The sequence below is a fragment of the Polypterus senegalus genome, chromosome 2 (genome assembly GCF_016835505.1).
Source record: "Polypterus senegalus isolate Bchr_013 chromosome 2, ASM1683550v1, whole genome shotgun sequence".
NCBI classification, from domain to species: Eukaryota; Metazoa; Chordata; class Cladistia; order Polypteriformes; family Polypteridae; genus Polypterus; species Polypterus senegalus.
This window is the reverse complement of record NC_053155.1, coordinates 319,905,480-320,049,658: the sequence shown is the minus strand read 5'-3', so window position 1 is coordinate 320,049,658 and position 144,179 is coordinate 319,905,480. Positions and strand designations below refer to the sequence as shown.

Here is a 144,179-nt window from a genome sequence, read left to right as displayed (position 1 = left end):
GATACACGCCTGCAGACGAAGAGCATCGTTGTCACAGGTGGCTTGGCACATCTGTACTGGTATCCTCTGAAATTCTTCTGTGACAGCTGCCCGTAGCTCAGCCACATTGTGGAGAAGATGTTGATCTTTTTGTAACCCCACAGAAAAAAGTCTGGTGAGGTCAAATCAGGAGATGAGCCAGCCATTCCACAGGCCCACGTCGGCTGATCCGGCATTGCAGGAATGTTTCGTTCAAGCACTGTCACACCAGTACAGTGTAGTGTGGTGGTGCCCCATCTTGCTGCCACCACAGATCATTAATGTCTGCTCATCGTTACTCCCATTCTCAGGTTACACAGTGATGCCATACTTTTTCACACAGTAGTTTAAATGCTACAGCCTGTGAAATGTCATATACATAAAGATGGGCCACCCTGTGTGTGTGTAGGTATTGTCACACACGTGCGAGTAGGAGGCAGCTAAACAGCTTGAGTACTTGTAATGCCACATCAGACCAGGGGGCGGCAGGGTGTACTGATTGTCTTTTCCAGTTCTTTGCCGACCATTCCCGGGAAATCCCACCAGGTTCCGGCACCTTTGATGACATCACTTTAATTTTCGGGAGCCTTTGATGATGTCACTTCGGTTTTGGCACTTTGGATGACGTCACTTCTTCTACGGGCCTTTAAGGCCGCCATCTTACCTCCAGTCTGGCAGGTTGGTTTTGGATTCAGTTTTGTGAACATCAAAATTTAATTTTTGCAGCCAGGATATAGCATGCGGGTGGCTGCCCCAAACCTTTATGATGTCTGGAGTGAATTCCTTATCAGAATGTATAGAATGTATAAGCTACATAACAACTAGAGACTGAAACAGTTAAAGGAAGGATGTCCCATTGAATGTGACCAAAAAAAAAATGCAAAGGTTGCCGCCATCTTGTCCAAATGATGTCCTCCTCAGCCATTAGGGTTTGCCTCCTGTAGGGCTGACCCATCCTCTCTGGCCGCAGGTCCACCCTCCAGTCTGGGGGTCATCATAAAAACTGAAGGCACCAGAAGGGGTTGGACCCCCAGAGTCTGGGCAGAAATGGCGTCGGTGGTCCTACGGTTGACGGCCAGCTAACGAGTGTGTCACCCAGTTATCGTTCCCCACATTTGCTCAAAGTGCTCCCTTGGCTCAGTGTGTCCTCGCATTGTCCTGGGGGGCTGGAATGTCATCATGACTTTGTCCTTTTGGCTTCACGTTGATGTTTTCTTAACGTATATGTAGATCCGGGGTGACTTGCACCCTTCATTTCTGCTCCTCACATAGTCCATGACGGTGAAATGTTAACAATCTTGGACACATTTGACTTGCCACTCTCCTCGGTCCGAATCAGCTGACAAGATCCCAGAGAGATTTCTGGTTCATCCGCCGTGTCTCAGGTCATTCGGAGTGTTTTTTTTTCACCTCAGTGACTACGTTATCATGGCAGAGTATCAGAGGTTGCCTTAAACGTGGGCCTTGTCAATTTTAGAAACATCTTATCCGCTGACAGTCGACAGTCCTAATTGATCAGTCGTCACCATCCTTAACGTCTCTCTGATTTATTTCTGTTTCCTGAAGTGACTTTCAACGTGGCCTTGTCATAGGATGTCACCGTTGTCGTAAGTCAGTGCATATGAAATTTCTACTCTGCCCCAGTCAACTATAATTGTGAAGTGAGAGCCGCAAGGAGCAACACAAAGTGATAAGACCACACGGTGTCACAGAGCGGGACCACCAAGTGTGGGAGGTCATAAAAACGGCCTTTCAACTGCAGCATCACCTACAGCAGAGTTCCATGCTGACTCCAGAAGCAACATCTGCCTAAGGACTGTGTGTCGGCAGCTTCATGGAAGGAGATTTCCTGGCCAAGCCAGTGCCAAGCTTTGTGTGGAGTGCCCACCACTGACGTCTGGAGCAGTTTAGATGTACTTTCTGGAGTGTCCAGCAGTTTGGGTTTAGAAGATGGCCAGGAGGACACTACCTGCCAGACTGTAAGGTCTGGTGGAGGAAAGATCATGGCAGGCTTTGGGCTCGGCCCCTTGATGCCAGCAGACGGACATTTTAGACAATTCCAAGTTTGTGTCAGCAGTTTGGACGAAGCCCTTTTCTTCTCCAGCATGGCTGTGGCCCATTAAGACGTGGAGGATCTCAGAGCTCTGACATCCACCCTACTGAACACCTTTGGGTTGAACTGGTGAGCCAGATCTGCTTGTCCACAGTCCATACCTGACCTCACAAATACTCTATGGGCACAAGTGCCCAGAGATGCCCTCCAAAGTCTTGTGGTGCAAGTTGTGTTGTGGGGTTAACTCCATGTTAATGTCTAAGGATTCTGAATGGCACGTCCAATGAACTCATATAGAAGGGTATGAGGGGGTACCCAAAAACCTGGCACACAATCTCGACTTCATTGTGAATTTCACTGCTAGGCGTGGCACACTTACAGTATTCTGTGCCAGTCCACCGAGTGGCGTTGCTCTGTGTTGTTTGTATGCCATTCATTCCGTGTCGTTTTTTTTTGGTGCTTATTAAACGTGTTTGGTGATTTTTACGATGGGTGATCATAAAGATCAGCGAGTCTGCGTTCAGGTTTGCTTCCTCTTAGAGAAAACGGCTGCTGAAACTGGAGTGACGCTTGAAACGGCTTTTAAAGAGGAAGCGGTAAGTGAGACACGGGCCTACGGGTGGTCTTCATGCTTCAAATGAGGGCAAATGTCACCTGAAGACCAACCGGGATCTGGCCGACCTTCCACGATTAGGAAGGACGAAAAAGTTCACAATGTAATTTACAAAAATCGTCGTCGTCGGACTGTCGGATTGACTCGGGTGTCCTGGACTTCTCGCCATCTTCCCTTCCTGACTACTTGAGGTCCTTAATGTGAGGTAGAATGCCTAGAGGGGGCTGGGTGGTCTCGTGGCCTCGGACCCCCTGCAGATTTTATTTTTTTTCTGTACTTGCTGGCCATCTGACCTTACTTTCATTCTATGTTAATTAGAGTTGCCTAATTTTATTTTCTTATATATTTTGTCTTTTTTCTCTTTCTTCATCATATAAAGCACTTTGAGCTCATCATCTGTATGAAAATGTGAGACAGAAATCAATGGTGCCGTTGTTATTGTTGTCGTTCCCTACTTCCCTGATCTTTGCTCCGTGCGACTTTTTCTTATTCATGCGTATGAAAAAAGAACTCAAAGGAGAGCGCATTTGTACCGTGGAGGAAGTCAAAGACAAGTCGCTGCAGACCTTGGGTGATGTTCCTCCTCAGCGATTCCAAAAATGTTTCCACCAGTGGGAAAATCGTTGGGATGAGTGCAGTCATTCACATGGAGTGTGGGCTTTGAAGGAGACTAAAGTTTCAGGAAGTAAAAATGATTAAAACAATATTTTTGGGTCCCTCCTCGTTGTTAGGTGTCCACAAACTGTTAGCCATGTAGTGCATGTTCTCCTGTAGTGTGTGTTCTTCTCAATGGTGATGGACAGGCTGACAGACGAGATTAGACAGGAGTCGCCATGGACTGTGATGTTTGCTGATGACATTGTGATCTGCAGGTTGAGGAGACCCTGAGGTGGTGGAGATACGAGGAGAAGAATGAAGGTCAGTAGGACCACCAGGACAGAATACATGATGTGTGTGAATGAGAGGGAAGGTCAGTGGAATGGTGAGGATAAGGGTGAAGGTGGATGAGTTTAAATACTTGGGATCAGCAGTACAGAGTAATGGGGAGTGTGGAGGAGAAGTGAAGAAGAGAGTGCAGACAGGGTGGAGTGGGTGGAGAAGAGTGTCAGGAGTGATTTGTGACAGACGGGTATCACCAAGAGTGACAGTGAAGGTCTACAGGACGGTAGTGAGACCAGCTATGATATGGGCAGGAGACGGTGGCACAGGAGACGGAGCTGGAGGTGGCAGAGTTAAAGATGCTAAGATTGGCATTGGGTGTGACGAGGATGGACAGGATTAGAAATGAGGACATTAGAGGGTCAGCTCAGGAGGGATGGTTGGGAGACAAAGTCAGAGAGGAGAGATGGCGTTGGTTTGGAGAGATGAGGGGTATAATGAGAGGAGGGTGCTAAGGATAGAGCTGCCAGGAAGGAGGAGAAGATGAAGGCCTAACCTAAGAGAAGATTTATGGATGTGGTGAGAGAGGACATGCAGGTGATGAGTGTCACAGAACAAGATGACGAGAACAAAAAGATATGGAAGAAGATGATCTGCTGTGGTGACCCCCAACAGGACCAGACAAAAGAAGAAGAAGATTTCGATTTTTCGGTAATGGTCCTCTTCCAGTAGTTCAGACCTGGTCTCATCTTCTGGTCCTGAGTATTCATTCTTCATTCCTGAAAAATCAAAATAAGAAACCAAAATGTGAAGCGAGATAAAGTCAAAAAATGTGGACGTGCGCGTCAGTAGGCTTTGTGTTTTAGGAAGCCAGTGACCCCAACTCTTCTGTAACATTTCACTAATTCTTTACCGCCCTGATGCTGATCTTTCTGATCATAAAGCGGGTCATTACGATAGCAGCTGATGAGAAGAATTCATAACTTTTTGCAGAATTCTGGTATTTGAGGGATCCCCTCGCGTGCCTCTTTTGATTTGCATGATTTGGCTCATTGTCATCTCATAATTGAGCTTAGCATTATTTTCTGTCCAGCCGTTTTTAGCTCGAGGCCGTCCTCAAGAAACTGTGACACTCAGACACGCACACCCCCATCATCAAGATATCGAGGTTTTCGGTATCGGGGGACCCTAAAACATCACAACCCATCAAAAACCGGAGATCAAAATGTTTAATGAATCTAAAGCTTTGGAGGGGGAAGAACAGAGCGCCATCTCCTGGTTCAGTGGGTGATTCCCATCACCAGAGCCCTTAAGGTGCCTCCCGTGTTGCACCAGGTACCCCTTTTGAATATTCATGACCTAATCATCATATAAATGTGGTCGTATTCCTGAGTGACAGACGTCTTTACTTTTAAACCACGGGAGGACCACAAAACTTCTGCGCACTTTGACCTGTGACCTTGAGGTCTTGCAGAAATTTGATGGATCTTCAAGTAGTGGCCAGCTGGGTGGGCCTTCTCCCCACCGATGGATTCACTTTGTTGCTGAATTAAATCTTATAGAGTATTTATTTCCTCAGTTTTGAAGTTGACACTGTGAGAGATGGCTGGCAGCTTATCCCGGTCAATACATCCAGGCCGCTAGATGGAGTCCTCCCTGCAGCATGGAGGTGCCCCGGATTCCCACAGGGCATCATGGGAGATGGAGTTCGACTTCACAGCCCTGCTGGGTGCCGTCGGTGCCATAGGAGGATGCTGCAGGGAGACACAGGGATTTCTATTTTCCCTATAGCCCGGAAGTACTCCCAAGTCACGGGGACAGAAGAACAGAAGTACTTCTGGGCTGAAGAAAAATATGAATCTTCAACTGACCCGGAAGTGCTAGTGAATCACATGGACTGGAGGACAGGAGCACTTCCGGGTCAAGGACTATATAAAGGATTTGGGGAAACCCAGCAAGTGAGCCGGAGTTGGGAGGAAGTGTGACGGAGCTGCTGGGTGGAGAGGAGGATTGATTTATTGTTATTGTATTGTTATTGATTTATTGTTATTGTATTGTTATTGATTTATTGTTCATGGTGGTGGAGGTGCTTTGGGGCACTTTATCGAAAAAAATAATTAAAAATAGTTTCTTGGTGCTTTTACCTGGAGTCTTGGACGTTCTGTCTGTGGGTTTGGAGGAGCGACAGCGCCCCCTACTGTCCCAACACGTAATGTAAACGTGTCAATCCGTGAATGAGGTGGTGGCGCCGCTGCGTCACAGCAGGGAGTCTGCATGGGGGTCCACGTGGCTTTCCTCCCACAGTCCAAAGACACGCCGGTTAGGTGAACTGATGATGATAGATTGCCCCCCTGGTGTGGGTGGGAGTTCATCCCATGTCTGTCCAGGGGTTGTTCCTCTCTAGACCAGTTGCATGCTGGGCTCGGCTCCAGCTGCCCTCTATAAGGTGGTCCGGTAGATGGAGGGATGGAGGACTCAGTCAGTGCTGTAATCTGTCAAAGCAGCCGTCACACACACACATCGGCGACCCTTCAAATTGATAAGAGAAATCCGGCGGGCATTTTCAGTTACAGGTACTGCGCTCTCTCAGGTTTAGCTTGACGGGGATTTTTAAATTTGTGTATTTTGCTCACAGCCGTTCCTTCTTTTACACGTCCATTAGAGACTCGTGTCGACAAGCAGATCCTTGGTAGTCAGCGACTGAAATGGAGGTGCCCGTGGTGGCCGTGGCTTACACCTGCCAGTACAAAGAGCAGCATGGTGGTCTTGGCAGATCTTGAGAGAGAATAACATACAGTGGATGGCGAAGGGGAATAAAGTTATTGAGCATGAATGAAGTGTCATGGTGTGCAGTGGACATTAAAAAGAAAAGCAGCATTTGAAATAGCATGAAGAGACTGATGCCATGGTTGGGCAAACAGATTAAACACCCCTTAGAGAAGTGGCTGAATGTCACGTGCCCACCAAGGCTTGACAACTGTCACGTACAAAGATGGGCAAGAGCTGAACTTCAGAAATGTCTGAGAAGGACAAGAAATGAAGTGGAAGGAGGCTTGGGTAGGCTGGTGGGCTGCGCTTGTGTCGTTGGGGCAATGCGAGTAAATGTCAGCCATCAGGCCAGCATTAGTCTGGCACTGTCAGTGCAAGTCTGTCGTCTGTAAAAGTGCGACTCAGTCCGTGACACACACTTCTGCGAGGGGCACTGCCATGGTGGGGGGTATTCACTCTTCAGGTCAGGTTGGGGGAGTAGGCACTGTACAGCGCGTTGCCACACTCGCCACACGACAAAACAGCTCAGCATCCTGGTTGGCATCCCCCCAGGCAGACATGTGGTCCAGGCCCACCCTCTGTGTGCCACAGTCAGGTGTTATGTGGGCATCCCCTTGGCCTGGCCACTGGGGTCCTCAAGAATGAGGGTCACTCTCGGGTAATCATGCCACATGGCCGTAGTGTCGTAACTGACGCTCCCTGACAATGCGGGTCATGTGACTCATTCAGGACCCCATGAGCAACACAAAGTCAAACCAGAGGGACCCCAGGATTCTCCAAAGAGACACACAAGAAGGAGTCCGACCTTCCTCTCAGGTCACACAAACAGGAAGCGCCAGGACTCTAAAGACTTGGGCCTGAGATATCAGGGGCGCCACACACCCCTCTACAGCGACCTCAGGACCCCCTATATATCTATATCTATCTAATGCTCTTCGTGAGGAGAAATGAAAAGAGGTGTCAATGAGCTTCCTCCTCTCTTCTTTTCTGACTTCAAAGAGGTTAAGGAGCAGCCATTTTATTTGTACTTTTATTTCTTCCACAGTCTGCATCACGTGTTACCCGTATCGATGCTGCAGAATATTGGAAAATACGGCATTTCTCTCGTTAAGTAAGAGGACACGCTGCAGCTTTTCACTTCGTCGCACCCAAACGTTATGCTCCGGTCCCATTTTCTAACTTCTTAAAATTAGTAAGCGCTCATTTTACCAAAATTAGACAAACAGACCTGAAAACGCACTGCGTCGTGTCCGGCTTACTGGTCTGAACTTATCAGGACTTACAAACCTGAGCGCACATTAAGATCTCAAGATGCTGGTCTGCTTAGGAGTCCAAGGATTAATAAAATAACAGTGGGAGGTCGAGCTTTCAGTGACAAGACCCCTAAACTGTGGAGTGGTCTGTCTGTCTGCCACTATAAGAGATGCCCTTCGGTCTCAGCTTTCAAAGACTCACCACTTCAGTTTAGGTCACCCTGACTAGAGCTGCTGATTTACTGTATAGACTGAATCTCTGTTGTTAGCCATTAGCACTAAAACAGAAGTAACATGAGAGTTAGAATCTGTTACTAACCCTCACCTGTTCTGTTTCTCTTCTCGGTACTCAAATGTGCCACTTGGTGCCACTGCCCACCTGCCAAGTTGTTTTGCCTGCCTAAGGTAAAGTCATCTCTGATGGAGGGTCACAGGAATCGTGGGGTAGAGAGGTCCTTTCATCGGATTGGCTGGCCCAGCGCTGTCTCAGCTGTGGAATGGCCAACAGGGGGAGGCAGCTTGATGGCCGAGGTCTACGTACTTGTAGAATTTTTATTTTTATACTGTATTGCTGGGGCAGCACGGTGGCGCAGTGGGAGCGCTGCTGCCTCACAGTTAGGTGACCCGGGTTCGCTTCCCGGGTCCTCCCTGCGTGGAGCTTTCATGTTCTCCCCGTGTCTGCGTGGGTTTCCTCCGGGCGCTCCGGTTTCCTCCCACAATCCAAAGACATGCAGGTTAGGTGGATTGGCGATTCTAAATTGGCCCTAGTGTGTGTTTGTGTGTGCCCCACCGGTTGGCACCCTGCCCAGGATTGGTTCCTGCCTTGTGCCCTGTGTTGGCTGGGATTGGCTCCAGCAGACCCCCGTGACCCTGTGTTCGGATTCAGCGGGTTGGATAATGGCTGGATGTATTGAGGATTTGTTCTGTGTATTGTATTGTATTATATCGTCCCCCCTTCTTTTTGACACCCACTGCACGCCCAGCCTACCTGGAATGGGGTCTCTCTTTGAACTGCCTTTCCGGAGGTTTCTTCCATTTTTTCCCCTTGTCTTCTTAGAGAGTTGAGACTGGGGGGCTGTCAAGAGGCAGGGCCTGTTAAAGCCCATTGCAGAACTTCTTGTGTGATTTTGGGCTACTATACAAAAATAAATGGTATTGTATTGTATTGTTTAAATGTCGCTAAGGGTACTCGTGTCCGTTTTCATGCCGACGACTGACTTATAAGCCGATTCAGACGTCCCGGAGCCGTCCATGGTGGAGCCAAGTGCTGGATTTGACCCAACATCACGCAGACGCTATCCCGCTGGGCCGTTACAGGATCAGACATTAAATTGCAGCGTCTTACGCCCCGAAAGGAGATTTTCCATTCACTTCATTGCCCTGCCGCCTGGAGTCGCAGCAACACAAAGGTTTCACTTACGGGGAGAGGGGGCCGTAACTTTCCATAACTTTAAGCCAATTTCCAGGCCACGGTTTATTGTTTTGCGAATCCCGACTCTTTTCTGAATGTAAGCAGGTCTCACACATGAGACTTTGCCGCTCCCAGTAGTCGTCTGTGACTTCAGTGGTGGAAATTCCTCTGAAACTAATCGACTTTAATTTAACTCTGCAATGACACGTCGGGTCTGCCTGTTCACTTTCAGTCAGGAGGTTTTCCTGCTATTTTTGAATTGTTGTCTGTCATGTCTTTGTGTCATTTCAATTATGTTTGTATTTTATTTGACATTTACGTTGTAAGTGCCTGTATTATCGTGGTATTTCCCTCTACTTACCCATTACCTGTTTCCTCAAGGGTAAGTGTTCTCGTCAAGTTCGTTATCGGGTTGGTCTACTGTTGCACTTTAAGATGAACACACACATATGTAGCTATACGCACACACACAGACCCTCACCACAACAGTGTCACATTAATGACACACACACGCTGATTAACCCTTAGCACTTTAAACCACACAAGCGCTATAGGAATAACAGCCTGTCACTCTCTCAGCACTTCAAGAGACTTACTTGTAATCGGCATGAACAACATACGATGTTTTAGTGATATCTCACACCTAAATATTACTTTTGGTCTACAAGAATACATTTAAACATACAAAGACTCAGCACTCTTGACTATAGGCCATTTATTAGCCAAGAATACCTTCTTTTCGTACTGTTCCTACTATTGAGTGGAGCTCTCACCCTCAGCCTTAATAAACCTCGCAGCACAAAGCGTATGGCAAATGGCCAGCTGCACCAGGTGCTCAAAGAAATCTAACTTATTACTTCAGTCACTCTAGACATTAAAACAAAGCATTGAAAGTTAAAAGCAGCACGGTATTTATTACAAGAAAAATAATAATACCACTGGAACAAAGAATGATAGAAAAATAGGTACTGATAGGAAAGTCTGAATTTATATTGTCTTTAGCAAAATCTTACGAAAAAGTTAATGGTGACAAGGATGAATGTCCCAGGGAGGCGTTTGATTTAGCAATCGATGTTCATGATGCCGTCTTCATTCGTTCCTCTTCTTCTCCTTCTTCTCTTTGCTTCTTCTGTCTCAAACCAAGGAATATTTATTATGAAATATCATGCCTTGGTTTCACAACACATGCACCTGATTGGCCGGCTGTCAAAATGGTTGCTGAATTAATTCTCCAGGTAATACAGTTCTTTGATATTGCCTCAGTTTGCCTTTCCCAGGCCGTAAACCCAATTGTTGCCTCAGATGTCCATCCATAAAGTAACCAATAGCCGGAGGTATCAGCTCAGGCTTCCTTTCCCAGGCTGTAAACCAAATTAGCACTAAGCTATGAACAAGTGTTATAAAAGTAAGGTGTAAGGGAAGAAAACCTGCTTTGATTTGTCTTGTCTCAAACAAAATATAATGGAAACCAAAATGTACAGATTTCATACACCATAACAGTGCCCAAGGAGACGGGCATCCCAGGCGGGTGGAGGAAAAAGGCCATAAGTGAAGGAGAGACGAGCCCACCGGCGGGACGAGGAAACAACTTCTGGCCAAGCCAGAGTCCTATAAAGGTCAGACCAGCAGAAGCCCCCCAAAACAACAGGTGGGCAATGGTCCACATGTGGTGTCCCAGTTTGGGCACCGGAAGATGTACAATTGGTGCCCTCTTGTGGTCACAATGTAGCGTGTCTTGTGTTGTGTGGGTGGACCACCCCACCACCCCACACTAGGAGGGTCACCCTGACATCGCCATTGCAATGTGAGGTCAGAGCGAGGGTCCCAGTTTCAGATCTTTAAGAGTTAATTACTGAGGTGCTTTTCTTTTAATATGGGCTGCTTGTTGAATTTCTGTGTCTGTTTTTAGATTTTTGCTGCTAGTTTTCATAGTCAGACTTTTTTTTTTAATTCCCTGTTTTTGTGTTTTTCCGTCATCCTCTCCCTTGTAAGTCTTTTTGATTTGTCTGTTTATGAACTTTTCAATCCGGCTTCTCGTTTTGGGACTGGACAGGCCGTAGCCTGCAGGTAGTAGTTGGGCCCTGAGCAGGTCTATGAAGGTCTGGGCCCGCAAATTGCGGTGGCCCCACAGCCCCTTTTTGACACATTTGTGATTCCCGTGTGCTCAGATTTCATGGGCATTGCAGGCCCTGAGCCGTCTTTGTGGCCTGTTTGTTTTGCAGGCGTCCATCAGCTCCCAGTGGAGTCTCAGTGCCACCTCAGATGGAGGGAGAATGAGCGCATTGTGCCCGTGACTGACTGACTCACTTATGTAGTCATTGCCATCCTTCATCCCGTCTTCACCACTCGCACAAATGCGCCGATTATTTTCTCCTCATATTTTGCTAACGTGTGTACACAGCTTTTCAGCTGCTCGCCTCCTCATGACTTTCTGAGGCGTCGCATTGTTTGCTAACAGTGGCACATAACGCATTGTCTTGTTTTCCCGACGGGCTCATGTTGAGAGCACAGCTTGTCGTCCATGGCATGATATGCCCTCGTGGCTCAGTGTCTTCTGACATTAGTAATAAAAATACGAATCGCACGTTTTATTAAAAGAGCATTTATCTCACTGACTTTATTATGTGGCACACGTCACATTTGTGTGGCATTCAAGGCCTAAAATGACACCTCTGGTGTTTGAGTGTGTAAATCTTTATTCATTTTTCTTTGAGCTTTGGAGCTGCACAGCATATAAACGTGTCATTATTTCTTTCATTAATTTGCTTGTTCACTTTGTTACATTTCTGTAACGTTGCGTTTTGCATTCTCCTGTGATGCCATCTTACTTTCAAATCGGTTCTGCTATTTTGTTGAGCCGTTGCTAGGGCACAGAGACCTGTCGCTAGGGGGTGTGGTCACAGGGGACACACACGTGATGATGTCATCAGCCGCTGGGCCTGCCAGTAAAGGTCCCAGGAGATGAGACAAAGTCGTTATGTCAGGCTGAAGGCAGGAGCTCCAAATCCAACAAAAGTGGCGGTCAGAAGAAGAACGAAACCAAAGTGAAGCCAAGCAGAGCAGAGCAGAGCAGCAGCTCCGTCTTCATCCACCATCTCGCGTGATTAGGAAGTGCAGGGGGGCTGAGCTTTAAACGCCAACCTGATGGCACAGCAGGCTTGTCAGTCACTTCTTCTGTTTGTCAACACTTTGGTGTCGCTGATCGAGGTCCTGACTTTGGGGTCTTAGACTTGTCTTTGGCTCTCCTCTTTTATTTGCGCATCTCTTAGTTTAATTTTGCTCTTGTGGTTCTTCTTTTGATATTAAAGCTTAAGGTTTTATTCTTCTTCTTTTTTTTTTGACATTTTTCCTCTTTGGGTATTTTTGCCTTTTTAATTGTGCTCCCCATCTAGTGGGCCCATGCAGACCCTCAGCCTGCTTCTTGAGTTTGGGGCCAGGCTGCCCGAGAGAGGCCTACACTTCACCTTCAGACGTGTGCGGGAGAGCAGTTTATGTGAAGAAGCCTTACCTTTGTTTTGAGTTTGGTGAGGAGGCAGAGAAGTGGGGACCTGCTGTACACAGAGTGTCCTGTGGGGGGCACCCCTGACATCCCAGTTTCAAATAAAGTCTTTAATTACACAAATACCTTCTTACAGGGCTTCTCTTTTCAACTTTCCTCCCTGAAGAAGTGGCCTAAGTGGCCTCAAAGGCTTGCATATTGTAATCTTTTTAGTTAGCCAATAAAAGGGCTCATTTTGCTTGGCTTTTCTCTACATTCTTAAAGGATAACATGGCACAACACCCTACTACTACAAACTTTCCTCCAGAAACACCAATGATTCTTTTTCTTTGTCGTTGGTTTTCTCCTCCTCTCCTCCTTCCCAGGTGAGCTTCGCCCGACTCCACTCCTGACTCAGCAAGGGAAGGTGAAGGTCTGCTTTTTAAACCAAAATCGCACCCCCTGGAAGCACTTCCTGGACAGGCTGGACCTCCGCTCCCTAGCAGCTCCCTCTAGTGGCACCTGTGGACCCCAACAGGGCTGCCCACCATAACTACAACCTCAGGTGTTCAAATGGAAGTCACAGCAGAGGGCTTGACTTTGTGACGCAGTCTCTCTCTCTCTCTGTCTGTCTGTCTGTCCTTTTAAACCAAAGGCCTCCCATTAACCCACCTGGCCAGGATGCCCATCTGTCCTAACCCCCCTTAACAGCAGGTACGCATGTGTCCATCCAGCCACTTCAGTTTACCACAGTCACGTTCTTGGCACGTCTCGAGGAGGATTACGTCAAACAGGACGCACCTGAGTGTACTTTTGGGGTGCCACAGAAAAGGGTCTGAATGCTTCTAGGAACGAGAGATTTGAGTCTTTTTGGAAACCTTTCTGGTCAGGTGTGTTCACTTTGTCATTACAGTCATATGACAAAGTTTGGGAAGCCCTCTTAATTCTTTGGATTTGTGTTTCTCATTGGCTGAGCTTTCAAAGTCACAACTTCCTTTTAATATCCGACATGCCTTATGGAGACAGGAGGAGTTCAGCAGTCACATCAAGTTTATTGGATTAACAGAAAATATGAAATATGCATCATAACAAAATTAGACAGGCACCCCAACAGAGATATGACATCAATACTTAGCTGAGCCTCCTTTTGCTCCTTTGAGCCTCCAGACGCTGTCCTCCTATAGCCTGTGATGAGTGTCTGGACTCTGATGTTGGTATTTCTGACCATTCTTCATACAAAATCTCTCCAGTTCAGTTCAATTTGATGGACAGCCTGCTTCAAATCATCCCATAGATTGTCGATGATATTCAAGTCAGGTGACTGTGACGGCCATTCCAGAACATTGGACTTCTCCCTCTGCATGAATGCCTTTGTAAATTTCAAACTGTGTTTTGGCTCATCGTCTTGTTGGAATATCCAACCCCTGCTTAAGTGACTTCAACTTTGTGACTGATCCTTGAACATTATCCTGAAGAATTTGTTAAATGTTGGGTTGAATTCATCGACCCTCGACTTTAACAAGGGCCCCAGTCTCTGAACTGGCCACACAGCCCCACAGCATGATGGGACCTCCACCAAATGTGACAGGAGGTAGCAGGTGTTTGTCTTGGACTGCGGTGTTCTTCTTCTGCCATGCAAAGTGCTTTTTGTTCTGACCAAATAACTCCATTTGTGTCTCGTCAGTCCAAAGCACTTTGTTCCAAAATGACTCTGACTTGTCTAAATGAGCATTTGATACAACAAGTGACTCTGTGACGTGAGTGCAGAAAGGGCTTCTCTCTCATCACCCTGCCATACAGATGTTCTGAATTGTAGAGCGATGTACAGATACACCATCTGCAGCGAGATGTTCTTGCAGGTCTTTGGAGGTGATCTGTGGTTGTCTGTCACCATTCTCACAATCCTGCTCATATGCCGCTCCTGTATTTTTCTTGGCCTGCCAGACCTGCTGAGTTGGTTTAACAGCAACTGTGCCTGTGGCCTTCCATTTCCTGATTCCATTCCTTACAGTTGAAACTGACAGTTTAAACCTCTGAGATGGCTTTTGTAGCCTTCCCCTAAACCAGGAGACTCAACAATCTTTGTTTTCAGATCTTTAGAGAGTTGCTTTGAGGATCCCATGCTGTCTGTCACTCTTCAGAGGAGAGTCAAAGGGAAGGAAGCACAACTTGTAATTGACCACCTTAAATACCTTTGACCACTCATGACTGGACACTCCTGTCTATGAAGTTCAAGGCTTGACGAGCTCATCATACCAAGTAATCAGCACTGAGCAGTGACAGGCATTCAAATCAGCACAATGACAAGGGGACCCACATTTGTGCACAGCCAGTTCTTCACATTTGATTTCATTTCATAACTAAATACTGCGTCACTAAAAATCTTTGTTCAGAAAACACCGCAGTACTCCTAGGAAATGAAGGACATACCACTGATATCTTTACTGTTGAAAGGAGAGTCGATTATTACACAGGCTGAGAGGGGGTCACAAACTGCTTCATATGACTGTATGGGGTGTCAAGTGAAGCTTCTGGGGAAAGATTGTAAAGTTAGTCCATTTTAAATTCAGTCTACAACAGAATAAAGTGGGCAGGGGTCTCGATACTTTCTGAGTCCCCTGTCTCCTTGGTGTGTGGAGTTGAAGTGCAGTCCTGACACTTGCCGTTTCTCTCCTGACTGCGATTCATTGACGTTTCAATCAGGATGAAGTAGTCGGGTGTTGTACCGTGTTCACCATTATGGATGTAATATCATCTCATTATACAAAAAAAGTGACCGGGGAGATCCAAGCAACTACAGGCCAGTAAGCTTAACGTCCATCACAGGCAAATTAATTGAAGGAATTATTAAGGAGAAGATGGAGAAACACCCGGCAAGGACAGGACAGTCAGTTTGGGGTCAGAAGAGGGAGGTCGTGTTTTACTAACAGGCTGGAATTCTATGAGGAGGAAACAAAAGGAGACAACCAGGGTGGAGCAGATGATGTTGTTGATGTGGACTTTCAGAAAGCATTTGATAAGGTGCCACATGAGAGGTGGGCATCAAACTAAAAGAAGTGGCAGTTCAGGGTGTGGGGTGTCGATGGGTGCAGAATTGGCTCAGACACAGGAAGCAGAGGGTGATGATCATCAGAACTGGCCAATGTAGTGTGGTGGACAGGAGGACTTTAGGGGCCTTCAGAACTCGACTTGATGTTCTATCAGTGGACCAGACTGGCGAGCTTTGGTGGGCCGAATGGCCTGTCACTCGTCCCGACTGCACGTTAGGTGAGCTCCTTCTCTCGCGGTCTTTAAATTCTATTTTTAAATTGCGCTTTGACTCCCTGACCTTTGACCCTGTGTGAGATGTTGACTATCTGGGGGCTTTTTATTGCGAATCTCTTCAGCTCTTACGTGTTTCTGTTTCTTTTACCCCTTTGGTTTTTGTGTGTCTGATATGTTGGGTTTTATTGTAAATCAATAGACTGTCCTAATGAGAAGTCAAGCCAAATGAGCCCCTTTATTGACTAACTGAACTGGACTTGCCAGCTATGGTGGTATCTTCAGATTCCTTTTTGCGTGAAGAAGTGGCCTCGGAAGTTGGCATGTTGTAATCTTTTTAGTTCGCCAGCACATCAAGTCAAGTCAAGTCAAGTTGGGGAGCCCGCACGGGTACAGCTCTTTGCCGCACCCACTACATGGCAAAACAACTCAGGATCCTGGTTGGCATCCCCCCAAGCAGACACGCGGTTCAGTCCTACCCTCCAGAAATGACCCTCCATCTTCTGCAGCCAGGTGTTACATGGATGACCCCTTGGCCTGGTCCAGCCACTCGGGTCTCCAACAATGAGGATCTTACGAGGTGATCACTTTCTGGTAATCGTAGTGCGGTAAGTGACGCTCCCTCACAACGCAGGTCATGTGCCTCATTCGGGACTCCATGAGCAACACAAAGTCACACTAACGGCACCCAAGGATTCTCTGGAGAGACACACGTGAAGGAGTCCAGTCTTGGTCTCAGGTCACTGGATAGCGTCCATGTCTCTAAAACAGGAAGCACCAGGATTCTAAAGACTTGGACCTTCGTCCTTTTGCTGAGGTATCAGGAGGGGGCGCCACACACCCCTTTTCCAGTGACCCCCCATGCTCTCCCAATCCGTCTACTGACTTTATAGGAAGAGTCACCAGAGTCACATTAATGATAAGGAAACCTCTCAATGACGAGGTCGACACTCTCTCTGCAGACAGACCCCCTGCTGATGGCCGTGCCCAAGAGGTCGTTAAAGGCCTGGCTGTTTGGTTTTTATTCAGGACCCTCACAAGCCCAGACCCTCAGACTCCTCACTCAGTCTCTCCAGACCCCCTGATCAGAGCCTCCATTGACTCCACAAAGATCACAGCATCGTCAAGATCCGTGAATCTTTCTTCACCAATAGATGCCCCCCAGCCGCTGGACCCCACGACCCTGCCCAACACCGAGTCCATACAAGTAGGAGCAGAACAGACCGCTGGGGTTCGTCAGGGGCCAACAAATTGTGTCGAATAAAAAGGACAGACCTCTGCTCTGCACCGGCGCCTCCTCTCCCGCTCCTCCTGATTTTTCTCATCCTGCCTTTCCTGGTGCAAAGCGTAACATTAGCGAGTTTCATATTTCACAATCTGCCGTAGCGTGTCGTGAATCAGAAGTTTGCTCCGATCACTGCTGACGCTGTCTCCATACTTTAACTGACTAGCACTTGGAGTGTTTTATGAGCTCCTTGTCATTCTCAGCCTTTGCTGCCTCGTGACACGTGTGCCTGCCGTGATGTTTCGTGGACTTCTCCTCTCGGGGGCGTACGGTTTTTACGTTTTCAGAACACAATTCTGCTCTTCACTTGACGTTTTCATTTGTATTCTCATCCGTGTTATTTTGCGACTGTGAGCTGTCCCCTCTCGTCCCCTGCTGTCCTCACGTGCGATCAGAATTTGCCATTTGCGGTGTTTTGCCTTCCCGCTTTGCTGTGTCCCTCTGAATTTAGTATCAGCCTTTTTAGTAAGAGCTCACTGTTGGTTTAGCGAAGAGCTCAGCTGTCCCAATGTCCCCTCCAAATTCTTCTTAACCATTCTCAGGGTTTCGGCTTCAACTCCACGTCCCTCTGTGGTTTGTCCCAGAGTGCCATGACTGTGTGTATGAAGGAGAGCTGCCTGGCTTCAGTCCTAAATGCAGTTCCCCTTAATCTCCACTAGGTGTCCTCGACTACACGATTCAACCTTAAGCCAATAATAATAATAATAATACCTTTTATTGCCCTACGGTGGGCTGGCATCCTGCCCGGGGTTTGTTTCCTGCCTTGCACCATGCGATGGCTGGGATTGGCTCCAGCAGACCCCCGTGACCCTCTAGTTAGGTTATAGTGGGTTAGATAATGGATGGATGGATACCTTTTATTTATATAGCGCCCAGTGTTACCAGATCAGCTTTATCATTGCAGATGTTGAAGACCCTGATGACGCCGCCACATCGTCCCCTGCTGTCCTCACGTGCAATCAGAATTTGCCATTTGTGGTGTCTCGCCTTCCCGCTTCGCCGTGTCCCTTTTTACTGTCGCTCACTGCTGACGTGTTTAATGGACCACACAATTACAATACAATTAACGGGGGGGGGGGCGTCTCTGTCATTTATTTTTTTTGGCCCCCAAACTAAACACTTGAGGCGTGTGACGCATCCTCGGCGAGCACAGCACTGCCATTTCGTTGCGTTCTTTGCCGTCTGTCATGCCCTCGGATATTTAAGAGCCGCCAAACATAATGGCCGCCCACGGTCTGTGCCTTCTCGCCGTTTGCTCTCCGTGAATTTCCGCCCAACTATTCTCCATTACGCTGAGGTTGGCGTTCACTGTTTGCCGTGTGCCCTCACAAAGCCCAGAAGAAGGTGCCTGCGCTTCTGGTCAGCGAGTCAGGGAAGCCGGCGAGTGACCTTTCCTAGGTGACCTAGTGACAGGCCCCTGGCAATGCCCTTTAAACACTCCCACCCCTGTCCTGGAATGCAGGTTACGGCATTGGGCCCCCCCAGGTTCTGTTGTGCGCCATCTGACAGAAAGTGACCCCTTTCTGTTCTTTTCTTTAATTAAGTTGTAGCAGAGGCCGGGCTGGTCAAACAGTTCTCTCTACGTGGGGAGTCTGGAGACGGAGAGAAAGGAGAAGGCGGCTCCGACACAGAAAGGGAGATTCTGCCATTGTCTGCCTGTAGACGGGTCAGTTTTTCAGGATTACTGCTGCCTGGATGGGCACAGCGCACAGAGGGACTGGGGTCTCTGCGAGGTGGACAAAGAGTTCGGAGGTGTGTGCCTCTTTTTACTCTCCGAGGAATATTCGGTGTGCCTGGGAAAGATGGGGCCTGCTGAGTCGAACCCAAGCTGACGGGCCGGAAATCGGAATGTGAGGCGAGAGGCGTCTGGCCTGAGGTCTGATGAGTTTAGGGGCTTCGTGTTTAGGCCAAGTATCACGACAAGTCTGTGCTCAGGTGTGCTGAAGAAATTCTTACTTGAACGCCCCCTCACTTGACAATAAAATGACGCCAACAGGAGACACGCAGAGTAACATGCAAGAGAAGTGACCGTGACTTTACAAACTGGGAATAAGGCCATGAACAGCTGGAACTTAACAATACACTTCCTACAGAGCTGTTCCTGCCCTGAGCCCCATGCTAGCTGGGATTGACCCCCCATGTGACCCTGTTCAGGACAAAGCGGGTTAGAAAATGACCAACCAACTGACCGGCCGACCGTCCTACACAGCGCACTTGGCAGAAATAAAAATCTCCGTGAATTCAGTGCTGGGCGTGCCCACCGTTTGCCTCTCTTGTGTCGGGTGGTCCTCGCCTGCCCCTCAGTCCCCCCGTCAGTCTCATCTGTAATCCCAGATCGGCCCCAAGACGTGCACATCAGGCGGCCATTGTCATCTGGCGCAGGAGTCAATCGTCCCCTTTGTAGGATTTGGGGGCTGATAAGACACCTCAGTGATCCGTGAGAACGCAAGAAATCTGACAGGCGAGAGGAGAGATTTTAAGTCCGTCGGGCCCGTTGGTTTAGCGAAGAGCTCAGCTGTCCCAGTGTCCCCTCCAGATTCTTCTTAATGCTTTTCAGGGTTTTGGCTCTGTGGTTTGTCGCAGTGTCCTATGACTGTCTGCATGAACAAGAGCTGCCTGGCTTAAGTCCTAAATGCAGTTCCCCTTAATCTCCACTAGGTGTCCTCGAGTACGAGATTCACCCTAACACCAATAATAATTATAATAATAATAATAATAATACCTTTTATTGATACAGCGCCCAGTGTTACCAGATCAGCTTTATCAACGCCATTGCAGATGCCGAAGACCCTGATGAGGTCCCCACGCCATCTCCTCTGCTCAGCAGGACATGTCCTCAGTGTCCCATGATGCACTTGGTTTCTCTCCTCATCAAGGTCTCATGTGCTGCTCTGTCTTTCTTGAACTGTGGTGACCAGAACTGCACACAGCACTCCAGATGTGGCCTCACTAGTGTGTTATAGCGTCACTTGACTTCAATCCAGCAGTTTTTATGATATAACCTAACATTTGATTTACCCCGTTCACTGCATCTGTGACATAAACCCCTAAATGCTTATGTCCGTGTCCCCCATCTTGTATTTCTAACTGCTGTTCCTTTTGCCCATGTGTTGCACTTTCCTACATTTCCATTTCCCGAGTGCTCGCCCCGTTCTGAAGCTTGTCCAGGTCTCCCTGAATTGTCCCTGCTGACTCCTCAGTGTCTGCCATGGCTCCGGTTTTTGTGTCATTCTTCAAATGTCACAGGTTTAGATAGATAGATAGATAGATAGATAGATAGATAGATAGATAGATAGATAGATAGATAGATAGATAGATAGATAGATAGATAGATAGTGTGGACGCGGCCCGGACACAGACAGGCGGACATGTTGTTCATCACCACCACACGTTTATTTCACACTATTTCCAATAATGAAGTCAGTGCACACATGAAACCCCCACACAGTCCTGGCCACACAATGCCTTCCTCTTCGGGCCGCCTCCACTTTCTCTTCTCCTGCCTTGGCAGGAGACGGCCCCTTTTATTTCATCCCGGATGGGCTCCAGGTGTATCCCGGCACTCCTCCCTGGACACGCCCCAGTGTGGGGAAGTGCCGGCTGTTCTCCCGGAAGCTCTCCGGGTGTCCCTGCTCCTCTTCCCCCCAGCACTTCCTGGTGTGGCGGAAGTGCTGAGGTCCAGGGTACCCAAGGCATTGGAGCGCCCCCTGGCGGTGACCACAGGTCCCTACAGGGTTGGGCTTCCAAGCCCCCTACCCATGGCCCCCAAAGCAACCAGGATGATGGCCCCCACGTGATCCAGGGTGGCCATAGACCCTCAAGCCGTCCTGGCCAGGTCGTTGCCCCTGGCATCCTTGACAATAGATAGATAGATAGATGTGAAAAGCACTATATAATAGTTAGATAGATAGGTGTGATGGATGGCCGGCCGTTTATCCCGGGGACAAGAGGAATGACGTGAAGAAAAGAACTTGTACCTGACCCGGAAGTGATTGAGAGTCACATGGACTGGGGATTAGGAACACTTCCGGGTCAGGAGATATAAAAGGACTGTGGGAGCTCCCAGACGGCGAGCTGAGATGGGTGGAAGGGTGGCAACACATCTGGGAGTGGAGGATTGTTTATTGTTTGTGATTATTGTAAGAGTATTGTGGAGGAGAGGGTGCTTTGTGCACTGTGGCGATTAAATAAAGTCATCATTGGGACTTTTACCTGGTGTCTGGAGTCGTGGACAGGGGTTCAAGGGAGTGAGAGTGCCCCCTATCTACTACAATAGATAGATAGATAGATAGATAGATGAAAGGCACTATATAGATAGATAGATATGAAAGGCACTATATGATAGATAGATAGATGAAAGGCACTAGATAGATAGATAGATAGATAGATAGATAGATAGATAGATAGATAGATATGAAAGGCACTATATGATAAATAGATAGATAGATAGATAGATATGAAAGGCACTATATGATAGATAGATAGATAAGAAAGGCACTATATAATAGATAGATAGATAGATAGATAGATAGATAGATAGATAGATATGAAAGGCGCTATATGATAGATAGATAGATAGATAGATTTGATAGTACAGTGGATCGAGACTTGTATTTTAAAATGAGTTCATCAAGAACACGGGACACAGTTGGAAACTTGTAAAGGGTAAATTTCACACAGACATTAGGAAGTTTTTCTTTACACAAAGAACGACAGACACTTGGAATAAGAGACCGAGTAGTGTGGTAGACAGTAAGACGTTAGGGACTTTCAAAACTCGACTTGATGTTTGTTTGGAAGAAATAAGTGGAGAGGACTGGCGAGCTTTGTTGGGTTGAATGGCCTGTCCTTGTCCAGATTGTTCTAAAGTTCTGATGGTGCCAAGCGTGTACGGGATGTCCTCTGCGTCGCTATCACAGAACGATTGTTCTCATAATACACTTGAACAACAAAGCCCCCGATGTTCACCAGCCTAACCTACCGACTGAGACCACCTACCCCACCTCTCTACCCCACACTACAGCCTACACTGTTCTCGATCGAAATCTGGTAGATCTTTATGCCCCACCCTGTAAATCGGTACCACAAGCAAACTATGATATGATAGCGAGATTCGAGAAGCCGCAAAATCAACTGGAATATTCAGGCAAATTCTAGAAAAAACCCGATCTCAATCCGTGAAAAGCAGACAGACAGACAGACAGATGTTGGATTTTATACACATAGAGACTGTAGTTTCCATAACTCTGCATGGCGCCGCAGTAAGACTCGATGGTCTGTAGTTATTCGGGTCCATTTTGTTTTCACCTTTGCCACTTTCCAGTCCCCTGGTGTTTCTCTTTTCAGAAGCGACTGCTCAGATTCGCCTAATGAGGCTTTAGAGACGACGTCTCTCATTTCTTTTGATGCCATTGGTGAGATCCCATCGGTTCCGGGGGCTTTTATTCGTTTTCAGCGTGTTGAGGGCTTGAGGCACATCTGACTCTTCGCTTTTAAAACCTTTGACGTCCGAGTTTGGTTTTTCAATTCCTTTATAAATCCTTGGGTGAAGCGTTTGTTCCGCTCATTTGCCGTTTCCGTCTCCTTTTCAGTGATTTCTCCCTTCGTGTCCCTGAGGTTTCTGAAGTTCTCCTTCATCGTCTCTTTGCTTGCTGTTTGTTTTTCCGCCACCAGTCATTTTTACTGCTGAGGATATTAAATAATGGATTTGCCAACAGTGGGGGCATCAATTTGGATAAAATTACCAACCCAAAGGATATTATCGTTATAAATGAAGAGATTTATTTACAAAAACAGTAAGAAGTATAAAAATATATCCAGACAAGAAGAAAGGATCTCCATAAAAAGGGCAATCCGAAGCAAACCGCTTTCAAAACACAATCTGAGGCAGAAATCCGACAACCGCAGAAAACGGAAAACGCAAACCTCACAAACTCCGAGGACAAAGTCAATGATCCGCTGCTGAGATCGTCGCTCTCACTCCGTGTACCCCAGCGGTTCTTAATCTTTAAATATTTGCAACCCGAGTTTTCATGACAGTTTTAATTGCGGCCCCCCCTAACGTTTCTTTGAAAGGATCCCACTAATACTAATTTGTTCTTTTCTAATTAGTGATATATCATTTAATTATACCTACTTCACTTTTATCGACATTTATCTAACTCTGGATTTCTAATTTTGATATTTTTCGATTCTTGTTTTCTTTTTTTCACATCTTCGCGTCCCCCTTTTTGTTACTTTGCTTTCCCCACCCCACAGTTTGAGAACCACTGGTATACCATATAGTGTGATAGAACTGGGACCACCTGTGGGCCCCAAACACCATCACACGCAGTCCCGGGTTCAAGTAAAGGAAGGTTTAATAACCAGTGAAGTACCTCCACAAAGTTACAAACGCTCAGGTTTTCTTTCTCCACAAATCAATTCTCCTTGCGATTCCTGTCACCACCGCCAGTCGAATGTCGCTACACGTCCCCCCAACTCCGGCTCTCCTGGATAAGGATATTTAGTATATTTTATATTAAAGATCCGGGAGTACTTCTGGTGCCAGGGCCACTGCCCAATGGAAGCTCTTCCAGGTCATACAGAAGTCCCCTAAATTGGGGAGCGCATCTCCTAACAGCTGGCACGGTGGTGCAGTGGGTAGCGCTTCTGCCTCGCAGTTAGGAGACCCGTCTGGGTTCACTTCCCAGATCCTCCCTGCGTGGAGTTTGCATGTTCTCCCCATGTCTGCGTGGGTTTCCTCCCACAGTCCAAAGACATGCATGTTGGGTGCATTGGCGATCCTAGTGTGTGTGTGTATGCCCTGCGGTGGGCTGGCATCCTGCCCGGGGTATGTTTCCTGCTATGCGCCCTGTGTTGGCTGGGATTGGCTCCTGCAGACCCCGTGACCCTGTATTTAAGATATAATGGGCTGGATAATGGATGGATGGATGGATCTCCTGACAGCACCCCTCTGTAGCTCCCATGGTCTCCAGCAGGATTGTGTAGCCAGACCTCACCTCCCAGCCTTCCCAGATGGGCGCCGATACAGAGAGCTGCTTGCCCTCTAATGTATCTTCTTTTACAATTGATGGGCTGTCTGTCCATCCCCTCCGGCCATCTCTTCTGGCTCTCCTGGGCGGGATGCCCATCTGCCTGCTCAGAGGAACCATCCCCCTTTACTGGTCGGGATGCCCGTCCAACCTTTGTGGCATTTACAATAGCCAGAGGGCAGTCCCAACGGGTGCCCCGCCTCCTGCGGCTCCACCCACAAAACACAAGGAAAATCCAAACATTCAGAGTGACAGTCCGTACAGTAATTATTAAATAGCAATTAATTAATTAATAAATTAACAAAACAAATAGAAAACCAAAGCAGCAATAAAGCCCGGCTGACACATTACAAGACCCTCAGCAGCCAGCAACTACCAAGCCCACCTGAGTCAGTGGAAGCTGATTGTGCCAACTCAAGGTGGTCTGGGCTCAGTGCTTAGCTACTGTTGTGTAATTAGCTGACATGCTTTCACTGTCGGTGCTCCAGTAAGACCACTAAGCGCAATCCCACTGTTATTATGGACGGTGCCTGACTGGGACAGAAATCTGTCAGAAACAAAAGATGAAGAAGTAAATACAGACAAAAACGAAACCAGTTGAGCGCGCCTCAGAATGCCCCTCAATGCCATTTTGTGTCCTGTGTAAAATAATAAATCAGAAAGGTGACCCCCTCATAATCGGAGGAGGAGGATGCTTGATTCCAAATTTACATGCAATTAATTGTGAGCGCGTCTTCTGCAGATGAGGGTCTTCTTCAGCCTGACTCCAAGATGGCGGTGGAGCCGACTTTCAGGATCGGGACCCCAAAGGCAGGCGGAAGTTGGGAGTGATGTCAGAGCTGGAATGTCCGTCTACAGAGTGAGGAGACAAAAGGCAACAGCGCCACCCTCTGGTTCTGAGTGCCACAGGCACGTGGGTGACACTATTGCGGAGTGCAGACTGGCTGTCACGCGATAAGGGGGTCTCTAAGAAGAATGCAGGACACAAGACAGGCTGCTTAAAAAAAAAAAAGATGAGACCACCCTGGGAACTGGAAAGCCCGAGTGTGAGGGAGAGGATGGAGGCCATGCAAAGAAACTAAAGAGCGAGCAGGTGTGATGTCTGCCCACCTCGTGTCTGTTAGGGATATGCGAAGTGGTGTTTGTCGGGGACACGCAGAGCACCTGAGGATTATTGTGAGAGCAAAGTGACCAGGAAGTGATGAAGATGAGGAGCAGCAGGGCTCGGCATGCCAGGAGATCCAAGAAAGAACGAGAAAGCGGGAAGCATGAACTCGGGAGTGCCAAACACTTCCTGTTATGCCAACATGAGAGCGGGTGAGTGGAGCACATCATGTGGACAACTGAGCATAGGAGCCAACCCTTTCAGTGGGACCTCAAAGACACGTGTCACCGTTTTGATGAATCGCTCCACGATGACCACGGGCAGAACACAAAAACGTTTAGAAGTCCAGGGTGAGCCAAAATGAAGTGCCCCATTTCTTAAGGTCATTGCGCCAGGTAGTGGTTGGGGGGGTCCTTTGATAGGCGACCCCTTGTAGTTTTCAGTTGGCCACATGCCTTGGTCCTGTGCGCACTGCGCTTTCACTGTCAAAGTGTTCTTCAAAAACGACAAATCCATCATCACAACGCAGCGGGCCTTCCGGACGTACTTCAGCATTCCTCCTAACGGTGACGTCCCAAATCGGAAAACAATTCAAATTTAGACAGACGGGTGCAACACAAAACAGAAAATCTCCAGGTGGTCCTCGGACTGTATGAGTACATCCAAGCTGTAAGGGCAGCTATTGTGCAATCTGCTAGACGTTCAGCGCGCTTCTGCCTTCGGCGTTTCCAACACGTCTTTGTTTTTGTACGAGGACCTTCAGTTCCATCCACACAGAATGTTGGGAGTGCAGGAACTCACCGAGAGAGACTGGCAGAGCCGTAGAGAGTTGTGCGCCAACAAACGTTCACGGAGATGCCATCGTCATGTGACGTCAGCTATGAGGCACATTTCCATTTGAATGGTTGAGTAAATAAGCCAGACTTTAGTTATCGGGATGAATCCAACACTCGTGAACTTCATCAGAGACCCCCGCACAGTGAGCATACGTGTCACAGTTTGTAGACTTTGGCATTGTAGGCCCTTATGGGGGGAGCAACGGTCACCGTCACTTCAGAACGTCACATAGAAATGCTAGAGACCTTGAAGAAGTGGACGTGGTGGATGGCTGGCGCGACAGCTCACACGGCCGGCGAGTGAAGTGGGAGAAGCTGATCTCCCTGCACGCCAATGTTGGGTGGTCTTCACGTTCGTCTGATCTCGCTCAGTGGGATTTCTTCTCAAGTCGAAGGTCTACACACACTGACCTTAAAAATAATAATAATAATAATAATACATTTGATTTATATAGCGCCTTTCCCATGCTCAATGTGATTCAAACCTTGAAGCCCCTCCAGGATGCTATTCCCCTTGAAATGGCCGAACGAGTCATGCGAGGGTTCAGAAATCGTCTTGAAGAGTGGATCGCTAATGACGGCCACCATTTTTAAAGCACAGTGAATAAAATCTGTTGTGTCGTAATGAACTGTATTTCGTCTTGTAAGCCTTTTGTAGAATAAATGTTTGAAATGTGGTGGTCTCTCTCTCTTTGGCTCCCCCCATACGTGCTGTTCAGAGCCTGTGATCTTCTGTGTCGTCAGGTAGAACCCATAACAGTAACCCGGTTAAGGGTTTACGTGGCCCCATAGTCAGATTATTCACACAGAAGTCTACCTCTGCCAGTCAGGCTTCTTCTTGAATGAGAATCGGGGTCTGCAGGGCATTTTAGAAGTTGGATTCCCGTGAATAATCCGATTATTGAAGTGCCTGTAAACACACTGATTGTCTTTGTAGAATAGACGTCTGAAATGTGGTGGTCTCTCTTCATGGCTCACCCTGTAGATGCGGACCTTGGCAGCTCCTTCTTGTTAAATTTGAGTTTTGTTTCACTTAAGAGGTGTGCCAGTTGGGTGGGGCTCGCCCTCCTGGTGCCCCAGCACTGCACTCTGGTTGGTCTGATTGTGGTGCACTCGACAAGCTCCGCCCTTCCTGCACGTTTTCTATTCTGTGCTCCTCCTTCCCGGGCTCAGCTTGTGGAATTCGGACTTCGATTTGGTTTCGCGTTTCGTGTCCAGCATTTCTGGTGTGAACTTCGGCTCATTGACTTGAAGTTTTATCGTCACCTGGTCAGGTTTGTTACCTTGGATTACGTTTGGTTTTCATTTATTTAATTGCTTTTGTTGTTTTCTAATATTCTTTTTCATGTTTGTGAATTCTGTGGTTTCTTTGGCTTTTTTGTTATTGCATTTATGAACCCCACTTGAGTTATATAGCGCCTTTCATGAGTTACCTCTGTGCATGGAAAGTCAGACTTCTTTAAAAGACTGGCAGCAGTTGGGATGACGGACTGTGTGAGGCGGTGACCTGTGACCGAGAGAGCAGAGTGGAGTGGCTGAGTCCCGCCTCCTGCCATCCCATCACATGTCATGTCAATGTTGTCACATTTGACGGTCGAGTCCCGCTGATCTTACGGCTCCATTTTATGATGTGATGTGCTCCGTCTTTTTGTTGCTGATTTCCAAACTGGGCTGGCAGCCCCCAAGAGTTCAAAGAGTGAGTCAGTCGCACTGAACAGACAGCAGGGGCGCCGCTGTGCCTTTCTGCAGGTGGCTTCTGCGTTTTCCTGAACATTCTGCTCAGACTCTGTGATTGTCCCCAGATAGACCCCTGGCAGCCCTGGTGTCCCAAAGCTGATTAGACAGTGACATGTGCAGGGCCATCGAGTATCGAGTAGCCGTTGACGCTTTAACGCTACTAACTACAACCTACAAACAGCATACTAATGTCACCATCTGGGTGCCCTGCAGCGTCGATGGCACCTTCAGTGGCTCATCCTGGTGTGGGTGGCACAGAGGCCGTGATGAGTAGGCTTGATGTTTCATAGTGACGAGTGGGTGGAAGTGCCATCGGACGAGAGTCATCGAGGTGGGATTCTGATGGTTTATTGAGAACCAGGATGAGGATGGCGGATTTCAGGTATTTGGGGACAAAGATGTGGTGAAGCACTGTCAGTAAAGAGCTCTGCCACTTCCTTAGCACACACCTTCAACACAGGCCTGGGGACTTCATGGGGACCTGCTGCCTGCTGTAGGTTGACCACAGCCAGGGACCTCCTTGCATCAGCCGTGGAAACGGACAACACGCAGTCACCAGGGCTCTTGTGTCGAGTGTCTTTAACTGGGTATGGAACTTCTGAAGTGTGGCAACCAATTCCTGACGTCACGTCCTGTCATTTTGTAACCTGCTTAGTCCTGACCAGGCTCTGGACCCGTTCCTCGACGTTTCTCCTCTTGTAACCAGTGATGGCTCCACCATTTGAGTTGTCCACGGGGTTTGTTTGCCCTTCTTTATGCTGTGCCATTGCCTTCAGGGAGAGAACATCCAAGTGACTCTTAGGGAACAAGAAAAGGAGAAAGAGTTGGGGAACCTCCCCGTATGTTGTGTCCAAGTTGTAGCTCCAGAGTAACTTCCAAATAGGGACAGGGATGGAGGGGAAGGGGTTGGGCTTCTATAGCTTGTAGGGGAGGAAGAGGCGGGTCCGTGAGGGTTCGCGCCGGAAGTGATGTCAGAAGGAGGCGTGGCTAGGAAGGGAATGCAGTTTTAAGTGGGCTTCTGCTCAGGTGGTCTGCAGAAGGGGAAGAAGCAAAGGTTTGTGCACTTCGTCAGTCGCTGTCCTCGGCGAAGCCCTTAGCCTGAAACTCATCGAGATTTAATATCTTCAAACTGCCAAGAGAGGTAATTCCCTTTCTTCTTCTTCTTCTTCTTCTTCTTCTTCTTCCTCAGTCAGACCCTTACCCTACTTTGACTTTACCCATCCACCTCTGCGATGGCCCCCCTCCTGCCCGCGTATTCCTTGCCTCTCCTCCTCCTCTTCCTCACCTGTTCACACCACTTCATCCCCCTTCCCTGTCCTTTTCTTAGATGTTTATCTCTGTCCCTCTGGTGGTCTCATTTCTTCTTCTGTCCTTCTTTGTAACTCCACACGTCCATCTCCACCTTTTTTGTTTTCTTCATTTCTCCTCATATAATTTTCTTGTTTTAGGAGTTTGTCTGTTTTCGCATATCCTCCCTTGGGGGTCAGCCATTGTACGGTGCCCCCTGGAGCAGGTGCAGGGTAAGGGCCCAGCAGATTAAGGACCCCCCCCCCTTCCCTTTGGCAATAACTGGGATTTGTCTTCCAGTTTCCAGTGCAGATCCCTAGCCTTGGCGCCACCACTCTGCCACCCCAACACCCAACTTCTTCTCCTGCTCTGCCCGCGTCTCAGTGCCCGCCATCCTTACTGGTTATACTGGTAATCGTATTCCCCAAATTTGACTTTTTCTCAGAACAATTTCTGCGTTGAGGATGAAGACGAATCCAAAAGAAGGAGCCATCATTATAAACGCGTCTCTCCCTCCCTCCACCTGAGGACGTCTGGAGTGGTGGGCCCGGCACAGAGGGGTCCCGTTCACTCTCAGAGGGTCAGGCAGACGTTTTAGATTTGATTTGATGTTTTACAGAAAGGACTGGAAGGCCGGGGGGCCGGATGAAGGACGTGGGGGCTTCAAGCAGAAGAAGAGCGAACGCCCGAGCAGCAGTGTTCTCATCCACTCTAAATAATTTGAATTTTTAAAATGATTTATTGCTCATATTCAGCATTTTTTTCCTTATAAGTTGGTACCCTGAACGTCTTAATTATCTGAAATATTTTTGCTGGGCCGTTTCGTTTTAAGGTCTTTTCACATTGAACCTCGATGGCGTCTGCTTCCCTGTGCCGGTGCCCGTCTCCCTGCCTGGGCTCTCGGCTGACGGACCCTCCATATTTAAACCCACACCTGTTCTTTGTGCTCGGCCAGCTGAAGTGTAATGAAGCGTAAAATGAGAAGCAGGCAGAGGAGCCTCGGGCCATTTGTTCAAAAACACAAGCAACAGAATACGGCGAAGACGTGGAGATCGGCGGAGCACAAAGTGACATGACACGACGCTTCTGGGGGGGGGGCTACCGAAAGAGCAAGGACTGGAGTGGGGCCTGGAGACAGAGGGACACTGTTCAGAGGGCATGGTCACTTTGTGCAGGTGCGCCGGCTGGACCCTCGTTTGCATACATTTGCATGCCGTCAAACAGCACGGCTGACAGCTTCCCGAGAAGGCCTGGACGGGGCCCAAACCTGTCAGTGGTCTTCTCCTTCCCTGTCAAGGTTGGACTTGGAGGCAAACAAAAGTTCTCCGAATGTTAAAGGGACTCGGAGCAGCCAGAGGGAGCCACACTGCCATCCTTGTCAAGGAGCCGAATGGAGCAGGTGGGATGTAACCATGGCTCTCTCATTCAGGCGCCAGGGAAGAAGAGGGCACCCAGTGTTTCATCCCAGCTGGGTGCATAATAAAACTTGTTTGAGACAAGCCCTTGTGTCGGCTGGGGGGCAAATGACCGATTATGTGGCACACACACACAGGGCCCATTATCAACACGAGGGTGAGGCGCAAAATGGAAACGTCCTGCCAGGGGGCTACTGGATGGAGGGTCGGCCATGACAGACTGAAGAGTTGAGTCACACGGAAAAGAGAGGACCAGGGTGGGATATGTCAAAGGCAGCACCAGGGGGGCTTGTTCTTTATAAATACATGGATAGATGGATGTGAAAGGCACTATATAATAGATAGATAGATAGATAGATAGATAGATAGATAGATAGATAGATAGATAGATAGATAGATAGATAGATAGGAAAGGCACTATATGATAGATAGATAGATAGATAGATAGATAGATAGATAGATAGATAGATAGATAGATAGGAAAGGCACTATATAGATAGATAGATAGATAGAGATAGATAGATAGATAGATAGATAGATATGAAAGGCACTATATGATAGATAGATAGATAGATAGATAGATAGATAGATAGATAGATAGATAGATAGATAGATAGATAGATATGAAAGGCTATATGATAGATAGATAGATAGATAGGCACTATATGATAGATAGATAGATAGATACTATATAGATAGATAGATAGATAGATAGATAGATAGATAGATAGATAGATAGATGAAAGGATAGATAGATAGATAGATAGATAGATAGATAGATGAAAGGCACTATATGATAGATAGATAGATAGATAGATAGATAGATAGATAGATAGATAGATAGATAGATAGATGTGAAAGGCTAGATAGATGATAGATAGATAGATAGATAGATAGATAGATAGATATGTGATAGATAGATAGATAGATAGCACTATAGATAGATAGATAGATAGATAGATAGATAGATAGATAGATAGATAGATAGATAGATAGATAGATAGATTTCTATATAATAGATAGATAGATAGGCACTATATGATAGATAGATAGATAGATAGATAGATAGCTATAGATAGATAGATAGATAGATAGGAAAGGCACTAGATATAGATAGATAGATAGATAGATAGATAGGAAAGGCACTATAGATAGATAGATAGATAGATAGATAGGAAAGGCACTATATGATAGATAGATAAATAGATAGATATGAAAGGCGCTATATGATAGATAGATAGATAGATGTGAAAGGCGCTATAAGATAGATAGACAGATAGATAGATAGATAGATAGATAGATAGATAGATAGATAGATGTGAAAGGCACTATATGATAGATAGATAGATAGATTTGAAAGGCACTATATGATAGATAGATAGATAGATAGATAGATAGATAGATAGATAGATAGATAGATAGATAGATTGATAGATAGATAGATAGATAGATGTGAAGGGTGCTATATAATTAATACTTAGATAGGTAGATATGAAAGGCGCTATATCATTTACAGATGTGCAAGTCCCACTTAATAGATGGACTGTGACACATCAGTGGCTCCATGTATTTTAATGAAAGACAGACAGATATTTGAAAGACACTATATGACAATAAACTGTGTGACACTCTCATGGTGGGCCGCCGCGGCCGCTGCTGCTCTTTGCCACTTGTCGTCTTTTTCTGTTGTGCCCTTTGATTGCCCACAATGTTAAACCTTTTCAAAGTCTTCTCCGGGTGACAGCAGAGTGGCTTTTATTTCCAGTGCCGTCGTCTTTAGCGCCCTTTAAACGTTCCCAACTGCCGGTCTTTTCTGCTCCGTTTCTCCACTTTACTGTACTGTAGAAGTTCATTTCAGTTTGATTTATTTTTTTATTTTAGTATTTAGTGCCTCACATTTCCAGTCTCTGACTAGTCGGCTGGTGTCACTGCTCGTTCAAATGGTTGTGTGACGTGTCATTTGAAGCCCCTTTAGCTGTTAATGACCCCATGATACAGCAGTAAGCCGCTCTCCATGTCAGATGTGCAGGGTGCCAGCATTTGTTGAGCTTTCAGCGCATGGCGTACCCTCTGCCTGCTCATTGCCGGACCACCACTGCCTGTTTGGGGGGCTGTGTCCCATTAGGGCCCCACAGGAGTGGATGTCCATCTTCTCATGGAGAGTAGGGAATAGAAGACCACATAAACACTCAGACCAAGTAGGGTGTGTGTGTGTGTTGTGAGACCCTCGTGATGCCTTGAGGAGACTTTGCTGAAGAGGATGGATGAGTTTGTTCGTCGGGCTGCAGGGTCTCGTCCCAGGTGTTGACATGGGGTCTCTTTGTTGTGCTGTCCTTCTGCAGTGACAGATGTGACAGATTTTCACCCTCCATGTCCTTACGGTGCCCACCGACCAGAGACACGACGTGCCGATGACGTCAGCCTGCGGTGGACTTTGCGGTTTTGATGATAAACTTTCAGTTTTCGGAGCAAAGGATGGCAAAGTAAAAGAGGAGTTGAGTTTATTAGTCGTCACTAAAATGATTTAACGAAGGGTAATTAGATTTGACGAAACCGCTAAACGTGCAGACACACGAATTTGAAAAACACAAAAAGCAGGCCAGCATTTCCATCTACAATTAATTAGCAAAAAAATAGGATGATGGTTTTTTGGGGGGGTTCGTATGGCACAGGGAGTCATCATCAGTTCCACCCTCAAATAACGAAAGGCGGCCGAGGGGCTCGGTGGGCCTCCGTGACACGGTGACAGCTGAGCTGCCCCGGGATCACAGCGTCTCTCGTCCCCTTCACTCTGAAACCTGCTTTATGCATTTTAAGAGAATTGCTTGCTGACGCCCGAGCCAGCAGTTGTCACCTCGGCGACAGAAAAGTCACAACTGAGCGTAAGACGTGTCAGCGGCGCCTGCTGGAAACGGTCACAGTAGTGAAAAGAGACACCGTCACTTATATGACACATCCTACAATGAAAGGGGCAAAAGAAAAATGGGAAAGAAAATGTCGCCGTAGCGTAACATGGAGACGCGCTCTGCTGGGCTCGAGGGGATGTCGACGCGTCTTTACGTTTTGTAATCGTCTCGTCAAAGGGTTCGCTCTCAGAATTGACTTTATTGTTTTAGTTTTGTGTGGCGCTGCTGCCTCACAGTACGGAGACCACGCAGGTGAGGTGGGGACCACGTGTGTGTTTGTGTGTGATCACCTGTGTCAGACTGGCACCAGCTGGGATGGGCTGCAGTACCCCATGGCCCTTCTCAGAAGATGGTATGATGCCCAGTTTTGTGACACTTATGTGTTGTGAATATAATTCAAAGATAATAGACTGGCATAACCCGCGCCAGCGGCGTACAGAAAATCGGCTTTTCATCCCGTTTTACAGTGTCATGTGACGGCAGCTTCTACATCACATGATGCAAAGATTCCACAGCTTGTTATTGGCTGGAAGTGGAGGCTCTGTGGCCAATTAGAGTTCACACTTTTAAAACTTTCTTTAAAGACGTACTTGATGAAGATGAGATTTAACATCAGCAGTCAAATGTCAAAGCCACATCTGAACACTGTGGCCGAAATAAGGGAGAGGATCAGAAAAATATGAAATAAAATTAAACCTTTGGAATCTTTAGATAGTGCAGCTGTGAGACGGATTGGATAATGAGAGAGACAGAGTGAAAGGCGCTATAAAATAGATAGATAGATAGATAGATAAAAAAATATGAAAGGCACTATATAATAGATAGATAGATAGATAGATAGATAGATAGATAGATAGATAGATAGATAGATGTGAAAGGCACTATATAATAAGTGTTGATAGATAGATAGATAGATAGATAGATAGATAGATAGATAGATAGATAGATAGATAGATAGATAAAAAAATATGAAAGGCACTATATAATAGATAGATAGATAGATAGATAGATAGATAGATAGATAGATAGATAGATAGATAAAAAAATATGAAAGGCACTATATAATAGATAGATAGATAGATAGATAGATAGATAGATAGATAGATAGATAGATAAAAAAATATGAAAGGCACTATATAATAGATAGATAGATAGATAGATAGATAGATAGATAGATAGATAGATAGATAGATAGATAGATAGATTTGTTTTCCACCATAGTGGCCTGTTGCTGGCTGACACCATGACAGGGTTTTACACAGAATCCAGAATCTCGGACGCCAGCATCTTAAGCCCTGAATGATGTCAAGTTGTGTAACTTCTGGTGGTCGACATGCTGGCCATGGGGACTACAAAATGGCTGCTGCCAAGAAAAACTCCCCAAAGTGGCACTGCCTAGGATTAACACAATGTCATCATGAGTATAAATTTGATAAAAATGAATAATAAGGATACAGTAAAATGAAGAGCGCAGTAATGAAATCCCAGAATCCTCACACAGTCACATGATCACAACAGCAGGAAGTCTACTTGTTCGTTCTTGCCATTCAAATCTTTCCTGTGCCCATATATCACCGTGGGGCACAGTGACACAATCTGCCAGGGTGTCTTATGGCCCAAGGCCTGTACTGCACTGTGGGGTCCCTACTGAGCCCCCCCAAGCCTGACTGTCTTCCACACGTACAGCTGTAGGGAGTTTTGTTGTGTCAGGGTGTGAGTTTTGTTGCTCGATGCCACCTGAGTTTGTCTAATAGTGCGTTCAGAAAGCCTTCGCTCGCCGTCACTTTGTCACATTTTGTGACGTTGCACCCGTTTACTAAAATCCTTGAAATCCCCCATCAAGCAGCTCTCAATACCTCAGAGTGACAAAGCAGGTTAGAAATTGTGCAAATGGATTAAAAATGCAGCAGTGAGGCGCCCCACTGACACACGCATTCCGAGCCTTTGCTTTGGCTCAGCTCCTTCCTATTCTACTGGTCATCGTTGAGATGTTTGGAGACCACCTGTCTGGACCTGTCAGGAGTGGCACGCCGCTGTCTATGGAATGTCCACAGGTGACAGTGAGGTCCAAAGAGGTGCCTGCAGAGCTCAGAGACAGGATGGTGTCGAGGCGCAGATCTGAGGAAGGCCTCGGCCTGGTTGGCTCCCATGATCTCTTCTTAGATGGAAAGATGTTAGAACGACTCTTCTTGGAATTGCCCACCTGGCCAAAATGAACAATCAGGTGAGAAGAGTGACCAAGAATCTAACAGAGTGGTGGCTCTGAGGCTAAGGGTCTTCACTGGTTCAAATCCCGTTACTGCCAGAGGGGATCCTACCCTGTTGGGCCCTTGAGTCTTATAAGACCCTTAATCTGAAAACAGCTCCAGGTGTGCTGGCTGTACAATACCTGACACCCTGCACTCTGAACCCCCCAAAGCTCATGTAAAAAAAAGACAAAAGGTGGTCACTCTGGCTGAGCTCCAGAGAAGCCGTGTGGAGATGAGAGAAACCTCCAGAAGGACCACCATCACTGCAACAGGGCCACCAATCTGGGCTTAATGGCCAGACAAACACCTCTACTTAGTACTTAGTACTTAGTCATCTTGGGGGTCTGCAGAAAGGCACCTAAAAGACTTTCTAATTGCACCAAGTCTGGAGGACATCACCTGTGCAGTGCCATCAATGCCATTCCAACAGTGAAGCGTGGCGATGGTGACGGCCTGAGGGACAGAGTGACTGGACACACCTGATGGAAAGCTGAATGGACCGGCGATGTCCTTAATGGGTTGAAGGTTCACCGGTGTGTCTTAGGGACGACTCTGGGAATGTCTTGGGGTGGGCCAGCCAGACCCCCAGACATGGACATCTCTGGAGAGCCCAGAAAGCAGCCGTCTCACCAACCATCTCCATCCAATATGACAAAGCTGGAGAAGAACGTCACAAAGTCCCCGAGTCCAGGAGTCACATCAAATCAAGAAGACCCCGGGCTCGAAGTGCTGTCAGAGGGTCTTCAGCTAATGGGTCTGAATGCTCGTCTCGATGGGGCATCTCCGTTTTGTCATTTATTAATAGAGTAGTTCAACTTTCTAAACCTAAAGCTGTCCTGCGTTGTCATTCTGGGGCGCTGAGTGTTGCTTGATGAGGGCAAAAAATTAAATGAAAGGATTTTAGCACAAGGCCACAACGTAACGACATGTGACCAAAGTGACGGGTTCGAGTCCCCTGTGTGTAGTGCCAGTCCGAGAAAGCCCCCAGAAGTCCAACAGACAGCAGCGCAGGGAGAGCCAGTGACACAGTGACGTTACCTTTGTGCCCTCTTGTGATGTCACCTTGCTCTGCTATGTCCGGGCTCAACTCACACCATTGGTGACCACGCCAAGCTCAGGGCATACAGGACAGGTGGTGGTCTTACCAAAGCGGCCACACGTCTCGGGTCCAAAGTGATGGCAGGCAAAGGGCTGCGGAGCAGGCGAGAGTGACGACGATGATGTAGACGCGATGCCGCAACGGACAACGAGACAATCCCCCCGTTTTCTGCCCCAACAATGCGAGGCCTGTTTGTGCGCGGGCCGCGAGGGTCCGGGCCATCTGGCTCATCTCTCCACAGTAATAACATTGTCTCAGACGGCCGAGAGTGATTATTCTGCAGCAAGCTGAGCTCCATGCCTTTGCCATCAACGACTTGTCTCCTGACTTCTGATGGCAATGATATCATAACTGAGCCCTCGGGTGCCCGCCGCCTGCCAAGGCCTTCCCGTCTTGGGCCGTCGGCTGCGTTCTCACAATGAGATCTGCTCGCCATATAGTACTAGTGACGCCACTCAAATGGCCTTTATTGTGCCGCGGTGCGCTTGAGCCCGTGTCTTCAGACCCGAGTCTCATCAGCACCAGCCCAGACAGAGCTGTTCTGTTCTCTGTTGGCACGCGCGGCCTATGCAGACAGTTGGAATCTTGTTTGGGGTCTTGCTGGGTCCAGGAAGCCAGCAGTGGGCATAATGAGATGGGACAAACTCGGCGAGCTGCACCTGCAAGCTTTTTCTTTTCCCACCATAAGAGGATGTCAGTCTGGAAAGAGACACCTGCAGCCCCCACGTTCTCCGGCCTTCCTCCTGGGAGCCTCAGAAGGGCACCAGACAGGGCAGCAAGGCTGGCACAGCACAGCGCAGGCTGGCACCTGTCTGGTGGCAAACAGTCTCACGCTGGTGGCTGTGAAGTCTGACGTCGATCTGAAGGGAAGGCTTGCTTTACAGGATGGACCCCTGCTGAAGGGGTTATATAGTGCCTTGTACTGTGGGCACGGGCGCTGCTAATAACCATTGATTTAAAGAAGAGGGAGGGCCACTCAGTCCTGTTTGATTATTGGAAAGACCCCCGTCACCCATCCATCTTTATTTAATATAGCGCCTTTCAATCTGAGCACTCTACCTACTATTAAAAGCTCTCAGTTGGTAAATCTTGTGTGGTCACTGGAGACCCTCAGCCATCAATCCATCAATCAGTCAATCATTCAGTCCGATTCTGTCAAAGACGGGTAATACACTACATTTAAAAACAGTTGGTATCTCTTGTCCTGCATTGCACCTTCGGCGCCTTTCCTCAGTTTCCTCGTGTCTATCTTCTCATCTCGAGTGTGTCCCTGTAGAGCCCACTTCTCAGACTCGGCTATTTTGGGGTGCCCTGCTCACCCCCTGCCCACTTTTATTCTTCCCATCTGGGAAGGCGACTCTCAGCGTGCCTCCTCCACCTTCACTCCTCCTCGTTTGTCTGACACTCGGCCAAACAGACCAATCACATCCCCCAAAAGCCAAACTGACCAATCAGATTGCTTGGAGGAGCAGGACACCCCCCCCCCCACCACACACACACACACACTGACCTTACAATTTTATTATGTGGTAGAGAACCCCTTATATTAACAGTTCATGAGTTAAAGCACAGACAGGCCTCAGCACACAACTGATGTTCTCCTCTGGTGATTGGAAAGACCTCGGTCAACAATCAGTTAATCGTTATTTTATATAGCGCCTTTTATTTTGAGTTTAGTCACCATCAATGATTTAAAGAATAGGAAAGGCCTCAGCTGTCGATCACTTGGTCGATCACTGGGAAGACTGCAGTCATCAATCAATCTTTACTTTATATAGCGCCTTTCACTCTGAGCACTCCAACTACTATTAAAGTACACACCAGAAGGGAATCAGCTGTTAATTAATTATTTATCTGTAGTCACTGGAGAATCTCAGCCACCAATCAATCAATCAATCAATCAATCAATCAATCAGTCAATTTTTATTTTATATGGCACCATTTGTTCTACTACTAACAGCCCAGGATTTAACACACAGAGAGGCCTCGGCTATTGATTAATCATTCTTATATGACGTAATCGCCTGAAAAACAGGAGGAGACCACCGAAAATACCGGATGATCCCATTTAAATAATCTGCTGATTCTCTTTAAATGAAGATCAAATCTCAACATCTCCACATAAGTTAAGAAAGAAAAGCAAAAAACGAGCTTCATGGGGTGTACTTACTTTGTCACACACCAGTGTGGTGGCCCATCACGTGAAGCACTAAGGGTGTTGTGTGTTTGCATTGTGATGTATTTATCATTAAATTTTTATTAGAGAGGGTCGGACCACACTGCCCCCCCCCCCCCTTTCTGACAGGTCCTCTCTAACACCCCCCCCATATTGTGTTTTTGTCACATTAAAAACAAGTCATTGAGGTGCCAATGACACTCATTCTGAGTGTAGAATGAAATACAAACAGGACCAGCAAGTTCAGTTAAAGGGGCTCTGATTAAGAAGTGACATTGGGGACCCCCGCTAAGCTTTAAAGTTCCTTTCATTTTTTTATCTTTACTGATCGAGACATTCACTAACTATTCGTGTCACTTTTCTCCAGACAGGTTTCCCTTCTTTTCTGCTCCGGACTTCGGGATTTTAAGGAGAGGGGCTGGGAATTGCAGTCTTCATCGCCACCTACTGTCCAAACACAGAATGTCAGCATTGGTCATTTTAAGGGGTGTCATGGAGGGACACAGAGATGGCAGATTTTCATTCCAGCTCCTTTTTTTAATTATTAGCCAATTATTGCCACTAAACCACAACATGCGTTCCCTGCGTGTGAACTGATGTGCTTTATAAGAGCAATCCGTCCATCCACCCATTTTGTAAACCCACCCATCCTCAGCAGGGTCACAGGGTGCTGGCTTAAGGATCTGTGCTGGGAGCTCAAAGGTTCAAATGCTGGCAGTGACAGAAGGAATGGCTCTCTGTTGAGCGCCTTAACCTGCAATTACTCCAGGGGGGCACTGTACAAAATGGCAGACCCTGAGCTCAGACCCCCAAAACTCTCTGGAGTGTAAATTAAGGTTTGCAAAAAATGATAAATTCCTAATATAATAAACTGCATATGGCGATTGAAGGATTAAAAAACAAAATGGAAGCTGGGGCCAATCCTGGAGAGCACTGAGTGCTGGGTGGGGTGGGGGCACTGAGGCTATGGGTCTGTGCTGGTATCTGGAGGGTCACCAGTTTAAATCGTTTAACATGCCAGTAGGGATCCTACTCTGTCGGGCTCTTGAGAAAGTCCCTTAACCTGAGAATTACTCCAGGGGTGCTGAACAATGGCTCACCATGCACTCATGTGAATGGACAAGAGAAATTAATAAAGTATATAAAATCAAAAATAATAATAAGAAAAAAAAACAACAGGACAAGGCAGAAGCCCACCGTAGGGTCATAAAAGTCCAAAGCCTTCATTGTGTCTTCACTCCATGAGATGCAAATAGGTAGATGTGAAAGACGCTATATATGATAGATAGGCAGATAGGAAAGAGTCTACAGTGTATAATTATTGGAGCTTTGATAAGCACTAAATAATGAATGGATATTTATATAAAAAACACTAAATGAAATATAGGAATATAGGAAAGGGTATGCTGTATAGGGAGAAAGATAAGAAAAGCAACATGAACCACCAGGGCTGAATAAAGCTGAATAAATAAATAAGTAAATAAGTAAATAAATAGATAGATAGATAGATAGATAGATAGATAGATAGATAGATATGAAAGGCACTATATGATAGATAGATAGATAGATAGATAGATAGATAGATAGATAGATAGATAGATAGATAGATAGATAGATAGATAGATAGATATGAAAGGCACTACATAATAGATAGATAGATAGATATGAAAGGCACTATATAATAGATAGATAGATAGATAGATAGATAGATAGATAGATAGATAGATAGATAGTCACCGGCCACTTTATTAGGTACTCCTTGCTAGTGCCTGGTTGGACCCCCTTTTTTTCCAGAACTCCCATAATTCTACATGGCTTTGATTCAACAAGGCGCTATAAACGTTCCTCCTCATGGATTTAGGTCCACGTTGACATGGTGCCATCACGCAGTTTCTGCAGATTTGCCAGCTGCACATCCGTGATGTGAATCTCCTGCTCCACCACATCTTAAAGGTGCCCTCCTGGATTGAGGTCTGTTGACTGTGAAGGCCATTTGAGTCCAGTGAACTCCTCGTCAGGTTCAAGACACCAGTTTGAGATGATGTGACCTTTGTGACATGGCATGTTATTCTGCTGGAAGGAGCCATCAGAAGATGGCGGTCATAAAGGGATGGACATGGTCAGTGACAATACTCAGTTAGGCTGTGGCATTTAAACAATGCTCAGTTGGTACCAAGGGGATCAAAGTGTGCCAAGAAAATATCAATCACACTATCACAGCACCAGTACCAGCCTGGACCGTTGATACAGGATGGACCCCTGCTTTCATGTCATTGACCCCCACAATCTGAATGCCACAGCAGAAATCAAGACTCGTCGGACCAGGTGACGCTTTTTCCAATCTTCTGTTATCCAATTTTAGTGAGACCCTGCGAATTGTCACTTCATTTGCCTGTTCTTAGCTGACGGGAGTGGCCCACTCTATTATCTCCTGCTGATGTAGCCCCCCACCTGATTCAAGGTTTTCCGTGTTGTGTGTTCAGAGCTGCTCTTCTGCACACCTCACTTGTAACGAGTGCTTATTTGAGTTCCTGTTGCCTTTCTATCAGCTCAGACCAGTCTGGCCATTCTCCTCTGGCCGCTGGCATCAACAAGGCATTACTGCCCAGAGTCCTGCCACCCACCTGATATTTTCCTTTTTTTTGGACCCTTCTTTGTAACCCCAGAGATGGTTGTGTGTGAAAATCCCAGTAGGTCAGCAGTTTGTGAAACAATCAGATCAGCCCGTCTGGGACTAACAGCCATGTCACATTCAACGCCACTTCCATCCCCTTTCTTCACCATTCCGAAATTCAGCAGGTTGTTTTGACAACATCTCCATGCCAAAATGCTGCCCTGTGATTGGCTGATTGGAGATTTGCATTAACGACTAGCTGAACAGGTGGACCTAATAACATGGTGCATACAGATACCAGAATAAGTAAAAAGGAAGGACATTTACAGTAAGAAGGAACAGAACTCCTGAAACTCCTGCCTTGGCATCCCACTCCCTGAAAGGCGCTATACAGACATACTGCTGTTGGTAGTCGACAACTTCTGCTGAATACCTTGTTAGCTGAAAGTCCTCAGTGTTGGTGTGTCACAAAGAGAGGATGTGCAGCATTGGTCTTATTGGCACTTGATATTGTCTTCATCCTCCTCCTCTTCCTCAGGGGGTCCAGAGTGTACCCCACAACTGAGTCTGACAACCTCAGGGTTTGCAGGGTATAAGAATTTGTGCTTTTTATTTGTGGATTTTCCAACTTTGGACCTCAGTATTTGGCTTAAGGTGCTGTGGCACTATTTTGCAATGGGTTTATTTTTAATTTTTTTTTTTAATTCCTGTAATTAATATTTAAATATTAGAGGACCTTGTTGTTCTACTTTTTTATTTCTTCTTTCCTTATTATGGATATTTTTTTGTGTACATTATAAGCCTGAGTCCTACAAAGCCTGCTATTTGAGTAGGGGTTAAGCTATCTGGGGTGAGGCCTAAACCTGACTCAGGGTTGTTCTGCTGAGCATGGAGGACCCAACAGGAAACTTGGCTTGGCTTAAATCGCAATCCCATGTTGTGTCAACCATTTATGTGACAAAGGGGATTAGGGACGAAGACTTTTACAAAGCACTATATACTCAGGAAATGATCAGGTCAACCTTACAGATGGGGCTTGACCAAATATGAAATTATGAGGATGATGAGCTGCAATTACCTCAAAGTAACAGACAACACAGCAGACCCCGTTAGCCCTTCTTGGTTTCATTTCTTTTGTCTTTTTATAAACAGGTCATCCACTCTTCATCTTTCACAGGTGATACATCCATCCATCCATCCATCCATCATCCATCATCCATCATCCATCATCCATCATCCATCATCCATCCATCCATGGCTGGCCTCAATTTAGCCATTTACAGTATTTTAGGACCTGTCCTGGCAGCAAGGTGGGATGCCAGTCAACAAGGCATCTGATTCTTTAACCTTCCGACTTACAAATCACTAAGCTTTGTGTGCCCCAGCTGAGGGGCTCACTGAGGGTCAGGTGGTCAGTCTAGTGGGGCTCTCCTTAGGCACTGAAAATGGATGCCCAGCACTCTGCCCTACCCTGGCCCTGCCTTTTGTTCTCCCTTTGTGTTAAATCGAAGACCCTGGACTACAATATGACAATGTGCCCCCCTCAACGCCCATTACAGGTGAAAGCCAAACACCTTCTGAGGTTGAAAAGACCTCCAGGGCTTGGTGCACAAAAGATTAAAAAATAGATAGAAAGTTGCCAATGCTGCCTGCCCATAGGTGCCACATTAGGCACAGCGGGCGCACGTAGGCAGGAGACTCTTGAGAGAACTGGGAAGGTCACTTCCTCCTAATAAGAAATGTTGACTGTTGTGTTTTCTCTGTAAAGACTAATGTCGCAGATTAAACCGTCTAATTAGTCAACCAGAGTCCAAGCTCATTTAGCAACACGAAAAAACAGCCCCTCATTTACAGTGACATTTATGAGCAATTAGACTAAAAGGAGGAGAAAGATACAGATGTAAATTACACCTGCACCGAGGACACGCCGCGCGCCACTCCAGGGCTCCTTGGGGGCAATGGGAGCCAAAATCTGGTGTGCGCCGAGACGCCTCCCTCACCCCGGGGCCCAGACAGCTTGTTAGCAGCCAGCAGTGCACTTAACAAGGCCCGGTCGCTGGTGCAAACCTGAGAAAAACACGTCAAAGGGGAGCTAGAAAGCCCCCTCGACGGGCCCGCGCCTCCCCTCCCTGGGGGGCTCTGCCAAAGTGGGAGCTTCCTGGGGAGACGAGCTCTCAGTGCTGCTTACTGTATATTAATTGTCACTACAGGGAACTATTTTTGTAAGGGATCTAATGGAGAGGGGTGTTTTAGTGACTCAGTGGCATAAAGTGACAAAAACAGGCGTGTGACACCCCAAGAATACTGGCAGGGCACCTGCACCAAAAAAAGGTTTAGTTTCATTTGTAATGTTTTCAATTTAGCTTGAATATGCTGATGTGTTTATTTACAGAAATGACCTTCCTGTTTCATATTAATAATGTTGATAAGTGTCACTTAATTATCATAATTATATAGCGCCTTTCACATCTATCTATCTGTCTATCTATCTATCTATCTATCTATCTATCTATATAGTGCGTTTCATATCTATCTATCTATCTATCTATCTATCTATCTATCTATCTATCTATCTATCTATCTATCTATTTGTTATATAGCGCCTTTCACATCTATCTATCTATCTATCTATCTATCTATCTATCTGTTATATAGCGCCTTTCACATCTATCTATCTATCTATCTATCTATCTATCTATCTATCTATCTATCTATATAGTGTCTTTCATATCTATCTATCTATCTATCTATCTATCTATCTATCTATCTATCTATCTATCTATCTATACGCCTTTCACATCTAACTTTCAGATATGTTGGCACATTAAATGTAAGTAGCTGTCGACATAACATAATTTACTCTTTGATTTCCTGCGACATGAATGCTGTGATGTGGGTTTCCTCCAGAAGACTCGCTCAGGTTTGGAGAGCCAGTCTATTATTATTTTTGCCCATGGCCATGGCTGCCTTCTGTTAAAAACCAGCCGAGTTTCCGAAATCACCGCTGGCTGTCTTCTAGTGGTGCAAGCAGAAGATGTCCCTCACTCTTAGTTCCCCTGATAATAGCATTGAATTAGTTAGAAGGTTCTGGGAGGCTTCCCTGATAATGAGGTCATTGTGCTGGGTGGTGACTTGATGGTCAACCTCACATTTCTGATGACTCAGTACAGTTTTTGGACACCTGAAGAACTTTCAGCTCAGCTTGAAGGACTCCATTCTGGTAAAACTCCAGGAACTGATGGCTTACCACCTGAGTCATTATTGGCCATGGACGTCTTTGAAGATGTACCAGAAGGTCTGCAATCATGTCAACCGCCAGTAAGCCGTTAGAGGGAAGTGTCATGAGTGCTGGTCACACCGTGTGCCGGACAGGCAGCTCCATGACAGTATGTCTGTCTACTGAGGGACCTCATTTCGACATAAGGTAAGTGAGTTGGAGTTGTATGTAGCAGAGCACAATTATGATATTATAGCAATAACGGAAACCTGGCTAAATAACAAAGATGGGGATGAGTGTAACATAGAGGGATACACATTTTTCAGGAAGGATAGACAGAACAGAAAAGGAGGTGGGGTTGCTGTTTATGCCAAACAGGATTTAAATGTAAGTCATCTTCAGTTGGATGATGAGCCCCATCTTAGTGAGGACATGTGGCTTCGCCTGGAAAATATTAGGGAAAAAGGTCTCATTTTAGGAGTGTGTTATAGACCACCCAATTCAGACAGTAATTTCAACACACATCTTTTATTAATATCAAAAAGGCAAGTTAACAGGGGGATATTATAGTCATGGTGGACTTTAATTATCCAAATATTAACTGGGATAACATTACAGATGGAGGAGCACAAGAGCAGGAGTTCTTAGAAGTAATCGGCGACTGTTTTTTAACACAGCATGTTAAAGCACCAACACGGGGTGAAGCCTGTCTGGATTTAGTATTCTGTAATAATCAGGATAGAATTGAGGGTGTAGAGGTGATTGAACCACTAGGGTCAAGTGACCATAATGTAATACAATTCTCAGTATTTTGTAAGAGTACAGATGCAAAGACTAAAATTGTTAAGTTGAACTTTAGTAGGGCTAATTTTGAGCAGATGCGACAAAGTCTAAGTAGGATAGACTGGGATAAGCTTTTAAATGTGGAGACAGTCGAGGAGCAGTGGAACAGGTTTAAAATGTTTTACATGTAATGCAGGACAGATACATACCTAAATTTGGAAGTAATAGGAAACTAAAAAACTCCACGATGGATTAATAAAGATTTAAAAAGAAGTTGCAAAGGAAAAACTGCTGTATAAGGCATATAAGACTAATGACTGCAAAGAGAACGTAGCATATGAGAACATGAGGGCAACCATTAAGAAGGATATCAGAGAGGCTAAAAGACAGTTGGAGAGGAATATAGCAGATAAGGTGAAAGAAGACCCCAAGAGATTCTTTCAGTATTTTAGTAGTAAAAGAACAGTTAAGGAGGAGGTCAAGTTCATCAGGAATAGTAAAGGGAATTAAAAGATACAGACAATGAAATAGCAGATGCCCTAAACTTACATTTTTCTGAGGTGTTTACAAGTGAGCAAGTGGATAACCTGCCAGAGGTAAACAACTACTAAGGAGGTACTGAGGGATTTGGAAATTGTAGAGGGAGAAGTGCTGCTCAGATTAAATAAGATGAAATCAAACAAATCACCAGGCCCAGATAATATTTATCCTCGTGTTCTTAAGGAGGCTAGTGAGTACATATATAAACCCTTGACACATATTTTTAGGAAGTCACTGTGCACTGGAGAGATTCCAAAGGACTGGAAAATGGCAAATATCATCCCATTATATAAAAAGGGTGACAGGGCAGATCCAAGCAACTATAGGCCAGTAAGCAACAAGCATCACAGGAAAATTAATGGAAGGAATTATTAAGGATAAGATTGAGCAACACATGACAAGGACAGGAGTTATTCTGAACAGTCAGCATGGGTTCAGAAGGGGAGGTCGTGTTTTACTAACATGTTGGAATTCTATGAGGAGGCAACAAAAGGATACGATCAAAGTGGAGCTTATGATATTATTTATCTGGACTTTCAGAAAGCATTTGATAAGGTGCCACATGAGAGGTTGGGCATCAAGTTAAAAGAAGTGGGAGTTCAGGGTGATGTTTTTAGATGGGTGCAGAATTGGCTCAGACACAGGAAGCAGAGGGTGATGGTGCGAGGAACCTCATCAGAACTGGCGATGTTAAGAGTGGTGTTCCACAGGGGTCAGTGCTAGGGCGCTGCTATTTTTAATATATATAAATGATTTAGATAGGAATATAAGTAACAAGCTGGTTAAGTTTGCAGATGATACCAAGATAGGTGGATTAGCAGATAATTTGGAATCCGTTATATCATTACAGAAGGACTTGGATAGCATACAGGCTTGGGCAGATTTGTGGCAGATGAAATTTAATGTCAGTAAATGTAAAGAATTACACATAGAAAGTAAAAATATTAGGTTTGAGTACACCATGGGGGTCTGAAAATCAAGAGTACACCTCATGAGAAGGATTTAGGAGTCATAGTGGACTCCAAGCTATCAACTTCCAACAGTGTTCAGAAGCCATTAAGAAGGCTAACAGAATGTTAGGTTATATAGCCGATCTGTGGAGTACAAGTCCAAGGAGGTTATGCTCAACCTTTATAATGCACTGGTGAGGCCTCATCTTGAGTACTGTGTGCAGTTTTGGTCTCCAGGCTACAAAAAGGACATAGCAGCACTAGAAAAGGTCCAGAGAAGAGCGACTAGTCTTATTCCAGGACTACAGGGTTGAATTATGAGGAAAGATTAAAGAGCTGAGCCTTTACAGTTTAAGCAAAAGAAGATTAAGAGGTGACATGATTGAAGTGTTTAAAATTATGAAGGGAATTAGTACAGTGGATCGAGACTTGTATTTTAAAATGAGCTCATCAAGAACACGGGGACACAGTTGGAAACTTGTTAAGGGTAAATTTCGCACAAACATTAGGAAGTTTTTCTTTACACAAAGAACGATAGACACTTGGAATAAGTTACCAAGTAGTGTGGTAGACAGTAAGACGTTAGGGACTTTCAAAACTCGACTTGATGTTTTCTTGGAGGAAACAAGTGGATAGGACTGGCGAGCTTTGTTGGGCTGAATGGCCTGTTCTCGTCTAGATTGTTCTAATTCTAATTCTAAATAAGACATCAAGAGGGGCGGCACGGTGGCGCAGTGGTAGCGCTGCTGCCTCGCAGTTAGGAGACCCGGGTTCGCTTCCCGGGTCCTTCCTGCGTGGAGTTTGCATGTTCTCCCCGTGTCTGCGTGGGTTTCCTCCGGGCACTCTGGTTTCCTCCCACAGTCCAAAGACATGCTGGTTAGGTGGATTGGCGATTCTAAATTGGCCCTAGTGTGCGCTTGGTGTGTGGGTGTGTTTGTGTGTGTCCTGCGGTGGGTTGGCACCCTGCCCAGGATTGGTTCCTGCCTTGTGCCCTGTGTTGGCTGGGATTGGCTCCAGCAGACCCCCGTGACCCTGTATTTGGATTCAGCGGGTTAGAAAATGGATGGATGGATGGACATCAAGACCACTCAAATGATGAAACTCTCTTGTTGGGTCAGGAGGAGGATTTTGGTTGGACAACAAATATCTCTTTGCTGTTTTCAGACCTTTTGGTTTTGGTCACAATGTTGTATGTTCGTGTATTTGGTGTGTCAAGCAGGCCTTTCACACTGAACAGGGGACTCTGATCAGGGGGGTCCTCCTCAGCCTGAACTGTTGGATGCCTCAAATCTACTAAGACTTTTCTTTTGAAACCCCCCAGGGTGAACCTCCAGGTCTTATCAATTTGAAATCCAAGTTTTAAAATCCAGTGCAGGTGATGCAGTTACATTTGTTAAAGCCAGTGTGGATGCTGTAACTGTACAGGAGTGTGACAAAGTAAGTGCCCCCCCGGAAACTGATGACTCTACAACACATCTCAGCTGGCAAACCGTAGATCTTCAGGCAGAGAGACGACGCCTTCAACGAGAAACATCATAAGGATGAGGTGCCTTTGCAGTCGTCTAGTCAACTAAAATGTCAACTGGGGGAGCAAAAATAAGCCTACCCTTGGCCTCAGAAGCTGGAGTTTAGCAGACGTGACTTGTAGGCGTAACTGCCCACAAGTCTCGGACTTTGACTCCACTCCTCCAGGCCAAACTACATCAGTTGCAGGATGTTTGTGGGTTTTCTTGCATGTTCTGCCCCTTTCACCGTTCCGATGGGATTCCGATCAGGACTCTGACTCGGCCACTCCATCAAACCCCATGCCTGTTCCTTCTGCCTGAGCTATTCTCTGGTAGATCTGCCAGTGTATTGCAGATCCTTGGCATGTGGAGATGTCTCTTTCTGGTTCAATGTCACCTTGCAGACAGATGGCCTCACGTTCTCCTCACTTTGACATGGATGACTTGATGACAGGCCCTGAGACCCCAAAGCAGCCCACATTATCAGCCCCCCCAATCTTCACAGCTGGTTTGAGGTTCTTCTCAGCTCCGTCACTGACTCCATCATCTGTCCAGAAGGCCTGCTCTTTGCCTAGATGTCCAATGGCTCACTGTGGTTTTAGCTCTTTTTGGATACCCTGACTAGAGCTGCTGATTAGCTGTGTAGACTCTGCACTTAAACAGAAGGAATAACGAGACTTAGACTACTAACGTTCACCTATTCTGTTTCTCCTCTCAGTACTCACATGTGGCACTTGGTGCCAGTGCCCACCTGCCAACTTGTTTGCCTGCCCATCTCTGATGGTGGAGCACTGGATTCATCAGGTAGGAGAGTCCTTTCATCTGATTGGCTGGCCCTGCACTGACTCAGTGGAACGACCAGTAGGGGGAGGCGGTTTGATGGCCTAGGACTCCATTTTGTGACATCATCATCGTATTGTAGTGAGGGTTACTTGTGTTCTGTTGTGTGTGTTGTGTTATTTGACACCCACTGCCCACCCAGCCTACCTGGAAGGGGGTCTCTCTCTAAACTGCCTTTCTCAAATTTTCTTCTTCTTCTTCTTCTTCTTCTTCTTATTCGTCTATGAGGGTTTTTTTTGTCTTCTTTTCTTGTCAAGTCAAACCTGGGGGGTGGGGGAGGGGGGTTGTCAAAAGTCCGCTGCAGCCCCCCTTGTGTGATTTTGGGCAAAACAAGAAATACGTTGCATTGTAATTGTATTTGGATAGCAGAGGCTTCTTCCTGGCACGCCTCACATGCAGGTCACAATTGTGACAACTCTTTCTGATTGTAGATGACTGCACTTTGACACCAAGAGTGACCTGAAGACCCCAACAATGAAGCTTTGGGGTTCTTGAAGACTTCTTTTAGTATCGCATGGTCAGTTCTTGGGCTTGCAGATTAGCAGTTGAATGAACTCTACGCCAGTTGGAGATGATTTTCCATCTAGTGGAGCAATTGAGTTGGGTGAAATCCCTTGCCAGACTCCTGGCCATCCACATCCTTCATTGTGAGGGTCTTAGGGGGCTCTTTAGATGCAGGTGTGATGATACCACACACAACAACAACAAAGAGAACAGCGGACCCGCAATATCTGCAGTTGAAATAAAACCGTCAGGTCCACCTGTAGACTCCCTAAGGAGGTTTTCATCTGGGACCCCTGATTCTAATTTGATAGATTTCAAGTGCTGACACATTAAAGGGTGGTCTTACATTTTCCATGACAAATCAGCATTTCTGTTCATTTAGATGATGAGAATGAACACCCCATGTTGTTTTGAGGTCTCACTTGTTCAAGTAGAGATGATGGAGATGAAATGGAAGTGTTTCTTTACCCCTCAGGGTTGTCCTGGTTAGTGAGGACACGAAAGAAGAGAGCTGGGTGGGCACATTCCACCCAACTGAGCTGAAGTGTAAGAAAGGGCAGTGGAGTGGGCCTAACGCTTCTTCTGGAAGGCCACGTCACAGTTGGAGGCTCAGGGCTGTGGCTCAAGGAAAAGTACAGGTGACCAGCTACAGTGAGGGACACGGCATACTGGTGACCAGGAGGGGACACACATGAAGGGACATAGCTGAGGGTGACCATGTGGGGACAAGAATGAAGGGACACAGCTGAGAGTGACCATGTGGGGACAAGAATGAAGGGACACAGCTGAGAGTGACCACGAAAAGACACACATGAAGTGGCACAGCTGAGTGTGACAATGTAGGGACAAGAATGAAGGGACACACAAGAAGAGACCCAACCAGTGATGGCCATGAGAGGACACCCATGAAGAGAATTTGTTATTCAGTAATAATGAGGAGACCACAGCTGTTGGGGACAGTAATAGAACAGCTGTGATGTGACACAAATAATTGTTACCATGAAGGGACAAAAATGAAAAAAGCTGAATGAGTAGGAAGGAACCCAGCTGATCAGTAATGATGAAGGGACACCACTAATGATGACCATGAAGAGCTGCACGTGAAGGGACATGGCTGATAGTAACCAGGAAGGGACAAGACTAAAGGGACACAATACATCAGTGATGACTAATGAATAGAACTGATAAAGACAATGAATGGAGACACATGAAGGGACACAGTGGTGATGATGGGCCCACAACTGATAAGGCAGTGAAAGAACAAACATGAAGGGACAAAACCGAAGCAACACTGGTAATCAGCAACTGTGAGGGACACAACCATTGATGACAATGAAAGGACACACATGAAGGGACACACACGAGTGATCGCTGATGATGAGACACAGCTGATGGCGGACACCCAGCAGAGGCACAACCAGTGGTGGCCGTGAAGGAACAGACATGAAGAGAAACAGTTGACCAAAGAGACCAGAGGTGCTGAGGACAGAGGAAGAGCAGATGTGAGGAGACACCACTGATGGTGACCACGAAGGAACAAAAATGAAAAACCAATGACGAGGAAGGAACACAGCTGATGGGGACACAGTTGACGGTGTAAGATAAGCACAAGAACAAAGAAAAAGGTTTGGGGGTCCCCCCACCCCACGTATACCTGAAAAAGGTTTATTAGAAGTTGTGGTCTTTACAGAACAGAACAATTACAAAATGGCTGCTATAGACATGTGACAGACAGGAAATGACGTCAGAAGTGACGTTACGAGGAGGTGGGGTCTGGTACCACGGTAGAGGAAGTGGTAGGTGGAGACTTCTGGAGACCGGTAGAGACCGGCTTAGATTGCTGATTCTTCATTAGGCTTGCAGGAGGAAAGGAAAAAGAGTTAGAGGACAGCGCCAACCCCTGGTCTGGCATGGACGTGCAAGTGTTTGAGCCTGTAAGCTGTCTGCCATGTGCACATGTGTGACGATGGTTATCGATAAAGGGACACAGCTAATGATGACCTTAAAGGGTTTTACATGAAGGGACACAGCTGATAGTGACCATGTAGGGACAAGAATGAAGGGACACAAGAACTTATGATGACAATGACAGGATATGAAGGGCAGTGGCTGATGGTGACCACAGAGAGATTCAGTTTATCGGTGACGATGAACTGACCAGCACTGATGACACTCATGGAGGGACACCACTGATGGTGGCTATGAAGGGACAAAAATGAAGTTGATCAATGATGGCGAAGGAACACAGCTGATGGTGACACAGTTGATCGTCCATGATAAAGGCTCACAACTAATGATGGCAGTGAAGTGACATAAGTGAAGGGACAGAATTGATGAGAGATTATGATAGAAACAGGTGATGATGATGATGAAAGGATACACATGGAGGGACACAGCTGGTGGTGACCAGGAAGGGACAAGATTGGTCAATGACAAACACGATTGATGGTGGCCATGAAAAAAGCCGGTTGATCAGTGACGATAAAGGGACACCATTGACAGGGACCCACTGTCACTATAACAGCGCCACCATCAGGACCCAAGGACATGAGGGCTTTTGCATATCTTCTTGTCCCCAATACCCTAACTCACGAAGATGAAGTTCCTTTGTGTTCCATCCATGTACTTCTCCCTCCTTGATTTTGTTTTAATGAGTTGTTAAGTTTGGATATTTTCCAGGGGGCTCAGAGTGTCTCTGGGGGTCTCCTCAGGTACTTTAATTCCCCTCACACGTCCCAAAGGCATGTAAGTTTGGTTAGCAAGCGACCGGGTGTGCCCTTCAATAGACCACCATCACCAGTTCCAGGGGCTTGTCCTTGCCTTGCACCCCTGTGGCTACTGGACAGACTTTGGTTCCTCTAAGACCCCTGAAGTGAATTGAGGAAAAACAACTTCAGAAGCTGGAGGGTCTCAGGGGGTGATCAGAGTGCAGGCCCATTTGACCTCAGGACAGGAGCAGAGCCTGGGGGGGCCTCTCCCGTCCACAGGGTCCTCACTGGCCAGTGGTAAGAGTGTGTGACCATCGGTGGGCCGGTGTGTCCTTGCGAGTTCTCTCTCTCTCTCTGTGATGTTTGTCTGCCCCCACTTCTCGATTTCTCCTTGTCCACCCACTGCCATGCTGTATGTTTCAACTCCCACCCCCTGTTTCAGTCGTCCTCATTAGCGGGGATTTTCGGCATGTTTGTTAATTGTCTCTGCCACCTGCCTCTCTGGAAGTCTCATCTGTGCTCTCTAACTGCTCCTAATTGTCATCATACGGCCGACTCGCTGCAACACCTGGAGAACAGACCTGGCGCAGCCGAGCTTTCACGTGCCAGCGGCAGGCTGGGACTGGGGGGCCGACAAGGCCAGGGAATAGCAAACTGCGCCTCCTTGACAGCCGACGCCTGGCCTCGTGGTGCTCCAGTCAGAGCCTCCCACTTTGACGTGAACGTCCTTACAGGTCTCTTTAAGGAGAGCAGCACTGCAGCACCTCCGGGACGTTCAAAATGGACGCGGTCCCGTGTGGGCGCCCAGTGGGAATGACAGGCCAGACTTAGCAGGGGCTAAAAGGAGCAGGCTGTGTCGCCCTCTACTGGTGAACGTGACACACTGTGTGTGAGTGGGGTGGAAGTGACCCGCAAAGAGGCCCTGCATGGTCACTTCATCAGGACTACGTTCAGCAGGCTGTGTCGCCCTCTAGTGGTCAACACATTGTGACTCACCTGGGGATTCTAAAGGAGTGGGGTACAAGTAATGGGGTAGGAAAGACCCCAGTGTGGACCCTTCACAGTCACCTCTTCTGGTCATACAATTAGACAACTGTGCTGCCCTCTACTGGCCAAAATATTGGACTGTGATTCTGACACCCTGTGTGACTCAGGAAATGGGGCACAAACCATGGGGTGGAAATGACCACCAGAATAAGCAAGTTGACCCCCTAGTGTGACTCTGCAGGGTCACATAATAAGCAAATTGACCCCCATGTGACTATGCAGGGTCACATAATAAGCAAGTTGACCCCCATGTGACTATGCAGGGTCACAGAATAAGAAAGTTTACCCCCGTGTGACTCTGCAGGGTCACAGAATAAGCAAGTTGACCCCCATGTGACTCTGCAGGGTCACAGAATAAGCAAGTTGTGGTCAGCATGTTAAACTGTGAGTCTCACTCTCTGTGTGATGCTGAGTGAATGGGGTGTAAATCATGAGGTGCAAAAGTCCCCCCAGGACAGCCAAGTATGGTCACTTTGTCTGGTCCAATCAGTTACCAGGCTTTGTCGCCCTCTAGTGGTCCACATGTTAGACTGTGAATCTGACTTACCAGATAATTATAAAGGAGTGGGGTGCAAGGCATGAGGTGGAAAAGACCCCCATGTTGACCCTTCACAGTCAGTACCTGTGGTGCTACAATTAGAAGACGATGTCACTTTGAACTGTGACCTGCTAGGTGACTTCTAGGGAGTGGAGTTCAAGTAATGCAGTGGAAATGACCCCCAAGTGGTCCTGCGTGGTCACTTCACCTGCTGCTGCTGCAAGGAGCAGGGTGTCACTCCCTCTAGTGGCCAACACCTTAGAATGTGAATTGGACTTTCTAGGTGACTAAGAGAGTGGAGTCGAGAAGACCCTAATGTTGACCCTTCACGGTCATTTCCTGCACTGCTACAATTAACAGGATGTGCTGCCATCTGGTGGTCTGCACGTTAAACTGTGAATCTCACTCTCTGTGTGACGCTGAGTGAATGGGGTGTAAATAGTGAGATTCAAAAGACCCCCAGGACGGCCCTGTATGGTCACTTTGTCTGGTCCAATCAGTTACCAGGCTTTGTCGCCCTCTAGTGGTCCACATGTTAGACTGTGAATCTGACTTACTAGATAATTATAAAGGAATGAGGTGCAAGGTATGGGGTGGAGAAGACCCCCATGTTGACCCTTCACAGTCAGGTCAGTTTCTGTGGTGCTACAATTAGAAAATGGTGTCGCCCTTTAGTGGCCCATACTTTGGACTGTGACCTGCTAGGTGACTCTAAGGGAGTGGGGTTCAAGTAATGCTCTGGAAATGACCCCCAAGTGGTCCTGCGTTGCCACATCACCTGCTGTTACATTTATCAGACTGTGTCACCCTCTAGTGAGCAACATGGGTCTGACTGAATGGGGGACAAACCATGGGGTGGAAGTGATATCCAAGTGGTCCTGCATGGTGACTTCAGCTGCTGCTGCAATGAGCAGGGTGTCACTCCGTCTAGTGGCCAACACCTTAGACTGTGAATCGGACTTTCTAGGTGACTAAGAGAGTGGGGTGCAGAAGACCCTAATGTTGACCCTTCACGGTCATTTCCTGCGCCGCTACAATTAACAGGTTGTGCTGCCGTCTGGTGGTCTCACATTAAATTGTGAATCTCCCATCCTTTGTGACACTAAATGTGTGACGCTGAGTGAATGGGGTGTAAATCATGAGGTGTAAAAGACCCCCAGTGTGTCCCTGTATAGTCACTGTGCCCGGTCCAATCAGTTACCAGGCTTTGTCACCCTCTAGTGGTTCACATGTTAGACTAGGAATCTGACTTACTAGGTATTTATAAAGGAGTGGGGTGTAAGGTATGGGGTGGAGAAGACCCCCATGTTGACCCTTCACAGTCAGTTCCTGTGGTGCTACAATTTGTGGCTTGTGTCGCCCTCTAGTGGTCCACTGTGATTCTGACATTATTGCAATTTTGAACCGAACAGGTCATCTGTTTTTGTGACCCTGATGAAGCAGGGTGCAAATCAAGACCTGGACGTCACCCTGCATCGCCACTTGACCCGTTAATGCACTGCAGAGAAATACTAATACTGGTAAATCACCCTGGGATATGTGCAAAGGCGCTATATAAAATGCTAGAGTTCAGCCTGTGCCGCTGACACCACCCGTCATTTACACCACACATTTAATCCAGTGCAGGGGTGTGGGAGGCTGGGGCCAACCCCAACAGCAGTGAGCACAAGACAGGAACTGACCGTGGACAGAAGACTCCTGTGTGTCACGGGACAGACCCCCACACCTTCGGTGGGTCCTTTTAGAATTAGTTTACACACACCAGTTAATCTAAAGAGAAAGACGCAGAGAGACAGGGAGAACGGGCACAAGCACCCTGCCTCGGGATGGTGGGCACAGCCTTTTTGGGGCCCCTACCTCACCCACTTCACTCTTCTCCTGCAGGGGTCCCTTAGCTGGCGTCTGCCACAACGGAAAGGCGCTATAAAAGGGTCCATGTGAGTTGGTGTCACGGTGTACCGTTACGGAGTGTCATTAGTCCACGTCACAGCCACAAACCTGAATCACCGGAATCACCGACAGCCGCCCAGCGAATGTCCTCAGAGCTCAGGGTCACTTTGACAACACGGTGGCGCCCCCAGGGGTGTCTTATGATTTAAATCAGATCACATAGAGACAGCAGAGGGCACCAATAACAAGGCCTGGCCACACCAAATTCACGGGTGCAATGAGACTGCCATGACGTCAGCAGCTCACATCCTTCTCTCCAAGCCATCAGGTTTACTCCTTATTGTCTACTTGTCATGTCATGAGTGGATGAATGGTCGCTGTGATGCCGGGGGCAATGCCACGTGTTCACGCGAGCCACTGATGCTACTGGCAGCCATTTTGTTTAAGGTGCTCCGCGGCGCTCTAGGACTGTGTGAACTTTGTCTTACGCAAGATGGAAGTTGTCTGCCCGACTTTTGTTTGGCCTCCAGTGTTTAGGATTTACCCTTCTGAGCCCACTCAAAAATCAAACAAACTATCCTTGTGTCCTTCTTTTCGAGATTTCGGTTTGGTTACGACACAAAAACACCATTGAGGGCCTCGAGGTGACCTCTCCACAGGAGCAGAAACATGAACAGCAGGCTGCAGCTCCCTCTAGTGGCTCCTGGTGTCCCGTCAGGTCAATGGAGTCCCGCTGCAGACCTCCAGAGCTCCACCCACTTTGAGAAGCCAATCAGACTGCGCACATCCTATGATGTTATTATTACATGTCAGTGATGTCACGCGACACGCCATCGACTCAATACACAATTATGAAGGCGGACTTCACAGTTTGTGCTTATAAAACATCCTGACGCTGTGGTTAAGATTAGAGATGTGGGAGGAGTTTATCTGAGTCATGAATAATCATGGCTGTGGGGTGGGCGTGTCATGTACTATGGTAGGACAGTCAGGTGGTGCTCTGGGCCATAGCCACACCTCATTTAGGTTTGTTTTCATTGTGTGAACCATGTGACATAAGAGTACAATCCGATTGGCTGTGAATCCTGGAGCCGCTGGGCTGATCAGTGACTCACCGTTACCTCCTAGTGGCCTCAACAACCTGTGACGTCATCATCATCTCTCCCTCTCTGCCCTCGGGGGTCTCAAAGGATACGTTTGGTGTTTCTCAACTCAAACGTGGTGTGTAAGCATTTGACACGCAAAGTTAAAGAGGCTTTCTTATAAATTGAAATATCCTGCACACACACAATGGAGGCTACGGGGTACAGAGGAGAAGCCTCACAACCGCCCAGTTTCAAGCTGAGACTAGTTGGACTGTGCCGCTGACGAACGATAACAAACGATCAATAATCATCTTCAGCGTGTTAAATCCTGATGTGATTTATCTCGTGGTAAGGATTCGGTTTCGTTTCACGACTTTGAGTTCTCACATAAATATGGAAGTGAATTCAAATCAAACCAAATTTGTGGCACGGATCATTTACTGCGATTCGGTCTGTGGTGAGGAAACTCCGCCCCCCAAAACGGGGGGTGAAAGGTCACTGCACAGGAAGACTTAAGTAAACAGCTGGTCCGCATTTAAAATGGCCGAATCTCAACATTCTGGTGTGTTTTGTTGCTCACTATTATGCAGGTAATCAATGGAGCTTGAAAAATGGATGCATTTGGTCAGTTGGAGGCTTTTTCCTCAGTGCCCCATAGCCTCCAATGAAAAGCATCAGTGTGGACAGGACATATAAATGTTTTTAAATGTTTAAAATTTACTTTAGGACACAATTTCCCATGAAGCAGCAGCTTTGTGAAGTTGAAATAGCAAACAAGTGGCCTGCCCCCTGGTGTTCAACATGAGTAGTGCAGGTTTCCATCATTTCTGCCTCTGTGAGGCGTATCAGGTGGATGCCTTTTAGTGACCCCTAGTGGCCTAAGGCCTGTAATGTTTCTCACTCTCTATTGTCTTTTTCTGGGAGAAGTGTCCCCTTGTCATTTTTATGGTCACCTATGGCCCTGGACAAACCATATGCAGGAGGACATGAGCCCCTGGCTCTAAAATGAGGAGCATGAATAAGAGCGTTATTACAAATGTGAAACTGAAGAGAAATGATCCATCCGTTCATTATCCGACCTACTATATCCTAACTACAGGGTCACAGGGGTCTGCTGAAGCCAATCCCAGCCAACACAGGGCGCAAGGCAGGAAACAAACCTCAGGCAGGGCGCCAGCCCACCGTAGGGCACAGACACACACACACACACAAGGCACAATTTAGCATCGCCAATCCACCTAACCTGCATGTCTTTAAACTGTGGGAGGAAACCCACGCAGACATGGGGAGAACATGCAAACTCCACGCAGGGAGGACCCGGGAAGCGAACCCGAGTCTCCTAACTGCGAGGAAGCAGCACTACCCACTGCGCCACCGTGCCACCAAGAGAATTGATAAAACAGCCAATTGATTCGGACTGACGTGGATACGGGACCCTGCAGCAAGAGATCAGAAGAAATCGAAAGGTCAAAAGAGAAAACAAAAAAAGCAGTTTGCTGAGAGCAACTCGAGTAAAAAGACGACAAACGAGAATTTAAGAACGGACCCTCAGGGACACAGCAGGAGAAATCGCTGAGCATGAGAAGGGAACGGCAAATGAGCTGAATACACGCGTCAGCCAAGTGCTTGGAAAGGAAGAAACAAAAGGAATGACGGGGGTCTCAAACAAACTGTGAGTTTACAGGTCTTTAAAACGGAAGACTCAAGTGGGCTTCAAGACCTCGACCCATTGAAGACCCCCAGACTTGAAACCAAGTGCTCGGAAAGGGCGTCAACTCCTTCTCGGTCACTCAGGAGGAGAGAAACACCTAAAGCCTGGAAAGCTGCAAACGGGACTGCGGCCTTCAGGATACAAGAAGTCGAAACGTTTCACTTCTGCACCGTGCGGAGTATCAGAAGAATTCAATTCAAACAGCAGCGGCAGGAGAAGATCATACTAAATAACAGGAGGCGGGGCTTCATGAGAGGACCGGCCCACCAAATCAACCAATGGTGGACAAAAGCAAAACACACAACAGAATCAACTCGGGCTTGTAAAACACCTGCGATTCGGTGGTCCCACACTGAGGATGAATTCTGAAAATCAGACGCTGCAGGCATCAGAGGGGGCCGACAAAACTGGACCTCCATTATGAGATTGATATAAGGGGAGTGAGGCCATCAGTGGGGTCTTTCATGGGTCTGTCGGACAGAAAACGAGATTGAGGTCATCAGTGGGGTCCTTCAGGGGTCTGTCAGACAGAGAAGGGGAATGAGGTCATCAGTGGGGTCCTTCAGTGGTCTGTGGGACTGAGAAGGGGAGTGAGGTCATCAGTGGGGTCCTTCAGTGGTCTGTCGGACTGAGAAGGGGAGTGAGGTCATCAGTGGGGTCTCTCAGGGGTCTGTCAGACAGAGAAGGGGAGTGAGGTCATCAGTGGGGTCCTTCAGGGGTCTGTCAGACAAAGAAGGGGAGTGAGGTCATCAGTGGGGTCTCTCAGGGGTCTGCTGGACAAAGAAGGGGAGTGAGGCCATCAGTGGGGTCTCGCAGGGGTCTGCCGGACAGAGAAGGGGAATGAGGTCATCATTGGGGTCTCTCAGGGGTCTGTCCTTGGTAGGGTGACCAAACATTCCAAAACGGGTACACAACTCCAATGACTGTGGTAGACGCTGATTAGATTGATGAGTTTGGGGGGCCCGGAGTTTCATAAAAAAGACAAGGACAAATGGGACATGTCGTTAAATTCAGGGACACAAGGCATAAGAACAGGAGTGTCCTGGAAAAAAACGGGACGTCAAGTCAACCAAGTCCTTGGACCCTCCTTTACGTTAATGATATTGAGTCCGGTGACGTTAGTAAACTTCTCTGATTCACAGACGACACTAAAATCGGTGGCACGGCCGACGCTAAGGAGTCACCAAGAACAATTCAAGAAGACCAGGAGAAGCTTCAGATCTGAGTGAACACTTGGGTTTAATGTAAAAGAGTGCAACACAAGGGCAAAAGGAGCAGCAGGTGGGGGACACCCCCAAAAGGGGGGAGACCTCTGAGAGAAGGATTTAGGGGCTTATGATGACCCCACATTTTCATCATCTAAGGAATGTGCAGAAGCGACTAAAATGGCAAGCAAAACACTTCGAGCTATCGTTTGAAGTCAAACCGTACCATGCAGTGGTGGGAGCACATCTGGGGTTACCAGAGAGCAGAATGAGGATGAGGAGAGCATCCAGGAGCATCATGGGACTGAAGAACCTGAGCTGTGGGAACCTTCCTCAGGGGACATCGATAAAGTTGAATTGTTACAATTGAAAGGAGACCCACCCACTTGAGGACACCTAGTGGTGACTAAGGGCAGGTGCATTCAGGACTGCACCCAGAAGGCGTTGTGGGGCTTTGGAAGAAACTTCTGAGGCATGGAGTCGATGAAGAAACCTTGAAGACGCTCAGGAAGATGAGACACGGGGACAGCTCAGCTATCAGCTCATCAAGGGAGTGACAAAGGGGCTGAGTGGCCGCCTCTCGCTTGTCAGAGTTCAGTTAGGTCAACGTGGAGATTCCTTGAAGCCTGTAATACCAGAGTGAGAGAGAGAGAGTCAGACAAGAGAGACATTACATGATGTGAAAGGCGCTATATATCACATACTGGAAAAAAATCAGACATGAATGGAGAAGATCAATATAAGAAGTCGCAACTGTGGACAGGTGGGATGCTCACTCACTGCTCCAGTGAAGTGTTGAGGTGCCAGCTGGGATGCCCCCTTTAATCTACTCTGACCCAGGAAGGCTCCCCTCTAAGCTCATATGGGGGGCTCATCCACTCGCACATCACGTATTCTCCACCGCCCGGCAACACAGTGGCCATTTTCAGGTTCCCTGCCTGTCTCACTAGCATCCCCTGTCTTGAGACGCCACAGTAAGAGCTTTGTGACACTATAGGGTCTTTCTAATTTCTGTCTTTTCATGGGTCTCACCCTGGTCTTGTCAATGGGTTTAAAGGGAGAGGAAAGCCAGAGGGCTCAGGGTGGCATCCATCGATTTTTCACAGCCCATGCCTTCCATTGGCTTCCGCTTTTCCTGTGACATCCCAAATGTGTGCCCAAGGTGAACTGGTGGCAGTTAATTGCTCCAGCGAGGTGGGTGTGAAGGGAGGCCCTGTAGTGGACTGGCATCCCTGCCAGGGTGGGCGTCTTAGCTTGTGCCCAATCCTGCTAAGAACCCCCCATCTCTCCACAATGCTACATTGACATTAAGCAGACCTAGAGGACAAATTGAGGGATGGATAACAACAACTGGGCAAACCCTTCAGCTCCCAAAAGAAGACCCCCAGCCAGCCACCCAGCCGCCCAGCTAAGGTGTGAAGGAGTTCGAAGAGAACAACACAAAGGGACAAATGTGGCAGCGATGGCTTCCAAATCGTCAACACGAGCTGATTAAATGAGACAGTGGCTTCGGCCCCCCCGTGTTTCCAAATAAAGATCGAGTTGAGACTCTGAGGTCTCCAGGGTGCCACTTAGCACCACACTGCTAGGCAACTGACTCCGTATGCTTTTGTGTTGGATGGAAGGGACATGGAGACGGAGTCGGCGGAATGGGACGAGAAAAACGAGAACTGAAAGAGGAAGAAACTAAGAGCAGACAAGTCTGTTAGTGGCGGCGCCCCCTCTTGGCCCAGTGGGGTATTACACACCTGGGATGAGTCTTTGAGGAGACCCTCAGACATGGATGTGTGACTCGTGAAAGCGGGACAGACAGACAAACAAACAGGAAAGATGCTGTGCAATATGCAAATAGAGACAGAGAAAAATGTGAAAGGCACTATGTAATGGAAAGGCACTATGTAACACAGATACAGATAACAGATTTGAAAAGCATTATAAATATATGTGAAAGGCACTATATAATCCATCCATCCATTATCCAACCCGCTATATCCTAACTACAGGGTCACGGGGGACTGCTGGAGCCAATCCCAGCCAACACAGGGCGCAAGGCAGGAAACAAACCCTGGGCAGAGTGCCAGCCCACCACAAGGGAATATATAATGGAAAGACAATGCAAACTAGGGAGGTAGGAAAGCACCATATGATATATACAAGACAGATCAATAGGAAAGGGAACTATAAATGAAACATAAATATTAAAAGAACTATATAAATATATAGGTACAGATATGAAACACTCTGATGAACAAATACATACAAAAGGCGCTATATAACAGATAAGGAGATGTGAACATCACCGTTTAATACCTAGGAATGAAAGGCACAGTACAGTAGATTAAAGTCAGATATGTGAAAGGCACTATATAATAGATAGATAGATAGATAGATAGATAGATAGATAGATAGATAGATATGAAAGACACTATATAATAGATAGATACAGTGGTGTGAAAATCTATTTCCCCCCTTCCTGATTTCTTATTCTTTTGCATGTTTGTCACACAAAATGTTTCTGATCATCACACACATTTAACCATTAGTTAAATATAACACAAGTAAACACAAAATGCAGTTTTTAAATGATGGTTTTTATTATTTAGGGAGAAAATAAATCCAAACCTACATGGCACTGTGTGAAAAAGTAATTGCCCCCTGAACCTAATAACTGGTTGGGCCACCCTTAGCAGCAATAACTGCAATCAAGTGTTTGCGATAACTTGCAATGAGTCTTTTACGGCGCTCTGGAGGAATTTTGGCCCACTCATCTTTGCAGAATTGTTGTAATTCAGCTTTATTTGAGGGTTTTCTAGCATGAACCGCCTTTTTAAGGTCATCTCAATTGGATTCAGGTCAGGACTTTGACTAGGCCACTCCAAAGTCTTCATTTTGTTTTTCTTCAGCCATTCAGAGGTGGATTTGCTGGTGTGTTTTGGGTCATTGTCCTGTTGCAGCACCCAAGATCGCTTCAGCTTGAGTTGACGAACAGATGGCCGGACATTCTCCTTCAGGATTTTTTGGTAGACAGTGAATTCATGGTTCCATCTATCACAGCAAGCCTTCCAGGTCCTGAAGCAGCAAAACAACCCCAGACCATCACACTACCACCACCATATTTTACTGTTGGTATGATGTTCTTTTTCTGAAATGCTGTGTTCCTTTTACGCCAGATGTAACGGGACATTTGCCTTCCAAAAAGTTCAACTTTTGTCTCATCAGTCCACAAGGTATTTTCCCAAAAGTCTTGGCAATCATTGAGATGTTTCTTAGCAAAATTGAGACGAGCCCTAATGTTCTTTTTGCTTAACAGTGGTTTGCGTCTTGGAAATCTGCCATGCAGGCCGGTTTTGCCCAGTCTCTTTCTTATGGTGGAGTCGTGAACACTGACCTTAATTGAGGCAAGTGAGGCCTGCAGTTCTTTAGACGTTGTCCTGGGGTCTTTGTGACCTCTCGGATGAGTCGTCTCTGCGCTCTTGGGGTCATTTTGGTCGGCCGGCCACTCCTGGGAAGGTTCACCACTGTTCCATGGTTTTGCCATTTGTGGATAATGGCTCTCACTGTGGTTCGCTGGAGTCCCAAAGCTTTAGAAATGGCTTTATAACCTTTACCAGACTGATAGATCTCAATTACTTCTGTTCTCATTTGTTCCTGAATTTCTTTGGATCTTGGCATGATGTCTAGCTTTTGAGGTGCTTTTGGTCTACTTCTCTGTGTCAGGCAGCTCCTATTGAAGTGATTTCTTGATTGAAACAGGTGTGGCAGTAATCAGGAAATTGAACTCAGGTGTGATACACCACAGTTAGGTTATTTTTAACAAGGGGCAATTACTTTTTCACACAGGGCCATGTAGGTTTGGATTTTTTCTCCTAAATAATAAAACCATCATTTAAAAAACTGCATTTTGTGTTTACTTGTGTTATATTTGACTAATGGTTAAATGTGTTTGATGATCAGAAACATTTTGTGTGACAAATAGGGGGCAAATAGTTTTTCACACCACTGTAGATAGATAGATAGATAGATAGATAGATAGATAGATAGATAGATAGATAGATAGATAGATATGAAAGACACTATATAATAGATAGATAGATAGATAGATAGATAGATAGATAGATAGATAGATAGATATGAAAGACACTATATAATAGATAGATAGATAGATAGATAGATAGATAGATAGATAGATAGATAGATAGATAGATAGATAGATAGATATGAAAGACACTATATAATAGATAGATAGATAGATAGATAGATAGATAGATAGATAGATAGACAGATAGATAGATATGAAAGACACTATATAATAGATAGATAGATAGATAGATAGATAGATAGATAGATAGATAGATAGATAGATAGATAGAGATAGATAGATATGAAAGACACTATATAATAGATAGATAGATAGATAGATAGATATGAAAGGCACTATATAATAGATAGATAGATAGATAGATAGATAGATAGATAGATAGATATGAAAGACACTATATAATAGATAGATAGATAGATAGATATGAAAGGCACTATATAATAGATAGATAGATAGATAGATAGATAGATAGATAGATAGATAGATAGATAGATAGATAGATAGAGGTGAAGTGGGTCATTTTTGGCTTGAATCCCTGAGGAAGACCACGTGGATGTCACATTAGGCTCTTGATTTTCTTTAATGGATGCTAAGGGACATTGCAAGGGGACACAGCAGAAGGAGGGGACACAGCTCACTGGACTTCAGTTCTGGTCACCACTCAATACAAATTATTTGCTTTGTTTCATTTAAAAGTCACTCTGGACACCAGACAAGTGAGGACTGCAGCTCACGCCGGTCAGCACTAAATATTGGCAGCCAGGTGACATTGAATTTGTCTTTTTCCTTTTATTTTATATAGCGCCTTCGGGTTTCCTATGATCTGATGTGTGGGTGGCATGAGTGACTCGCGCAGAGTCAGATTTGGGATCTGAACCTGAGGCCATTCAGAAGACAGACAATTAACGGCAAGTTGCTGCACGGTGCCCGGCTGGCACTTAAACTGGGAAGGGACCCAGCAGAGCGATGACATGAAGCAGTACAGCTGGCATCCCAGCATGGAGGCACAGAAAGCCGCCAGATCAGCAGATGCGACTCCAGCTGTTCAGCGGGGTGCGGAGCGGCCGTAGCCTTGCTGAGTGCCACGAGTCAGAGGCACGGCACACCGGCAGGCTGACCGCTCACAAACTGCTGCTTGGCAGGCCGCAAGTGGGGAGTTGACAGGTTTACACAGCCAGGCACGCTGGGGGGTAAAGGGGGTCCTGGTGACACACAGCCTGAGTGACAGCCAGCCTGTGATTTACGGAGGACATCTTTCTCAGATGGGTCATTTAAGGCAGCTTTGAAAAAGCCCAGAATGGAAGAAAGAAAATGAAAAGGCTGCCATGTAAGAAAAGTATGGAGACTTGAACACGGTAAGGGAAGGCGCTATATCAAATTAGGATTCACTCATGGAATGTCAGTGTGGACACATTAGCCTCCATGGGAGCAGAGACCACCGATCTAACTGGATTGTTATCTTGTGACTGAAACATATGGGGAAATCCTACCATTGCCTGTATGAGAGGACCCCTTTTTTTTTGCTGGTGAAGGGCACTATACTGTATTTGACAAGAGTCCTTTTTTCTGTTCATTTGTGGGCAGACCCCTCTACCTAAATTAAAGCTCCAGTTTTTGAAGATGCCCTGTGCTGCAGCTAAGTGAGTGTGTGCACATGTATACCCTGCACATCGGGGCACGCTGTCACTCTCTGTAGGTGGTGCAAGGCGCTATATGGTATGGACTCCAACAGACACCGACTCTGCCAGCGAGTGTTTATGAAGCAGACCCTAAATTTGATAAATCCTTAATATTACCTGTGAAAGTGGCACCTCCTGTTGGTGGCTTTTTTATCATCTCTGACGTGGGCTACAGGGCCTCCACAGGTAGGGCATGTCATGAGAAACAGGACAAAATCTGTGACATCTGTGACATCTGCAGTCTGTGTCTGTGTGGGACCCAAGAGAACAAGAAATTAGAAAGTGACGCGTGAGAGAGAGAGTGAGGCATAAAAACACAAAAAAGGGCATACTGTTGTGAAAGGCACTATATAATAGATAGATAGATAGATAGATAGATAGATAGATAGATAGATAGATAGATAGATAGATATTTTATATTTATGTATTATACAGTGCACTTAAAATCTATTATATAGTTCCTTTCATGCCTATCTATATATTTATTATATAGTGCCTTTCACATCTATTTGTTTCTTTCTATTTTAATGTGCCTTTCTTATCTCTCTCTCAAATAATCAATTAACTATACATTGTCTTTCACATCTCTCCATATATCTATTATATACTGTAGTGCATTTAACTTCTTTGTATTTTATAGTGTTTTCACACTTATGTATCAATTAAGCTTATAGTGTTGTTCATATCTGTTAATGCTATTCAGTGCATTTTATATTGATTATGCAACACTTTTCATATGTATCAAAGTATTATATAGCTCCTTTCACATCTATCTATTAATTAGTTACACATTGTCTCTCATATCTATCCATGTATTATATAGCGCCTTTCACATTCCCTGTCCACCGTTATTCTATGACTCACACCATCAAGTGACCATGCCCACTTTACACAGGCAGTGACCGGCCCCGTGCCCTTAGAGGTGCCACCCTTCCCCTGTCTCAGGTCTGTCTCGGGTCTTCTCTGGCCCCCTGGTGTGGTGCTGCTCTCCTACCAGTTTTCCTGTGTCTTGTCCTGCTTGTTCTCACCTGATTTTAAACTCCTATTGCTCCAAGAAGCCATTGATCCCCTTTCTGCACTGAGTCGTGGAGGTAAGATGGAGACAATCCCAGCCACTTAGGGTCTCAGCAAACACTCACTCACACAAACCCCTCAACTGACTTCCCTCGCTCAGTTTTTTAAAGGGCACAGCTGCTGTGCTTGTGCAGCACCTTGGAATTGCGTTCCCTACAGAACACCACAAAGGAGTCGGTCAATCCTTATTTATTTAGCAGCCAAAGAAAGTGCCACCCTAAAGAACTTAACAAATCAAATAAAATGACAATGGACCACACTGGCAAAGGTACAAAACAGCAGCAGCAGACAAATTGAGCCATGAGGAGTTACCGTGGGCAGATCATAGAGCTCTCAGTGTGGAGTTGGCATCTTCACCCAAACTCCAACGACCAACTGCTGACCTGAAATTATCACAGTATGTGTGCCCAGCTCAAGCAGGCATCCTACCCTTGACTTATTATTAGAAAAATGGGCAATCTTAGAGCTGACAGAGGACTACAAAATATTTATATATGTAAGACTGGCATTAAATTTTGTCCAAGGTGGCAGCAGCTGGCACTGCCATTCTATATCTGCACAAATGCTCCTTCTGTTCAGCAAACACAAAACCAAAATGACCGCGACTGATGTCCGGCACACACTGAAGCGCGTCATCACTGTGGGCACCTGCTGAGCAACAACATCGCCTACAAATCCTTCACTGTCACAGCTTGTGTGCCATGTGGGTGGGAGGGTGGCAGACCTCGGTCTTCCTTTGTTTCCTCATCAGTCACTACAACATGTAGGAGGCTAAGATCGCTGAAGGCAGCCATTCTGTACCAATTCAATCAGACTCACCCGGGGTCCTCTAAGCAGATCATCACGCCAGGGCCGAATAAAGTTACACGGGTCCTCCTACGGCCTGCCATGGCCAAGATGATGAATGTTGCCTAATGTGATGTGACAGCCACCAACCTCTGGTGCCAACAACTTCTGACTCAAGTCCTCCGGGGCCGCCCTGTCTTCTGGTCTTTAAGCAACACCAGCCTTCAATTAGCCTAATGAGTCTAGGAAAGTGCGGGCATGGGCACTGTGTGCCAATTAGAAAAACTATCTGCAGTATCCGCATGTAGTGCCTTTCATGTCTCTCTGTAGATTTTATAGAACCTTTCAAATCCATCTATCTATTATATAGTGCCTTTCAAGTCTGTCTGTCTGCTTTGTAGCATTTGAGTATCTATCTGTCTATTATATAGCGCATTTCACTCTATCTATCTATCTATCTATCTATCTATCTATCTATCTATCTATCTATCTATCTATCTATCTAACAGTTAAATGACATTTAAATGATGATGACATGATAATAGAAATGATGCCATAATAAAGGACACCCCAAATTCCAATACATAATTGTAGTAATTGTTATAATATTTCATGTGTGTATTATCATGATTCTATGTGCAGATTTTCGTTCTCTTATATCTTGGGTATTTTGTGAGTGCTTCCCAAAGGGGTGGGGCCTGATGTTCATCTTGGCTGAGGGACCGCCTCCTACTCTGCAGAGTCTGATGGGAAATGCAGTTCATTTGAATGTACTCTGGTGAAGGTGGTGCTTCTCAGCTGTTAAGTTTTCTGGTCCTGTTTATCACATACAATGAGATCGTCCACCCCAGTCACCTAATGTCACCCATTGTTATTTGTCACTTTTCCTTTAAAATAAATAAAAACTGCCATGAAAGGACATTTCTGACATCCAGCGTATGGTGACAAAGGAGCTCAAGGGGACTTCCATAAACAGAAGTTCCAGGTACATGTCCAGCAATGGCAGCATCACCTAACTTAAATGCGTAGCTGCAAGAGGAGATGACTTTGAAGGTGACCACAGCTGTCAGGGCAAAGACACACACACACATACACAGGCTCAGTTCCTTGTGTTTTGGGGTGGAACCCCAAGAAGAGAAGAAGAAGAAGACATTGCACTCGTATCGTAATTTTTAAGCTATTCAGAGGTCTTCACGCCACTAATGTGTAGTATTGGACTGGACTGCCAATACTGAGGATCTGTGTAAGAGAGGACAGAGCCAACTATACTTCATTAGAAGGCTGGCGTCCTCCAACATCTGCAATAAGATGCTGCACATGTTCTACCAGACGGTTGTGTGCTGGGGGGGCAGCATAAAGAAGAGGGACAAACTGGTGAGGAAGGCAGGCTCTACTGTAGGCACGGAGCTGGACAGTTTGACATCTGTGGCAGAGCGACGGGCGCTGAGCAGACTCCTGTCAATCATGGAGAATCCACTGAACAGGATCATCTCCAGACAGAGGAGCAGCTTCAGTGACAGACTGAGGAGACCCCACACTATGACACTCGGGGGTAAACGTTAACATTATACAAAGTTATTGTCTGTTATACCTGCATTGTTATCACTCTTTAATTTAATATTGTTTATTATCAGTATGCTGCTGCTGGAGTATGGGAATTTCACCTTGGGATTAATAAAGTATCTATCTATCTATCTATCTATCTATCTATCTATCTATCTATCTATCTATCTATCTATCTATCTATCTATCTATCTATCTATCTATCTATCTATATTATATAGTGCCTTTCACATCTATCTATCTATCTATCTATCTATCTATCTATCTATCTATCTATCATTATTAGGTCAGAGAAAGAGAGACGGGGTGGGGGGGGCAAGAATGACCAGGCCATGGTGGGCAGTTTATTCAGGACATCAGGATACCCCTGCTCTTTACGAAGTATGCCCAGGGGTCTTTTATGGTCTTTTATGACCACAGGGACTCAGGACCTCAATTTTACATCTCATCTGAATGAGGGTGTCATTTTTACTGCAGTGTCCCCCGTCACTACCCTGGGGCATTCTCATGGTGTAAGCACCCCTTACTGGACACGCCTACACCTCCTCCAGCAGCACCCCAATCTTTTCCTAGATGGTCTCCCCTCCAAGTGCTGGGGGGGTCCTGAACAGGCTGAGCCTCAGGTGGGTGACCTGATCTGCAGTGCAGGTGGGGTGGCTGCTGACTTTACCTCAGGGGTCATGCCTTGCCTCACTCCTAGGATCGGTGCTGAGGTCCACAAAAGGGAGGCTGGGAAGTGGAGTCCTTTGCGGTTCATTGATGGAATTAGGAGGTCATGTTGCTATTTGTTTTATTTTTGAGGATTTCTGTTTAGTCGTTTTCACTCTGCCTGTTTGGCAGCTCCCACTTTTCTGTTTTTGTAAATGAATCTCCTCCTTTAATAAAGATTTTCTGTTATCCATCTCCTTCTAAGCAAGTGGTTTACAGTAATCCTCACCCTTGTTGGGTATTCAGATTATATTTTGGGACTTTGCTCGTATATTTTTGAGCTTTTGAAGCCAATGCTTTCCTAGCCCGGTGAAGGCTAACGTCGCCCAGTGCAGGAGCCGGCAGTGAACCTCTTCTGGGCAGGCGGGTTTGGATGGTGGGCGGTGGGTCGGTAACATTTTGGAGGCCTCACAGCACTTGTGCTTCACACAGAGCACAGCTGAATGAGGTAGAAGGGACCAGAAGATGATTTTTTTATTCCTCACATACAACTTCTTGTATTGGGAATTTGTCGTTTATCACGTACCCCAACTTACAGTGCAGTGTCTTTTGTGGGGTCAGCGAGAGCCCCCTGGAGCAACTGCAGGTTAAGGGTCCTGCTCGAGGGTCCAACGGAGTGGCATTCCTTCTGTCACTGCCAACCTTGGAGTCACCCACTCAGATCCTGGAGCCCGAGAGCCAGCACTCCGTCCGAGATCACTAAAGATCATTCGTCATCTTCAACGTGGCCAAAGTTTAGTTCGGGGAGTTTAGTCATTCAAGTCGGAATCGTCGTCAATAAGAAAGTCAAATGGCATCTCTCAGGCTTTAATCCAATCAGGGATGACCAGGAAGTGTGTCAGTCACATTGATGATGTCGCTCTGGTGATTCCTGGGTAAGAAAGCCATAGCAAAAAAAAGCACAACAGTCCGACACCCGTGACGATAAACAATAATAATAAAGGCAACGCTAAACACAAGTATGAAGTAACAAAACGGAAATCCACGCCTGTCAATCACCACAATGGGAGGAGCCTAAACCAAAAAAGGTAAATGTGAAGGTCAGTAAGAATGAAAATAAATTCAGATCAAATGACAAAAGGGAGAGGAAAACTGGCAAAACCCCTGGCCTGACAAGCAAAAAAACGGTGACTTACTGTATCTATTTTATTAAATGAAATAAATTAAAGGAAAAGCTTCAGAAGTGTTTTCACTTCTCACGTGTCTTCAGTCGTCTCATGCAGCCTAAAGATGTGCAGATCCTGTGTGTGTGTCCATGTGTGTGTGTGGCATCCTGTCCGGTTGTTGTTCCTGCCTAGCGGTCGATGCTTGCTGGTATTGGCTCCTTCTTCCCTGTGACCCTCCCCTGGATAGGCGTGTTATAAAAATGGATGGATGGATGTTTATCTGCCAGTCAGTTCGTATTAAATGTTGATGAGGTGCCTCAGCTGCTGGTGGGACTGGGCATCTCCTGACTCCCCTGACCAGTGAGGTCTTCACCTTAAAACATCACCCATGAGTGGCCGAGGGTCAGCTGGGTAGAAAGGCTTTGGCAATGTTGAGTTCCATCCTCTAGGGTCACAATCTGGAGATAGGGGGTGGAGGCTTCATGTACAGACCGTCTGTCTCGAGTAGAGTCAGTCCAGTGCCATCTTCGCCAAGGGTTACCAGTCAGACATGAACTTAACTCTGAAATCTGCAGGTTTAAAATTTCAGCAGCTGTAATCCACTGACTTGGAATGCTGTTAAAAGGCGCTATATACTGCCATGGTTTTCTTGATCAGTGCCCTCTACTGACTCACTGTGTGACCCCAGGCAGGTCACTTAGGCCTCTGTGTGCCACATGCAGAAGACCTCCAGTAGGTGACACGTGCAGCTGAGAAAGGTGCCAGGAAGAGGTCAGTGAAGTCCTTAATATAGCGCCTTTCATACCAGTACACTTTCCACTATTACTAAACTGCATGGGCCAACTCCTGCCTTACACCTAATCACTCTCAGGCAGACCCTCTTTTCATGCCCACCACACAGTCATAACACCCAGGAGGGTTTAAAAGCTGTCTTTACACTCTTTATGAAGTTTGCATGTTCTCTTCCTCCCACAGTCCAAAGACGTGCAGATTAAGTGGATGGGAGATGCTCAATTATCCACTGTGTGTGTGTGTGTGTGTGTGTGTGTGTGTGTCTGCGACTTCACCTCTGATCGGCTGATGCCCCATCCAGGAATTGTTCCTACTTGCCCAGTGCTTGTTGGCACAGATTCCAGCACAATTCTGCCCAGAGTAAAGTGGGTTTGGAAAATGGATGGCTGGATGTTTCTTGGCTCCCCATTCTGACTCGCCCTCCTCATCCCTTTCATTCACACACACACACACACACACATCAGTCGTACACCTCCGGCCTCTCGTCCTCTGCCTGTTTAATTAAAGCTCTCCACGTCCCGGGGACATCTGCTCGAGGGCACTGCAGCGGCTCTTCACGCACAGCGTGACCCGTGGTCCAAACTCCGAAAACAGCCACTCCATGCAGAAATCACAGCCCCAGGGCAGATGGTACAGGGGCTCGTCTGATGGCACGCTTGTGCGCTCGGAAACCTTTGGCAGGGAGTGACACGCGCGTGTCAGTTGATACCGCACTCAGCAGATTTACGCCAGATGGGCAGGAACGATGCGGAATGTCACATTGTTCATCTTTGCCTTAAAGTTAACAGTCTTGGAAGTCATTAGTGCCAACTTGCACATCTAAATTACAAATAGGAAGGAGCTGCTCTGACCATGTTGGAGAGTGGTGCCCATATGAGGACAACATGACGATAAGGGGGAGTCAGAGAGCGGGCATCTTGGAGCATAACCTCAGGAGTGACGCGGGCAGAGTGGCAAGCAATGAAAAATCTGAGGACGTGTTAAAGGCGTTAGGCCATAGACTGTGATTTATATAGCGCCTTTCCTTATGGCTATCTATTATTTAGTGCCTATCTATCTATCTATCTATCTATCTATCTATCTATCTATCTATCTATCTATCTATCTATCTATCTATCTATCTATCTATCATATAGTGCCTTTCACATCTATTTATCTATCTATCTATCTATTATGTAGTGCCTTTAATCTATCTATCTATCTATTATATAGTGCCTTTCACATCTATCTATCTATCTATCTATCTATTTATATAGTGCCTTTCATATCTATCTATCTATCTATCTATCTATCTATCTATCTATATTATAGTGCCTTTCACAACTATCTATCTATCATATAGCACCTTTCACATCTATCTATCTATCTATCTATCGTTGATTCCTGCCTTGCACCCTCAGCGGCTCGTCGAGGCTCCACAGTGTCGGTCCAAATGCAGTCCTTTGTGAATTCCGCCCGCCTTCAGATTTTTTTCTGTGACCTTCCGAACTCGACGTCGTACAATGAAACACAGAAGGGCAAATTCAGCAGGATGGCTGCTCCTTTAAAAATGGGGTCAGCAGGACGTCAATCCATCAGTGTGGGCACTGAGGTCACTTTCCGTGGTTTAGACCGCCCGTCTGTCCATCCACCCTGCCCACTCTCCATCCAATATGGCGCGGTGCTGCTAATGTAAATGACCGTCTTGGCAGGAGGGACCGGGATTGTCCTTTTCAGACAATGGAGCAGGAGATCCCTGGTGCTGCAGAGACAGCGACGGCCAACAAGCGTCCTGTTGTGTCTGAGGGGGCGGCTCCTGCTGACTGTGGTGGGCTCTGATTTGTGTTCCCATCAGGAGGATGACATAATGGAGCGTGGCATTAACTTAACCATGACAAGCACATGATGGCCATGATGTATAGGGCTCTTAGTAATGGAATATTTTAAAGGAGGAGAATGGGACACATGTCCCAGTTGCTCTCTAATGGAGTCTGCATGTTCTCCCCTTGTTCTTGTGGATTTTCCCCTAAGGACATGCAAGTTAGGTAGATTGGCATTGCTGACTCCAAAGCAACTTACAGATCACAAGTGCCCAGTCTAAGGCGACTTCAGTGACTCGCTGGCAGTGGAGAGAGCTGAAGCTGAAGTGGGTGCTTACACTCATAGCAGGCCAGCTTCACTCTATATAGCGCCTTTTAATACAGAATTCCACCACAAGGAATGTTACAAGTACAGAACTATAACATGGCTGTCTCAATACCCTGTTTAGAAGTGGAGCCCAAGGGGGTTCTGCCTCCACTCAGAGTCACACAGTGAAGAATCAACTTTAGCAGACAATTGTAATTCTATATAGCGCCTTTACAAGCACAGAGCTTCAGTGTAATAATATCCATAAACTGTTTAGAGGTGGAGAGCAGGCAGGTTCTGTATAGCAAATCATGAACACCTTTATGTTATATAGCGCCTTGGCAGGTACCAAGGTTTACTACATTTGTCCTCATGTGCTGTTCAGAGATGGTAGAGCTGGTAGGTCAGGATTACCCAAAGAGCCACTGAGGAAGACTGAGATGACACCTTATGTTGTATAGCACCTTAGCGGCACAAAGGTCTGTAAAGTCATCATTGTCACATGTTTAGAGTGCACTTTGACACATTTGTCCCCATTTCATGGTTAGAACTGAAGGACAGGACGCTTATAACAAATACACAGGGCTACAAGGCGAGTCACAAAAGGGGACTGAGATGGGAGGGCAATCTGAACAAACAACTTAATGTTATATAGCGCCTTACAGACACTGCGCTGTTTAGAAATGGGGCAGCACAAGCTTATGTCACCTGCTGAGGGCCACATAGCGTGTCATTGAAGGGGGCTGAACTGGCTGACTGAACTTTACAGACAACCTTTATGTTATATAGCGCCTTTATAAGGCCAGACCTTCATGACAGTTGATTCCATTGTGAATAGGATGGGACACTCTGAAGTCACCCCAGAATAACACCAAGGTGTCCAAAGTCCTCACTAGTACATTTTTTACACACACACACGGAAGGTCACAAGAACAAAGGGAGAACACTGAAATTCAAAGTAAAATCTTTTTGCCCCCTTGGGGTCTTCCTATGCCCATCCCATGCCCAGCCCACCATATAGGGTGGTCCGTCCACTATTCACCTTCCATTTTCTCTCTCCCTGTCCCAGGCTTCTCCACCTCCTGCCAGCTGGGCTCTGGCCAGTCAATCCTACGCTCACCAGGCTGTTGACCTGTTGACCCAGAGCTATTCCAAGGGTCATTTCTGGTCATACCCTGGCACTATATTTGCCCGACTAGATTGCTGTCCCCAACTTTGAAGGTGGCGGGTCTCCGTGTCAGCTGCCTGCACTATTTAAAGGACAAAAAGGTCAAATATGTCCCTCCTGGAATTGTATGCCATCTACTGGCCAGGACGGGTAACAGCATATGGCACATTCACCTTGGACTCACTATCTCTCTCTCTTAGCAGATGGACAGGCAACCCTGGCACCTGCTCTGGCATCCAGGGGGAGAATTGCACTCTTTCTGGTGGGCCGTTTCTAGCTTTTTTACACTCAGACTGGTGCTGCAGCCTGTTGGCCTTGTAGTATCCTCATCATACCCGCTGGCAGTGCCAAACATCTCACACTGGCACACTGACATGTGTTGTTGATGCCAGCATGTGATTCTTTTTATTGGCAGGGTCTTGTATGTTCCTGCCCTTGCCTGATACTGCCATCATTTTTTTCGCCAGCACTCCCTGCGCCAATTGGATGCCCCTGCTACATCATAACTACACACAGGCTAAGTGATTTGCTCGAGGTCACACTGTGGCTCATAAGTGTGGCTTTATGATTTTATATAGCGCCTCTCTGTAGTAAACACCATCACAAGGTGACAAATGAGTGGTGATGGAGGACCCAGTTGGCATTCCGAGGTGTAGCCTGTTACATATTAGGTGGTAAGAAGCCCTGGTAGAGTGTGCTCTGGTAATGGCTGCTGTTGTGGCCATGTCAGTAACAGTGAATTAGCACCAATAGGGGGCACCATGCCACACAATGAGAAAAGAACGGGGGTGACTGCAAGATTCAAGTAGGGGTGTGTATGTCCTGAAGAAGAAGGGGATGCCTGCCCTCGGTTGAAGTGGAAGATGGCACCAGTGGGGTGGCAGAGGGCACTCATGGAGCTCATAAGGATAAGGAGGGGCACTTGATGGTCTGCATGGCTACCAGCCACGCGCTGCATTAAGGCCTCGGGCACAGGTGGTTTGTGGTGGCCAGGAGCACAGTGGCCAGAGGGAAGGAGAGGAACGAAGGTGGTGGGAAGAGGAGACCGAAAATACGGAAAAACAGGCAGGCAAGTGGACAAGCCATGCTGGCACGTGGAGTGGGCACAGGCACCAGCATAGGGAGGCTTGGTGTGGCAATGCACTTTTTTGTTTCTTCTTCTTACTTTTTTTGACTTCTTCTGCATTGGCTGCATTTGGGGATAACTCAAGAGCGCCCCCTAAAGTCACACAAGCATACAGCTACAGTTACAACTGAAGCATGGCAGTTTGCTGCTTAGTGACACATATAAAGACCACCAGACCTTAATGAGCACCCATCACGTTGTACAAGTGCAGCTCTCACTGTCTTCTGTTTGTCTGTGTCGTCAGTCACGCGTGCTTGGGCGCCGGTGACACTGGCCATTCACCTCCAGGGAGCAGGGTGGCACTCTCACCAACAACCTCTCACCTCCCACAGAAGTCTCGCCCCTTCTGCCTCGGACATGACATAAAAGACGATGACCCCAGGCGTGTGGCAGTGACAGTTTTTTAGGCTTTTATCCTGGCTCTCCGATTCCTTTTACAATATGCGTACTTAAGAAAAGAACCGTAAATTTAAAGTTTTATTACCTTTTATGTCTTTTCTTTTGTTATTGCTTACAGCTGAAATCTGGACAAATCTTTGACTTACCGAGGGTTACATGGTGAGAAATCAAACCAGCAGCCTTGTCATTTTATATAGCGCCTTTCCACAATGACCTCCACCACCACAACTCTTTCTATTTTTATTTTTCACATCTGAAGCACAAGCAGGCTAAAGCTCAGCTTAGTGACTCACATGAAGGCAACCTTTAGCTTATATAGCGCCTTTCTGACTATACTCTGTTCAGGAGTGCAGCAAAGGCAGGTTGCATCATCTCAGGGGTATGAGCCGAGCCAAACGATAATTAAACATGGAGCTCTTTATGTTATATAGCGCCTTTATTTGTGTGCAGCCCTCTCTCTCTCTTTATATATATATATATACAGTATGTGTATACGTTTTTAATGACTTACAACAAACTGCTAACCTAAATGAAGACCCATCCATCCATTATCCAACCCACTATATCCTAACACAGGGTCACGAGGGTCTGCTAAAGCCAATCTTAGCCAACACAGGGTGCAAGGCAGGAAACAAACCCCGGGCAGGGTGCCAGCCCACTGCAGGGCACACACACACACACCAAGCACAATTTAGGATCACCAATCCACCTAACCTGCATGTCTTTGGACTGTGGGAGGAAACCCAGGCAGACACGGGGAGAACATGCAAACTCTACACAGGAAGCAAACCCGGGTCTCCTTACTGCGCCACCCCCAAATGAAGACCCTTTATGTTATATAGCGCCTTTACAGGTGATGAGCCTTAGTATGGCTCTTACTATTCGCAGAATTGGGCTGCACATGTAGTTGTCTCCCCTGCTTGGGGTTACACAATCAGCTAATCAGTGACTGAAGGGTGAAGACCCTTTGTGTTATATAGCGCCTTTACAAGTGCTGAGCCTTAGGACAGCTGTATGCTGTATAGAAATATAAGTTGCATTCACTGTATTTATACTTGATTTCTGTTTGATGCCGGGGGGCTACATGACTCAATGAGGGTCACACGGTGAGTCACAGGATGGCACCCTTGTGGGTTTATATAGCGCTTTACTGAGGTGACCACCAGCTCGTCTCATTTTGTAGTTTTTAATTTATTTTTATTTTTTTCTAACATTGGACTTTACACACAGCTTAGACGGCTGAACTGAGAGACACACACTTTTTTTGTATATAGCGCCTCCTCAGGTTTCCATGTGGACCCGAGGCCAGTGAGTCCTTCACAGTGCAGGAGGGGGGCACACTGTGGGGTGGTCCTAGTAGCTCCTGCCTCAAAGAGACCACCGTGGCTCGATGACACAAGCACCTCAAAGTGGGCCAGTGAGCAGACCCAGTGTGGGTTAGGTGGGCGCAGGTGCACCACGCTGGTCCCAGTATGTGAAAGGAGCCGGCGTGTGGTTTTGGCTGCCGACGGCCCCCCCGACCGCACCGGGCCCACATGGCTCATTATCCGGGCGTGAAGGCGCCATTAATCAGGTCATTACCAGGATAATCCCATTAGATGTCGGCCCCACCTGTTCCTGCCCGGGATCGAGTTGCTTCCCTCCCTTGTGAATTTGTCTGCTGTGGGGGGCTAGAGAAGCGGCTGTTTGTGCGCAGAGACGTCTGCCAGGCCGTTCACATTACTGTGTTTAAATCTTTCTGAGGTGGCATGGCGGCGCAGTGGTTGGCACTGCCACCTCACAGCTCCCGTCTGCTGGATTTTGCCCTTCATGCTGTGATTTTCCTCCACGTTTTGTTAACTGGTGACTCTAAGTTGTCTTCAGGTGATGAGTGTGTGCGTAAGTGGGCACAGCTGCCCATATCCAGGGTTTGTTTCTGTGGGAGGGGGGCAGAATGAATCAGATTAAATGGGCCATAAAAATAAATCAAATGAGAACCAGTGGTCTTCTTTTGGGTGGTAGGGTGGCACAGTGATTAGCACGACTGCTTCACAGCTCCATGATTCCAAGTTCAGTCTCTGGCTGTATACCCGCTGTCATATTTAGAATGTATTCTGTGCCACCTCATAGCTCCATGCCCTGGCACATGTGGTGTTGGCATGGTCTCTCCGTGTGGTGTTTTCCTTTTCTGGTTATCTTCTTAACTGGTGACCTGTGGGTGAGTGTGCCCTGTGGTGACACATCTTGAGCCCAATGCTGCTGGGTTACCCAGGAATAGCAGTGGGCAGCAGGGGACTCACTCATGTCAATTTAGCTGACAACAGAAGGACGCCATGGTGGTCCATCCTGACCTTGGGCACAGATATGGGTAACAGCATGGCATTCTCAAACCCACTGACATCAATTCAGGGTCATTGGAAAATGGCCAGCTTTGGGTGCCAGGAGACTGACTCGACACACACAGTGCCCAGTCCACCTGACACACACACACACACACACACGTCTGTGGGAAATGAGAGGAGAAGACCCCACTTAGACATGAGGAGAACATGCAGACTGAGCCAATGTGCTGGGACATTCGATGTGTCACCATGTCACCGGAAGGACACGATATGAGAACAACTGCTTTGAATAAGAGGCTTGATGGCCAACTGCCCCTTGACCCATAAGACCATTAGCCCACACTCTGACCACTTGCAGGGCTCACAGCTGTCCAGAAATGGCCTTCTGCTTATAGTTGGTCGTGCCAACTTGAACAAACTCTTCTGTCAGTCATTGGGGGTCAGTGATGGGAGGCTGCAAAGTGCCCAGTGGTCATGGCACCAGGATTCAACACATGTCAGTGTGGGAATGTCAACTGGCAAGACCCTGACATGGGCACCGCTGCATCAGATCTGCTTTGTAACAAACAAAACAAAGGACTTTGAGACGTCAGCTGTAAGAAAGTGCTGGGCAGCAGTGGGCACAGCAATCAGCAGTGTGGCCCCCTAGTGGTAAAGGCGCAGAACTGAAAACCACAACTCAGTGAGCAACTTAAAAGTGTGTGTATGTCTACTAACCAGGAAGGGTGCCCCCTAGTGGCTGAGGGGTTGAAATATAACTACTGCAAGTGTCTGTGTGTCAGTCTGGCTGCTATGCCTCTGAAATTCCAGTATTAATAATAATATTTAGTAGTACTGCTTTTATGAATTCCATACCAAATGTTATACATGGAGATATGTGCATTACACATGCCATTCCAACAGATGGCGCATCACAAACATTTGTAGTAATGCATTTTATTCCTGCAAATGCTTCTGATGCACCATCTGTTAGAATAGTAAAAGTAATGTATTTTAGGACTACATGTATTACAAAATACATTCCAACAGATGGTGCGCTGCAAACGTTATCGTTGATTTCTACACTGGGTACTTAGATTTCAACCCGTCTTAGATGAGAAACACACCTGGCAATGGGTGTATATTCCAGCCTTGAAGTTTGCCCCCTAGTGGCTAAGGTGTTGAATTTTAAACCAGTGGCTACTGCAGCCTGCTAACGTCTATGACAAACGGTTATTAATAGATTGTTGTGCGGCACCCCTAGTGGTGAAGTATTGCATTGCAAGCTATTGATTCAATGAATAACAGTACCGTGTACCGTGTACAAGCGTCGGTCCTCACCTCACTTGGCTGTGTGCCCCCCTGCTGGCTAAAGCAATCAGTAATAAACTAGTTGCCATTGGCAACATGTAAGGGTGTCTTCTCACCTGGAACTGTGGCCCCCTAGTGGCTAAAGAGTTGCATTTTAAACTTTTGATTCAATGAGCAACAAACAATGGTATTTTTTCTTTTGACAGCAGAGCCCCCTAGACAATAAATTATGAACCAGTGACTCTCAGTATCAATTATACTTTGGGAGCGTGCGCCCCCTAGTGGCTAAAGAACTGAAATGCATCAATAAACAACAAGACTGAACTTTCAAGGTAAGGTAATGAGCCTTCCTAATGATGGCGCTGGTGAGTGGCAACGTAAAAATCATGTGACAAGAGTGAGCCTATGAAATCAGTTAGTGTTTCTACTCATTTGGCAGCATGGCCCCCTAGTGGTGAAGGCAATCAATTATAAAGTAGTAGCTATTGGTATTGGTATACCCAAACTGTGGCGCCCTAGTGGCTAAAACACTGAGTTTTAAACTGCAAACTCAAGTGTATCCTCTCATTTAGCAGTGTGGCCCCTAGTGGCTAAGGTACTCACTTATAAACTTGTGACCGTCATTACGCAGTAAGGGTGTCTTCTGACCTTTAGGTGGCTATAAAAATTAATTTTAAATGGTTGACTCAAAGAGTAACATGAATGGTATCTTAGCATTTGACTTGTAGCCCCCTAGTGGCTGAAGTAGTAAATTATGAACCAGTGACTGTCAGTATCACTTATTATTTATTGTCTTGTTGTTTGGTGGTGTGGCCCCCTAGTGGCTAAAGCATTGAACTTTACACTACTGAGTCAATAAGACAGAACTTTCACGGTAAGGTAATGAGCCTACCTAATGATGGTGCCGGTGAGTGTCAGTGTGTTGCGTGTGTTGCGTGTTGATTAGCACATGGAAGTAACAATTTGCTTGAGTTTTGTGTCTGTGACAATTATTAACCCTATAAGTCTGTCTCCTAATTTGGCAGTGTGGCCCCCTAGTGGCTAAGGCATTGCATTATAAACAAGTAAGTAACTCACTTTGGCTCTGTCACCCCCACCCAAAGCCCAGAGGCTAAGGCACTGAGTTTTAAAATAGTGAAGCAGAGGGAACGTTAAACATGCTTTGTATTTAGCAGTGTGGCCCCCCGGTGGTAAGAAACTGAACTGCAAACTATTGGCTCCGTAATGAATGCTGTGCCCGTCTCCTCCCCTGGCAGTGCTCACATTGTAGAAATATGAAAACATTTCTACTGAGCCTATAAAGTCCATAGGGATTGACATCATTAGGAAAGGCGCTATATACACTCATCAGGTCTGTTTTCCGAGTGAGTCTCTTTACCTGCCAGCAATCTCTTTGAAAAGAATGAAGAAACCAACCGTCCTCAGGCAGCAAAGCACCTTGAAGTGATGCCCACCATGAAAGACGCTATATACACTGACAGGACGTCGGCTTCAGTCCTCGCATCAGCCTTTTGTGAGACAGGCAGGGTATAATAGGGTGATGCTCACTATGAAAGGCGCTATACACACTCACTCAGTTTGATCCATTGAGCCTGCCAGGTGGGGTGCCTTATAATGTCAGAAGGCTGCGGGATCATTGCCCGCCCTTCACTGCCTGTACCCACCTGAGGATGTCACTTTACCGGCCTCGGCCCCCTTTGGTGAAATAGAAAGATAAGCGGACATTGGGGCAGGATTCATGGTGAATCACATGGTCACACGTTGTGCCCCCTCATCAGTGACACACACATTTGATTTCTCGAGGGTTTCATTATAAATATAAATACATTGAAATGCCCGTAAAGTACCATGGGATGGCCTTTTCTGTTAAAGGCACTAAATAAAATGACACGATTTAAGGTTCAGTCACTGCACGGCCCTGAGGCTGTCACCTCACTTGTCTGTCCTGAAGACATTTTAAAGTCCTTAGCTGTGACTGTCACTCTTGAAAGACGCTATAAAAATGACAGTGACACAATCTGCTCCATCAGTTGGTGCCACTGGAAGATTAAGGACACATCTGTATCCACCCTGGCATTGTGAAAGGCACTATATTAATATTCAGGTGCCACCCGTGTGACTTTACGCCAGTCACCTGTCACTTCTCTCCTATGCAGTGCACAAATAAAAAGCCCTCGGACTGAATTGTCACCTAAATCGGGACCTTCAATATCAGAGGGCTGGACTCCTACAGGTGGTCTCCATTTTGTGTTCTTGTCAGTCAGTACCTGGCTGTGCCACTAGGGGGTGCTGTTCTCGACCTGACTGGACACCTGACCGGCGGTCTCAGCCTCATTTTGGTGCCCAACACTTACACGCCTATCAAAGTGGGCACCATAGATGGTGGGCAGGTGCCTGTCACTCTCAGTTTAATTACAGGCCTTGTCATCCCGCGGTGTCCCCTGTGAGTTTTTGTCGACTCCTCCCTCCCGCCAGCTGTGTCTCCGTATTTCAGTACCAATGCCGACAGAGTCTCACGTGCCTCGTTTCAAATGACCGCCAGCCCCAGACGGCGGTCCGCAAAGCCCACAGATGATCGACGTCCCTCAGGAGGGTGGCAGTCATTAGGCTGACACCAGGTGTCTTCGGTGATTAAGCTTCAGGGAATCCATGAGGTGGAAAGGCGGAGGAGCCGAGGGCCGCAGAGGCTTAAGAGCGACTGAGCGGGGCGGCCGGCTGATCGTTGGGGACCCCAGAGTGACCAGCGGTGACCACCGTGTCATGACGCTGCAGCACGTGTGACCTCCGAGTCCTAGCTGGTGGGTCACAGCCATCCTGATCCTCCATGTGCTCACTTCACTCAGCCTCCATCAAAATTGAAAGGGTGCTGGAAATGACTGGGGGGCTCCATTCTGGGACCACTCATCTGGAAATCCACCGCGAGACCCCCATGGAGGGGCTTCACCCTGGACAAGGCAGACTATGAAAAGAAGAACAAATGGAGTCTAACTGGAAAAATGAACAAAAGGACAGACGGACATGTTCAGGGCTGGAGGGCTGGATGGATGGAAGAATAAATAAATGAACAGATAAAAAAGATGGAAACAATAAAGAAGGAAGATGGATGGAGTGATTAAAAATGAATGAAGGAGTGAATGGTGGGGTGCATAAGATACTGGCTGGATGAGTGCAAAGATCAACGGGCGTACTTATGGATAAAGAAACAGAGGGAAGAATACATTAAACAGTGGATGGATGGACGGACGGATGGATTTACAGAGAAATACTGTAAAGGTTCAATGGTGCAGGAAAAATATCAGAGAGAAGATGGCTGGATAAATGAAGTGATAATGGATGGACACATTAAAGGAGGGATACATTAAATAATGGATGGACAGATAGATACATTAAGAGATCATGATGGACAGATCACTAGCTGAAGTGACACCTTAAAGGATGGATGGATTAAACAATGGACTGGTAGATAAGTAGAGAGAGGAAGAAATTATTAGAGAAATACATTAATTAATGGAGTGATGGAGAAATGAATGGATGGATGGATAGATAATTAACAGATAAATGGATGGGCACATTAAAGAAGAAATTGATTGATTAATTAATGGATGAATGGTGGGCTACATAAGTTACTAGTGGATAGAACAATCAACAGGAATGATTATGGATAAAGGAAAAGAGGAAAGAATGGGTGGATGGATGGATGGATAAATAGATGGATGGATACATTTATAGAAGAATTAATATTTTGATTAACTTGTTAATAAATAAATGAATGAGTAGAAATGTGTATGGGTGGATGAGTAGATAGATAGATAGATAGATAGATAGATAGATAAAGGCACTAACTATGGATAGATAGATAGATAGATAGATAGATAGATAGATAGATAGATAGATAGATAGAGAAAGGCACTATAGATAGATAGATAGATAGATAGATAGATAGATAGATAGATAGATAGATAGATAGATAGATAGATAGATGAAAGGTGCTATATAGATAGATAGATAGATAGATAGATAGAGTGAAGGCACTATAGATAGATAGATAGATAGATAGAGAAATGCTATATAGATAGATATAGATAGATAGATAGATAGAGATAGATAGATAGATAGATAGATGAAAGGCACTATATAGATAGATAGATAGATAGATAGATAGATAGATAGATAGATAGATAGATAGATGTAAAGCCCACTTGTAAAGTGCCCCCTGTGTTTAAGGTGCAGGGGTCTCTCTGAAGGCACTATAGATAGATAGATAGATAGATAGATAGATAGATAGATAGATAGATAGATAGATAGATAGATAGATAGATAGATGTAAAACCCCTCTAGTTGTTCCTGATGTTCCAGAGTCCAGACTGTTGCAGGTCTTTCTCCAGAAGGCTCCCACAGGCTGTCATTTATCATGTTACAGGGTCATGCCAGTCCTTCAGCACCACAATGTCTCTGGTGTCCCATCTGAGTAATAAGATGACTTGACTCTAAAAATGAGGATCTAGTATGCATATTAATAATAATAATAATAATAATAATAATAATAATAATAATATAATAATAATAGGAAGCGTTAGTTAAGAATGTGACTAGTGACATCTGCTGTTCACAGCTGGAATGGCAATTTGCCTTCACCACACACAAAGCTCTTTCTCTCTGTCTCTTTCTTTAATTGATCATTAAAAGACTTTGTAATGAGACATGTTGTGAAAGGCACTATATAACTTAACATAACACTCTCAAAGTCATCCAAGTGGAAGAGGCTGTGAAGATAGGATGATGGATGGATGAATGAAGTAACGGCTTAAATGAGGGCTGTACAACACCAACAGTGACATCTGCTGTTCACAGCTGGAATGGCAGTCAGCCTTTGCCCCCGGCACCAAGCTTTGTTTTCCTTTGAATTGTTCATTAAATGTGGCCGTGAAAGGCACTATATAACACAACACAGCTGGAGCTTATCCCACCAGTACCAGAAACCAACCCTAACACTAATTAAGAAAAGCCAACTGACCTAAAATGCATGTCTTTCAGATGAAAACCAGAGACCTCAAGAAGAGCCCACTGACATACGCTACCATTCAAAACTTTGGGGTCACTCAAAATTGTTCATGTTTTAATGTTTTTGATAGAAATGGATACCCCTGAGCATCGGAAAGGCACTATATATATAATGTATTATTATGATTATTATTAATATTATTATTATCATGATACAGATCTGCGGTGGGTTGGCGCCCTGCCCGGGATTGGTTCCTGCCTTGCGCCCTGTGTTGGCTGGGATTGGCTCCAGCAGACCCCCATGACCCTGTGTTCGGATTCAATGGGTTGGAAAATGGATGGATGGATGGATGGATGGATGGATACAGATTTAAAAATCTATCCAGGGCATATGAGATATTGCATCTGTTACAGATGACCCTGGCATTTGGTGTGCATTTAGTGAAGACACCAACTGAGGACCTGTAAGCCGTTTGTTTCTCCCACTCCACACTCTGACATCCTCCTCCTCCTCTTATGCAGTTGCCCATCAGATCCTGTTTGCCCTTCTTCTGTCAAGTCACTGGTGGTCACCATTGTGTAAAATCTTGGCCATTGTCACATGGAGTGAGCTTTGCTCTGCCAGAAACCAACAGACTGTGTTGTTAGAGGAGGCCGTTTCACTTTGGTGGACCCAAACTGGCACAGTGGCACAGTGGTACCGGTGCTGCCTCGCCATAAGGGTCTGTGCTGCAGGTCCTCCCTGCCTGGCATTTGCGTGGTCTCCCAATGCCCATGTGGGTTTCCTTCAGGTGCTCCAGTTTCCTTCCACAATCCAAAGACAAGCCAGTTAAGGTGATTAGCATTGCTAGCTTGACCACTGGTCTGTGAGAGTCAGTTTACCCTGTGATAAACTGGCACCCTGTCGGGGTGGCACCCTCTGATGGTCTGGAGAGGCCCCAGCTGCCCCAATACAACCTTGGATAAGTGGATTAGGAAGATGGATGGGCAGATGAAGTAACAGCTTGAGTGCGGAACACATAACGGCAAATCACCAGTGACACCTGCTGTTCACAGCTGGAATGACAGCCAGCCTTCACCTCCGTCATCAAGCTCTGTCTTGTTTTTTTAAATTGTTCTTTAAAGGTGTTTGTTCTGAGACTTGATGTGAAAGGCACTATAAAAATGATCATAACCACCATGAATCCTAAGGGGCTGCAGCTTCTGTCACCAGCATCAGGAGCCAACCTTGGATAAGGTGCCAGTTCAATGCCAAGGCCAAGTCACATAAAGACCACCTGAAATTTCTTTCTTTCTTTCTTTGCAATGCAAGAGTACTCATAGGCTTCTAGAATTCTGCCCAAGGTGGTCCTTCATCCACTGGTGGTCCTCATCACACTGAATTAGGAGAGATCAGTGACCATTCACCCACCACCGTCCTTTGTGAAGACAGCACATGGTGGGTCAACCACAGAAGGTTCATGGGATAGCAGACCCCCATCAAGTGACCCCAGTATTCAAATGATTTTGTTCATTCCATTGAGGTTCAGAGATGGCTGCTGGATGAAGGGAGGGGTTTTAACTTTGAGGCCTACCTGCTTGTTTGACAGCATCCTCAGTGGGCTCCCGTTTCAAACATGGACCACCGTTCTACGAAGGTCCTCTTTTTTGAGTGGTCTAACAGTCAGAGGAGGTGCGCCACCAGAGAGTCGTCACCCACTCCAACTTGGGACTTAATTTCCAGGCCTTAACGTGTGTGATGATGCCCACCAGGTGATGAGTCTGGTGGTCCGGAGGTCCCATTCTGTTCAGCTCCATTCCCACACTGTGGAAACATAAGAGGCTGCACTCCACCTGTGTTCACCATGAAAGGCACTATATGAAATGCCACACTGTCATACAGTCTGTCCCTACTGCCACCTCACCGTGGGACCCCCAGCCAATCAGGTCAGCTCTCAGTGTTCACAGTTTAGCCATCAAAATACTTTTAAAGTGCCTTGGGGTGGTGGTCCTCCTGTAAGGTGCTATAAGCAATCATAGCGTCAGAAGCTCAGGCCACGACAAAGCCTCACTATAAACCCCTCAGTAGATAATGAGGATCAATATGTAAGGCGCTATATAGAGTCAGGAATTCATCTACACCACTGACTTACTTTGAGCCACATGATATGAAAATGCTCACCTTGCTGAAAAATAAAATACTTTGTCTCTTCCTGTAAAGTGCTTTTATACGCTGTCTACCATGTAAGGCACTATATACAAATCACCTTCATTTAATAGACCTTCCTGTAAGATGAACAGAGGCAGCTCATACTGTGAAGTGCGTTGGACAGCTGGCATTACGTAAAACCCCACCGTCGGGAATTGAACTCAGTAGAAGACCAAGGACGTGCCACTGCAACTAATAAAGCCAACACAGGGGGCGCCACTGAGCCTCAAACCCAAGCCACAGTAACAGCAAACATAAAAGGTGTTTATTTACCCACAGCACCTCTCTGACGACCACCCTGCCAAAGATCAACTACAATACACAACAGGAACCAATTCTTCCTCCTCTCGTCCTCCACCGAGTGTTGCCCACCGCCTCTCGACTCTGACCCCCCAATGTGAGGCAGGCGGCTCCTTTTAAGCTAAACCCGGGGATGTTTCTGGTGTTATGCTGTGTCTCCCTGGAAGCACTTCAGGGCCATAAAGAAAGCTGGGAGGTCCTTTACCCCAACAATAGCGCCCTCTATCGGCATCCAGGGAACTGCAACTCTTAAGCAGCCCTGCGGGTGTCCTGACTGGACTGCCACATGAGGACCACTGCCACCTGCCGTATGGGGGATTGAATTGCTCCCAACTTCTGGCTTCCGCTAGTCCATCCAGAATATTTTCCTGGCTGGGCACAAAGTTATCTTTTCAGCCAACCCTTCTGTTGTTCCGCTTTGACCTCCCATCCAGATAATAAACCATCATCCTTCCTGGCCGGGACGCCAGCTCTCCTCCAGCACTGTAGATAATATGGCACTGAGGAAGTGCCTTGTATTGATGTTCACTATGTAAGGCGCTATATAAAGTGACCGGATGATGAACTCAGACCAAGCCACCACTTCAGTGTGAGGAAGATGATGAATCGCTTCACATGACCATATCCGCAGTGTGGATAACACGGACACCCTGAGCATAAAGCGCCTTGGAGTGAAGTTTGCTGTATAAAAACGACTCCTTCACAAACTCCGTCCTCTCCACCGACTAAGCTGAAGGACGCTGGACGAGTCACACGGGATCTAAAGGCCCACGTCTGACATATTTCAGATATTTACATTGTACAGCGCATGGCCATATTGCTCACTATGAAAGGCACTATATAACATGATTCACTGACAGAGTACAATATGATGTAAATTATACCCAAGCAGTAATAATGCCTTAAGGCTGCATCCTCTGTGATATTAAAAAATAAAGAAAATCCCAAATGCAGTGACACCCACTAACACACCGGAGGACCCAGAACGTCAAATTGCAGGACGATTCAGGATTTGCTGTTTTATCTTGAAATTGAATTTTAGATCAGTAAACAAACTTGGGGTATTGTGAATCTCGATGTTCGAAAGTGAAGACTTCGATCACACGCTTTATGTACACCCACAAATGAGGGAAATGACTGAAGAAAATGGTAAATGACTGTAAGCCATCTACTGGCGTGTATTCTGTATTGCATGTCGTAAAAAAAATGTGTCATATTTGTCATTGCAACAGAAGCTGGCAAAGGTTTGTGGTGTGCCATCTGTTGGAATGACAAATGCAATGTACAGGTCTCTCTTATATGCCATTTGGTAAGGGATTGGGAAAAGTGGTGCTAATGTTTGTGGCATCTGTTGGAATAACAAATGAAATGCATTTTATTACTGCACATGTTTGTGATGCGTCATCTGTTGGAGTGACAGAGACATAGACACACAGATGCTTGTCTGTTTACAAATGCTTGTATGGCACCATCTGTTGGAATGACAGACACCTCTCCGTTTAGATATGTTTGCGATGCACACTCTGTTAGAATGACAGATTCATGTCAACTGGACAGACACACAGACTCTCAGAGCTGGCCAAGCTATTCGAGGACATTGGTTGTCATTTATTGCGCCCGTCACCTGATGGATGCCATTTATGGAAGTTAAGGGGCGCCCACTCAGGACATCGAGGGGAACTCCTATGATACTGAGTGGGCGCTGTTACCGTTGATGATAGTACAAATGCGCACGCTCCGTACACCAAGGGGCGCGCGGTCCTTAAAGTCACCGGTACATACGCAAAGGGGAGACTTTTGTTTTTTTAACTGAAAGGGTGCGCGCCACTCCGAGGGGGACACGAACGCCTCCCCACCCACACCCACAGATCTTCGAGATCTACCTGCTACTCGCTATGGAGAACGAGAGGCGAAGTCCGTCCACTCCGCCAGTGTCTCCAAATGGGATCTGACCGGCACTTCAGACTCTAATCCTTAAGGTGGATAACTTTTAAGGTGGAAAGTTATTTTTTAAAACACATTTTTTTTTCACCTACGAAAACAGAAAATGGATCTTGAGTTGATTTCTCTTCAAACAAACATTTTGAAACTGACCATTAAATGTGTATCGTCAGCCGGTCTGCTACAGGCGATGCGTCGCTGTTGATCAGCTTTGCGTTGAACTAAAAGAAACAATCCTTGCCAGTTGAGTGATCGTCGACAGACAGAGCCGCTGCGTTAATTTATGCATCCATTATCCAATCCTCTATAACCTAAATACAGGGGCACGGGGGTCTGCTGGAGCCAATCTCAGCCAACACAGGTCGCAAGGCAGGAAACAAACCATGGGCAGGGCGCGCGCGCGCGCACACACACACTAGGGACAATTTAGAATCGCCAATGCACCCAACCTGTATGTCTTTGGACTGTGGGAGGAAACCGGAGTACCCGGAGAAAACCCAATGCAAACACGGGGAGAACGTGCAAACTCCACGCAGGGAGGACCCGGGAAGCGAACCCTAACTGCGTTCATTTATGGCTCAAAGTATTCGGCCAATAGATTAGTTGAGCCTGTGCTACGCAGCCGTCTGAGGTTATTAGGTAATCAAGTATTGTGAGCTGCGCAGGCGTGTGACGTTTAGTATACCAACGAGGAATATTAGCCAATCATCTGTAAAAGCTGCGCAGATTCTAGACTAGCGAGAACGCGACGTAAGTGACGAGTGTCTCTGATCTGTTGGTTAGGTCTGAGTTTCCAGCGGGCTTGGGTGTCATGGCGTCGCCGAGGGAGCGAGATAAAGAACCGGCGTAATTCTCAACTTTTTTTAGCAGCTTATTTTACAGGAATGGAAAAGAAGAGGTTTAACATTAATTTGGAAGATTCTATATTTAATAAAGAGCCGACAACGGTATTTGTCTTTTTGTGGTTTGTATTATTAATCATATTGTTAGTGACTATAGATAAGAACGGTCGTCTCGCGTTCAGTTTTGATTTGTTAAAGTGCGAATGAAATCTGAATGTAATTTTTAACTTAATTTATGTGTCGTATTACCGCGCCACAGCGCTGTTATCATTGCGGGATTACTGTTATATGGGTTACCGTCGTTGGTTGTAAATTAAACACCGTGTTATACGAGTAACGAGTGGCTTAATTAAACTGGACTTTAACGTCTCTTATTCTCGTTTAAAATTAGTTACTGTAATTTATTGAGGAAAACCTTCAAAGTCTTAAGCAGGCAGTGCAGCGACTTCATGTGGATGTTGAGTAAAGTGTCAGACTAACACACATGCTCACGTTTGTACATTTAACGCCGTATGTCTTGTTTTGTAAACGTTTAACATTCTTCACCGGTAATCTTTCTTTATGCCGGTGCATTCGTCTTCATCTTCGTCATCATTCGTCATCCTCCTGCATTTCTCACAGTTTAATGCTAACTACTGAAAGAATGAAAAGGTGATCACCTCTGAATGAATTGAACGAATAGACGAATCGGTAACAAGTCAGGTAAGCCAACCTACCCGGCGCTTGTTGTTATTCGCTGGGCTTTCATCCAAAGTGACTTCCACATCAGCATGGTGGGAGATACCTAGTTGGAGGACAGAAGCTGATTCTTGCTTCATAAGCTGCTGGGGTACATCACACCACAGCCCGCTGTGTTTTTGTGAATTTCCCCTTAGGATTAATAAAGTATCTGTCTATCTTTTCAACCAGGGTCGCACCGTTGTCTCGGCTTGGGCAGGAATTCAGTACTTTTTAGTTCATTTTGCAGAATTTTGTTTTATCATCTTGTGTTTGTCAGTGGAGGTTTTTCTCAAGGGGCTCCTGTTTTTCCTCTCACATCCACAAAGTGTAGGTTAGGTGAAGTGGCGACGCCAGGCAGAGCGCCATTTGTAGGAGTGAGTGGGCCCTTCTTTAGGCTCAGGGACACTGCCTTTGTGTTGCTGTTGCGTCACCACATGTTCTTTAGAATGTCGTAAAAACTTTCTCATTATATATAAACTTTGGGGGATGTGTGTTTTTTTTAATATATATTATTTATTTGGTGTAGAGTATTTGTCCGTCTGTCTAAACGTGTAGTCTTCACCATTAAGCGTACACAGCAGTACACGATGTGACACAATTTGAAAAAACTCGTCAATCTTCAACTTTCAAAATCCACCAAGTTTCTATTAACAATTTAATCAAAATCGGGTTACTATCAATCAATCAATCAAGGCACGAAGTGTTTATTAAGTCCACGTAGCCTGAGAGATGTTGTTTTTTTATTTATTTATTTTTTTTAAATTTTGCATTTTTACATCCTGGTTTCTGTCTGGCCACATTACAGGAGAAGTAGTTCCCAAAATGCATCAGCCTTGATAGGTAGCGGAGGAAGTCTGCTTTCATTAAGGAGGCTGCGGCTTTATTCATTTTAGATATCGTGATGTTTAACACCACAAAGTTAATGGCAAATGGCCTACTCTCTTTATCTATGAAAATGTTCCTTACTGTGGCGGCTTGTATAAAATGGTGGAAGCTCATATGCTTGAATAACATGCACGTTTCTACTATTTCGCAGTGGTTGTCAGGAATCACGTCAGTTATTTGTGTATAATAATACGTTCCGAGATTTGTCAGGTAAGAGGGACAGAAAGTTCAAGATAAAGTCGTTACAGTCACTGGTGATTGAGCCAGAGAGTGATGACGTGTTGGATATTATTAACACACACACAAGTACGACTGTTGCTGTACTTTATGCCTTTGACGTTTTACTATGCGTTTATCTTGCATATAAATGTCTATGCTTGGAAGTGTCTGTCTGTCTGCCTGTCTGTCCGGCCCGGAAGTGACAGGTGGAGTCAGGGTGAGGTTCTCCACTTCTGAGGAAACAGAAATCTCGTTTAGCCGCCATTAACACAAGCGGGGCCGGCACGTCAGCGAAACGAAACCTCCGAAGAAAGACAGTCACTTAACATCGGCAAAACGGTGTCCCTTTTACATTTCCTCCCGCCGCTACTGCACAAGCGAGGCGAGTGTGCCGGCAAAATGAATCCTCCTAGGAGAGAGACGCCCAGAGTGGTTCCTTTCAATTGCCTGACATCTCGACATTTCAGTTTTTTTTTTTTTCCTGACGATTTTAATCATTTCTAGGACCCCAGGCTCTTTACAGCACAGGCCTACACCGCTATAGATTATATTTGGGTGACTGTGATTTAGATAGATAGATAGATACTTGATTTGTAAGTTCTAAAAGCGTCATACCTTGACCTTGTTGTTCCTTGTCCTTTGTAAGACGAGAGCAGCCTTGGATGAAGTACCAGGATTTTCCCCAACACACTCACACGGGGCTCGTTTATATTTGGAAGATGATTTGGGAGGAAGACTTGCTAGGTGAGAACGTACAAACTCGGCACTGACAATGTCTGGCTATGAGAGAACCCTTCTTCTTCTTCTTCATCTTCTTTTGGCTGCTCCTGTTAGGGGTCACCACAGCGGGTCATCTTTTACAAATCTTTCTGTTACCCCCATCACCTGCATGTCCTCTCTCGCCACATTCATAAACCTTCTCTTAGGCCTTCCTCTTGCCTGGCAGCTCCATCCTTAGCATCCTTCCCCAATATACACAGCATCTCGCCCCTTTTTGTCTCCCATCTGTCCCACCTGAGCTGACCCTCTAATGTCCTCATTTCTAATCTGTCTGTCCATCCTCGTCACCCCCAATGCCAATCTTAACATCTTTAACTCTGCCACCTCCAGCTCTGTCTCCTGTGTCACCGTCACCAACCCCATATAACACAGCTGGTGTCACTAGCGTCCTGTAGACCTTCCCTGTCACTCTTGCTGATACCCGTCTGTCACACATCACTCCTGACACTCTTCATCACCCATTCCACCCTGCCTGCACTGACTTTGTCACTTCTCTTTCTCACTCCCCGTTACTCTGTATTGTCGGTCCTCATCCACCTTCATCAACTCTCCTCCCCTCATCCTCACCATTCCACTGACCTCCCTCTCATTCTCACACACACGTATTCTCTCTTGTCTTCTCCTCGATGTGTTTGTTCTCATCTAAAGCCGTTAATAAAATTGCAGCTCCAGTGTCGTGCCAAGCCATTAAGGACCATTGCATCACCATGAGATTCGGAGATGTTTTTCTGCCCGTAGGTCATAAGAAAACGTATTGGCCACTTAGGTTGACCACTGCATGATTGTTTCTTTTGTCAGTTTTGTTTGTCTGTATTATGGTCGAGGTATAATATTATATTTTTTGTAGTCTGTTTCAGTAGTCAGCGGGGAATGTGCCAGAGTGCATTTCATGAAACTTTGACTGGGTGGCTTTTGCCGATGAAAGGCCTACAGGTTTTTATTTTTTTTTTTTTCCACCGTCTCACCAGCTGTACTTTATTATTTTCCACTCCTCCCTGGCTGTCTGTCCGTAATGTCAGAGTTACCATTACAACCATTAGAGACTTCGCAATGAGTGTAGTTCTTAGCAATTTAAGCCGTGCTTAAGGAGTTTTCCATCCATCCATCCACCCATCCATCCATTTTCCAACCCGCTGAATCCGAACACAGGGTCACGGGGTTCTGCTGGAGCCAATCTCAGCCAACACAGGGCACAAGGCAGGAACCAATCCTGGGCAGGGTGCCAACCCACCGCAGGGCACACACAAACACACCCACACACCAAGCACACACTAGTGACAATTTGGAATAGCCAATCCACCTGACCTGCATGTGTTTGGACTGTGGGAGGAAACCCACGCAGACACGGGGAGGACATGCAAACTCCACGCAGGGAGGGAGGACCTGGGAAGTGAACCCAGACTGGTCTCCTAACTGTGAGGCAGCAGCGCTACCACCGTGCCGCCCTTAAGAAGTTTTCATTTCTGTTATTTACTGGTACTTCCCAGTTGAAATAAACTCTACTACTCCTCTTAATTCTTTATATTTATGTAGCGCTTTTTTGTAGTGAGTGTGGAGCCACTTCATCCACCACTAATGTGCAGCACCCACCTGGATGATGTGATGGCAGCAATTTTTGCACCAGGGCACTCGCCACACCTGAGCTGTTAGGTGAGAGAGACCGTTATGGGATGATTAGGGGTCCAGAATGACCAGGCTGTGGTGGGCAGTTTAGCCAGGACATCGGGGTACACCCTGCTCTTGACATAGGATGCCCAGGGGGTCTTTTATGACCACAGAGAGTCAGTTCCTCAGTTTTATGTCTTCATCCAAAGGATGGCACCATTTTTACAGCGCAGTGTTCATCTCTCGTCACTGCACTGGGGCTTTGGGGGATCCAAAGATTAAACGCCCCCTGCTGGCCTCACCAGTGCCTTTTCCAGCAGCAACCCAAGCTATTCCCAGTTGCTCTCCCCTCACAAGTACTGGCCGGACCCGAACACGCTTTACTTCAGGTGGGTGACCCGTTCTGAAGTGCAGGTGGTATGGCTGCTGGATTAAAACGGCAGCTTTGGTCACTAAATTGAATTTCCCAGGGACAGAATATTTTCGTCCTCAAACCATAATTTCACTGACTAAACCCACGGCAAGGAACAACTTCGTGTTGAGGCACAAAATTACATCCTAAGGGAAGTGTGGTCACTAAATAAGCCCCCCAAGAGGGACAATGTTCAGCCCGTCCCCTTCCCCTGTACCAATCTGTGCAGAGAAAGTGTGGCTGTGCATACCAGACGGGCACACATTCGGCTTTATCTCTTTGGCTTGTTTCTCCATACCCTGTAAGTTTTTATTTTTAGTTATGTGTCTTATTATTTTTTTCTTGTAAATTGAATTTATTTTCTTCATATTAAGCAACTGGAGCTAAATGTTTTGTATGAAAATGTGTTTTATATAAATAAATGTTGTTGTTGTACTGTTAGCCAAGATGATAAACCTGAACTCGATAAGGCCGAGGTTTGTTCAGGATGTCGTTATTGTCTGCAGAGGTTCTGCCAGTTAAAAATGATCCATCGTTGTTTGCATTTCTCACGCAGGTGAAGCCATTGTTCAAATTCTCCGTGGACAGCGATGCTAAAGCTACACAACCAAAGCCCGATTCGGATTCTCGCCCCCTCTCCTATAGCGAGTTCATCATTAAACAGAAGGCCTCCTCCTCTTCAGGTAAAACTGACTGGGTGTCCCCAAAAAAAGAGGCCAAGAGCAGAGACGCTAACCACCCGGTCTGCGCCTCAAAATCCGAACCCGAAGAGGAAACCAAATGTCCAAAGAACGACGTCTCCGCCGGCATCGAGAAACCCGCAGGTGCTTTGTTGGAAAACCAGGGGTCAAACTGGGATGAAGAGCAGCTGGTGGGAAATTTACAAACGGGAAACGCGGACACGGAAAATGAAGGCGTCCCCTCCGCCGTTTGTGCCCCTAAACCACCTGGGAGTGGAAACAGCATCATCGTCAGTCTGAGACAGGTAAGGGGTGGTGGGTGGCGAGAGCGGCACGGGACACTTCAGGGGTGATGGGATCTCCGCGTTTCTATTCATTTTTTTTTTGCATTTTACATCCCTGTTTCCAAGAAAGTTGTTGAGCTTTGTAAAGTGTAAGTAAAAACGATACAATAATTTGCAAATCGTATAAACAAGGGGTGTCCAACTCCGGTCCTGGTGGGCCGCAGTGGCTGCAGGTTTTCATTCTAACCATCTTCTTAATTTGTGAGCCATTTTTGCTGCCGATTCACTCGTTTTGCCTCAGTTTTAATTGACGTGACTCAGACCCCCTTCCTTATTGAGCAGCCAAACAATAAAGGGACACAAAGCAAGCCACCACAGGACCAGCTGACCTGAAAATAAAGAAAGGTGAAGGTCTCGGTCATGTTGGTCTGCTCAGGTCAATAAAACATCTTGATGGTGGTCTTAGGGGGGAAAAAAAAAAAACAGAAAATCAGCAGTCTGCTGTGGCAGAATGAGAGTAGCAACAAGTCCTGATATTCAATAACGGCTTTAATTGACAGCAAGAACTGGCTTCTCATTAAGAAACTGGTTGGAGTGAAATGGGCTGGAGTTTGATCTTCCAGTTTAGCTGGTCATCTGTTGGCTCGTTTCACGTCTCATTTCGGTCTAAACAAAAAAAAATAAATAAATAACAGATTTGCTAAAAAAACAAAATGGCCGGTAGTGACTTGACTCCATAACTGAGATTGTCAGAAAGCTACAAAGATTGCTGTGTTCTTTTGTGTTTTCTTCTTCATTGGAAAGATGCTGCTCTTCTTTTTAAAATCTTAACTTTCTAACACTTCAGATATCCAATATTTATTGCGTGGCTTATTCCTGCTTCTTTTTATTCATCCAGAGAGGCAACCCAATTTTGAAGTTTGTACGAAATGTGCCCTGGGAGTTTGGTGATATCATTCCAGATTACGTCTTGGGACAGACAACATGCGCTCTTTTCCTCAGGTTTGAAATTCACTCCTTTATTTTTTTGCACTTCTATGTCATTTAATTTAATATTAATGCAGGCCTGTCCTGGGCCTGGAGAGCCACAGTGAATGCTGGCATTTGTTCCAAAATGCATATAATAGACAAATGTAAAAAGGTACTATAAGACAGTAAGAGGTGAAAAGTATATCTCTCTATTATATAAAAAAAAATCCTGTGACGGGACAAAACTTTTTGGAAGATTTTTTCAAGTCCTGCGAGTCGAGACTTTGGCCGTGTGATTTTTTCCAAGTCCCGCCCTCCTCTCGACAATTTCCGGTTAACGGTCCTCTCACCTCTCATTGGTGTAAATGCTTTTGTCAGACACACTTCTTGCTGTCTCAGCTCTTATAAATTTTAACGTTTTCTTCACTTTAAGTTCCCAATTTAAGAAGACGTATTATTTCCAAATCTTATTGAAGAATTTCATCCCGAAGGGTTATCAATAGAATACAATACAATAAAATTTATTTTTGTGTAGCCCAAAATCACACAAGAAGTACCGCAATGGGCTTTAACAGGCGCTGCCTCTTGACAGCCCCCCAGCCTTGACTGTCTAAGAAGAGAAGGAAAAAGAAAACTTGAAGGGAAACAAATGGAAGGAACCTCGGGAAAGGCAGTTCAAAGAGAGACCCCTTTCCAGGTGGGCATGCAGTGGGTGTCAAAAAGAAAAAGGCGGTCAATACAATACAATACACAGAACATCCAACCATCTTCCAACCCGCTGAATCCGAACACATGGTCACTGGGGGTCTGCTGGAGCCAATCTCCGCCAACACAGGGCACAAGGCAGGAACCAATCCTGGGCAGGGTGCCAACCCACCGCAGGGCACACACAAACACACCCACACACCAAGCACACACTAGTGACAATTTAGAATCGCCAATCCACGTAACTGGCATGTCTTTGGACTGTGGGAGGAAACCCACGCAGACACGGGGAGAACGTGCAAACTCCACGCAGGGAGGGAGGACCTGGGAAGTGAACCCAGACTGGTCTCCTAACTGTGAGGCAGCAGCGCTGCCACCGTGCCGCCCTTAAGAAGTTTTCATTTCTGTTATTTACTGGTACTTCCCAGTTGAAATAAACTCTACTACTCCTCTTAATTCTTTATATTTATGTAGCGCTTTTTTGTAGTGAGTGTGGAGCCACTTCATCCACCACTAATGTGCAGCACCCACCTGGATGATGTGATGGCAGCCATTTTTGCACCAGGGCACTTGCCACACCTGAGCTGTTAGGTGAGAGAGACAGTTATGGGATGATTAGGGGTCCAGAATGACCAGGCCGTGGTGGGCAGTTTAGCCAGGACATCGGGGTACACCCTGCTCTTGACATAGGATGCCCAGGGGGTCTTTTATGACCACAGAGAGTCAGTTCCTCAGTTTTATGTCTTCATCCAAAGGATGGCACCATTTTTACAGCGCAGTGTTCATCTCTCGTCACTGCACTGGGGCTTTGGGAGGGGGGGGGGATCCAAAGGTTAAGCGCCCCCTGCTGGCCTCACCAGTGCCTTTTACAGCAGCAACCCAAGCTATTCCCAGTTGCTCTCCCCTCACAAGTACTGGCCGGACCCGAACACGCTTTACTTCAGACTCCACGCAGGGCGGACCCGGGAAGCGAACCTGGCTCTCCTAACTGTGAGGCTGCACCACCGTGCTGCCCAATACACAGAGCAGAACACAAATAATCATCAATACAATATAAAAATAAAAATTTTACAAGTACGGACCAGAATTTAACAGTAGATGATATCCCATATTATGATTTGGATATGTTTAGAATCCTGGAGACCTCATCCATCAAGCTGCCTCCCCCATTTGGCCATTACACGGCTGAAACAGTGCTGGGTGAGCCAATCCGATGAAAGGGTCCCTCTTTCCCACAATTCCTGCGATCCTCCATCAGAGATGACTTTACCTTAGGCAGGCAAAGCAACTTGGCAGGTGGGCCGTGGCACCAATTGCCACATTTGGGTACCGAGAAGAGAAACAGAATAGGTGAGGGTTAGTATCAAATTATAACTAAGAAGAAATGAGCACCCGGGCAATCCTAGCACAGAGAAACGATGAAGTCAAACGAATTAACGGCAAAATTGTCGATTGGTTAAATGCGTACCAGTAGACTCTGCTGAAACAGTTGGTGGCGATGGTGCGGAAGATGAAAACATCAATTTACAATAACACGAAGAATATCTACAACCGTTATCACCGTGCGGTTTTCCACCGCACAAATTACTGTAGAAAGGACGTATCCAAGAAAGGTAATGTAGTCCATCTTCGGGGGATAACATTACATAACAAAGGAGATCTTGATATGCCATATGCCATTTCCGTTAGAATAGATTTTCAAAGACAGTTTACAAATCTCAGAGCCAAACATTCGAAAAAGTGTTTATTTATTAGAGAGAAAAAACAAAATTCTCTGGCGGGCAGTTATACAGCATTGTCACGATGAAAGTCCAAACACGGAATCACAAATCGATATTCATGAAAATTTAATTCAAAAATTGTTTTTACTGAAGTTTTACAGTAAAAGTGTACGTTTAAAAAGTATTTGCGTGTTAATTTTAAAGCAAAACAGAACGAAATCGTATTGTGCAACGAATAACTTGTAACGCAACATGAAACATAATTTACTTTCAAATTATTACGTTTTACTATTTTTAATATGGTTAATTACTCGCTGTAATGTAAAATAGTACATTTTACATCCGCTTCCCCATACGTGAGCGTCAGAACTGCAAAAAGGCTAGTGTGTAGCGCTGGCACGGGGGTTGGTGAGCGAAGCCCCCCTAGTAATAGATATAATAGATGAACATGAAGAGCCCTGTGGCTCTGACCCCAGTAATAATGAAGTGCTTTGAGAGAATCCTCCTAAAGTACATAAAGGATGCCATCCCTTCTGGATTTGACAACCATAAGTTTGCCTACAGGAGGATCAGATCTACAGAGGATGCCATCTCAATAGCACTTCACACAGCCCTGACTCATCTGCAGTGCCCTAACACTTATGTTAGGATGCTATTCGTCGATTTTAGTTCAGCGTTTAATACCGTAATCCTGGACAAGCTGGTACAAAAGCTTCATAATCTGGGTCTGTCCACATCGTTGTGTCTCTGGATCAGGGACTTTCTCACCAACAGGCCTCAGGTGGTTAGAATTGGAGATCGTACATCAGCCACACTGGTTCTGAACACAGGCACGCCACAGGGTTGTGTGCTCAGCCCAGCACTCTTCACGTTATTTATGCATGATTGCTCTGCCGTCCATGCCACAAATATGGTTGTGAAGTTTGCGGATGATACGACGGTGATGGGCCTCATATCAGACAATGATGAGACTCACTACAGAGAGGAGATACAACACCTAGCACTATGGTGCTCAGCCAACAACGTTATTTTGAACACCTTCAAGACCAAAGATGTCATTGTGGACTATAGGAGGTCCAGAAGAACAGAACATGCTCCTATAGTCATACATGACTTTGAATGTGCTGGGGCCGCTGCTATTTTTAATATATATAAATGATTTAGGTAGGAATATAAGTAACAAGCTGATTAAGTTTGCAGATGATACCAAGATAGGTGGATTAGCAGATAATTTGGAATCCGTTATATCATCACAGAAGGACTTGGATAGCAGACAGGCTTGGGCAGATTTGTGACAGATGAAATTTAATGTCAGTAAATGTAAAGAATTACACATAGGAAGTAAAAATATTAGGTTTGAATACACAATGGGCGGTCAGAAAATCGAGAGTCCACCTTATGAGAAGGATTTAGGAGTCACAGTGGATTCTAAGCTATCAACTTCCCAACAGTGTTCAGAAGCCATTAAGTAGGCTAACAGAATGTCAGGTTATATAGCGCCTTGATGTGTGGAGTACAAGCCACAGGAGGTTCTGCTCAACCTTTATAACACACTGGTGAGGCCTCATCTGGAGTACTGTGTGCAGTTTTGGTCTCCAGGCTACGAAAAGGACATAGCAGCACTAGAGAAGGTCCAGAGAAGATCGACTAGGCTGATTCCAGGGCTACAGGGGTTGAATTATGAGGAAAGATTAAAAGAGCTGAGCCTTTATAGTTTAAGCAAAAGAAGATTAAGAGGTGACCTGAGTGAAGTGTTTAAAATTATGACGGGAATTAGTACAGTGGATCGAGACTTGTATTTTAAAATGAGCTTATCAAGAACACGGGGACACAGTGGAAACTTGTTAAGGGTAAATTTAGCACAAACATCAGGAATTTTTCTTCACACAAAGAACGATAGACACTTGGAATAAGCTACCAAGTAGTGTGGTAGACAGTAAGGCGTTAGGGATTTTCAAAACTCGACTTGATTGTTTTCTTGGAGGAAATCAGTGGATAGGACTGGTGAGCTTTGTTGGGCTGAATGGCCTGTTCTCGTCTAGATTGTTCTAATATATAAAAAAAAAAATACTAATTATGAGGAGGCTGTAATGTGTGTGGACAATATCAAGTTCTTGGGTATCCACATCGGATCTGACCTGGTCTTTGAACAACAACAACATTTATTTCTATAGCACATTTTCATATAAATAATGTAGTTCAAAGTGCTTTACATGATGAAGAAAAGAGAAATAAAAGACAAAGTAAGAATTAGAATAAAAGAACACTAATCAGCATAGAATAAGAGTAAGGTCCAATGGCCAGGGAGGACAGAAAAGACAAAAAAAGAAAAAAATCCAGAAGCTGCAGGAGTTCCAGGCCACGAGACCACCTGACCAGTCCCCTCTGGGCATTCTACCTAACATAAATGAAACAGACCTCTTTGTATTCAAGGATCTCTTGGAAGGAATTGGTGATGATGGTAATGTAGACTTCTGGCTTTTAATCCATCAATGTAGGAACATCACGGTGCTTTGTTAAGGTGGTGGTGGCGCAGGTCACCACCACAGAAAACCAGGAAAAGAAAACAGAAGGGAGAGTAGGGGTCAGTACGGATTTTAGAGCCTCCGTGAATAGTTATTATAATGATTTGAATATACTGAGTATCAGGATTAAATGAAGGTGAAGTTATCAGAAGGTCATGTTACAGTAATGTGTTTTTAGCATTGTTTTAAAGTGCTCCGCCATATCAGCCTGGTGAATTCCTATCGGCAGGCTATTCCAGATTTTAGGTGCATAGGAGCAGAAGGCCGCCTCATCACTTCTTTTAAGTTTAGCTCTTGTAATTCTAAACAGACCCTTAATTGAGGATCTGAGGTTACGATTTGGAATATAAGGTGTCAGACACTCTGATATATAAAACAGAGTGAGATTATTTAAGGCTTTGTAAACCATCAGCAGTATTTTAAAGTCAATCCTGAATGACACAGGTGACCAGTGTAGTGACATCAAAACTGAAGAAATGTGCTTGGATAATCTTTTCCGAGTTAGGATTCTAGCAGCTCCATTCTGCACTGGTTGTAACTGATTGATGACTTTCTTGGGTGGTCCTGAGAGGAGTGCGTCACAGTAATCTAGTCGACTGAAAACAAAAGCGTTAATTAATTTCTCAGCATCTTTCAATGATATAAGAGGTCTGACTTTTGCTATGTTTCTTAAGTGAAAAAATGCTGTCCTGTTAATCTGATTTAATATTTGATTAATAATTTAGGTTACACTCAACAGTTACCCCTAAATTATTTACCTTTGTCTTGACTTGAAGTTTATTTCTAATAATCTCATTGTCTCCATTATTGCCAATCACTAAAATTTCTGTTTTCTCTTTATTTAGCTTGAGAAAATTACTATTCATCTAATTAGAAACACAAGTAAGACATTGTGTTAGTGAAACAACAGAGTCGGGGTCATCAGGTGCTATAGATAAGTACAGCTGTGTGTCGTCAGCATAGCTGTGGTAACTGACGTTGTGCCTCAAGATAATCTGACCTAACAGAAGCATGTAGATTGAGAAGAGCAGCAGACCCAGGATAGAGCCTTGTAGACCACCATATTGGATATCATGTGTCTTTGAGTTGTAATTACCACAACTAAAAAAGAATTTTCCCCCTGCCAGGTAGGATTCAAACTAATTTAAGACACTGCCAGAGAGACCCACTCATTGACTAAGGCGATTTCTAAGATCTCACCTGGTAAAGAAGGCCCAACAAAGACTCTTCTTCCTCAGGAAGATGAGACATGCTGGATCTCTTCTCGGCTGCTCACAAACTTCTACAGATCCACTATAGAAAGAATTCTCTGTCACAGTATGACAGTGTGGTACGGCAGCTGCACAGGACAGGAAGGACTTGGCACAGGTGGTGATAACAGCACAGGGGATTGTGGGAAGTCCTGTCCTTGACCTGGACTCTGTATATGCTGGAAGGGTGCAGAAAAGAGCCAAATGCATAGCTGCGGATCTCACCCATCCAGGAAATGGCCTTCAGGAAAGCGGTACAGAAAAATAAAAACACGCACCAGCAGACTGAAAGACAGCTTTTCCCCCAGAGCTGAAGTCCATCTGTCCCTGCTGGTACACACACATACATCTTGTGAACGCTGGCCCCGGCACAGACAGACGGACAACATATTTTGCACCCACACACTGTTTATTTACAATATATACAAAGTAGTCCAAATCATGTGCACTCACAAACCCCGGTGCCACTGGCACTGAATACCCCAAAGTCCAGGGCCCACAGTCTCTGTGCCTTCTCTTCCTGGCCGCCTCCAGTCCTCTCTCCAGCTCCATCTCTCTACCTCCCGACTTCCACCAATGAATGGAGGGAGGCGGCCCTTTTTATGGGAACCCGGATGGGCTCCAGCTGCTTCCCGGCACTTAACGTTGGCCACACCCCTGTGTGGCGGAAGTGCTGGCCGTGTCTCCCCGGTCGTCTTCCCCCCGGCACTTCCTGGTGTGGCGGAAGTGCCGGGCTCCCGGATAAATAGGCACTGGGCGCGCCTGGCGGTGGCCACGGGTCCCTACAGGGCTGGGCTTCAAAGCCCCCTACCCGAGGCCTCCTGCATAACCAGGACGGACGCCCCTTCTCGGTCTGGAGGAGGCACACGCCCTCCTCTGGTCCTCCAAGGCGTCCCGGCCGGGCTCCAGCCTCGGCCGAGGACCACACGGGATGAACCGGCATCGGGGCGCCGCCTGGCGGTGGCCACGGGTCCCTACAGGGCTGGGCTTCCAAACCCCTTACCCGAGGCCCCCAATACAACCAGGACGGACGCCCCCTCGCAGTCTGGAGGAGGCACAAGCCCTCCTCTCCTCCTCCTGGGCGTCCTGGCCGGGGACCACAATCTACATCTACCCTTAACCTACCCCTATGCAGACATGCACACGCACTTTCCCTCGTAATCAAACACACGCATTCGTATTCCTCCCATGCAGACCCTTGCACACAGACCACTGGTCTCTGCAGGCGTACTACCTTAGGAGAAGTTTGGACTTGATGATGTTTTATTGCTGCTGTCTTTTATATGTTTATTTTATTATTTATAGTGTATTGTGTTTTTATGTATTCTGCCTTGAAGCCGAGTCCTTCCAACAAAAATTTAGTTATGTATATGCATAATGACAATAAAGAAATCTATCTATATCTATCTCTATCATTATATAGTGCATTTCACATCTACCTACCTACCTACCTACCTACCTCAAGATTCTTTATTTGTCACATGCATAGTTATACAGGACAACACACAGTGAAATGCATCCTGATCCGCTTATCAAAAACTGTCCAAAGTTAGAAGATTATCAGTTAGATTAACAAAAAAGTAACAGATTGAAAGATAACAGTATAGTAGAACATAATAAATAAGTACAATTATGTGAATAAAGTAGAATTAAGTGGTAAGGTGCAATAGTACAGTGATTATTGTGCAAAACCAAAGTTAGACAGGTGCGTAGTTAAATGACAGACCAATTCCAAAACAAGGTAAGGGTAGACAGCATAGTACAACTACAGTCCAGTCTAAGTAGGTGGAGGGTCATGGATGAGATGGCATGTTGTGGTTTAACAGTCTTATGGCTTGAGGATAGATTCTCCTTCTGAGTCTCTCTGTCCTGGCCAGAATGCTACAAAACCTTTTTCCTGATTTTAACAGATGCCACGGCCTAATGCTGGGATGAGAGGAGTCTTTGATAATCCTCAGAGCTCTGGTCCTGCATCTTCTGGTGAAAATGTCCTGCAGAGATGGTGGAGCTGAGCTGCAGCAGCGTTCTGCTGCACAGATCACTCTCTGTAGGGCTTCACGGTCCTGAACACAGCAGTTTCTAAACCAGGATGTAATGTTCTTTGTCAGGATACTTTCCACAGCACCAGGGTAGAAGGTCTGAGTAGATCGCTCCGTCTACCCATCTACTTTTGTTTCTCTCTTTTTCTCTCTTTCTCTTTCTTTCTGCTCCAGACCATCAGCAGCAGTGGTGACAAAGCAGCCGATTCAGATGCACATTAGTTTTCAGTGCCATTCTTTCCCCCGAAACAGTCAAAAACACACATTTTTTATATTACTGCTCAAGCTTGGTAAATATTTACGTGTCCTGATAAAATTGCACACTTTATTTTCCTTTGGGATATTTTTGATTTGTTTCACCGAGCGGATTGAGGTGTTTATACAAAGTGAGCCAAAGAGAAGTACCACATTTCAAACGTTTATTCTACAAAAATGCTACAAGATAAAACACATCTTAGATAGATTTTAGAATAGATTTTTTCCACAGTGTATTAAAAATGATGTCTTCACGGTGGTGGCCGCCATCATTAGCAGTCCACTCTTCAAGACAATTTGTGAACACTTACATGACTCGTTCGGCCATTTCAGGGCGAATAGCGTCCTTGAGGGCTTCAAGGTTTTGAGATCGGTGTTGTGTATACCTATGACTTGAGAGAGGACCACACGGAGTGAGATCAGGCGAACGTGAAGACCACCCAACATTGCCACGCAGGGAGATCAGCTTCCCTGGAAACATCTCCCACAAAACATGCATGGATCTCCGCATCATGTGAGCTGCCGCTCCAGGCATCCAGCGGTTGGGGCTGCCTAACATTTCAGTGTAACGTTCTGAAGTGACGGTGACCGTTGCTCCCCCCTAAGGGCCTACGATGTCAAATTCTGCAACGGCCCACCAAACTGTAACACGTGTGCTTACTGTACGGGTGTCTCTGAAGTTCACGATGGTTGGTTTCAGCCCAATAACCAAAGTTTGGCTTATTTACCCAACCATTCAAATGGAAATGTGCTTCATCGCTGATGTCACATGACGATGGCATCTCGATGAATGGTCTGCAGAATGTTGACGCACAACTCTCTACGGCTCTCCCAGTCTCTCTCAGTGAGTTCCTGCACTGCCGTCATTCTGTATGGATGAAAATTAAGGGCCTCGTGCAAAATCAAAGACGTGTTGGAAACGCCGAAGGCAGAAGGGCGCTGAACGTCTAGCAGACTGCACAATGGCTGCCCTTACAGCTTGGATGTTATCAGGCGCTCGTACAATCCGAGGACGGCCTGGAGATTTTATGTTCAGTGTTGCACCCCCATCTCTCTAAATTTGAATTGCTTTCTGATTTGTGACGTCACCATTAGGTGGAATGCTGAAGTGCGGTCGAAAGGCGCGCGTTGTGTAGTGATGATGGATTCATTGATTTTGATGAACACTTCAACAGCGAAAGCACACTGCGCACCAGACCAAGGCATGTGGCTGACTGAAAACTAAAAGGGGTTTGCCTATCAAAGGACCACCACCCCAACCCACTTGGCTACCTCTACCTCGGACAAATGACCTGGAGAAATGGGGCACTTCTTATTGACTCACCCTGTATTATTCTGTCTTGTTCCTTGATTAACAGTTATTTTTTTGCTTTAATATTTCAGTCTTCGATATCATAACTTGAATCCCAACTACATTCACGATCGTCTGAAACAACTTGGGAAGGCGTTTACTCTGAGGGTGCTGCTGGTTCAAGTGGATGTGGTGAGTTTCCTCTTTGTTCCCAGTGACCAGCAAGGGTCTTAACTGGGAAAGAGTTTGGATTGTTTGAGACCTGCATGCTAAATGTTCATGAGGTGTCATTTAAAAATCTTACACAGAGCAGAGCCATTCTTCATAATTGTTGTAGTGTGTGTCATATGAAGACCCCACACATCCTAGGCCGACTGCCATGCAGTAGCTTCATAAATACAAAATAAAAACATTAAATATTGTGTGTGAGGGACAAGTCTTTGCATTCAGGCTTGAAAGATGATGCTTGTAATAAAGTCATCGACCCCAGCATTAAACGGTCAAAGGACTTTAAGTAACATAAGTAGAAAGGCAGGGGCACCCTGTAATGGCGTCTGTCATTAACCTCATCCTATAGTCATTAGACTGTATTAAACAAAAATATGGACACACACTATTAGCCGATGCCCACCGTAACATACGGCGGTGTAAGAATGGGAACGGAAAACGGTGAGAAAGGAATTCAGAAATCTAGAAGAAAGAAATACTTCTTGAAAGACGCAGTTATGAACGGGTGTTTTGCTGGAGACGACAGATAATGAGTCGAAAGATCTAACCCTAGAATAAGCCACATACACCTGGCTGTGGCTGAAGACTGGTTGTTGTAGATTAACGCAAATCTTTGCAAATGTTTGTCCTTGGGACTTGTTGATAGTCATGGAGAAGGCGTGTCTGAGTGGGAATTGTGTGCGTTTAAATTGAAAAGGGAGATTGGTGTCGGAAGGAAGGAGAGAGATTTTGGGAATGAAGATTGTTTCAGAATTTTGGATAGCGATCAGTTTGCACTCAATAATATCTATATATCTATATATATATATATATATATATATATATATATATATAATATTTCTCTGGGGCGAAACGGTGACACAGTGGGTAGCGCTGCTGCCTCGCAGTAAAGGAGACCCTTAAGGGTTTGCTTCCCAGGTCCTCCCTGCGTGGAGTTTGCATGTTCTCCCCGTGTCTGCGTGGGTTTCCTCCCACAGTCCAAAGACATGCAGATTAGGTGTATTGGCGGTCCTAAATTGTCCCTAGTGTGTGCTTGGTGTGTGTGTGTGTGTGCGCACACCATGCGGTGGGCTGGCACCCTGCCCGGTGTTTGTTTCCTGCCTTGTGCCCTGTGTTGGCTGGGATTGGCTCCAGCAGACCCCCGTGACCCTGTAGTTAGGATATAGTGGGTTGAATGATGGATGGATATATTTCTCTTCTGGTTCATCCTGCTTCCTCTTCAAACCCAGTCCCCCCCACACGCAGCCCACACAGCATTTCTCGATTCCTACTCCTCCTCTTCCAAACCCTTCCCCACGCTGGCTGCGGTCTCCCATCCACCCCACGCCGCTTGTCTTGATTCCTATTTCTCCTTCAGACTACCGCGTTCCCCGCTCCTCTCTCATGGCCCCATTGGTGTCACGTCAACGCCGAAGTGAAAGGTCACGCGGTCAGGCTAGATATAGGGGGGTGATGTGACCTTATTTGAAGAGGAAGCAGGACGAACCAGAAGAGAAATATATATATATATATATATAAAGAGATTGTTTACTTGCCAGTATATAAGGAAGATGCAAGTTTCTGTGCTTATAGAGAGGAATGTATGATTCTTCTCCCAGCTCTGTGTGTGGTGTTGTGGATTTCTTATTATATAATCACTGAAGACACTCTGCTAAAGGACCTGTGTGTGTGTATATATATTCATTTAGTAGATCTATTGGAGAGCACCAAGTGAACTTGTTCTTCATTTTGAGCCACTCTGACTAGACAAAGCCATTCCTAAGCTCAGAGCAGTTAATCATCCAATAGACTATGAAGAGTAAGAAACGTGAGGCAAAGAACTTACCACGTGGTCAAACCTTAGCCATATTTTAGAAAAGACTCGCAGTGGTCCTTTGTTCTAAAATAATCGTGACCACTAGGGGGCGCTCCAGACCCAAGCAAAAAACACCTGACTAAACTTGACCAAAAACGCTCTCTGGTTCAAATAAATTATTGACAGATGGATTGGGACAGCAAACACAGTTATGCGGTCACTGTACTGATCTGTAGTGGTGAAGAAGGAGTTGAGTCAGAAGGTGAAGCTCTCAATTTACCAGTTGATCTGTGTCTCCACCCTCACCTATGGTCATGAACTTTGGGTAATGATTGGAAGAATGAGATTGTGTGTAGGACAAAATGAGCTCTGTCTGCAGGGTGGCCAGGCTCTCCCTTTGAAAGAGGGTGAGAAGCGCAGACATCTGTTAGAAATTTGGAGTAGAGCCGCTGACACTCCGCATCAAGAGGAAGGTGGTTCTAATGTCTGATGCAGATGCCTCCTGAATGCATCCCAGTGGACTAGCTAGGAGGACTACATCCAGACTACAGGTTGCATGATATCCTGAGAATGTCCAAACTGGGACCGTACCAGGGGAGCCCTTCCACATTCCGGTTTGGGGGATAAACTGTCCCAGTCCATTTATTATGGCCCAAATGCCCCCACTGGGATAGGAAGCACTCCATTTTGGCCTCCTGGCCGGGTATAGCATCACTCTCCACCCCAGTTGGCATGCCAGTCCATCCACTCCTGCACTTACACGATATATTAATGAGTATACATATGTACTGTGTGTGTGTGTATATATTGTCCCAAAGTGCACATATTTATTCTCTTTTCCTCTTCTACAGCACACACAGTGTATCAATCACCATCATACACAGTTCTTTTCTTCTTCTCTTTTGTTCTGCCTCCTCCACTCCACTCTTACAAGCTCTGTCCCCTGCCTCCCAACTCCGACTCCCCTAAAGGAGTGAGGTGGCCTCCTTTGTACTGCACCCAGAAGTGCTCCGGGTGTAGCGGAGGTGCTGCATATAAACTTGGCTCCTCCACTGGCAGCACCTCTGGGAGTGGCGGAAGCGCTTCATGCCCAGACTGCAGAGCTGTCCAGGTTCCCCCTGATGTAAACCAAGGGGGCTGCCCTCTCGTGTCCCGGGGGAGGTACTGTCGGTCATATGTCACCTCCCATGGTCTTCTCTTCAAACGGGCAAGATCCCCAGCCGTCCATAACACTATATCTGTATATATAATACATACATACACACACACACACACACACATACTGTATATAAATGAAAAATACATAACGTATAAGTATCTTCACAGTGTATGATGGTGTTTGCTTCAGAGAAGAAAGACTTAATGCTAATTGATTCATTGTGAAGCCTCAAGTCTGAATCTTTCCTTAACTCCTCCCTCAGCTTCAACATCCAATCAGGCTTCTAGTTTGAAGGTGAAACATCACAAGTGATTACTTTAGACTTTCCCATACCACATGAACAAAGCCTATATGGTGCTTATAAAAAGTATTCACCCCCTAGGAATTTTCACATTTCATTCTTGTACAACATTGAATTTTAACAAATTTAATTTTCGATGCCTCTTGACAAAAAAAAAGACTGTTCGATGTCAAAGTGAAAGCAGACTTCTGCAAAGTGGTGTACATTCATTAAAAATATGAAACACTAATTTTTTTTTTTTTTTTGGGAAGTAATCACCCGCTCCAAGTTAGTATTTAGATGATAGCCGCCATGCCAGCCTTCACTCTGAGCCTGCAGGTTTGTCTCTATCAGGTGTGCCATCCTTCTTTGCCGAACTGCTCTACCTCTGTCAGGTTGCATAGTGATTGTGGGTGAACAACTTCAGGCTTGTGTTGATGCACTAAAATACAGTCCAACAGTTTAAAGAAGAAGAAATTTAATTTTAAGAAAAAAAAAAAGTTAAGGCAGCGTAGTAATCCCAAGTCAAATTTTAATAATGAGGCCAGTGCAATGCAAGTCCTGTTGGATGTTGGACTTTTTAGATGATGGTTTGGAAGAGCCAGTTGTCTATGAGGGCTACATCTGCAAGAGATGCCAGCTGATCCAGCACCTCGAGCTCAGGGTCGCTGAACTGGAGGAGGAGTTGGCTGACCTGCGTTGTAATAGAGAATTGGCGGACTTGGCCCAGGTGTCCTTTAGAGAGAGAGTGTGCACCCCTAAGGTGGCGGGAGGAGATTCCAGACCAGACAGGTAGGAATAGGTGGGTCACGGTCACAAGGCGTAAGGTAAAGGGTGCACACTGTCCGGGGGCATCAACCCCAGAATTAGAAGTGTCTAACCTTTATCATGTCCTGGCGGAGCTGGACGGTGACTCTGATAATTCTGAGGTGGTAGGCAGGGTTGAGGAGCCCCAACGGGCCACCTCAAAACCAGTTCCCAAAAAGAGAGAGGTAGTGATAGTTGGGGACTCAATCATTAGGGGGATTGAAGCGCAGGTGTGCTCCAGAGAGAGAGAGTCTCGCACGGTGTGTTGCCTTCCGGGAGCACAGGTGGGAGACCTCCCTGGAAGGGTGGATAGGCTCTTGGCCAGAGCGGGGGTGGATCCAGTTGTCATTGTCCACGTTGGAACAAATGACATACATAAGGGTAGTCTGTCAGTTCTGCGATCCAAATTCAAAGAGTTAGGTACCAAGCTGAGGAGCAGAACTGACAAGGTAGTCTTCTCCGAAGTTCTGCCTGTGCCACGCGCCAGTCCAGGTAAGATTGAGGAGATTAGAAGGCTTAACGCGTGGCTCAAATCTTGGTGCAGGGTAGAAGGGTATAGGTTTATGGGGCATTGGGACTCCTTTTGGAACAGATGGGACCTGTTCCGCCTGACGGGTTACATCTGAACCGGAGGGGCACCAATGTATTGGGGAGGCGTATGTGTAGGCTAGTCGAGGATTGGGGGGGCAGGGAGTTTAGGACAGGCCAGATTTAGATCTATACATGGAAGAACAAACAATGGTGTAGAAATAAAAATGCATAGTAATGTAAATTTTAAGCAAACACGTAAAGATAGAAGGATTAACACATTAAAAATAGCTTGCCTTAATGCTAGAAGTATCAAAAATAAGGTAAGTGAGTTGGAGTTGTATGTAGCAGAGCACAATTATGATATTATAGCAATAACGGAAACCTGGCTAAATAACAAAGATGGGGATGAGTGTAACATAGAGGGATACACATTTTTAGGAAGGATAGACAGAACAGAAAAGGAGGTGGGGTTGCTGTTTATGCCAAACAGGATTTAAATGTAAGTCATCTTCAGTTGGATGATGAGCCCCATCTTAGTGAGGACATGTGGCTTCACCTGGAAAATATTAGGGAAACAGGTCTTATTTTAGGAGTGTGTTATAGACCACCCAATTCAGACAGTAATTTCAACACACATCTTTTAGTAATATCAAAAGGCAAGTTTACAGGGGATATTATAGTCATGGGGACTTTAATTATCCAAATATTAACTGGGATAACCTTACAGATGGAGGAGCACAAGAGCAGGAGTTTTAGAAGTAATCAGCGACTGTTTTTTAACACAGCATGTTAAAGCACCAACAAGGGGTGAAGCCTGTCTGGATTTAGTATTCTGTAATAATCAGGATAGAATTGAGGGTGTAGAGGTGATTGAACCACTAGGGTCAAGTGACCATAATGTAATACAATTCTCAGTATTTTGTAAGAGTACAGATGCAAAGACTAAAATTGTTAAGTTGAACTTTAGTAGGGCTAATTTTGAGCAGATGACAAAGTCTAAGTAGGATAGACTGGGATAAGACAGTCGAGGAGCAGTGGAACAGGTTTAAAATGTTTTACATGTAATGCAGGACAGATACATACCTAAATTTGGAAGTAATAGGAAACTAAAAAACTCCACGATGGATTAATAAAGATTTAAAAAGAAGTTGCAAAGGAAAAACTGCTGTATAAGGCATATAAGACTAATGACTGCAAAGAGAACCGTAGCGTATGAGAAAATGAGGGCAACCATTAAGAAGGATATCAGAGAGGCTAAAAGACAGTTGGAGAGGAATATAGCAGATAAGGCGAAAGAAGACCCCAAGAGATTCTTTCAGTATTTTAGTAGTAAAAGAACAGTTAAGGAGGAGGTCAAGTTCATCAGGAATAGTAAAGGGAATTAAAAGATACAGACAATGAAATAGCAGATGCCCTAAACTTACATTTTTCTGAGGTGTTTACAAGTGAGCAAGTGGATAACCTGCCAGAGGTAAACACAACTACTAAGGAGGTACTGAGGGATTTGGAAATTGTAGAGGGAGAAGTGCTGCTCAGATTAAATAAGATGAAATCAAACAAATCACCAGGCCCAGATAATATTTATCCTCGTGTTCTTAAGGAGGCTAGTGAGTACATATATAAACCCTTGACACATATTTTTAGGAAGTCACTGTGCACTGGAGAGATTCCAAAGGACTGGAAAATGGCAAATATCATCCCATTATATAAAAAGGGTGACAGGGCAGATCCAAGCAACTATAGGCCAGTAAGCTTAACAAGCATCACAGGAAAATTAATGGAAGGAATTATTAAGGATAAGATTGAGCAACACATGACAAGGACAGGAGTTATTCTGAACAGTCAGCATGGGTTCAGAAGAGGGAGGTCGTGTTTTACTAACATGTTGGAATTCTATGAGGAGGCAACAAAAGGATACGATCAAAGTGGAGCTTATGATATTATTTATCTGGACTTTCAGAAAGCATTTGATAAGGTGCCACATGAGAGGTTGGGCATCAAGTTAAAAGAAGTGGGAATTCAGGGTGATGTTTTTAGATGGGTGCAGAATTGGCTCAGACACAGGAAGCAGAGGGTGATGGTGCGAGGAACCTCATCAGAACTGGCGATGTTAAGAGTGGTGTTCCACAGGGGTCAGTGCTAGGGCCGCTGCTATTTTTAATATATATAAATGATTTAGATAGGAATATAAGTAACAAGCTGGTTAAGTTTGCAGATGATACCAAGATAGGTGGATTAGCAGATAATTTGGAATCCGTTATATCATTACAGAAGGACTTGGATAGCATACAGGCTTGGGCAGATTTGTGGCAGATGAAATTTAATGTCAGTAAATGTAAAGTATTACACATAGGAAGTAAAAATATTAGGTTTGAATACACAATAGGCAGTCGGAAAATCGAGAGTACACCTTATGAGAAGGATTTAGGAGTCATAGTGGACTCTAAGCTATCAACTTCCAAACAGTGTTCAGAAGCCATTAAGAAGGCTAACAGAATGTTAGGTTATATAGCACGATCTGTGGAGTACAAGTCCAAGGAGGTTATGCTCAACCTTTATAATGCACTGGTGAGGCCTCATCTTGAGTACTGTGTGCAGTTTTGGTCTCCAGGCTACAAAAGGACATAGCAGCACTAGAAAAGGTCCAGAGAAGAGCGACTAGGCTGATTCCAGGTCTACAGGGGTTGAATTATGAGGAAAGATTAAAAGAGCTGAGCCTTTATAGTTTAAGGAAAAGAAGATTAAGAGGTGACATGATTGAAGTGTTTAAAATTATGAAGGGAATTAGTACAGTGAATAGAGACTTGTATTTTAAAATGAGCTCATCAAGAACACGGGACACAGTTGGAAACTTGTTAAGGGTAAATTTCACACAAACATTAGGAAGTTTTTCTTTACACAAAGAACGATAGACACTTGGAATAAGTTACCAAGTAGTGTGGTAGACAGTAAGACGTTAGGGACTTTCAAAACTCGACTTGATGTTTTCTTGGAGGAAACAAGTGGACAGGACTGGCGAGCTTTGTTGGGCTGAATGGCCTGTTCTCATCTAGATTGTTCTAATGTTCTAAAACATTCCTACCTGCAAAACGCAATCTCCCACACACACACATCAGTTCAGGAGACGTTGTGACATTTAGTTTATAATGAATTCCTTTGTATCTTTATTACTTTTCTTCCTTAAACCATTTCACAATATATGAGTTTCTTTTTCTTTCCTCTCATTCTTAGAAAGATCCCCATCACTGTTTGAAGGAGCTGGCCAGAATTTGTCTATTGGCAGACTGCACACTCATACTGGCTTGGAGGTGAGTTTTCAGTAATATTTGCTATTCAGAGCTTATGATTTTCTGTTTCATTGGGTAGAATCCTTAACAGTAACCCGGTTAAGGGTTTACGCGGCCGCATAATCAGATTATTCACAGAGATGTCTACCTCTGTCATTCAGGCGTCTTAAAGCCAGACTTCTTTAATTGGAATTTGGGACTAGGACTTTTTGATCATTTTTGATGTGCATGTAAATACACTAATTGTGTTTGTATTTTCTCCAGCCCTGAAGAAGCAGGCAGGTATCTTGAGACCTACAAGTCTTATGAAAAAAAACCTGCCGACCTCCTAATGGAGAGAGTTGAGCAAGATTTTTTATCTAAGGTAAGAGCCTCTAACAAACCCAATATGTAACTAATTTTGTACAAGTCCAATCTATAACTGTGAGTGATATGAAAGAGACGTACAGAATTAAGACTGGTAACCCAACTTGGTGTATACAGTCACCTGAATGGCCGCTAACGTGTGTGTAAAAATCAAGGGAATGTTCTGTACAGGAATCAACGAAGACTTGCTGTGACACATGGGAAGCATTCACCCCTAGGGCTCATTTATACTTCACGCTCAGAACGCGTACGCGTCCGCATCATGACTGCCATGTGTTCCCAGCGTTCATTTCACGCGTCCTCTGAGCAGGTCCTCAGAAATTAACGCGACGCGTGCGCGAGTTGCAGTACCAGCAAAATGTCGGGGGGCGCAGTGTGCTAAAAGTCGGAACGTGACGTCAGAGTCTCTGTTTACTATCTACATGTGACAGCAAGCCTCTATGGAGATCCTTCGGGGATCGATGTGCGCGCTTTGCTGTTTGATGAATGGCTCAAATACAGCGCTAAACATTATGTAGCCGATGTGAAGTTGCAAAAAAAATAAAAAATAGACGGCACAAAAGATGATATGTGAGACTTTTAAAATGTATTGTGTCATTTATATATGTCATTTTTATGTCTTAATTTTTGCAACTTAACAACAGCAACATAATGTATAGCGTTATATTTGAGCCACTGAGAAAAAAATAAAGGACATGGTGAAAACGTGTATTTTGTGATTAAAGTGGAAATTTCGGCTTTAATCTCGAAATGTCCACTTTAACCTCGTAGTTTACTTTATCATTAAAGCAGACGGTCGTAAACGTCATCCCAGTTTTTAATCGCTATGAGCTTCTTGGACCTGACAGCAGGTAAAGTAAAACAATAAAAAATAGATGGCACAAAAGATGGTATGTGACACTTTTAAAATGTATCGTGTCATTACGATCGGGAATATGCGACGCTTGAATATAAAAGCACCACGAATGCATCTGTATGACGGCATTTTGCTTCAACAGCGGAAAGCAGCAATAGATCGTCAAACAGAACAAATTAAATGTATGATATTCCAACTCTCTGCACATTTAGAATATTTAGATTTATACTTGATATCACTTTCATGATGAAATTCATTAAAATGTGTATGTTACATTTTACATATAATTTCGTTTAAATAATGAATACTGTTAATAATTACACACATGGGGGTGTCACGGTGGCGGAGCGATAGCACTGCTGTCTCGCAGAGAGTTATGTTGCTGGTATTTCCTGCTTGTATTCCACACTGTGCTCCGGTTTCCTTCCAAAGATATGCAGATTTGGGGATTTGGTGCCGCTAAAATGACGCTAGTGTATGTGTGTGCTTGTATTCACCTTGCGATGAGCTGAGGCCTCGTCAAGGGACTGTTTCTCACTCGTGCCCAATGCTTGCTGGAATGGACACATCCCTGGATTTATGGATTTAATCAATAAACATCCTTTTCAGAGATACTGCGGTAAGGTGTTATCGGAATTTAATAGGCGTTTTAGGCAATTCACAACACAGAGAAGCCGAACATGTTCTCACCGCGATAATATCTCGCACTGCCACCTGGTGGATTCCTCCAGATTTACGTAAAGTGCGCGCGCAAGTATAAACACTACAACGCTTGCGTAGCAGGAGCGTCCGTTGCAGCATGCGTCGCGTGAAATATAACTCTGGCCCAGCACTAGAGAGGTCATTGGCCAGTGCACGGCTTGGTTCCTCTTACCTCACGTAAAGATTAATGGTGTGGGCTCACCACAAGAAGCCAGGTAGGTTAGAGCAGGGGTTCTCAAACTCGGTCCTGGGGAACCCCTTGTGGCTGCAGGTTTTTGTTCCAGCCAGCCAGATTCATAATCGGGGACAACACCTGATAACGCTGAACTCATTTAAATAGCTGGTATGTTTTTATCTCTTATTTTATATTCAAAAAAGCACAGCAGCAGGATTTTTACATTTATAAGACAGTTAGGAATATTTCTGCTTTTACTATTGATTTAAATGCTTAACTCTCTTTTGTTGAGTTCATTATACAGTATTTATATATCTATATATCTTTATATGCAGTGCATCTGGAAAGTATTCCCAGCGCTTCATCACTTTTTCCACATTTTGTTATGTTACAGCCTTATTCCATAATGGTTTAAATTAATTATTTTCCTCAGAATTCTACACACAACACCCCATAATGACAACTTGAAAAAAGTTTACTTGAGGTTTTTGCAAATTTATTAAAAATAAGCAAACTGAGAAATCCCATGTCCATACGTATTCACAGTCTTTGCTCAATACTTTGTCGATGCACCTTTGGCAGCAATTCCAGCCTCAAATCTTTTTGAATATGATGCCACAAGCTTGGCACACCTATCCTTGGCCAGTTTCGCCCATTCCTCTTTGCAGCACCTCTCAAGCTCCATCAGGTTGGATGGGAAGCGTCAGTGCACGGCCATTTTAAGATCTCTCCAGAGATGTTTAATCGGATTCAAGTCTGGGCCACTTGAGGACATTCACAGAGTTGTCCTGAAGCCACTCCTTTGATATCTTGGCTGTGTGCTGAGGGTCGTTGTCCTGCTGAAAGATGAACCGTTGCCCCAGTCTGAGGTCAAGAGCGCTCTGGAGCAGGTTTTCATCCAGGATGTCTCTGTACATTGCTGCAGTCATCTTTCACTTTATCCTGACTAGTCTCCCAGTTCCTGATGCTGCCACCACCATGCTTCACTGTAGGGATGATATTGGCCTGGTGATGAGCGGTGCCTGGTTTCCTCCAAACGTGACGCCTGGCATTCACACCAAAGAGTTCAATCATTGTCTCATCAGACCAGAGAATTTTGTTTCTCCTGGTCTGAGAGTCCTTCAGGTGCCTTTTGTCAAACTCCAGGCGGGCTGCCATGTGCCTTTTACTAAGGAGTGGCTTCCGTCTGGCCACTCTACCATACAGGCCTGATTGGTGGATTGCTGCAGAGATGGTTGTCCTTCTGGAAGGTTCTCCTCTCTCCACAGAGGACCTCTAGAGCTCTGACAGAGTGACCATCGGGTTCTTGGTCACCTCCCTGACTAAGGCCCTTCTCCCCCGATCGCTCAGTTTAGATGGCCGGCCGGCTCTACGAAGAGTCCTGGTGGTTTCGAACTTCTTCCACTTACGGATGATGGAGGCCACTGTGCTCATTGAGACCTTCAAAGCAGCAGAAATTTTTCTGTAACCTTCCCCAGATTTGTGCCTTGAGACAATCCTGTCTCGGAGGTCTACAGAGAATTCCTTGGACTTCAGCTTTGTTTGTGCTCTGACATGAACTGTCAACTGTGGGACCTTCTATAGACAGGTGTGTGCCTTTCAAATCATGTCCAGTCAACTGAATTGACCACAGGTGGACTCCAATTAAACATCTCAAGGATGATCAGGGGAAACAGGAGGCACCGGAGCTCAATTTGGAGCTTCATGGCAAAGGCTGTGAATACTTATGGACATGGGATTTCTCAGTTTAATTATTTTTAATAAATTTGCAAAAACCTCAAGTAAACTTTTTTCAAGTTGTCATTTTGGGGTGTTGTGTCTAGAATTCTGAGGAAAAAAATGAATTTAATCCATTTTGGAATAAGGCTGTAAAATAAGAAAATGTGGAAAAAGTGATGAAGCGCTGGGAATACTTTCCAGATGCACTGTATAATACGCTACCGTGGCGGTTCGTTTGTCTGCCCAGGATTTTAAATCGCCTGTACCACGCAAACCATTTGAACAATAGACCTTAAATTTGGTATACATATACTACGTGATGTCTACTGTCCGCTTTTGGGGTGATGATTGACCTCCAAGGTTATTCCTCTTTTTATTTTTATTTTATTTTATTGTAGATTCAATTCTCGGCAGCGGCCAGCGGGGCAGTCGTGTGGCGCATGTGTACGGGCCCCGTTCTCATTTCTACCTCCTTCGTCGTCACTTCCCCTACCTCTTCATATCTTGAATCATTCTTGAAGCATATTGAAGACTTCAGTGCTAACTTAAGTGAAAAAACGTACTAAGTAATTGCAACACAAACACGGACTTAATCAGTTTTAGCGCGAAAAGATGCCAAAGAAAGAAGAGAAGAAGTGGGCTGCTAGGGTGTAGAGAAGAAGAGCTGCTCAGGAAGCAGCAAGCGCATCAACCTCTGAGCAAATGAATGCTAAATGTACAGAGAAAGAGGATGAAAACTAGGAATGGTCAAGTCAAGTGTATTTGCAGCACGTTATCGTGTAGTCTGCTATTACTGGTTAATGATAATTAAAAATGAGCAGAGCAGACACCCAGGCAAACGGCACAGAATAATCGAAGGCTGCCAACTACTTCAGCATCATACCCACTAGTTAGTAAATACAGGATAAATTAAACAATTAGAACACCTTGAAAAGTAGAATGAAAATCAAAATGAAAATAATGTTAAAAAGAAAATAAAAATGCATTATTCCCATATAACTGCGTGGTACAATTATTTTTTTTTTTTAATTTTTTACCAAACTTCGTTCTCTAATTTCTATATTGGGAACCTGGGAAATATAGCAGTTCATTTAATTAGCCCAGGAGTCCAATTAAAAACAGAAGCTGGTTGGGACAACCTGCAGCCACAGGGGGTCCCCAGGACCGAGTTTGGGAAGCACTGGGTTAGAGGAATGAGCGTCCATGATCAAGTTTTTGGTTAATATCCCAATAGGTTCCTGTGGAATTGCCATCAGTTCCGATTCTTTGTGCATGCCATGAGTGGACCGTAGTTCACAATCCTAGAACCCTGTCTTTGTCGTTTTTCCTTGTACAGTATAAATTATCGTTGTGTGTCCTACTAGTGTGCTATAGGTGATTTATTAGTTTCTTACCTGTGTCAGCCTTGTATGTTCCTTAAAATTGGTGTCTCTTGCTTTGTGCTTCTTACAGGTAACTGATTGTTTAACCACAGTTAAGTCTGTGAACAAGACTGACACGGTCACTCTGCTATCAACATTCTCGGTAAGAGTTTTGACAATGTTTTTTTGAATTTGAAAAAAAGGGATTTGAATCAACACATTATTACATACGAGGGGGAGTCAAGCTAAAGTTAGAAAATGGGACGAACCTTAACAAAACCGATCATGTCATTTCTCAATGTCGTCTCCACCCTTCTCAATGCAGTTGTGCCACCTGCCTGGGTATCAGCTGAATCACTGAATTTCTGTTTTTTTTATTTTTAATAAATTTGCAAAAGCCTCAAGTAAACTTTTTTTCATGTTGTCATTATGGGGTGTTGTGTGTAGAATTCTGAGGAAAAAAATGAATTTAATCCATTTTGGAATAAGGCTGTAACATAACAAAATGTGGAAAAAGTGATGAAGCGCTGTGAATACTTTCCAGATGCACTGTATGCAATGCGCATCATAACAAAATTAGACAGGTGTATAAATGTGGGCACCCAACAGAGATATGACATCAATACTCAGCTGAGCCTCCTTTTGCTCCTTTGAGCCTCCAGACGCTGTCCTCCTATAGCCTGTGATGAGTGTCTGGACTCTGGATGGAGGTATTTCTGACCTTCTTCATAGAAAATCTCTCCAGTTCAGTTCAACTTGATGGACAGCCTGCTTCAAATCATCCCATAGATTGTTGATGATATTCAAGTCAGGGGACTGTGACGGCCATTCCAGAACATTGTACTTCTCCCTCTGCATGAATGCCTTTGTAGATTTCCAACTGTGTTTTGGCTCATCCTCTTGTTGGAATATCCAACCCCTGCTTAAGTAACTTCAACTTTGTGACTGATCCTTGAACATTATCCTGAAGAATTTGTTGATATTGGGTTGAATTCATCCGACCCTCGACTTTAACAAGGGCCGCAGTCCCTGAACTGGCCACACAGCATGATGGGACCTCCACCAAATCTGACAGGAGGTAGCAGGTGTTTATCTTGGAATGCGGTGTTCTTCTTCCGCCATGCAAAGTGCATTTTGTTCTGATCAAGTAACTCCATTTGTGTCTCGTCAGTCCAAAGCACTTTGTTCCCAAATGAATCTGGCTTGTCTAAATACAACATCAACAACATTTTTTATATAGCACATTTTCATACAAAAAGTAGCTCAAAGTGCTTTTCATAATGAAGAATAGAAAAATAAAAGACAAAATAAGAAATTAAAATAAGACAACATTAGTTAACATAGAAAAGGAGTAAGGTCCGATGACCAGGGTGGACAGAAAAAAAAAAACTCCAGACGGCTGGAGAAAAAAATAAAATCTGAAGGGATCCAGGCCACGGGACCGCCGAGTCCCCTCTGGGCATGAGCATTTCCATACAACAAGTGACTCTGTTTGTGGCGTGAGTGCAGAAAGGGCTTCTCTCTCATCACCCTGCCATACAGATGTGCTGAATTGTAGAACGATGTACAGATACACCATCTGCAGTGAGATGGATATACAAACCGGATTCCAAAAAAGTTGGGACACTATACAAATTGTGAATAAAAACTGAATGCAATGATGTGGAGGTGCCAACTTGTAAAATAGAACATAAATCACGGAACAAAAGTTTAAACTGAGAAAATGTATCATTTTAAGGGAAAGATATGTTGATTCAGAATTTCAACAAATCCCAAAAAAGTTGGGACAAGGCCATTTTCCCCACTGTGTGGCATCTCCCCTTCTTCTTACAACACTCAACAGACGTCTGGGGACCGAGGAGACCAGTTTCTCAAGTTTAGAAATAGGAATGCTCTCCCATTCTTGTCTAATACAGGCCTCTAACTGTTCAATCGTCTTGGGCCTTCTTTGTCGCACCTTCCTCTTTATGATGCGCCAAATGTTCTCTATAGGTGAAAGATCTGGACTGCAGACTGGCCATTTCAGTACCCTGATCCTTCTCCTACACAGCCATGATGTTGTGATTGATGCAGAATGGGGTCTGGCATTATCTTGTTGAAAAATGCAGGGTCTTCCCTGAAAGAGATGACGTCTGGATGGGAGCATATGTTGTTCTAGAACCTGAATATATATTTCTGCATTGATGGTGCCTTTCCAGACATGCAAGCTGCCCATGCCACACGCACTCATGCAACCCCATACCATCAGAGATGCAGGCTTCTGAACTGAGCGTTGATAACAACTTGGGTTGTCCTTGTCCTCTTTGGTCCGGATGACATGGCGTCCCAGATTTCCAAAAAGAACTTCGAATCGTGACTCGTCTGACCACAGAACAGTCTTCTATTTTGCCACACTCCATTTTAAATGATCCCTGGCCCAGTGACAACGCCTGAGCTTGTGGATCTTGCTTAGAAATGGCTTCTTCTTTGCACTGTAGAGTTTCAGCTGGCAACGGTGGATGGCACGGTGGATTGTGTTCACTGACAATGGTTTCTGGAAGTATTCCTGAGCCCATTCTGTGATTTCCTTTACAGTAGCATTCCTGTTTGTGGTGCAGTGTCGTTTAAGGGCCGGAGATCACGGGCATCCAGTATGGTTTTATGGCCTTGACCCTTACGCACAGAGATTGTTCCAGATTCTCTGAATCTTCGGATGATGTTATGCACAGTTGATGATGATAGATGCAAAGTCTTTACAATTTTTCGCTGGGTAACACCTTTCTGATATTGCTCCACTATCTTTCTGCGCAACATTGTGGGAAGTGGTGATCCTCTACCCATCTTGGCTTCTGAGAGACACTGCCACTCTGAGAAGCTCTTTTTATACCCAATCATGTTGCCAATTGACCTAATTAGTGTTTATTGGTCTTCCAGCTCTTCGTTATGCTCAAATTTACTTTTTCCAGCCTCTTATTGCTACTTGTCCCAACTTTTTTGGGATTTGTTGACACCGTGAAATTTTGAATCAAGATATTTTTCCTTTAAAATGATACATTTACTTGGATTAAACGTTTGATCTGTCATCTACGTTCTATTACAAATAAAATATTGACATTTGCCATCTCCACATCATTGCATTCAGTTTTTATTCACAATTTGTTTAGTGTCCCAACTTTTTTGGAATCCGGTTTGTATTAGATATAAATAGGTATGGATAAATATACATATATATCTGTCTATAGCTGTGTAGATCTATATCTATAGATAGATAAAGATAGATCTATATATATATATATATATATATATATATATATATATATATATATATATATATATATATATATATATAATATATAATATAGGGTATATATATATCTCCATCCATGTGATAGTCATAGTATGCGTTATCTCTCAAAGAATGCACTTCAAAAGATGGTTTTCCTTTAGCGTATTTGGTTTCTTCCTCAAGTTGTCCCCTACTGCTACAGGTTTGTAGTTTTGCCCCCATCTTCTCATTCTTGTCTCTTTGTTTTTGGTTTCCAATCCCATTTTTGCTCTCCTAGTTCTGTCACTTTGCTTTGTCTTGCTATGTCTCAGTCTTTGTGGAGCTGGTCCTGGTGTATTTTTTTCCTCACAGTTATTCTCAGTTATTTCTCATTGCAGTATTCAGCTACATTTTTTGCAACATAACATTCGGACTTTATCAAAATATAACTGGAGGATGTAAATTGACAAATCTGCTTGAACGGGGACACATGAACCTCAAAAGTGGGGCCCCCTTGGGCGGTCGCCCCACTTGCCACCCTCAAATGCCACTGTTGTGCTCGGGCCAAATGGTTTACCTCCACTCATGACAGCCTGACATGGAGTCTCCATTCTCTTGCCCTGTATGGTGAGCAGAGCTTCTCGTCTTTCTGTATACGTGCACACACTATGCATGAAATGATATGAAAAACGTTACATTATGTATCCTGCGGGTTTAATATGTTAGACACCTTAGAGTGGATGCCATTTTATACTGTTTAGGTATTAGAATGAATTTAGCTCTTTAGTAGCTCTATGACATGACAGAGAATGCTGCCCTTGAATTAAGTTATCCTGAAAGGCAGTTCTATGGGCAAACCGCAAAGGGATGAACGACTCTCCTCAGTGAAACTGCTGCTGTTTGCTGCCTTCCAAACAGGGTTAAACAAAAGGATCTGAAACGGGTTACAAAAAATAAAAGCTTTAGTTATTGTACTTATTCACTTCACTGAGTGTTTTATCTTGGTAGAGTAATATATGTATTGCTCTACTGTCCCCTATTGTATTATTAATATGTAGCCTTAGAATGCCTAATCTCACAGACTTACCACTGTATATAACTTCTCCCCACCTTCCCTTCTATATCTATAACCTCAGGCAATTAGATGTAGTATAAAGACAAGCAGGAGTTAAGTTACACATAAAATAATGTATTACTGATAATATTCATAAATAATAACAAAATGCAAAGTACATTTGAATATTGGCAGCCTGATCAAATGGTGATGTGTAGCTCAGGTGGCACACAGACTCGTAGTTACTTCAAATGTCTCTAGTTAAGGCATCGTTGGTGCTCAGCTTTCAGCCGCATGTCTGTTCAATATGGCTGCTGAGCTGTGCTCTTCATTGTGTTGTCTTCATCATCACAGACTAGCAAGAGAGATACTTCTTCATCATATGTTGGTTAGAGAGAGAGAATGTGGTTGAGTAAGCAAATTTATAGGTTTTCTGTCCAACTCCCTACAGCCAATAGGATATCATAGTACTTGAAGGCCTCTGAGACAAGCCAATCCAAACAGCCATACCTCAGACCAATGGGAGAAATAGAACATCTTATCTCCTTCCCCCCCAAGACCATATATTACAATAACCTGGCTTTGTGTGGGGGATGGGAGAAAAGACTTTAGCAAAGAACTACTCATCAAACTGGTTTAAGACACATACCCCCAAATCCTGTCGTAAAATTACAAAGAAAAGTCGTAAACTTTGGGGGGGCAAACATGAATACCTCTCACCAGTAACACTGAATGACATTGGTTTGCCTAAATTATAAATAAAGACATACAAAACATTTATCAAGTTATATGAAAAATCCCACATCAAAACACTGAGTATAGGTTGAAAGCACCTACACATCTTTAACGAGAGACAAGGCACTAAGGTTAATGTAATTTATGTTAGGTAGAGGGGGCTTGGTGGTCTCTTGGCCTTGGACCCCCTGCAGATTTTATTTTTTCTCTCCAGACAGTTTTGTTTTTTAGAACAATTAGAACAATTAGAACAATCTAGACGAGAACAGGCCATTCAGCCCAACAAAGCTCGCCAGTCCTATTCACTTGCTTCCTCCAAGAAAACATCAAGTCGAGTTTTGAAAGTCCCTAACGTCTTACTGTCTACCACACTACTTGGTAACTTATTCCAAGTGTCTATCGTTCTTTGTGTAAAGAAAAACTTCCTAATGTTTGTGCGAAATTTACCCTTAACAAGTTTCCAACTGTGTCCCCGTGTTCTTGATGAGCTCATTTTAAAATACAAGTCTCGATCCACTGTACTAATTCCCTTCATAATTTTAAACACTTCAATCATGTCACCTCTTAATCTTCTTTTGCTTAAACTGTAAAGGCCCAGCTCTTTTAATCTTTCCTCATAATTCAACCCCTGTAGACCTGGAATCAGCCTAGTCGCTCTTCTCTGGACCTTTTCTAGTGCTGCTATGTCCTTTTTGTAGCCTGGAGACCAAAACTGCACTGTTTCAAAACTGTTTGTTTTTTCTGTCCTCCCAGGCCATCGGCCCTTACTTTTATTCAATGTTAATTAGTGTTCTCTTATTTTAATTCTTACTTTGTCCTTTTTTCTCTTTCTTTATCATGCAAAGCACTTTGAGCTCCATTATTTGTATGAAAATGTGCCGTGGAAATAAATGTTATTGTTGTAATGGTACTTGGCCTGGGCATCAGGGACAAGGCAGGAAAACAGCCCTGGACGAGGTGCCAGTGTATTGCAGGGCCCTTCCTTTGTGAAACACTCGCACTACCAGTCATTCATGAAACTAAACTAACATTACATGACGTCTAGCCAGTAGGGGTGTCACACTTGATGACTGTAATTGCAGAACACTTTGCCAGAGTTTGTCAGAGTACACAACTAGAAATCGCAGGGGATGTGTCTATGATGACTTTCCACACAGTTTCACATTTCCAAACTGTTTTGTTTTGGGAGAATAATATTTTACTCTACTTTCCCCTTTCGTTTTATTAATGTGTAGCCTTTGTCAGAATGCCTCAGATCTCCCAGACTTAGCACTGTTTATAAGGTATTGTACTTTATAATGTCTCCCCACCTTCCCTTCTACATCTATTACCTCAGACAATTAGGTGTAGTAAAAGGCAAGCAGCAGTTAAGTTACAATTTAAACAATGTAATATTGGTAATATCCATAAATAATAAAAATTTGCAAAGTACATACTGATAAATGTTGATGTGTAGTTTCAGGCGGCACACAGACTTGCTAGTTACTTAAAAATATCTCCAGTTCATTTGTGGTGAGCTGCATGCCTGTCTTAATATGGCTGCCGAGCTGTGCTCTTCATTGTGTTGTCCTTTTCAGTTCATGCATCAGTTTAGTGAGGGAGTGAGCAGATTTATAGGTTTTCTGTCCAACCCCTAGAGCCAATAGGGTGTCGTGGTACTTAAAGGCTTTTGATACAAGCCAGTTCCAAACAGCCATACTTCAGACCAATGGGGGAATAGAACACCTTCACACCTGCACCCCGACCCCCAAACACCGAAGCTTGGCAGGTAGGCAGCCTGGCTTTCCTGTGGGGGGGTTGAGAGAGAGACTTTATCAGAGAAACACTTGCCAAACTGGAATGAGGCACTTCTCTCAAATCCTGTCATAAAATTCAAATAGACTCCGTCCTGGTTTGGGGTGGGGGGTGGATTGGTTGGGGTTGTAAACATGAATGCTTCTCACTAATGTAACATTAATATTACATTTGCTTTGCCTAAGTTACAAATAAAGACATACAAAATATTTATCAACTTATATGCAAAATCTCACATCACAACACAGACTGTCACAAGTTTGCCGATAAAGTACTGACTGATGGAGCTGATGCACATGAGAAGGCTTTATGGAAATTTCTTCTCCTTCCCCATCCATTCGTTCGTGGTACATAAAACACATGACATCAGACAGAGGAGTCTTTCTTCTGTTTGTCAGGATCACAAAACCTGCATTCATGATACGTATTCAGGGTACACATTTATTGGTTGTCATTCTGCACACAGAATCCAAAACGATGAGTTGTGGGATGGGCTGTATACTGGTCGAGCTGAATTGCTGAGCACGTTAACTTACGTGACTGGCTGTGACTGCACCTGATGCACCGAGATATGATGTAAAGGAAATCTCCAACTTCAAGTCACCAGAAAGTTCCTGTAAGGTGACAAGACCTTAAGCTACAGTACATTCCTTTTGGATTATGGGGCCGTGAGAGTAGCAATTCACCTTATTTTATGCAGTGAACTTCCCACTGACAAAACCCAGAGCATTGTTCATGTTTTTAAATAATTCAAGTTTATTTTCAAGTGTCCAAGTCCAGTGGGATTTTTTGCTAGCATGTTTGCCTCAGACTTGTGACAGCAGGACAGTAGCACAAAGTCCATACAGCATACCAGCAGATGACAGACACAAGGAAACCATGTCAGGTCTGGTCAGCGTGAGTGACTATTGAGTAACCTTACGACCTGCAGGTACTGACTGTGTTTAAATCAAGTGGTGCAGCTGGCAATGGTCCTGAAATGAGACTGTGCTTGCCAGGCTCTATAATACATTCATCCATCAGTTTTCCAACCCAGCTCTATCCATTACAGGATGATAGGGAGTCAAAGCATATTCTGACAGCCTTAGGTTCAAGGCAGGGACTTTGCAAGGGTGGGACAAACAACACTTACTCATACAGGGACGGTTGAAGCTGGGCAGCCAGAGTAACATGCCACACGTTGTGTCCAAAGATGCCCAGAACAGACATGGGGAGAAATTCTGCAGAGCAAGTGCCCAAGCCAGGAGTTGAGGATTAGTAGTAACCACTAGGCCACTACTGCTGTCTACTTTTTTTGTAATGCTGCTCTAATACATATTGTATGTTATAAACATATTGGGATAAGTCACATTGAGGGAAAAGGCACATTTGAGTCTTCTGTTCCAGGTCAGCTGGCCATACAGGTACAAGTGTGTATGTATACAGTCATGGCCGAAATTATCGGCACCCCTGGAATTTTGCCAGAAAATGCACCGTTTCTCCCAGAAAATTGTTGCAATTCCAAATGTTTTGGTATACACGTGTTTATTTCCTTTATGTGCATTGGAACAACACACAAAAACAGAGGAAAAAAAGCCAAACCTGACATCATGTCACACAAAACTCAAAAACCAGACTGGACAAAATTATTGGCACCCACAACTCAATATTTGGTTGCACGCCCTTTGGAAAAAATAACTGAAATCGAGCGCTTTCTGTAACCATCAACAAGCTTGTGACACCTCTCAACTGTAATGTCCGACCTCTCTTCTGTTGCAAACTGCTCGAAGTCTCTCAGATTTGAAGGGCGCCTTCTCCCAACAGCAATTTTGAGATCTCTCCATAAGTGTTCAATCGGATTTAGATCCGGACTCATTGCTGGTCACTTCAGAACTCTCCAGCGCTTTGTCTTCAACCATTTCTGGGTGCTTTTAGAGGTATGTTTGGGGTCGTTGTCCTGCTGGAACACCCATGACCTCTGACACTGGGCCCCAATATCTTTTGGTAGTCTTCAGATTTCATGATGCCTTGCACACAGTCAAGGCATCCAGAGCCAGCAAAACATCTCAGACCCTCCACCATGTTTGACTGTAGCTACTGTGTTGTTCTTTTCTTCGTAGGCCTCATTCCGTTTCCTGTAAACCGTAGAATGATGAGCTTTACCAAATAGCTCTACCTTGGTCTCATCTGTCCACAAGACATGCACCCAGAAGGATTTTGGCTTCCTCAAGTACATTTTGGCAAACTCCAGTCTGGCTTTTTATGTTTCTGTGTCAGCAGTGGGGTCCTCCTGGCTCTCCTGCCAAAGCGTTTCATTTCGTTCAGATGTCGACGGATAGTTCGAGCTGACACTGTGGCACCCTGAGTCTGCAGAACATCTTGAATACGTTTTGAAGTTGATTGGGCTGTTTATCCACCATTCAGACTCTCCTTCATTGCAGTCTTTTATCGATTTTTCTCTTCCGTCCACGTCCAGGGAGATCAGCTACAGTGCCATGTGTTGTGAACGTCTTGATTAAGTTGCGCACAGTGGGCAGAGGAACACGAAGATCTCTGGAGATGGACTTGTAGTCTTGAGGTTGTTGATATTCTTCCACAATTTTTGTTCTCAAGTCCTCAGACAATTCTCTGCTCTTCTTTCTGTTCTCCATGCTTAGTGTGGCACATTCAGGCACACAACACAAAGGTTCAGTCAGCTTGTCTCCATTTTAACTGGCTTCAGGTGTGATTGCTGTATTGCCAGCACCAGTTTCTTACCACAGGTGAGTTCAAACGAGCATCATGTGCTTGAAATAAAACGATTTACCCACAATTTGGAAAAGGTGCCAATAATTTTGTCCGGCCCATTTTTGGAGTTCTGTGTGACTTGATGTCAGGTTTGGCTTTGTTTCTCTGTTTTTTTTGTGTTGTTCCAATGCACATAAAGGGAATAAACGTGTATACCAGAACATTTGGAATTGCAACAGTTTTCTGGGAAAATTCAAGGGGTGCTGATAATTTCAGCCATGACTGCATATGTGAGTAAAGAATCAATTTAGTTACATACTCAATAATAATCATTAAAGGTAACCATGACCGCCTCTAGAGGGGATTTCTCATTGAATGGCCCAGGGTGTTGTTCACACTTGAAAGTTCAGGTTTATTGTCACGTGTAGACAGACAGACAGACACAGACAGACAGACTTAAAAAAAGAAAGCCAATGAATGAACTTTATTTGTCCCCCAGGTGGAAATGTTTTTTTTTTTTTATACAAAAGCTACACCCACACTATGGTCAGAGCAGACAGCAGAATGACTAAACAAAATTAGAAAAATGGTGACGAGAGCAGGTCATTCAGCCCAACAAGCTTGTGAGTCTTACTCGCCAAGACCGTCTAAAATAACATCAAGCTGAGATCTGAAGTTTCTTCCACGTTTACTTGGCGTATCTGCCACAGACTCGCGACCTCGGCAGACATAATGTGTAACATCAGATGGAAGGTGCACTCATGCAGTGGTTGTTGAATAGCCTTAAAAGAAAACTCCACCGAAAAACAAAACTTGTTTATATGTTACTGACCACACGTAATCTGTAGTGATGGCCGAGAAAAAAAAAAACATCATGTTTCATGCAGAGATAGCAAAATATTTTAATATAATAGGCGTCCACAGGGACAAATGCTGGAGGTGGTTTGTTAAAAATCCACGTTTGGGGCATTGTGGTCAAACAACTGGATGACTTAACATGTGGAGTATGAGACCTGAGCTGTAAGAGCCATTTTCTAGTTACATAAGAATCATAAATGTTTTACTAAATGATATCAATGGGAGGTTCCTATAACCCCCATAAGTAGAATTCAAGTGGTCTATTCTGGCTCTTTCTAACTCCTCTGACTAAACATTATTCTCAGTTAGTGATCAGCCTTGTCATGTGTAAGGGGTAGAGGGCACACAGTTTTAAACCGGGCCTTGCATGCCTTGTGTGCGTGCTTTGTGTGTCAAGTAACATGTAAGACAAAGCACTTAATTAAAAGTGTCACGCCGTGTGTTTAAAGCGAACAGAAGAAGAAGGAAATTAAGAATCTTTAAGTATAGAAACAACTAAAGTTTTACAAGAAAAGCTACGTTTAGAGAAGATACGTTTTTCTTTTTTTTTTTTGCCTTTTATTCTACGTGTGTAACAACTTTTTTTTTTTCTTTATGCTTGTGTGGATTGTTTGCTTTGAATTTTGACTAAATATTTTAAAACAAAACTTTGGACTGAGAGATTTCTTTCGGCCCGTGTTTTACCCGCGCTTGAACTCACCTTACACACCTGCGGCTACACGAGCAGGGCTAACATTTTTGATGGACTTCTTAATCTCATTTGCTCTTGTCCAGTGTTGGTCACCATAGACCCCTATTATATCAAAAAAATTAGTTGGGGCCATTCTTCATGAAAACAAAAGGTTAAAAAATTTTCTACAAACAACGAGGGGTTAGTAACATATGGAAAATTCTTTTTTTAGTTTGTGTGTATTCTTTTAAGACTAGAATTTACCATTAAACTGAGTGCTGTAAGTGGTAATGGTCCTGAAATGAACGTGCAGAAAAGCTGTCCAATATCCATCCAGTTTGTAATGACCGGGGAGAAATATCTCGACTTGCTTCTGCCATTTCAGAACAGACCATGTCCAAAACCGTCCTTGAATGATGTAGTCCTGTGGTGACAAGACCCCAAAGAAGCCCTGCACAGACGTGGGGAGAAATTGTGCAAAGCACGTACAATGGGAATCAAGTTGAGGGGCCTCCGAGCTGTGAAACAGCAGTAGCAGCTTTAACTGCTAGGCCATCAATCGGCTGCACACAAGACCCCTAATGTCGACGATATAATAAGAAGTGCCTTGAGCATGGGAAAAGGGCTATATAAATAAAATGTATTATTATTATTGTCAAGTGGTTGTTAAGTATAAATATAGTAGGACAGAGCCAGCCAGAAATCACAAAGAAGAAAAGAAGACTATAGAGTCTGCAAGAGGAACTAAAGCTCAGGTCATTAGGAAAAGGACCCATCATGAATCTTCAGTCCTGGGCCAGATGACCACCCTGGGACTAGTGTGAAGGTCTGTGTGAGTAATAAAACCATATTTATTTCTTTTTTATTCATAGTCCTTGAAAAGAATCATGACTGCATCTAAAGAAGAACTGACCCTCTGCCCAGGACTCGGACCACAGAAGGTGAGTTCAAAGTGTACCTCCAGTATATCATAACTATAGCAGTGAAGTGACAGTTAAAGATCTCCATTGAACCGCCATACACACGAGGTAACGCTGAACCACAGAAGGTCTACTTGGTGGTGTTTCTAAGTTGGCCGTCATCTCCATTATTGTAACCCAAGTGCTCTACATGTAAAGCAGAAGGCCTGGTAAGAACTAAAGAGGGAAGCCTTCATTACATTGCTTATTACAAAACAAGGTATCCATCCCCTGAAGTTTCCACATTTATTAGTATACAGCATTGAGTCTCAGTGGATTTAATTTGGCTTTTATTGATACTGATCAGCAGAAAAAGACTCTTTAATGTCAAAGTGAAAAAAGATCTCTGCAAAGTGGTCTAAATCAATCACAAATCGGAAACACGAAATAATTAATCTCAAGTCAGTTTTCAGTAGCCCTGACCGCTATGAGTGTCTGTGTGTGTGTGTGAGCGCACAGGCCTGTCACTCTCTCTGTCTCTCTCTCTGTTAGCTTTGACATTTATTCACCTTTCTTCTTTGCCAGGCTGCTCAAACTCTTCTCAGGTAGCATGGAGATCATGAGTGGCCAGCCACAGACGTTCCATTGGATTGAGATCTGGACTCTTGTCACTTGCTCCATGCCATTAACACTGTCATCCTGAAGCCATTCCTGTGTAGCTTTAGGTTTACTCTTGGGTTAGTTGTGTTGCTCAAACACAGATCTTCTCCCAAAGTGCAGGCATCTTGCCTCAGGTTTTCTTCCAAGATGTCCTCATATTTTTTCAGAATTCATTTTCTTCTCACAAGCTTTCCAGGGCCTGCTGCAGAAAAGCATTCGCACAACCTGACGCTGCTACCTATTGCTGTGCTTCACAGTGAGGATGCTGTATTGTTGCTGGCAATGTATGGTTCAGGATTTTGTCTGATCAGACCATAGAACCACTGTGCCCATTCATTATGTTTGAGGTCAGGCACTGATGTTGGATGAGAAGGTCTCCATTCCAGTTCATCCCAAAGGTGTTAGGTGGGGTTGAGGTCAGTGCTCTGTGCGGGCCACTCAAGTTCTTCCACTCTTTATGGACCTTGCTTTGTGCACTGGGGCACAGTCATGCTGAAATGGGCCTTCAAAAAACTGTTTCCACAAAGTTGGAAGTATAGCGTTGTCCAAAAACGTTAAAAGATTAAGATTACCCTTCACTGGAAGTAAGTGGCCAAGCCCAGACCCTGACAAACAGCCCACACCATTATCCCTCCTCTACCAAACTTCACAGTGGGCACAGTGCAGTCAGGCAGTCAATGTTTTCCTGGCTCCCACCAAACCCAGACTCGCCCATATGACTGCCAGACAGAGAAGTGTGAGGTGTCACGCCATAGAACATGTTTCACTGCTCTGCAGTCCAGTGGCGTTGTGCTTTACGCCACTCCATCTGGCACTTGTGATTAGACTTGGTGATGTAAGGTCTGCATGGAGCTGCTTGACCATAGAAACCCCTTCTATGAAGCTCCTGTCATACAGTTAATGCCAGTGGAAGTTTGGAAGTCTTCAGCTATGGAATCATCAGCATGCACCTTAGCAGTCGTTGACCCCGCTCTGTGACTTTACATGGTCTTCCATTTTGTGGCTTAGCTGCTGCTGTTCCTAAATGCTTCTACTTTCCAATAATATCCCTTACAGTTGACCGTGGATATCTAGCAGGAATGAAATTTCACAAACCGTCTTATTGCAAAGGTGTGGCATCCCTGTCACAGTACCAGGCTTGAAGTCCCTGAGCTCTTCAGAATGACCCACTTTGTTTCACAGATGTTTGTAAATGGACACTTCATGGCCAGCAGCTGATTTTATACACTGGTGGCAATGGCTCTGATTGAAACACTTGAATCTCTCTCCATTCTAAAAAAAAAAAAAATCTTGGGAGGGAGACGAGACGTGATCTTCTCAGAAGACACTTTAACGTCCTGCGAGACAAGGCAGTGAGACAAAAGGACAGCTAATGTACAGGCTTTTAAATGATCAACGCGCAGCGCAACAACAGAACTCGCAGCTCGCCAGCAGCTGATACGACCGCATCTCCTTAGCGTGCGTTCATACGTCCTGTGAGAAAACGATTTAACCAGGCCCGGGGCCAGAAATTAAGGACAAAGAGTAGATGACAAAGTAGAACGTTGTAAAGAATTCAAAAACATTGGCATGGTACACAAGGAGAGCAAGTTAGAGATAATGAAATTATGAAAATTCGAAAGTCTCAAAAAAAGGATAGTAAAGATCACATTAGCGCAAACAAATGGAAATTATTGCTCAGTGAAATAACAGAACAGCGAAAAAAGATTGAATATATTGTTTGGATTTAAACTTGAAGTCAGAGACTTGTAGATTGACTAATTCGTGTTGCCAGCGAGAATTAAAAGATTCCAAAAACGTTGGTGCGGTATGAAGTCTCGTGAGACAGAGACTTTTAACATGAGATTCAAGTGACGCCCTACTTACAACTATTTTCTATCAGGACCTCGGTCATCTCATCTCTCAGTTGTGTGAATGCTTTTGGCAGACACGCTTCCTGCGCTCTCAGCTGTTATAAATTTTATTTTATACATTCTGGATGACTCGTCAACGACAAATCAAAGAAGAAAGAGCATGGACAAACATTTGAAAAAGTTGTTTTATTTATTAGAGAGAAAGCAACGATATTCATTCACAGGTAGTTATACGTTGTGTTGTCAAAATCCAAACACGGAATCAAAATTTAATACAATCTTGAAGAAAAGTTAATTGCAAAGTTTTAAAGTAAAAGTGAAAATAATGCATATGGAACAATTCCCATGAAAATAACAATTTCTTTAAATTGCATATCCAGTTAACCAAACCTGGGGGTGGGCGAGCAAAGCGAGCAGGGGGTGGAAGTAGTAGTGTATATTACCAAAATCTAACAGAATTTTAAGAACATTAACACTAATACATTAACATTAATACAGATCAACATTACCGTTAGTTTCAATTTTCAACACGTTTTTCAATTTTGTCAGCATCACGCCTTATATCGTGCCGTAAATTGAAGCAATACTTGAAGCGCTTTCGCCGTTTTGTAAACGTTTAACGATTTCACTTCTTTGTGACAATTCCAACACCACAGGCATACCTTTATTGTCCCTAACAGTGTATAGTAGTTTAATTATAACAAAAGGGAAAAGCTACGAAACACTGTTAAAACTGAAGGAACATAATTGACTGTGTGATTTCAAAATGAAGCTTGACATGTGGAAATGGGGAACAGCACTACGTGCTGGCACAAAGGAGGGTGCAGAGCTCCACAGAGTACCGCACACCGCTAGTAGTACAGTAACAGTAATGGGTAGGCACTGGCGTGCGCAATATTGTTGTTTTTTATTTTTTTTTTTCCCTGACGGTTAATGGAGACTGACAGATAATCAAGGTTTTACCGTTCTTTTAACGTGTTACCCTGCTGCTTTCCAAATCGTTTTGCTGAGTTTAGCACTGCCCATTCAGCTTCAGCCAGGAGGAGGAACACCGCGATCACCAGGGGCCTTATGCATAACGCCGTGTGTAGAATTCACACTCTAACATGGCGTACGGACAAAAGTGGAAATGTGCGTACACACAAAAAAATCCAGATGCATAAATCTGTGCGAACGCCAACTTCCACGTTGTTCCCCTCCATAAATCCCGGTCAGCGTGAAAAGTAACGCACGTGCCTGCTGCCCCACCCCAACTCCTCCCAGAATTACACCTCTTTGAATATGCAAATCAATATAAATAGCCCTTAAGCTCAGCCTTCTGTGAAAAGGCAATGACAAAGGCACGGGGGAAAATAGAAGAAGTTCAGCGAATACCAAGTGGAGGCAAAGAAAAACGTACCATTTGTTGGCTTAAACAGTGATATAAACAACAAAAGGAAGTTGATCGATTGACATAGTGTGTCGGAGAAACTCAAAAGCTCAAGTTCACAAAGTCGCACAGTGCCTGAAATAAAAAAGAAGTTGTCAGATATCAAAGTCGCTGTGAAAAGGTGAGTCATAGCCCACCGTCTGAGTGTCATATGAAAGTTTATTAGGGTACAGAGAAAAAAAAAAATAGGCACACAGTGGGGGAAAAAAAGTACAAAATGTCAACTTTAATCTCGAAATTTCCACTTTAATCACGTAGTTTATTTTGTCATTAAAGTAGAACATCATAAACTTCATCTTTAAATCGTTTAATTTACTAGTTTCTCAAAAACTCGTAACTAAAGTAGCACGTTAAATGCTTTGTTTTGTATTTGATCTTCTATGTGATCTATGTGTGTGAATCACTACGTGCTTCTGGGTTTTCTCTTCCTCCGACCGAACACAGAATCCATTACATTCGTGATATTACAGCTCTCTGAATAACTAAAATACTGAGATGTATACGTGATATCATTTTCATGATGATAGGAGTTAAAGCACGTTATTAAACATGGGAACACGGTGGCACAGTGATTGTGCGCGACCTTCGATGAAATAATTTATTGCAGCAGTACTGTCTCTTTCAAACGTACTAACCTGCAATTCCTGTCTTTCATTTTCTTTCTCCCAATACACAATCAGCTCTGTAATAGACGTTAAGCCATATGTAAGCTTAGAATGCCAATTCTTCAAAACTTTTAAGGAACATCGGAATATCTTTGTAGTACAATGTTAATTATTCCATCCAGTGTCACGCCAGCCCCAGCAAGAATATAGCACGAGACAGGAACAATCCGTGAACGGAGCGGCAGCTCGTTGCTAACTCTGCGACACCGTCTCCACACATGTTTGATTATTAACAATATAGATTATTTAAATGAAGTTAAAGTTTTATCTGTATAATATTATAAACATATTTTGCTGCATTTCATCTTAAAAATGATATCGTCATCATATGTAAATACGCGCTTTATAAAGTGGCTCAGGTTATGCAATATAACTGTATTGCAAGTTTACAGTGGGGTGATTGTACTTATAAGTCCTAACAGTTCAAGACGAAGCACTTGATGGACTGATGGAGTGCGTTTAGAGTTCTTGGGATGGAACTGTTTGTGAACCGCGAGGACCGCACAGGAAAGGCTCTGAAGCGTTTGATGTATGAGGGCAGTTCAAATAGACTGCAAGGCTGAGGCAGCGTGTGCTTGATGCTGTATCCTGATAATTCTCTTTCCAATCATCTGCTGTAGATTTGTGATTCACACTCCGATACAGTGATATAAATACTCTTGAGTGGTGCAGTGAGAGGAATATAGAAAAAGATGATCCGCTGTGGCAGCTCCTAACGGGAGCAGCTGAAAGAAGTTACAGTGAGAGTAACATGGAAAAAGATGCTTTATTTTGTCTTCAGTGCGCAATAAATGTACGGCACTGCACATTTAATAGAGCATGATAACTTTCATACTATTGAGCACGTAAGGTGTGGTTTAAAATCATGTGCCCTCCATGACTTACACACAGCAAGACAGGTCACTAACTGAGACTCTTCTATAGGCAGATAGACAAGAAATCGTGAGAATCCACCAATTCAATTCAACTTGTGGGGGTTATAAGAACCTGCACTCATATTTAACATTTAACAACCAGCTTGTGGAGATCAGTTTCCACTGTAATAAAGAGTTGTCTTCTGTTTTCACAGTGTCAAGAAATCCACTGGGATTCCATGTTGTACAACAATAGAAGAAGATGCTGCATTCATATAGCGACTTTCAAGACAGAGAGAGGGGAGCCACCAATGTGCAGCATCCACCTGGCTGACGCAGTGGTGGCCCTTTTAGCGCCAGTCACCCGTTAGTTAATAGGTGGTGAAGGGGAGGGTTAAAGAGATGGCCAATTAAAGAAGGGGGATGATTATTAGGCCAGGATGACCAGGCAGTTTCTCCTGGACATCAGGGTACATCCTACTCTTTAACAAAGATGACCCCAGACCTTTTAATGACCACAGAGAGTCAGGACCTCGGGTTTATGTCTCATCTCTAAAGACGGGGGCATTTATACTGCACAGGGGCATTGGGGTCCACACTCGGATCACAGGGTAAGCACCCCCTGCTGGCCTCACCAAGCAACCCAAGCTTTTCCTAGATGGTCTCCCATTCAAGTACTGGCTGATCTCAAACATGCTTAGCGTCAGGCGGATGACATCTGAAGTGCAGGACGTGTGGCTGCTGACAATAAAATCTGATAAACTTTAAGGTGAATACTTTTTATGGGCACTGTAAGTGCAGTCCATTATGTTTCCCTTTTTGTACGAATTCACTTTTTAATAAAAAAAACATAAGCAATGATTACTATGAGGGTCCTAAAACATTTTTCAAACAAGGAACCCCATTCTGTCCGGCCAAGGTGATCTGTGATGCCATCCTGCTTTGTACAGGAGCTCAGAATGTGTTCTGCTGGCACCCAGACTGGCGTTAGCTCTACTGGTTTGCTTGCTTAACTCTGTCCGTTTGTCTTTCTGTTGCTTATTAGGCTCGCAGGCTCCATGATGTCTTTAATCAGCCGTTTCTCAAATCCAGAAAGCAGAAGACTGAAGAAAAGACGCAAGCATAAGGAACACGGGAGTCGGAAAACACGCGCTTCTACATGAGAGGGAATTGTGGGACACTGACTCAGGTCTCGTTTGTCATTTTCATTGTCATTCATGAATTCTGTCTCCTGGCCCGGGTGTTTCAGACTTGGCACACTGACTGTGCACGTCCAGCCCCACCGGCCAGGCATTCACACTTCACATCGGGGTCTAATTCATGAGGTCTGTGCTCTCCGGTTTAGAGACCACGCTGTGCCCTGTAGGGTTTTATTTCCTCTCCAAGGTTTGCTCCGACTTGCAAGTTGCATTTTAAGATTTGCGTCTTTTTTTTTTTTCTTTCCATTTCATTTCATCGACTCAAGAATTGCAGTGTTGAGTGAAGCAGGCCGGAGTTTCTCGACGTTCTTTTTTACAGGGTGAGAAATGAAACTGAAAGCGACAGTTTGGTTTCCGTGTCTGTTTTAATTATGTCAAAGGAAAAGAATGAATTCATGCTTACTGTCTTGTCATCATGTTTTTAAAGTTCCAAACATCGCAAGGCTGCACTTATTCTTTTCTTTTTCTCTCTTTCATTAAACATTTTTTTAAGTGAAAGAAGTTGGGAAAATCTTGGACTTTTAATTGGCTCTATCTTTTATTTAGGACTAATTTTAAAGAATTTTTTTTTTTTATTTTGAAATGTACTCAAAAAAAATAAAAGGAAAATCACCATCAGTGTAGAGCAAAACCCGCTGGAGTGGCTGTGCCTCAAATCACCAGGCCTCCGCGTTTGCCCCTGCTAGACGGAGCACTAAGGCAAAAGTGACCTCGCTATTGTTAAGAGAAAAAGAAACAATAAAAAGGCAACGCCATTAAAACAAAGGCAGTGGAGGTCCGTGCTGTGAGCTTGTAGGAAATGGCGTCTAATTAAGAAGGGAAGGGTCGTTTGAGACCCCCGAGTTAGCTGGCCGGCTGTTGACTCACGTTGTCTCTCTTTGACTGGCTGCTGGTTAAAGAAAATGAAACAAGTAGGGGATCTGAATCTAAAAAATAAAATAAAATAAAAGTGGGCCAGTTGAAATAAAAGCAACAGCAGTGGGTTATGAATAAAGAACGTGGCTGACTGGAAATCTGCAGCCTCCATGAGAGCTCAGACGTCACTGCGATCTGCAGGGGTTAAAGACTCGACTGCAGACGCCTTTCACGAAGCACACGTCGCCTCACGTTTACAGTCCAAGTAAAAAGTATGTGAACTCTAGGAATTGTACTTATGTCTATAAGTACTAGGGTGCTGTACCATGTTAGCCATTATGAATGTAGAGAAAAGCCAAGCAAAATGACACCTTTTATTGGCTAACTAGTATCTATCTATCAATCATATAGTGCCTTTCAGATCTATCTATCTATCTATCTATCTATCTATCTATCTATCTATCTATCTATCAATCTATCTATCTATCTATCATATAGTGCCTTTCACATCTATCTATCTATCTATCTATCTATCAATCATATAGTGCCTTTCAAATCTATCTATCTATCTATCTGTCTATCTATCTATCTATCTATCATATCATATAGTGCCTTTCAAATCTATCTATCTATCTATCTATCTATCTATCTATCTATCTATCTATCCCTCTCCCATATAACACCTGGTCGTATCTTCATGTCAGTCCCAATAATGAACACACACCGTTTCCTATAACTAAAGACACACAGATTTTCATTGAATTTTTGACCGTATTGAATAAATCGTTCAAACTGTGAAACTGAAGGTTGGATAAAGTAAGTGAACCCTCAGCTAAGGACTTTTTAAAAAGCTCATTGCAGTCCAAATTTCGCACACGTGGAGTCCATTTAATGAGACGAGTTTAGAAGTGCAGCCTTGAATGACTTTGATTGATCACCAACACGATAGTTTGAGCTTTTGACAAGAAGCATATCCAGATGGGAGTCACGCCTCACACTAAAGAGCTGTCTGAAGAGCTACGATGGAGAATTGTTCATAATCTACATAAGGCCTTAAAAGGGTTACAAAGTCATCTCAAAGATCTGAGATCTTCATCAGTCTACTGTTAGGCAAGTTGTCTATAAATGGAGACCGTTTGGTATTGTGGCTACTCTGCCTAGAGGTGGTTGCCCTGCCAAGATGACCCCAAAGCAAAGTCAGCGATGAGGTCAAAAAGAACCCCAGAGTGACAGCACAGGACTTGAAGAAGTCATCAGAACTGGCTGACATCTCCGTTCACGAGTCAACTATACACAAAACATTCAACAAGAAAGGAGTCCATGGCAGGACACCAAGAAAGACGTCACTGCTATCAAAAAAGAACTTTGCTGAACGAGCACTTAGACACTCCAATATGGGACTAGGAAAATGTTCTGTGGAGTGATGAAACCAAAATTAAACTATTTGGAAGGAGCAAGCAGAACTTCAATTGGCGTAATAAGGGCACCACATATCAACATCAAAATATCATCCCTACGGTAAAGTATGGTGGAGGGAACATCAGGATTTGGGCCTGCTTTACTGCATCAGGGCCTGGACAGCTTGCCATTATCAAGTTCTCCATTCACAAATTCACAAATTCTCCAGGATGATGTGAGGGTGTCTGTCCATCAACTTAAACTCAGAAGAGGCCGGGTGATGCAGCAGGACAACGAGCCCAAACATGGCAGCAAATCAACAGCACGATGGCTTCAGAAGAACAAACTCGGCCTTGTGGAGCGGCCCAGTCAGAGCTCAGATCTCAGTCCTATTGAATGACTTGAAGAGAGGGAGAGCCACACAGAAGACGACTGAAGAATATGAAGAGTTAAGGCAGCTCAGCAGAGAAGAATGGGCTCAAATCCCCCAAACGCACGATGTGCAGGTCTGATCTGCAGCTACAGGAAGTGCCTGGTTGAGGTCACTGCTGCCAAAGGAGGGTCAGCCAGTTATGAAATCCTAAGGTTCACTTACTTTTCCACTACCACTGTGAACGTTGAATACGTTTGTAAAATAAAGACATGAAAGAGTAGAATTGTTTGTGTGTCTTTGTCTTAAGCTCATCGTGTAGATCAGGACCAGGGACTCCGATGAAGAGCAGATCACTTTTATGACCAATTCACGCAGTAAACAGGATCATTTCACACGGTTCACAAACTTCTTACTTTGACTGTAGGGGTCAGAAAGGCCCTCGTAGCACCACGTCGGCTTTAAGGACTCCATTTCCCAGCTGCCCCGAGGGTGTTGCCCCCGATTGGTCATTTGAGGAGAATGCAGGGGCTGCTAGGGAATCTTAAAATGGAGCTGGCTAAGCAGTAAAGAGACCCCCGTTGTTTGTGTTCCATTGTGTCTGCCATCTCTGACTCGGTGGGGGGGTAACTGATGTTTTGTATCATTTCAATTTGGAGCACAAAGCCGATTGCCTCCCTTGATGGTGGGGTCTGTAGAGAGCTTCATGAGGACTTGCCGAGAGCTCGCCAGCCTCATTGTGAAGCTCACGTGGTGGCTTTTTATTTTACTTACTGGTGTGTTCCCATTTTGGTCTGGTCGGCCTCGAGTGTCTGTGCTGCTTATTGCACTCTTTTCGTTGCTTTGGCCGAGTTGGGTCCTCTTTAAAGATTTTATTTCCAGATTAAGAGTGATCACATGTTGTTTTTCTTGACCCGTCATCCGCTGCTTTTCTTGCCCGCTGTCTTAGGATATTTTTGCACGCCGCCCACCTCTCATTCGCACCTCTGCCAGCACCTCTCATTGTTGTCAAAGACGATGAACTTCACACCTCTTTATTCTGGCAAAGGTGACAGCAACGTTTGAGTCAACAGGGCTTACGAGAAGTGGCCTTGGTTAAGACACCTGTGGGGAGACCTGCTGCCATTTACCAGTGGGGGGCTCATGTCCCCTTAAATGACACATTTGGGTCTTGTGCAGGGTGGGTGGGGCCAGATGCTTCAATTGAGTGGCTAAGTGGGCGGGGCCAGATGATTGAATGACCGCTGACTTGGTGAGTGCCAGGGCACTGGGCATGGATAAATGTGTGAGCATCAGTGGGATGAGTGGGGCCAGATGCTTGAGTGGCAGGGTGCCAGAGGGGGGATGTTGGAGTGTAAAAAAAAAAAATGATTTACAAAAGTATTGAATAACGTGGTTAGAAATCACTCAGTGCCCATTACTGGGTTTGGGTAAAAATATTCAACTAGCTGCTGGACAGGGCAGGGCAGCAGCCTGGGGGTGGGGGGTGGCTTGGGGTCAATAGGGTCGGGTGATTTTTGTGATAATGGACTGAACAGGAAAAGCAGCCGTCTGTAAGACCCTAACAGGCTGGACAGTGCTTGGTGCTCCAGTTTACGAGGGATGGGTGGCGCTAAATGCATGAGTGACAGCAAGTTGGGTGGGGCTAGATACTTGAATAGCAGCTGACTGGGTGGGGCTAATATGCTTGAGTGACAGTAGACTGGGCAGGGCTATATGCTTGAGTGACAGCAAGCTGGGTTGGGCTAGAAACTTAAACAGCAGCCAGTTGGATGGGGCTACATGCTTGAGTGGCAGTAGAATGGGTGGGGCTACATGCTTGAGTGGCAGTAGAATGGGTGGGGCTAGATGCTTGAGTAGCAGTAGGCCAAACAGCAGGGATGGTAGGCGGCGTCCTTAGACAAGCGTCAGGATGATTCAGAAGAGAGAACGGACAGTTTGAAATCAAAAGTCTAAATCGGAGCCCCGCGTAGCCCTGAGTGCCCACCTTGGTCTCGGTGGTGCAGTGATGGTGGATAGCAGAACATGAGGGAGGCTGCTGCTACCCTGACACTGACAGTGGTCTTGTTGAAGGGCAGCACTGCGTTACCTTGGTACATTAGTACAGTTTTGATAAGAGTAGCCATCAGACCCCTCAAGCCCCTCAGTGTCATTTTCCCGACTTGTTGGCCCAGTGCAGTTTGCATGTTCATCACATGTCTGGTGTGGTTTTTGCCTAAAGACGTGTGGATGATATCAATTGGGAAATCTCAAATGGCCCTGCCTGAGTGGGGGCTCCTTCATCCTGAACATGCCAGCTGGGTGACACTCTTAACTTACTGTGCTGGCTGGCCTGTGGCAGGGTGGGCCTTTAGCAGAGGAAGATGCCTCACCGCCACAAGTACCTCAGACCACATGAGGAATCGGCCATTCATTGTAAGTGCCTGTGTGTCATGGCAAGCGGTGGGACAGAAGGTGACAAGTGTGGTGGCTTTTATGTGTGACACTGTTCATCTACAGTTCTTGAAAGTTTGTGAACCCTTTAGAATTTTCTATATTTCCTCATAAATATGACCTAAAACATCATCAGATTTTCACTGAAGTCCTAAAAGTAGAAAAGAGAAACCAGTTAAACAAATTAGACAAAGATATTATACTCGGTCATTTATTTATTAAGGAAAATGAGCGAATATTACATATTTATGAGTGGCAAAAGTATGTGAACGTCATGGATGATCAGTTAGTCTGAGGGTGAAATTCGAGTCCGGTGTGAGTGGGCACCCTGAGTCATTTAAAGAACAGGATCTATCAAAGTCTGCTCTTCACAACACATGTTTGTGGACGTGTATCATGGCACCAAC

At 45.1% G+C, this 144,179-nt stretch overlaps 1 protein-coding gene across 1 annotated transcript; it reads left to right on the top strand.

Moving 5' to 3' along the window:
• The first annotated feature begins 90,430 nt into the window (after positions 1–90,430).
• On the top strand, positions 90,431–139,217 carry ercc1 (excision repair cross-complementation group 1). Its single transcript, XM_039745959.1, has 9 exons — positions 90,431–90,595; positions 95,668–96,096; positions 96,974–97,077; positions 106,923–107,022; positions 114,862–114,938; positions 115,182–115,281; positions 120,188–120,259; positions 132,030–132,098; positions 138,563–139,217. Exons 1-9 carry the CDS (start codon positions 90,533–90,535, stop codon positions 138,641–138,643), a joined length of 1,095 nt encoding a protein of 364 aa, XP_039601893.1. The 5' UTR covers positions 90,431–90,532; the 3' UTR covers positions 138,644–139,217.
• The last annotated feature ends 4,962 nt before the right edge of the window (positions 139,218–144,179 follow it).

Excerpts from the sequence above, each read along its gene's own strand:
- ercc1 (XM_039745959.1), top strand. The coding sequence starts at position 90,533 with ATGGAAAAGAAGAGGTTTAACATTAATTTGGAAGATTCTATATTTAAT. Across the intron at positions 114,939-115,181 it reads ACACTCATACTGGCTTGGAG|CCCTGAAGAAGCAGGCAGGT; the intron begins GTGAGTTTTCAG and ends TATTTTCTCCAG. Across the intron at positions 115,282-120,187 it reads AGCAAGATTTTTTATCTAAG|GTAACTGATTGTTTAACCAC; the intron begins GTAAGAGCCTCT and ends TGCTTCTTACAG.